General features: G+C 41.9%; 2 protein-coding genes and 1 long non-coding RNA gene across 8 annotated transcripts; 1 reads left to right on the top strand and 2 right to left on the bottom strand.

Moving 5' to 3' along the window:
- Positions 1-20,064: 20,064 nt before the first annotated feature.
- On the top strand, positions 20,065-31,628 carry LOC127569938 (uncharacterized). Its single transcript, XR_007956265.1, has 3 exons — positions 20,065-20,113; positions 22,585-22,721; positions 31,541-31,628. It is a non-coding gene; the product is annotated as an uncharacterized LOC127569938 (long non-coding RNA).
- A 7,534-nt stretch (positions 31,629-39,162) lies between these two features.
- Positions 39,163-120,407, bottom strand: LOC127569933 (interferon-induced GTP-binding protein Mx3-like). Of its 6 annotated transcripts, none has more exons than XM_052015014.1 (15): positions 76,132-76,349; positions 72,490-72,588; positions 70,591-70,809; positions 67,184-67,376; positions 60,419-60,556; positions 57,754-57,908; positions 57,126-57,264; positions 56,422-56,620; positions 54,272-54,350; positions 52,947-53,069; positions 50,732-50,876; positions 49,655-49,813; positions 46,601-46,677; positions 44,075-44,275; positions 39,163-40,135 (listed from the first exon to the last, which is right to left on the bottom strand). In XM_052015014.1, the coding sequence occupies exons 2-15, from the start codon at positions 72,568-72,570 to the stop codon at positions 39,908-39,910; spliced, it is 2,136 nt and encodes a 711-aa protein (XP_051870974.1). In that variant the 5' UTR covers positions 72,571-72,588; positions 76,132-76,349; the 3' UTR covers positions 39,163-39,907. The 6 variants fall into 6 exon arrangements, with proteins under 6 accessions (XP_051870974.1, XP_051870972.1, XP_051870971.1 ...); XM_052015012.1 differs by lacking the exon at positions 76,132-76,349 and adding an exon at positions 120,401-120,407 and having other exon boundaries at positions 39,197-40,135; XM_052015011.1 differs by having other exon boundaries at positions 39,197-40,135; positions 72,490-72,655; positions 76,132-76,238.
- LOC127569108 (interferon-induced GTP-binding protein Mx3-like) lies at positions 81,882-106,517 on the bottom strand. The gene is made up of 12 exons (XM_052013457.1): positions 106,328-106,517; positions 103,429-103,566; positions 100,005-100,159; positions 99,372-99,510; positions 98,668-98,866; positions 96,273-96,351; positions 95,313-95,435; positions 93,268-93,412; positions 91,877-92,035; positions 89,532-89,608; positions 86,842-87,060; positions 81,882-82,109 (listed from the first exon to the last, which is right to left on the bottom strand). Exons 1-12 carry the CDS (start codon positions 106,515-106,517, stop codon positions 81,882-81,884), a joined length of 1,851 nt encoding a protein of 616 aa, XP_051869417.1.
- Positions 120,408-125,815: the final 5,408 nt, after the last annotated feature.

Raw genomic sequence — 125,815 nt, forward strand, 5'->3', positions numbered from 1 at the left:
GGAGATAATCAGTGGTACAAAGCAATCTCTCTCTATAAGAAGGAATTCAGAGGGTGTTGGAATATGCAACCTGCTGTTAAGTGCAAGTATTATAGTTGCACATAAGCTGGTTATGTACATGAGAGAGAATGGAATGTAAGTTTATACTGATGATGTTAGTGGAGACATTAACAATTAACAATAGAATGGACCTGTGGTGCAGATTGTGAAAGATGTGTTCTTCCTGTTCCTGTGCTGCAAAATTCCATGTAATTCCAGGTGAAAAGGAAGTTCTCTTCCTTGTGCCCATGTATCTGACTGTTCCTCTATTTCTGATGTTGCAGGTAAGAAGAAGAATATCTTCATTGGTTTAGCAGTTGCTGCTGCACTCTTCTTTTTTGGAATTTTGGCAGCCATTATCTGGTACTTTGGTGAGTATTTTATACTGTTGTGTTTTTTTCTACCGCCACATGAAAATCAACACATTCTGTCCTTAGGGTACAAAAACATTTTCTCTCAGCTATTTCCTGCGTGAATTTTTAAGGGCAAGTGGAGAACCTGTATAGCTTGTCCTTAAGGTGATATTTCACCGCTAATGCCAGATCAGATGATGCAGCTGAAAGTTTGCAGTTAGATCTCAATTATTCAGGCAAGTGAGGTAGATGATTTATATTTAACACAGGAATGTATAGAAATCCATCACCAATTGTCAAAGCTAATTATGCTGTGCTGTCCCAATAGCTCATTCCATAGTTGCATTGAAGGGGCAGAATTTAATATGTTGGATGGGATGTACAGCAGGTTTAGCTCTCCAGAATAAAGATAATGTTCTAGGCAGTAAAGATTGGTACAGAAAACTAAAGTAAAACATATAAAGAACGAGCACAAGGAGATTTAGAAAGAAAGATCCTTTTGCAACCTTAGGATGTCCCGTGCTATTTTACAGGCAATCTCTGTAATCCGATTCTGGCCTTGACTATCTCCCATTCTCTTTGCCCTGGCATTAGGACTTGTGCCTTTGTCCCTAACACCACCTCTGGAATTTCCTTCTAAACAATTTACTTTTCTTTAAGACTCACCCCTTTAGCACACTTTATAATATTTGCCTCCTAGGCATGATGCCAGTTTTTGTTCCTTCAGACACCCTGGACCTTCCAGAATGAATTTGTGTTGCCAGAACATGCATTCCTACTGCATGATAACATGTTTTGATTTAGATTGTATTAAAACATTCCAGAAGTTTATATTTGGGGTAATATACACGTTATACATAATATACATGCGGGCTCACTCTTGAGTTTTAAGAATAAATTGGATAGACACATGGACGGGAGAGGTCTGGAGAGTTATGGACTGGGTGCAGGTAAATGGGACTAACCGAATAATGTTTCGGCACAGACTAGAAGGGCCGAATGGCCTGTTTTCTGTGCTGTAGTGTTCTATGGTTGTTTTCTGGGACATGGTGGGGGTAAGATTCCACCTAGAGGCGTTGAATCTTATAGATGTTTTTGTTTGCAGTTTCAACTTCCAACTGTATACCCTGTGGAACTTCTAGTGGGTGCATAGACCCAACACAATGGTGTGATGGAGTACCGCAGTGTAATAAGGGCGAGGATGAAGAATGCTGTAAGAAAGATTTTACAATGCCATTGTTCTGAGCTTGCATTGAGATTCTCATATCCATCTTTTCCTTCCCAGTAACAGTAAGATTGGCAGCTCTGGTTTGATTTGTTTCTGAAGATTTAATGACATGACGTTTGATCAAATGGTGCATGATCAGGTACTGTTACTCAAGCAATGGCTAATCTCATTGTGGATGAAGTGGAGGAGTGAGAACAAGCTTTGGTACTTCAATGCTTCCATTGTGGGACTGAGCCCCAACAGGAACAAACCAATTCCTTGTTGGATGGCGTGGCCAGAAACTCACTTCCACTTCCCATTCTGACTACCAAATAAAAGTGTAGGTCGTTTTCGAAGATACTACACTAAGGAGGACCTCACTGGTTCCTGGGAAACCATAGCAGGTTTTGAGCTAGGTGATCTGAGTATTTTATCTATCCACCAGCAGGTGAGATTAACCACAATCCCAAATCTTGCGACTATATTCATATTTTCACCAGTTATGGACATGTCTCTATCAGGTTGCTAAACTGCTGGAAAACCAGCATCGGTGGATGCTAGCTTCATCTCAATGAGGTGGAATGCAAGTTGGGTCAATATCATTCTCAATCCAATCGCAACAAGCCCTCATTGAACATCCACAAGGCAAACCTTTCAGTGAAGGCATTCTGGGTGTTAACTAAGTATGTTTTGTAATACTGAGCCATTCAGAACAGGAGGTCCCAGATATGATTCATGTTATTGCATCATATACTTGCCAGGTAAACAAAGACATAGCTGATCCAAAGAATGCTCGGCTGACTACCTTCTCTCCTTCAAGAAAAACAATACCAGAATTTCTAGTCTCCTGTAACTTAAACCTCTTATCCTTGGAACCACTCAAGTAAATCTTTTCTGAATCCTTTTTAAGGCTTTCACATCCAAAAGCACAATGATGAGTTTTATACACAATGCTTCAAACTGATACCTTTTAATCTGGAGACACAAGTGACTGCACATACTGGAACCTGGAGCATAAAGAGTCTGGTGGATGACCTCAGCGGGTCGAGCAGCATCAGTGGGGGAAAGAATTGTTGGCGATTTGGGTCAAAACCCTGCATCAATTCAGGACTGACAATGGGTTTCAAGCTGAAATGTCGACAATTCCTTTTCCTGCCACAGGTGGTGCTTGACTTGCTGAGTTCCTCCAGCGAGTCACACACCACCTTCTGATCTGGATGGCTCAATATTACACATTACAATTCACAGGAACAATACGTCCAACCATTCATTCCAGCAGGATATTAGAACGGTTCTGTGAGTTTCAAGTGAAGTCTGTAAGTGCTGACACAGGAGACTGCAGATGCTGGAGGAACTCAGTGGGTCAGGCAGCATCTATGCAGGGAAATGGACAGTCGACATTTCAGGTCGAGACCCTTCATCTGAACTGAAAGATAGATGGGAGCTAGCCAGTATAAAGAAATGAAGGGAAGGGATGGAGCAAGAGCTAGCAGGTGAAAGGTGGATCCAGGTGAGGAGGGGTGACAGACAGATGAGGGGAGGGAAGAGTGGGAATAGTACCAGAAGCCGGGAGGTGATAGGTGGAGGTGACAAAGGCTGAAGATGATGGAATCTGACAGCTGAGGAAAGTGGAGTAATGGAATCAAGGGAGGGAGATGCTAATTGCTCCTGATTTTGCAGCAGCACTAACCATCCATCATATTTGCACATCGGCTTTTGCTTTAGAACATACTGTGACTGGAAAACCAGAAACCTGGGATCTGGAGCCTGTGTAAGCAGCACAAACAACCATGTGTAGCTTTAGCCAATCAGATATTTTCACAAGCATTTAGAGTGCTTTGTGCTGGTGACTATAGATGAATTTCACCTGCTCTTCCTGAGTCCAAATCAGGACACGTAAATGCGAATAGTTAATTCAGTCCCAAATACTGTACTAGTAGAGAAAAATTTTAAAAAGGATTAAGAGAGATAGAGATATGTATAATGAGAAAAAGACATAATGATAACATACTTTTATTCTTTGGAAATTTCCAACAACAAGTAAAATCCAACACATCATTCTCCGCCACGTCTGCCATTTTCAACGGGACCCCACTGCCAAGCATATCTTCCCCTCCCCACCCTTTTCCATCTTTTGCAGGGACCACTCTCTCCGTGACTCCCTTGATCACTCCTCCCCCCCCACCCATCTCGCTCCCACCCTGGGAACTTTCCACTGCCCCCGCCATAGGTGCAACGCCTGCCCCTACACCACCTCAATCACCTCCATCCAGGGACCCAAACAGTCCTTTCAGGTGAGACAGAGATTCACCTGCACCTCCCTTAATATCATCTACTGCATTCGGTGCTCCAAGTGTGGCCTCCTCTACATTGGGGAGACCAAACGCAGACTAGGTGACCATTTTGGAGAACACCTGCGCTCTGTCCGTAACCGCGACCTGCATCTCCTTGTTGCCAGTCACTTCAACTCCCCCTCCCACTCCATCACTGATATGTCATTCCGCAGCCTCCTCCGCTGCCAGGAGAATTCCAAGCACAAACTGGAGGAACAGCACCTCATTTTCCATCTTGGAACCTTGCAGCCTAATGGCATGAACATTGAATTCTCCCACTTTAAGTAATCCTCACACCTTCCCCCCCCCCCCCCCCCCACCCCCAACATGCTTCTTCTTTTCTTTGCTTTCCTAGTCTATCTCTCTTTTTCCTACCCTTTTTTTTCTCCTCTCCCTCCTTACCTTTAACCCACCCCCTGGTGGATCTGCTCTCCCCTCCCCCGCACCTGTCTATCACTATCTCTTACCTGCGCCTACCTATCACCACATTGTGCCCACCCCGCCTCCCATCTTTTGTCCACCTATCATTACACTGCTTTTCCCTCCTACATATAGGGCTTCCCCTTTTCCTATCTTCAGTGCTGAAGAAGGGTTCTGACCCGAAACGTTGACCGCCTGCTTTTCTCCACGGATGCTGCCTGGCCTGCTGAGTTCCTCCAGCATTATCGTGTCTTTCATCTAAATTCCAGCATCTGCAGTCCTTTGTTTTTCTAATAAGTAAAATCTGAAAGATATATCTATATCTATGTCTATATATATATATATATATATATATATATATATATATATATATATATCTATGTCTATATATATATATATATATATATATATATATATATATAATATACTATATATATATATATATATATATATATATATATATGTATAAATAAATGTCGGGGCTGAGGATTTCAGGTAAGTATTTAAATAAAGGGGAAAAAAAGCAGAAAATGTAGGAAAGACCTCAGCAGGTGAGGCGGCATCTGTGATCCTCCATCAGTGATGCCTGAGGGAGATGCCAGCACTTTCCTTGATCTGACAAAAGGTCACAGACTCAAAATATTGACTGTTTCTCTTTTCACAGATGCTGTCAGACCTGCTGAGTATTTACAGCATTTTCTGGTTTTATTTCAGATTTCCATCATTTGCGGTTGTTTTGATTTAAATTAAGGGAACCCATCTTAGACAGGTTCACAGCTCCTTTTAAGTTTAAGACCTTGTTCTTCCGGGACCTCTCAATGACACATGCACAGGAGAACAAGGTGACCTAGTTCTAAAGGATTACAGTGCGGCTTGGCTAAATTTCTAGCTTATTGTATCTCTACAAGATCTTGCGTGTGTGTGTGTGTGTGTGTGTGTGTGTGTGTGTGTGTGTGTGTGTGTGTGTGTGTGTGTCTTTGCATGTGAGTGTGTGTGTGTATGTGTATGTAGAGAGAATATTATAACTTACATTAAAATATGGAATAAAACTACTGTGGAGGTGATGGAATAATTTTTTGTTCAACAGAGGCTAAGGAGCAAATTTTGAGAATTCTAAATTTACTTAAATTGAATTGTTGCTTATTAATTAAGGGAATGGAAAACACTTTTCTCTACAGTTCAGTCACATTTTCACATTAGAATGGAACATGTTGGTTGCAACTCAGCTGAAGGAAGTTTGTGATGCGCTGACAAGATTTGTTGCAATTTTGTTTTTCTTTTAAATTGCAGTTCAGTTGGCGAGATCGGATTTTGTGCTTTATGCAAAGAACAGAGACTACGGCTGGAGGCCAGTATGCCATGATAAATGGACCAACGATAATGCAAAGCAAGTCTGTAAAAGGATGGGATACCCCAGGTAAAGCTAAAAAAAAACACGGTGCATTTCTGGTGCAATCTCTTAAACATAATAATTTACCAGGCTATGACCTTTCATATTTTAACCCAATATATTGTTCTACTGAAGGCTCCAAATGGAATGCAGTTAAGCAGTCAAAGCCACTTCCTTGAATGTGTGGAGTTCACAAGACAAGAGTTGGAAGTCACATTGAGCGAGGTCACAGGATGATTATATAGAATCCCAAATGTCACACAGGTTCAAAGGAAGTTGTTTATCTGTCCTTCCACCCATTGTCTATCTACATATCTGTCTACTTTGTGTTATTGTAATATAGTGGTTAAGTTCCTAAACTGGTGTCTAATGGCCCAGTTTATCGATTTGGAGATGAACTCAAATCCCACCCAGGCAACCAGGGAACTTAACTTTCAGTAGTTAGATAAATTTGAAATTAAAGGCTAATATCATTAATGGTGCAATGACAAGACTGTAGTTCTGTAGTTAAGACCCATCTGCTTCACTGAGATCTATTGGGAAAGGAACTCCACCACTCTTACTTCGTCATTCCAAACCCACATAGGTTTGAAGACTCTTAGCTGCTGTGACATGGACAGAAATCTGCTCAGAAGCTATTTAAGAATTGAAAATAAATGTTGTTCTTGCCACTGGTGTCCACTTCCTGTGAACGAATATATATCAAATCAGAACATCTAACCACCTCTACATTTGTGGCCTGGGAATATTGTTGGAGCAGAATGGAGGAAATCTTAAGTCTGCCTCAAGTTGATCATATGTAAATGAAATGCATTAACCATAATGTTGCACTCAGAATGTTAAACCATTTAATTGCAGAGTTGAGAAGTGTATTGGAGTGATGCCAACTGTGTGTTTATGGATTGGGCATTGAGTTGCCACATGTTCAGTGGACGGTCCTGGGTAACTAACATTGCACACTGCAGTGTTTTTAATTTTATGCTACGGTTTTTGCAGGATTATCCACGAGTCTCTTGAAATCTCTGTTTGTGGTTTTCTGCGACATCCACTTGGCTTTCCAAGCTTCATTAGGGTTGAAACCACACTGTCAAGTGTTAAGTACATGGGTTAAAAGGACTTTCAATACTTCAAAGGTCATTGTTGAGGTCTTGGTGGATGGGGAGGTACTTGCTTTATTTAATTCACTTGATGTTCTGTAGGATTGTGGCATGATTCATATAATTCAAAGCTGGTATATTCTCGTTATGAGGGAAGATTTGATAATGCCTGTCTCACACCTCTGGACAAAACATGACCAAAAACCAGTTGCCTGATTAGCTTTCTCGTTACAAGTAGTCTTCATTCTCTCTCTTTCATTGTCTATCCTTCCTCTCTTTCACTTTCTCTTTAGGTCATTCATGTTACAAATGCCTGTGACATTTGAACACTTCAGTTAATGCTATAAGTAGAAGATTGCCTAACATGTTCCTTCCTACAAAGTTAATATTCAGTGCATTACTGTCCACCTTAGCATTCTTTCCCACTGTTCCTCTTCTGAAAATTTACATCCAAGTTTGGTTCCTCTATTCATCATTCCATATTTTCTTTTCTCTTTTTCTTATATTTGGTTGATGTTGAAGTGACACTGGAGGAGGAAAAAGGTGACTTTGAAGCCATGGTTCCTGAAGCAATCCGCCACTGGGGTTTTCCCTGCCCTGTTTTACTATCCACCTGAATTCATAGAGATTACTTAGTAGAAAAAGCCAGGACTTCCATTATTGTTGGGTTTGGCAACTGAATAGATGATGGAAGGTGATTTTAATTGCCATTTTTGGGTAAATATTTTCTATGATCCAATGCCATTAAACTGGAAAGAGTGCAGGGGTGATTTACGAGAATGTTGCTGGGACAGAGTTATGGAGAAAGATTGGGCACGCTTGGACTTTATTCATTGGAGCATAGGAGAATGAGCTGTGATCCTACAGAGGTGAATAAAATCATGAGGGGTATCGACAGGGTGAATGCATACAGTCTCTTCCCCAGAGTTGGGGAATCAAGAACTAGTGGATATAGGTCTAGGGTGAGAGGGGAGAGATTTAATAGGAACCTGAGGAGTAACTTATTCACACCAAGGGTGGTCAATACATGGAATGAGCTGGCAGAGGAAGTAGTTGAGGCAGGTACAGTAACAACATTTAAAAGGTACGTGGACAGGAACATGGATAGGAATGGTTTGGAGGGATATGGGCCACATGAGGGCAAATGGGACTAGTTTAGACGGGAATCTTGGTCTGCATAGTTCAGTTGGGCTGAAGGGCCTGCTGTATGACTCTATAACTCTTTATGAAAGATTTTGGATAAGATTGTCCATCCACTCTTTTAATGTAGTTGTTACTCCTCTAAACATCTGTCAATGAAGCAGACTACAGAAAGCAATCTGCATATGAAAAGGCATCAGGCATTTGTCCTTAATTATTATTATCCTGGACAATCTCAAGATCCTAATTCTTGGGCAAAATCTTCTACCATGCATTAAGCTTAAAATAAACTCAGTTGGATTTCACTCTAGGTGCTTGTGCAGTGAATAACTTCCCTGCACACCCATGTTAATTTTTGTATCTCCATCTGTTCAACAGAAGGAGTTATTCTAACTATGGATCAGCCTCGATGAACACCATTAGCACCTCAGAATTCTTGATTCTGAATGAGAGCATAAAAAGTCGAAACACTTACCATAAACTAAGCATCAGGTCAGTCATTGCAGAGTATTCTTTCTCCCCTCTCTCTGTGTCAGCACAGTGCCATTGGTTGCTTTCCGCTCAAGATTTTAATGCCTTACTCAGAAATATGTTTCTCATTTGCAGCAAAAGTTGTCAATCTGGACTGGTGGTCACATTACACTGCATAGGTAGGCATTGATTTATTATTATGAATTAAAAGTTCACCCTCTTTAACCTTTTGTCTCCGAATCAGTTTCACAAGGGAAGCCAAATTTTCCTGCATGAGGAGCCTCAGAGTTCAGGCGGTCCTGCCTGTGTCCCAGTTTCAACGTCCCACCTGGCCAACCTCTGCATAAAACAAATCATCCTTCCACTCTTTCCCTCAGCTTCAGTGAGATTCCGACACCTTTCCCTCCTCTCCCCTTTCAGCATTCTGATTGGACTGTTCCCTTCATGGCATCCTGGTCTGCTGTGTGCACCGCCCTCTCCCCTTCTCGCATCACTTTCTCGTGCAACTGCAGGAGATGATGCAACACCTCTTCCCTTCCCATCAGCAGGGATCCAAATAGCCCTCCCAAATGAAGCAACGTCATGAAGCACTTCATCCAATCTGGTGCATAGCATTTGGTGCTCACCATGTGATCTCCTCTACGCTGGAGAATCCAAATGCACATTATGTAACCTTTTTGCAGAGCACCTCTGTTCCGTCCCCTGAGCTTCCAAGTTCCTATTATTTTAATTCTCCACCCTACTCCCAATATGACCCATCTGTCTGTTCTAATGAGGCTCAAAGTAAGCTTGAGGAATGATACCTCATCTTTTTATCTGAGCATCTTGCAAGTTTAATATCAAATTCAACAACTTTAGTTAATTCATTTTCTCTGTTTGTATCAGAACTGGCAAGTTCTCCTGCAGGTCATCCACCTGTAATATTGGTTCAATTTTTCTGACTCTACTGTCACTGCCTGATCTTCTGGGAACTTGTTGCAACTGTGACCTGCATTTCACAACTTTAACATGTCCTTTGGTTTAGTTTCTGCCTCTCTAACCTCCTTCATTAATCCGTCGACCAGATGACTTGAACACCAATTCCCCGTTGTCCTATCCATCTCTCGCCCAACGTCTCTGCAGTTTGATGCCAACTTGCTTGCTCTCCTTCCCAGATCCGATAAAGTGTCTTCAACCTGAAGCATTAGGTTAGGTCTGTTTCTCTTTCCACAGAGGCTGCCTGACCTGCTGAGTGTTTCCAGCATCTGCAGTTTTATTTTATTTTGCAAAAGATAAACTGCTGGCAGAACGTAACAGATCAAACAGCATCTGTGGAGGCAAAAGGATGGTTGATGTTTCAGGTCAGACCCTGCATCAAGACTGAGAGCATGGAGGGAAGGCAGCCAGTATATAGAAGCAAGAGAGAGGGGTGAGAGATAGGTGGAACTGGATTGGGGAGGGGTATGATAGGCAAATGGAGCTAGGCGGGAGAGGGAGAGTGTTGAGACAGAGGCTGGTAGGTGATAGGTGAAAACATAAACAAAGAAGAAGAAAAAATAGGCAGGTGGAAAGAAGGTAGGTGATAGGTGGAACCAGATAAGGGATGGATGACGGGCAGATGGAACCGGGGGGGGGGAGGATAATATCCAGGTAAATGAAGCAGGGAAGTGGGAGAGTGAAAAAGGTGAACAGAGGGAGAGTATTTGTTCTTTCGTGAGGTCTTTGATAAGGAGCCATGCGATATTATTTAACACAATCACAGCACATGGGAATGGGGATAAAATAGAATGGAATGATTGGTTAACTGGCACAAAACAGAGAGCAGTAACAATTTTCAGATTGGGAGGCTGTGGTTAGTGGGTGCCAGAGAGATTAGTGCTGGAATTCCAGCTGTTCGCAATCAATGATTTAGATGAGGGAACCAGATATAATAAACCCAAACTGGCTGGGATATACTGTAAGTATAAACTGAAAGGGGTTGGTGGCCTGATTGCATGACATTCTTGGAGGGTTTGTGAGGGAGTTGATGTTTTCCTTGCCTGGACTGTCTATGGCTAAAGGCCACTGTCTCAAAATCCAGGACAGAGATGAGAAGAAATTCCTTCCTTGAGGGCGGAGTGATTCTGTGGAATTCTCTACCCAAGAAGGCTGTGGAGACTCAGTTGCTGAGTTAATCAGTTCAGAGCTTGATAGGTTTTTAGAGATTAAGGGAATCAATGGATATGGGATCACTATAGGAAAGTGATGCTGACTTAACATCATCTGGGTATGAGGGGCCAAATGGCCTACTCCTACTTCTATTTCTTAGTCAATGGTCTACATGCATACTTTGAAAGATGTGTGGCATTCTTAAAGCTCAGTAAATGAAAATGTAGGTTCTGCATGTTGACATTTTCTGCTGCAATAGATTTATAAATTGACAAAAATGTGATTTCTTTTTTTCCTTCCAAGTAAGCCTTTGGTGTTTTTTATTGATTGAAACTGAGAAAGTTCAAACCATACCAATAATCAATGGAGACCAGGTGAACCTATTGGGACATTTAAGGTTGTGGGAAAGATTGTCTGGGTAGATACTTGAGGCTGTTTCCTCTGGCCAGAGAGTCTAGAACTAGAGGACCAAAGGTTAAGATTAGGGCTTTAGCTATTTAGGATTGAGATGAGGAGAAATTTCTTTATAAAGAAGTTTAACTTCCAGCAGTTAGTGGATGCACAATCATTGATTATGTTCAAGGATGAGGTTGATGGAGTTTTTGACGAGTGAAATCAGAGAATATGGGGATCAGGCAGAAGTGGATGAGGTACAGCATCAGCCATGATGTTATTAAATGACAACAGCAGGTTGGGAGGCTGTTATGACCTATTTCTTTTGCATTTATTTTAAATAGAGATTATTTGAGTCATTATTTAAGAACTCAGCTTTGAGATCACTTTATGCCACAGAGTTCCATATTGCAAAAACCTTTTCCTTGCATCTGTGGACTAAATGCTGCATTCCTTCTCCTCCATCTCCCAACACAGAATGTGGAATAGCCAAGTCCTTTACAAACACTTCAGGACGAATAATTGGAGGGGTACCGACTTCTCGAGGGGAATTCCCATGGCAGGTCAGCCTCCAAGTGAGGAACAAGCACATATGTGGTGGTTCCATTCTCACATCCTATTGGGTACTTACAGCAGCTCACTGTGGAGAAAGGCAAGTTAAGTTGCTGTCTTCCTTAAGTAGCTATCCTTTGCAAGCTATGTAAAATATGCTAACATTTATTAATATTATTATTAATACAGGTGTTTAAAAGTTATTGGATATTCTTTTTGAGCATAGGCAATGTAATCATGCCCAATTGTAACTTTCAGAGGGAACAAAATGATAATAAACACTTATTTGGTTATTGCTCATTAACAGATCATTATTTGAGGGATCCTGACCTGTGCAAATCATGGGCTATACAGTGGTGCTGCTAGTAGAGCCACTGCCTCACAGCACCAGAGACCCAGGTTCAATCCTGACGCCGGGTGTGGAGTTTGCATGTTCTCCCTGTGAGTTTCCCCCAGGTGTTCTGTTTTTCTCCCACATTCCAAAGACATGGGTTGGTAGGTTAGCTGGCCACTAAATTGTCCCCATTGCGTAGGTGAGTGGCAGAATCTGAGGGGGAGTTGATGAGAATGTGGGGAGAATAAAAAAGGAACGATGTAGGATTATTGTAAATGGGTGGTTGAGTGTTGATGCAGAGGGGCTTGTTTCTGTACTGTATCTTTAACTCTGACTATGAACTGTTACATTACCCATATTACAATTAAGATTTGTCTGCAAAGTGCTTCTTATCGTGAAAGGCACTACATAAGTACAAGTTATCTTTTCATTACATTTGCTTGTTAACACTTTTGTTTGAAATGCTGTAGTTATTATGTGGTAATAATTTGAATGGGAAATATCAACTGTGACTGGACAGTAGTGGTCACCTCCCTGTAACCTTGTGACTCTATATGGACTAGCATTACTTTGACAAATCAAAATGAAGGAAGAAAAAAATTGGGTTTGAGTTCTATTCTGGAGACTTGAGCACATGATGTGGGGTGACAATACAATGCAGTGAAGGGAGTGCCGCACTCCCTGAAGAGGCGTTGTTTGGATAAAAGGTTAAACCAGGGCCCTTTGTGTTCTCTCAGGTGAACATAAAAGCTGCCATGATACTTTGCAAAGAAGATCAGCAGAGATCTCAATTGTTCTTGAAGCTTGGCTAACTTTCATCCCTCAATCAACACCTCAAACAGGCTGGAGCACAAAACTGCAGATGCTGGAAATCCAAAACACAAGCAGAATGCTGCAAGCACACTACAGATCAACCTGCATCTGTGGGGAGAAAACCAGCCGAGTCTTTGTCAAGAACAATTCATTAGAACTGAAAAAGGTGGGAACCAAACCTATTTTAACTTGCAGAGAGGGGAGGGGGTGGAGAGGACAGAGAAAGATCTGTGGTGGGGTCCAGACCAGTGTTTTCAAGTCAACAATTACTTTGAAAACCAATTAAAGATGGGGAGCGAAAAAAAAACAAATTGGAAGAGGAATGTACAGCTTGTTGCTAACTTGGATCACTGACTATTTTTCCATATCTTGGAGAACAATACTGAGACACTGTTCTCCTCTGACTCGTGACCATGACTTCAGTTGTCTGAGCCTCAGACTCTGGAATTCCCTCTTAAACTTCTGTCTTGTCGTCTCTCCTCCTCTGAGGTACCCTTACACCCCTACTTTTCATTGTTAATCTCCTGCGAATAACTTGTGTCTTTGACGTAGCAAAATGTCTCTGGAGACACGAGACTGCAGATACTGGAATCTGGAGCAATATAAAGCTGAAGGAACTCAGTGGTCCGAGCAGCATCTATGGAGGGAGACAGACAGTTAATGATTCAGTTCAAGACCCTTCATGTAGACTGATACAGATGAAGGGTCTTGGCCAGAAACATCTATTGTCCATTTCCCTCCACAGCTGCTGTCTGACATGCTGAGTTCCTCCAGCTTTTTGTGTGTCGCTTAAGCCACTGGTGCCTGAACACTTTGGTGGCATTAGAACAGCATTGTGAGTGACCCCAATGCTATTAGTGAAAATTGCCTGAAGGGTGAGATTTTAGTAGTTAGGTTTCCAGAAGAGAGTTGTCAGGATTCCCCGTGTAATGCCAAGCTGAAACCGACGGTTTTGTCAATGTCACATTCAACATGGCACAGTCTGTGGATCGACTGCGATTTTTCATCTGCCAGCATTTCACTTTATAGTTGCTTAAAGCACACCATTAAAAGCAGCAGCTTTCCAACGACAGAGTTTGCATAATGGGAGAGAGCTTCCAAGGGGTCCCAGCAACCTGCAAAGGCTGAAGAATACAGCTCCAAGAGGCATGTTCTTTGTGCACGGTGGACTCCAGGGAAACACAAGGGACTGCAGATACTGGAATCTGGGGAGAGTCTGGGGCTGTAGCCAAGTGCTCCTGCAATGAGAATGTTGGGCAGGTCTCAAGCTATGATTTTGTCCATGAAAGTTGGCACTCTGGGGAAACAATGATGGCAAAATGCTCTGCCTGCTCCTGTTTTCTGAAGGAAAGGTTGAAGTATTCTCTCCTTGCAAGTGGAATTTGGGTGATTGTACTAATGCAGCTGCGAGTAGCAAACTGGGATATGGCAGAGATCGGCATGGAATGATCCTGAGTGAGGAAGATGAGGGTAACAATAATGCTGATCTTAACATGTAAAGCAGTTAAGACTTGCACGAAGTATTAATTGATGTCACAGGAAGACAAAGAATGTTATTTGGTTTTTGGCCCTTTGAATTGCATGGTAAATGGGAATAGTAGAACTTGGAGTTTCTGCAAGTAAATAATAACTATTGTTTTGCGGATCAATAGACAATAGGAGCAGAAGTAGACCATTCGGCCCTTCGAGTCTGCACTGCCATTTTGAGATCATGGCTGATCCTCAACAATCAATATCCTGTTCCTGCCTTGTCCCCATATCCCTTGATTTCCCTATCTATAAGAAACCTATCTAGCTCCTTCTTGAAATGCCCAGAGAATTGGCCTCCACTGCCCTCTGAGAATTCCACAAATTCACAACCCTCTGGGAGAAGAAGTTTTTCCTCACCTCTGTCCTAAATGGCCTAGCCCTTATTCTTAAATCATGCCCCCTGGTCCTGGACTTCCCCAACATCTGGAACATATTTCCTGTCTCTATCTTGTCCAATCCCTTAATAATCCTGTATGTTTCAATCAGATCCCCTCTCAATCTTCTCAATTCCAGCGTGTACAATCCCAGTCTCCCCAACCTCTCAGCATAAGACAGTCCCGACATCCCCGGAATTAACCTTGTAAACCTACGCTGCATGCCCTCTATAGCCAGGTTATCCTTCCTTAACCCTGGAGACCAAAACTGTACACAATACTCCAGGAGTATTTATTCAGTGAAGTTTTTAAAGCATCACACTGGCGATGAATGTTACCTGTACTAGTTCTACACCAGAGAAAAGTACATGGCTAAACAAGTTCCTGTTGAAAAGTCAAGTGTTGTATTTCCTGATGGATACAAAGACATTTGGAAATGAGTGCGAAGTTACTATACCTACAGTCAAGGTAATTTTTCAAATGCACTTTTTTGGATGAAAACCATGATGCTGGAGGAACTCAACAGGCCAGGCAGCATCTGTGCAGAAGAGCAGGCAGTCAACATTTTGGGTCGGGACCCTTTAGGACAAAAGATAGGAAAAGAGGAAGCCCAATATATAGGAGGGAAAGGCAGAGCAGTGATAAGTGGACAAAAGAAGGGAGGTGGGGTGGGCACAGGGTGGTGATAGGTAGATGTGGGTAAGGGTTAGTGATAGGCAGGAGGAGGGGAGAGCAGATTCACTGGGGAGTTGGTCAAAGGTAAAAAAAAACTGGGAAAGAGAAGCCTCTTGGTGGGGGGGGGCTGGTGGGGTGTTACTTAAGGTGGGAGAATTCAATATTCATGCTGTTAGGCTGCAAGGTTCCAAGATGGAAAATGAGGTGCTGTTCCTCCAGTCTGCGCTTGGAATTCTCCTGGCAGTGGAGGAGGCCAAGGACTGTCATATCTGTGATAGTGTGGGAGGGGGAGTTGACGTGACTGGCAATGGCAAGATGCAGATCGTGGTTATGGACAGAGCGCAGGGGTACTGTGAAATGGTCACCTAGTCTGCGTTTGGTCTCACCAATGTAGAGGAGGCCACACTTGGAGCACCGAATGCAGTAGATGATATTAAGGGAGGTGCAGGTCTCATTTTTGTTTTTGGAGTTGGGCAAAGGAATTTCTGGGCATATATTAATCAAACATATTTATTATCACTAACATATGATGTGAAATGTGTTGTTTTGCAGCAGCAGTACAGTGCAAGACAATCTATAAATAACAAAAATAAATAGTGTATGTAAAAAAAAATGAGATGACATTCATGGATTGTTCAGAAATCTGATGGCAGAGGGGAAGAAGCTGTTCCTGAATTGTTGTGTGGGTCTTCAGGCTCCTGAACCACCTCCCCAATGGTAGTAACAAAAGGGTATGTCTTGGATGGTGAGGGTCCTTAATGATTGATGCCACCTTGAGGCACTGCCTCTTGAAGATGTCCTTGATGGTGGGGAGGGTTATAGCCGTGATGGAGCTGGCTGAGTCTATAACTCTCTGCAGCTTCTTGTGATCCTGTGCAATGGAGCCTCCATAACAGGCTGTGATGCAACCAGTCAGGATGTTCTCCACTCTACATCTACAGAAATTTGTAAGTCTTCGGTGACATTCTGAATCTCTTCAAACTCCTAACAAAGTAGAGATACTGGTGTGCTGCCTTCATGATTGCATCAATGTGTTGGGCACAGAATAGATCCTCTGAGATGTTGATGCCTAGGAACTTGAAGCTGCTCACCCTTTCCAATGCTGACCCCTCAGTGAGGACTGGTGTGTGCTCTCCTGACTTCCTGGAGTCCACAATCAATTCCTTGGTTTTGCTGGTGAGTGTGAGGTTGTTGTTGTGACACCACTCAACCAGCCGATCTACCTCACTCCTGTAAGCCTCCTCATCGTCATCTGAGGTTCTACCAACAACAGTTAATGTAGGTGACTATGATGCTGTATACTAGAAATGTAAGTTTTTGCTGTTGAATACTTCAGTTTAGAAATTGGAGAATGTAACAACTCTTGTGCTCAAATCCCACATGAAACTGCTGTGCACATTTTAATACAGAAGCACTCATTTCCAGTGGAAGTCCTGCTCATCAGCAAATTGGACAGGCATTTTTGGGCACAATTTGCCCTACTGTGATGGATGCTTTCCTGGTGTCATTTGCATATCTGATGACATCAGTATGTCTAATGCTTTTGACTGCCTTGTCAACAAATTGGAGCAATAATGTAAAATCTATGACTTTGTTTCTAGCACCCACTGAAACAACAGCCAAACCCCATGACATTGGCAAGGAGATGTTTAAAAGGCTCCCTATAGGAAAACAAGGTATAACTATCTGCATCAGCCAGTGTCATTAGTACTTTGTGTATTTCACTCATTACTGCTGGGTCTTGTGGTACTATTGTTGCTATACATGGAGTCTATGGAGCTATGATTACTACAGAATTATTAACTATTGCTTTGGAGTGGCTTTGGGGCTACTCAGGGACAGGTCTTGATTTGCATCGTCTGTCGCTGCTCAGGTAATTCGGCCACACACAATGAAGATGAGAGTTCCTCTGCATCTCATTTGCCCTCAGATGATACCGCTGTAGTAGGCCATATCTCAAATAATGAGTATGATTACAGGAAGGAGATAGAGGGCTTAGTGGTGTGGTGTCATGACAACAACCTTTCCCTCAGTATCAGCAAAACAAAAGAGCTGGTCATTCCCTTGAGGAAAGGGGGCAGTGTACATTCACCTGTCTACATCAACGGTGCTGAGGTCAAGAGGGTTGAGAGTTTCAAGTTCCTAGGAGTGAACATTACCAATAGCCTGTCCCGGTCCAATCACATAAACACCACAGCCAAGAAAGCTCACCAGTGCCTCTACTTCCTCAGGAGGCTAAAGAAATTTGGTATGTCCCCTGTGACTCTCACCAACTTTTATCAATGCACCATAGAAAGCATCCTATCTAGATGCATCACAGCTAGGTATGGCAACTGTTCTGCCCAGGACTGCAAGAAACTGTAGAGAGTTGTGGACACAGTCCAGCACATCATGGAAACCAGCCTCCCCTCCATGGACTCTGTCTATACCTCTTGCTGCCTTGGTGAAGCAGCCAGCATAATCAAAGACCCCACCCACCCGGGTCATTCTCTCTCCTCTCCCATCAGGCAGAAGATACAGGAGCCTGAGGGCACATACCACCAGGCTTAAGGACAGCTTCTATCCCACTGTGATAAGACTATTGAATGGTTCCCTTTATATGATGAGATGGACTCTTGACCTCACAATCTACCTTGTTGTGACCTTGCACCTTATTGTCTCCGTGCACTGCACTTCCTCTGTAGCTGTGACACTTTACTCTGTACTGTTATTGTTTTTACCTGTACTACCTCCATGTACCTGCACTGAGGCGAGGTGTAATGAATTGACCTGTACGATCAGTATGCAAGACAAGTTTTTCCACTGTACCTTGGTACAAGTGACAATAATATACCAATACCATCTCCATGGCAGCCTTTCGTACTTCTGTCCTGTCTGCCGTGGAGCTCGTTCTTTCAAGCTCAGCCCCTCATTGCAGGACTTCCAGCTGCAATCTTGGCAAGCAACTCCGCTGGAAGCTGAAGATTGTGCTTTAAAGCAGCAATCAAGGTGAAAACAAATCTAATCATTTTTTTAAAGGTAAACTTCGTGATATTTTGGGAGGTGCCTGATGAAATGTAACATCAGTTTGGTACATTGAAATCCGATAAATAAGCGTTTGAGTGGAACTTGAGGAGGATATGTCCCTGTAAGTGTTTCTTTTTTTTTGCAGGTACAGTTCTCCATTCCACTGGCATGTATATGGTGGCCAAATATTTCTAGTAGAAATGTACCCACAACTCGCTCACAAAGTAGAAAAAGTTATCAAACATGAAATGTTTGACTCGGAGACTAAAGTCTTTGATGTTGCCCTCCTAAAGCTTTTAACTCCTTTCAGATTTTCAGGTAACTTCCAATATATTTTGTGAAGATACTTTAGTGTATCACCTCGTTACACTTTTTGGGTTGCTGTTTCAGGTTGGATATTTTCTTAAAGATGTTATCACATTTGTCCTGCTGAGACAAAAGTATACTTTTCCTCCATTTCCAAAATTTTATAACTAATAAGTAAATACATTTAAAGATAGTGAAATAAAAGCACAATTTCTTTAAAATGTTCCTTCTAATTTGCTTTCCTGAAATATTCTCAGTTATGCCTAGGAAATGAATTCCAGGAGACTTCAGGACCAGTTTGTAGAGTTAATAACTCCATGGTTCTTGCACATGAGAAAGCATCATCTGATGCAGAAGCCGTGCTGTTAGTAATTTGCCTTTTAGTCGCATGCAACCCTGGGCAGGGGCATGATAGAAGGAGCAAGAGTTGAAGACGTAAATATCTAAAGATACAGTATCTGGGGCCACAGAAAGGTTGATATCTGGAACATGCTGCCAGAGGTGGTGGTGGAGTGAGATACAATCATACTTTTAAAAAACATTCAGAAAGACACTTGAAAGGACAAGGCATTGAAGGCTACAGAAATAATGTGGGCAAATGGGGTTAGTGTCGAAGGGCAAAACAGCAAGGATCTGGTGGGCTGAAGGGCCTGTTTCTGAGCTGTACAACTCTGACTCTAGATGAAAAAGGCAAGAAAAGATTACTGGTTCATCAAAGATCTTGAGACCTTATTGCTCCAGTTTGCATCCAGTGGGATATTATAAACTGGCAGTGTTTCTGACACCCCTTGCTTTCCATATTTTAAATTCTCATCCCTCAAGTTCTGAGGCCTCTGTCATGTCACTCATCCCCACAAATGTAAATCTGTGCAGTCCTACAATTCTCTGAAAATGATTCATTCCTTCAATTCTGGCCTCTTGTGCATCTCCAGCCTCCATTGTATTGGAAGCCATGCCATTAAGCTGTCAAGGCAACAGATTCTGGGTCTCCCACCCTTAACCTACATTTCTGTTCTTTTTCTGGATGTCTGAAAGTGCCTTGTAGGCAAATAAAGATGTAGTGTAGACACTGTTGCAGTCAGCTAAAGTGGCAGTTAATTTGTGCACAGCAAGATCCCACAAACACCAAGGTGACCTTGCCCAATTATTCTGGTGAGGGATGAATATTGGCCAGATACCTGGGGAAGTGCTCTTGCACTACACTGAAATGGTGTCATAGGAATTTTGACACCCTCTTGGGAAGGCAGATGCTTTTTTTTTGTGACAATGCACCACTCCCTCTGGTATGAGCGAATCAGCCCATATGGTTACAGATCTTTTATCAGTGAGTTGGCCACAAACATACAAGTGGGGAATGTGTTGGAGATGGCTACAAAACTGTTATACAAATTTTATTAATTGTATTTGAAACTTTTCTACTGATAAACAACTGTTCCATTATTTTGTTCTGCTGTTAGAAACAATAAGCCCAATCTGTTTGCCAAACTACGAACAAGTGTTTCCTTCGGGTTCTGAAAGCTGGGTTACTGGCTGGGGCAATACAGAAGAAGGAGGTAAGGGATTGTGTTCATCAGTTTTCTGTAACCATGACTTAGTCCCTTTGGCTGACTTGATCATCTCTGTAAATGAAGACAGTGTACATTGCCCATTCAAGTAATTTTCAGATTTATTTGGAGAACACTATATAAGCACCATTTTCTGTATAATGACCACTGGTCACCTAAGGAACTTTCCTGAAAATGTAGGCTTGCGATCTGTGTGAGTGAGCTTGACAACACCAACTCCTGGACTTCTGCTGGGAGGTGAGATGGCTTCAGCTTCATGATCAATGCCTTTCTGTAGCTGGTTGCTGACTGGATATTATGATTAAATAATTCTTCATTTAAAGCCTTCCTTTACCTGCATCACCCCCACCTCCCGCATCTCACACCTCCGCTACCACATTCACACCCACCCTGTGGCTATGTCATTTCTTGGGAGATGCAAACCAAAAGGCAAAAAAAGCACAGACAAAATAGGGGTGTGGAAAATTAGTTTGGAAAAATTCCTCACTATCTCCTCCCAGGTGATCAAAACCAATTGAGATGACACAACCAATGTGCTATTGATAACTTATTTATCTTCTTGATTCTATCTCTGCCCTAATCGAGAATTACTACAGCACAGGAGGAGTCCATTTGGCCCTGACCATGCCAGCTTCTTGTAGAGCTATTCAGGTGATGAAGCCCACAGCACCCTCCATTCTGTACAGAATTTTGCACATTTTTGAGAGTTAAGATTTAAGGTCTTTGCATGCCAAGAGGCCAAGCCAGTTTTCCCACAAAACATCACTTCATAGTGCACAAATGATTAACCTTTGCCAAAACCAAAAGGCAAGGAAAACTTTTGCAGAGACTTGCAGTGCCCCATGACACCTGAATGTTTTACAATCAATGAAAGTAACTTGTATGAAAGGACAACAGTACTTTATTGATCAGTATTTAATGTTATTTTGTGGATGCCTAGACGGAATTGGATATTGGTATTGGATTATTATTGTCACTTGTACCAAGGTACAGCAAAAACTTGTCTTGCATACTGTTTGTACCGTTCAATTCATTACACAGTGCATTGAGGTAGTACAGGGTAAGAAGAACAACAGAATACAGAGTAAAGTATCACAGCTACAGGGAAGTGCAGTGCAGGTTGACAATAAGGTGCAAGTCCAAACAAGGTAGATTGTGAGGTCAAGCGTCCATCTCATTGTATAAGGGAACTGTTCAATAGTCTTATCACTGTGGGATAGAAGCTGTCCTTGAGCCTGGTGGTATGTGCCCTCAGGCTCTTGTATCTTCTGCCTGATGGGAGAGGAGAGAATGACCCTGTTGAGTGGGGTCTTTGATTATGCTGGCTGCTTCACCAAGGCAGCGAGAGGTAAAGATAGAGTCCATGGAGGGGAGGCTAGCTTCCGTGATGTGCGGGGCTGTGTCCATAACTCTCTACAGTTTCTTTCAGTCCTGGACAGTATATATCATTGTTCACAGAAGCAAAGCCTTAATTTAGTTATGCCACAGCCAGGTCTTTGAAAGACCTATCTGATTCATCCAACTCTCCTGCACTTTTACCCCATATCCCTAAAAGATTTCTAATATGCTTAACTCCAGGCATTACATTTCAGGTCAGAGCAACTCACTGTAATAGACTAATCTCATTTCTTCTTTGCTCTTTACCAGTTATCTTAAACCTGGCTTCCTGCCCTCACCCATGGGAACAGTCCTTCCCATTTACAGTGCCCAAACCCATCATTTTCTCCTCTGTCTTCTCTGCTCTTCAGAGCTTGTTCTTTGCCTCCTTTGTGTTTGCACATAAAGGAACATGCCTTACCCTACAACTTCAGTAAATCTTCCCTGCACTTTCTCAGTCCCATGTCCTTAGACAACAATCTTTCCTTCCATGTCAGCAAAACAAATGAGCTGCTCATTGACTTCACGAAGCAGGGCAGAGTACACATCCCTGTCTACATCAATGGTGCTGAGGTGGAAATGTTTGAGAGCTTTAAGTTCCTAGCTGTAAATATCACCAACAATTTGTTCTGGTTCCGTCACATGGACACAGGTCAAAAAAATGCACCAATGCCTCTACTTCCTCAGAAGGCTAAGGAAATTCACCATGTCACCGATTAACTCTTACCAATTTTTAGATGCGCCATAGAAAGCATCCTATCTGCATGCATCACAGTTTGGTATGGCAACTGCTGTACCCAAGTCCACAAAGTGCAGAGTTGTGAATGCAGCCCAGTCCATCACGCAAATCAGCTTCTCCCTCCATTGACTCCATCTACGCTTCCCACTGCCTCAAAGAAGCTAATGTAATCAAGGACCCCTCCCAAACTGACCAACTTGCAAAATAAAAATTTGCAGAGCAATGGGGGAAGAGGAGCAAGGAGAGGCAGTAATGGGATAGAGCTAGCCAAGATTGGACTGCTGTGGTGTTCGATCTTTATAAATGCAACTGATTTGACTTTCACAATTGTTTATTTCATCAGGTATGGCATCTGAAGTCCTACGGAAGGTCTCGGTACCTTTAATTAACACCGAAGACTGTAGAAGGCTTTATTATGCAGAACTCTTTCCTCGTATGATTTGTGCTGGCTACCAACAAGGCGGATTTGACGCATGTCAGGTATTGTATAAAAAAATTGGCAAACTTGGAGCAGGCAGCTCTGTGTCTGCCATCCACTTGGTCTGATCTCATTCCTGACTCTCCACACAAGCAGAGGGAATGCTACTAATCATCCCGGTGCTTCGTGTTCATAGAGGAAAGAAAATTGATCAGTGAACTAAACAATCAGTTTATACACATCTCATTACATTTCTTGCCGATTTCAATTAGTAAAAAAGTAGGCTCAGGGTTTCTCAGTGGTGTAGCTAGAAGAGCTGCTGTCTCCCAGCTCCAATCCTGACCCCTGGTGCTGTGGAATTTGAATGTTCTCTCTGTGGCCATCTATGTTTCCTGTAGGTGATCTGGTTTCTTTCCATATTCCAATGACGTGCTCCTATTTTATTAGTGAATAGTAGGATTTGGGGTGATGTTGATGGGAATTGAGGGGAGACAATACAGTGGGATTAGGTAAATGTATGTTTGATGGTCAGCACAGGCTCAGTGGACTGAAGGGCCTGTTTCTATGCTGTAGTATGACTAATATTTGATTGTGGTATCATAGCTAGGATACAGTTAGGATACTTTCAACAGTACATCTTTAGAAATTTGTTAGTGTTCAGTGACAAGCTGAACCTCCTAAGAAAGGAGTGTTTGGGGTCATTGTATTTGTGTCAGCCAAAAATGGGACTATTTAGGTTAAACCCACCTAACATATCTTGAAAATTAAAAAAAAATCTACGGGCGTAAAATTAAAACAGATAAAGCTAAACACGCAGCAAGTTGGGCAGTGTCTGTGGAAATGAGAACAAAGTTTCAGATTGAAAATTGTTCACCAGCCTTTTTTAAAAGGATGTGGCTGCAGCAATAGGGGACCCTTTAGTTGAAGTTTTTCAAAACTCTCCAATCTTCTGGGAGTGTACCAGAAGATTGTTCAAAAAGGAAGACAAAGCAGGGAACTGCAGGCCTGTTAGTTTAACATCTATTGTTGGCAAGATGCTAGAATCATTAATCAAAGAATAAATAACCAATTAATTGGGAAGCTAAAAATAATCAAACCTAATCAATATGGTTTTATGAAAGGCAAATCATATTTGATAAGTTTGCCTGAATTCTTTGAGGATGTGATAGGGAAAGTTGATGGTAGGGAATCTGGGGATGTGTATTTAGATTTCCAAAAGGCATTTGACAAAGTGCCACGTAAGGGTATGGTGCATTAAGTAAAAACCCAAAATATTGGAGGAAGTGTGTCAGCATGGATTGAAGACTGGCTGTTGTATAGAAAACAGTTGGAATAAATGGGTCGTTTCCAGGCTGGAGGGATGTAACTAGTGGAGTACCCCAGGGATCAGTTCTTGGCCCTCAATTGTTTACTATTTGCATTAATGACCTAAAAGAACAAATGGCAAGGTTTCCATGTTTGCCAATTATATGAAAATAGGTGCAAGGGCACATTGTGGTGAATATTGTGATTCTACAGTGGGATACAGATTGGGTAAAAACCTGGCAAATTTTAATGTGGGAAGGTCAAAGTTGAGTTTATTGTCATATGCACAAGTACAATGAAAAACTTGCTTGAAACAACATATAGCATCATAAAGCAGCATTCACAAGAAAAACAAATTATACACTTTACAAAGAAGAACACAATTAGAACAAAAACCCAAAATCCATTTAGTGCAAAGTGATCAAAGTGGTCATAGTGTTGCTAAACTGTAGTGATTAGGGTTTTGCTGGTTGGTTCAAGAACCAAATGGTTGAAGGGAAGTAGCTATTCCTGAACCTGGTGATGTGGGACTTCAGGTTTCTGTACCTCCTGGCTGATGGTAGCTGTGAGAAGATGACGTGGCCTGGATGGTGAGGATCTTTGGATGTTGCCACCTTGAGGCAATGTCTCCTGTAGATACTACCAATGGTAGAGAGGGATGTGCCTGTGATGTATTGGGCAGAGTCCACAGCTCTCTGCAGCTTGTGTTCCTGCACATTCAAATTGCCATTCCAGACAATGATGCAACCAGTCAAGATACTTTCAACAGTACATCTTTAGAAATTTGTTAGTGTTCAGTGACAAGCTAAACCTCCTAAGAAAGTAGACACTGGCATGCTTTCCTTATGATTACATCTATGTGCTGGCCTCAGAACAGGTTATCCGACAAATTAATGGTCAGGAATGTAAAGCTGCTGACTCTCTCCACCGCTGATTTTTTTTTCTTCTTCTCTCCCCCCCCCCCCCCCCCAAATGTGGACTTGTGCATGTTCACCCTCCTTCCCCTTCCTGATATCAAAAATCAGCACTTTAGTTTTGCTGATATTGAGTGAGAGGTTGTTGTCACAGCACCACTCAACCAGGTGTCCTATCTTGCTCCAGTAAGCTGACTCATCATGTGTGATTCATCCAACAACAGTAGTGTTGTCGGCGAATTTGAAGATGGCATTGAAGCTGTGCTTAGCCAGACAGTCGTGTGTGTAGGGAGTAGAGCAGGGGGCTAAGCATGCAGCCTTGAGGTGCATCTGTGATGTCACAGTACCTGTCAGGCACTCCAGTAAGAGGAATTGAAAGGCAGATTATTATCTAAATGGGGAGAGACTGCAAATAAGTTCAAAGGGATCAAGATGATCTAGTGCATGAATCAAAGTGAGCAGGCTGGTCCAACTAGTAGTTAAATAGACAAATGGCACCTTGGCTTTATTGTGAAGGGTTTGGAGTTTAAGAATAGGGAGGTTTTGTTACTGGTGTATGGGGTGTTGATGAGGCCACACCTGGCATTTTGTGCATAGTTTGGTTCCCCTTGGAAAAATAAAGCAGCATTGGAGGCAGTACCAAGGAGATTCACCAGGCTGATTCCTGGGATAAGAGGATTGTCCTATCAAGGGAAGATGGACAGTTTGGATCTATATTCCTTGGGGTTTTGAAGAATGAAGGTGACCTTATTTGGATAATAATGTCCTAGGGGGACTTAACAGGGTAGATCCTGAGGTGTTTTCACAAGTGGGAGAGTCACAAACAAGGGGATATAACTGCAAAATAAGGGGACGGTCATTTAAAACTGAAGTGCCTAGAAATTATTTTCTGAGGGTAGTGAATCTCTGAAAGGGTGGAGATCTGATCATTAGATATACATTATTTAAGGTGGAGATAAACATTTGAAGAATTTGACAGCTTATGGAAAATGGGAATCTGACACGAGGAGTTAAAGTGAGCATAGATCAGCTATAATCGTATTGAATGGCAGGGCAGGCTTGAGGGGCCAAGTGCCCTACTCCTACTTGTATTTTCTTGTGGGTGACAGCTTTTCTGTAGCTTTTAAATGTGATGTTACTGCTTCCAGCTTCAGATGGGGGATTCCATCTCCCAATCACATAGCAGTGAATAATCTTTTGCTCAAGTCTAATTCTGCCTACTAACTTAAGTCAGTACTATTCTAGTAGTGGCTTCAGAATACAATCCTTTGCTCGCCTTCTTCGTCTCTCACGTAGCTTTGTACATTCGTTATATCACCCCTCTGACCCCTTTTGGCCAAAGAAGCCAAGTTCAACCAATCTCCCATAACTGAGAAATTCTTGTAAATCTCCTCCACATTTTCCCTGGGGCTGTCAAATGATTGCTGTAATGTGGAGACCAATACTCAGTACTCCAGTGAGGCAGGCACGGCAGTGTAGCAGTTAGCATAATGCTATTACAGTGTCAGCGACCCGGGTTCAATTCCGGCCACTGTCTGTAAGGAGTTTGCACGTTGTCCCCGTGTCTGCGTGGGTTTCCTCCGGGTGCTCCGGTTTCCTCCCACATTCCAAAGACGCAGGGGTTAGGAAGTTGTGGGCATGCTATGTTGGCACCAGAAGTGTGGTGACACTTGTGGGCTGTCCCCAGGACACTACGCAAAAGATGTATTTCACTGTGTTTTGATGTACGTGTGACTAATAAATGAATAGGTAAATAGATAAATAAAATAAATAAGCTACCCAAGTGGAATATGAGACGTTGTTCTTCCAGTTTGTGTTGGGCCTCTCCATAGCAGAGGAGAAGGTCAAGGACAGACAGGTTGGTGTGGGAGTGGGAAGGAGGGATAAAATGACAATGCAACCAGAAGCTCAATGCAGACTTTAAAATATGTTTTATAAGAGCATGATAGTGATGTCATAATGATTAAATTATCAGACTAATAATCAAGAAGCCTTGACTAACAATCCAGGGACTTGGGTTCAAATACAACCATCACCTCCTGTTCTGGAATTCCCACATCTGATAAAGGAAATTACCCTACATGGTTTCTTAACTTTCCTATTTTGATGCAATGTTGCATCTCACCTCCAACAAACATCCCACAACAATGGAGCCAATCTTCAAAACTAATAGGAAGCTATTTGACCTGTACTCTAGAACCAAGGTCACCTGAGTTTCAGCAACTGAGCTGCAATGTACAGACAACACTGGTTTGTGAAAACTTAGGGGCTAAACTCCCAACCAATTGTAGACTCATGAGAGAATGAGCGTCACACTCAACATCCATCTACACAATGAAGGACCTCTATCAACCTTTCCCTGCTGCACTACACTCTCTTCTGACAATAAAGGTTCACAGTGAGTCCCTAGGAAATGTGAACCACACTCCATTTCTGGGGAACCACCTCTTGGCAAAGGCAGACATTGAAATTTACCTTCGCCTTCAATGCACCTACACTGCCTTTGGTCAATTGAGGATGAAAGTAGTTGGTCTTCGACCTCAAACTTGACACTAAACTTATGGCCTACCAGGCAGTTATTGATTGCAGCCTCCTATGTTTCTGAGACCTGGTCTACCTACAGCCGGCATCTCAAAATGCTAGAAAAATATGACCAACGTTGTCTCTTTAAAATCCTCCAAATTCACTGGATGCATAAATGAACCAAGGCCTGGGTTCTCTTCCATCCAACGTCCCCACTACAGAGGTTCTAGTTACACTCAATTGGCTTTGTTGGGCAAGCCAAGTGGGCTTCCAAAACAGATGCCCTATTTTAAGCTTTGTCATGGGAAGAATTTGCCAAGCAGATAGAGGAAAAGATTCAAGGATGTGCTCAAAACCTCCTTAAAGGAAAGCAATGGTCCAGCTACCTTCCTGGAGCTGTGGACATGTACTCTAGGATCTGTCTGATAATTTATATTTAAGATATCATTTCATTATTTATCATTAATGATTTGGACAAGAATGTAGGTGGCAGATGACACCAAAGATGATTAAAATGGGGTTTAAGATCAACCGGGAAAGAGGACAAAGGAATAGCAGATGGAATTTAACTTGGACAAGTAAACACTGATGCACTTTGGGAAGTTAAACCAGAGCAGGGCATACAGAGTAAATGGCAGTGTCCTGGGGAGCGTGGTAGAACAGAGACGGTACAAGTACGTAGTTCCCTGAAAGTGGCGACACAGGTAGACGGTGATAAAGTGTATGGCACACTTGCCTTCATCGGTCAGGGCATTGAGTACAAGAGTTAGAACATCATGTTACAACTGTACAGGATTTTGGTGAGACCACGGTATTGTGTGCAGTTCTGGTCTCCATTACTATAGGAAGTATGTGATTATGCTGAAGAAGGTGTAGAAAAGATTCAGAAGGATGTTGCCAGGACTGGAGGGATTAAATTACAAGGAGACACTGGGTTGGGCTGGGAAAGTTTTCCTTGAGTGAAGGAGGCTGACGACACAGTCTTTTTCCCCATGGTAGGAGGGTGCAGGTTTATACCAGAGGACATGGTAGAGAGAGGTACAATTACAACATTTAAAAGACAGTTGGATAGTTCCATGGATAGGAAAGGTTTAGTGAGGTATGTGCCCAATGCAGGCAAATGGGACTATCCCAGGATAGCACCTTGGTCTGCATGGACATGTTGGGCTGAAGGGCCTGTTTCCATGCTGTATAACTCTATGACTCTATATGATCCCTTCCTCTCCCCAGCTACACCATCACCTCATTTTCCTTCGGAATGATTTCCATGTGCCACTTTATGCCAATCTAACCGATCCACTGATATTTTCTTGCAGTCGAGAACTTTCCTATTCACTGTAGATCATGTGGTCAGTTTTGGACATAATTGGACTTCTTAGCCATGGTCCTACACACAATTCCAAGACATTAATTATAAAGCATGAAAAGTATGCAAGAACACAACAAACCCCTCATGCTTCTAAACTCTACAAAAAACAGATCTAGCTTTATTAGCCATTTTTGATCAGAAAGCTCTCTAATCTCAGGAATCGGTTTTGCGAATCTCTTCTGGATTGGCTCCAGTGCTGAATGAAGGGTCTCGGCTCGAAACATTGACTGTTTATTTCCCTCCATAGATGCTGCCTGACCTGCTGAGTTCCTCTAGCACTTTTTGTGTACTGCTCTAGATTCCAGCATCTGCAGAATTCTTTGTGTCTAGTATATTTGAAATAAGGGGACTAGAACTGTTTCAGGTCACCAGGTTCAGCCTCACCAACAGGTCACCAGGTTCAGCCTCACCAACAGCCTATACAATTGTAACAATACTTCTCTTTTCTAAACTCCTTGCAGTAAAGGTCAATGTGTCTTTTGCCTTCCGAAACACTTGCTGCACCCGGATGCTAACTTTTGGTGTTTCATGCACAAGGACTCCTAGGTCCTGCTGTATTCCACTCATTTGTAATCTCTCTCCATTTAGATAAGAGGAGCCTAGCAGAATAATATTTACACAGCTCCCCAGTAACCAAAATCCCCAATGATCGTTATTCTTTACCTTTGCCCACTGAGTCAAATTTGGATCTAACTTGCCACTTTCCATTGGATCCCATTGGCTTTTACTTTCCTGATCAAATTGTTGAGTGGAACTTTGTCAAATACCTTTGTAGTTCCCTGCAGACCAAAGGTAGTTCTTGACAGAAGCATATTCTCTCCAATGTTTAATTAGTAGCAGTAACATTGCAAGAGAACAGTAAACAACCTATAGGAGGGAGAATAGTGCCCTCCACAGGAGTAGGAAATAAAGCAGAGAGCAAAATGCCACAAAGTATAAATTCTGTTTTCATAGTTTTGGGAATGGTGTTAATTAATCTTAGAAATGAGCAGTAGGGTGGACAGCCATTTGACCCATTATTGTTATTGACTCCTTAAGGATGGGAAATATGGCCACCTTATTTATCCTGTCTTCGCTGTTCATAACTTTATGCACTTCCAATAGATCTTCCCTCAGCTGCCTCTACAAAGAAAACAGTTCCTGTCAAGCTTAAAAAAAACCTCTTAACTAAACCTTGTCCTTCCTCACAACATCCTGGTAAATTTCCTCTAGTAAATGGAGTGCCTCCATTTCATCTGCTCAGTGGTACAATTTATAAATTCCTTTTTTTTAAAGCTTTGTAGTTTTTGTTTTAGGTTGACTAACTAGGCCTGCATTGAACAAAACTCACCCCATTTCTTGACTGATGAGTGTTCCATTGGGCTATGTGAGTGTATAACAGGTGGGAACATTGGGCAGACACACCAGCATGGACTCCTGATGTTGGGAGTCCAGGAGGAAGGGGGGAGATTAAATTTATACCCTATAATCATTGTACTTTTTGCCAAAGGGCTGATATCTGTAAGATTTGAGTTGCACACCTTACTCTGAATAGTTGATCCATCCTCTCCCTGAAACATACCCCTCTCAAAACCCCAAGAAATTCAAGGCAATGAATTCAATAGATGCCTAGCTCTGGGGGGTCATTTGACTGAAACCATTGTGTTTCAAATAACAACGCAAAACTCTTCCATTTGGATGACATTTTTAAGGATGAATTTGATTGAGAATTCTGTGTCAGTTGAGGTTGGGGTTAAGTACTGGTACTGAAGTTTTCACATGCTAAGAGCACTTGCTATTCCCACATCAGGTAGGGCCTGATAAGTGGTGCAGATCCCTCCGTTCCATCCCAAAGGAACCTAACAACAAAGAGCAGCCTTGCCTGTGCAACTGTGAAACTTTACATTCTCGTATCAGTCACCTCATGGCATCTATGACTGAAATCATCAACTGTAGACTGAGAATGTCTACAAAAGCCACCGATGAAAATTTTGTCCTTTTAGTTAATACTAAATTATACAAAAGCAAAATACTGCAATTGCTGAAAATCTGAAGTAAAAATAGGAAATGCTGTAAATACTCAGTTGGTCAGGCAACATCAATGGAGAGAGAAACAGAGTTAATATTTCATCAGAACTGGGGAAAATTAGGAATTAAGTTATGAGAGGCAGAGAAGGGGGGGAAGAGGAGGAGAGAACAAAAGGGAAGAGTTGTGGTACTATCGAGACTAGGAGAGATTAAGTGACAAAAGGGATGAGAGTATGGGGTGATTAAGAGTGGTGGGAGGCTGACGGGAGGTGCAACTTTATCCAAGATTGCTATAGGAATGTGAAGTGCAGGAAATGCTGTGCCTGATAACGAGGGTCATAGACAGGGTGGACAAGCAATATCTTTTTCCTATTATTGAGTGATCCAATACCAGAGGGCAGCCATTTAAGGTGAGAGGGGGTAGTTTCAGAAGAGACGTGAGGGGTAAGTTTTTTACTCAGAGAATGCTGAATGCCTGGAATGTGTTGCTTGATTGTGTGGTGAAGGCAAACTCATTGGGGGCTTTAAAGAGGGGCTTGGATGGACACATGAATGAGAGGAAAATGGAGGGATATGGGCATTCTGTAGATAGGAGGGATTAGCTATATCGGCACAACATTGTGGGCCGAAGGGCCTGTTCTGTGCTGTACTGTTCTATGTTCTATGATATAGTTGAAGCCAATATTGAGAATGCAATGTTAAATTGTTATCATCTGAATTCATCTATTCTGAAGTCTGCAAACATTTTTTTTGTTTGATACAGGGTGACAGCGGTGGCCCTTTAGCTATCAACCAGAACTCATTCTGGTGGCTAGTAGGTGCTACAAGCTGGGGTTATGGATGTGGCAGAGAGAACAAACCAGGAGTGTACACAGAAATCTCAAAGGTTCGGAGCTGGATTTACCTGCAATTGAAGGCAAGTGCATAATTGCCAATTTGTGGCATGTTTGTTTTAAAATAGGCTTTCAAATTTTTCCTATCTTCTCAAAAGTTTGGCTCGAGCAGAGATGTAGCTTCATGGGTATCATCTCCCTTCCCGTGGAATAGCTGAGACATCACGTTGGAGAGCAGGCATTGAGTGCTGGCAGGCTATTTGACCAAGGTGAAGTGTGACAGTGGGGAGAGAGGAAAAGACTTCACCTGTCTAACCCTGTCCTAATGCAATGACCCACACAGCTGAAAATTCAAAAAAAACCAAACACTTTTGCTTCCGTGAATTGGCCTCAGACTGGTGATTGGTCTCTTTGGAATTGGTTTATTATTGTCACATGTACCAAGGTACAATGGAAAACTTTGTCTTGCATACTGTTCATACAGATCAATTCATTACGTGGTGCATCAAGGTAGTCCACAGTCAAACAATAACAGAATGACAAAGCTTTACTGGGATAAGTTGAAAGTTCACCTGCCCGGAAATTGGACTGGATCCATTTAGGTGCACCAAGATATCACTGTCTGCAATGCTAGTGCCAGTTCAGGTCCTCCATAAAAAGATTGCTAAATTGGATTAAACATTCTTTGGAAGTGCACTATTCCTACATCAAAAGATGCAGTAATTGAGCATTAAGAATATTGCAGCTGCTGTACTCTGGCTGTTGATCACTGAGAAGGGTGTTGGACTTTAAAGGACCTCTCCCCCTGGTGGCCACAGGCCAGCTACTATAGAGGGGAAGGGGGAGTAGGGAACATAGCAACCTTCTGCACTGAGACAACCCCCCACGTGATTGTCTACCTTGATGGAGTTCTGTGCCATGAATCTCCTCAACCATAGTCAGACGTGGGAAGGTCCGAGGTGCATAAGATAATAAACAAAAAAGCAAATCATTGATGGACCAAACAGTTAACTATGTTGATACCTTGAGCAGTGCAAAATAAGGCATCCAGATAATCTGTACAATGGATTGGTGTCAGAATTGAAATCTAGAGACCCTTTGATTTACAGAGACATGAGACTACAGATGATGGAATCTGGAGCAAGAATCGAGGTGCTGGAGGAACTCAGCCTTTTGTTGCCTCCACCTACCACCCCAACCTCTATTGTTATCTCCACCCTTCCTTCCCCCACCTGACTTCATTTGCCAATCAACCTCTCCTCACCTGGGTCCACCTAGCCCCACATTTCCCCCTCACCTCTTTCTACTGACTATCTCCCCTTTACTCGTACCACCAGGCTCAAAGATAGCTTCTATCCCACTGTTATAAGACTCTTGAACTATATTGAACCTAGTACGACAAAATGGATTCTTGACCTCACAACCTACCTTATTATGACCTTGCACCTTATTGTCTACCTGCACTGCACTTTCTCTGTAGCTGTGACACTCTGCATTCTGTATTGTTTTTACCCTGTGCTACCTCAATGCATTGTGTAATGAATTGATCTGTACGAACGGTATGCAAGACAAGTTTTTCGCTGTACCTTGGTACAGGTGACAATAATAAACCAATACCAATTCCTACTCTTTCAGTCCAGATGAAGGGTCTCGATCTGAAACGTTGACTGTTCATTTCCCTCTACAGATGCTGCCTGGGTTCCTCTAGCAGCTCGTTTTATGACCCTTTCCTTTATGTCTCATTTGCCATCTCAGCAGGTATGGCTCCTGACTTATTTTATGTGACTGCCTTGTGACAGGCATTCCTCCCACACTGAGGGGTCAATGTCAAGCCATCAGGAATAGACTTGTAAAGGCATTGCATTCATGTTTGACAGTACATTAAGGTCTGACATGCTACCCGGGATCTTGACTGGAACTACCTAGTTTAGTTTAATTTGGCAATGTTGTGATTTCACCCAGAAATGCTTGCTAACATGATTTGCTCCGAATAAAACTGATTTTGTGCATGCTTTTCACATAAAGCAGGTGTCAATTGATCCAGCTAACTATCTCTAGAAAATTGCCAGGTATTGATCTTTGCTTCTGCCAGTAAAAATTTCAGGAGGCTTCATAATGGTACAATCTGTTTATTGTTCTTGGGCTTAAATAATTGCATGGTTCTGCTCACCGCAAGAGTCCTTTGAGGTGCTGCAATGGAATAAAATGTCTAAGTGTAAATTCTAGGCCACAGTCTAACAAGTGTACATCCTGAGAATGGAATCCTGCATTGTGGCAGGGTCTGTTCTTGCTGCCATGTATGGGCCATTTCAGAACAAGGGAAAGCTAAATATGGGTTAGGCTAGGAATCTCTCCCCAGCAAATTGAATGAGGCCTTGTTCCTCTCTCTCTGTAACCTCTTTCAGCTCTACATCCTTTCAGGAAACCTGCACACATTCTGGCCCCTTGTGCAACACCAATTTTATCACTCCTCCTTCCTAAAAGTTGCATGTGCTCAAATGACAAGGTCCCAGACTTTGCAAATGCCTCTCTAGACTTCTCTACTGCCTCTCCTTTAACATGTTCCTTTAAACCCACTTCTTTGACAGAGACTTTAACCGGCTCTCCTTTTATCATCTTTTGGGGCTCTGTGTTACTGTTTCATTGATTATATTTCCAATTAAGCACCTTAACTACCACAAGAGGCACATTTTAAATTCAAGATGTTATAAATTTAGTTAACATGTCTAAAATGGTAAAAAGCAAAATAATGTGGATTTTGGAAATTTGAAATAAAATCAGCAAATACTGAAAAATTCTCAGCAGATCTGGTAACTTCTGAAGAGAGAGAATTAGAGAATGTTTCAAGTCAATAATTTTTCATCAGAACTAGCTAATTCTGTTAAGAATTCCCAGATGTTGCTTCACCGGCCAAGTGTTTCAAGCATTTTCTGTTTTATTTTGGTCTAAAATGACATCTTTTCAAAATAAGAGTGCTCCTTTCAATATTCTGAAACTATAGTGCATGAGTTGATTGAAGTCATGATTTAATGTTTTTATATTGCTGGCATTTGTTCAACTTTTCACATGATTGTCTAATTTCAGAGATACCGATGAAGATGGGTAGATCTGGAAGCACGTCTTTCAGTGGTTTGAAAGATCCATTGCACCCAATCCACCCTTGTGCCAAGCTCAAGGATTTTCCTAAGAGCAAGCCAGAATCTCCTTATTTACCTGATGTGATCAAATTGTGACTGGTGCATCTTGCAGTGCCTCATAATCAGTCAGTGACTAGGTTGGACTGATTACTGTATTGAGTTAAACTCAATGCCACCGGATTGAATGAAATAAAGGAAGAATCAAAGAGAATGCAGCTGATGAAAAATTCCTTATAAAGCTTAGAAAATGGAATCTGTTGTCTAAATCATTGCTGGCTGATTATTGGTTTCTTTATATATCTGTAGGAAGTGTTGGCTGACTGCAAATTAATACGTGAAGCAACAGGTGAGTAATTTCCTGTGAAGCAATGTTAATTGCTCCTGACTTTTTTGTAACTTTTACATCTGTTTATCACATTTTGTTTCATTGTCTAGAGCAAAACAACTGCTCTGAGGAAACATTCAAATTTACAAAGAGGTGACAATTCTTCAGAAAATCCCTGAAACTTTTTATATTTGATGGCCTTTGGGGAGTCTTGCTTTGGTTTGTTTTCGTTATGGTAGTGGTAAATACTGCTGCTGCCTCTGTACTTTCTAATGTCAGGGTAAAGCAATTCTTACTGACAGGTCAGCTGGTAGAACTTTTACTTCTGAATCAATTGTCAGTTTCAAATCCTGCTGGAAGCTGAGTGCATGATGTGGTAGCTAGGGAGGGCTGCTGTCAATTTGTTAAACTGACATCCCATTTGATCTCTCAGATTAATGGAAAAGATCCCATAATGCTATTTTGAAGTGAAAAAGGGGAAATCTCCAGTTATTCTGAGCAAAATTAATCCGAAAAACAACTTCACTGAAATAGATCACTTGGTCACTTATCTCATTGCTGCTTATGAGGTCTTGCTGTGTCACACTTGCTAAAACACAGGAGGGAACACACAGTTCATAAATTCCTAATTGGTATAAATGTGTTTAGGGTGAGGGATGTCCAGAGGTTGTGAAAGGCACGATGTGAATGCAAAACTGATGCTTTTTTTCCCTTCTGTAATGGAGTTGGGCTGTGAGGCAAAAGCCATGGTCTACAGGGCTATGGGCCAAGATCTGGGAAAAGGAAGTAACCTTTGTATCCATGATGGAGACAAATGAACCAAGGGCTTTCTTCTATTCTGTAAATTTCTGAGATTCTATGAGGAGCCTGAATGAAGGAAGATGACCGAGATCAGTTTCCCCTTCATTCTTCTGGGCTTCCTATTTTCAGGTCTTGGCCTCAGCTAAGGGCTAAAAGAAGTTCTGACCTGAAATGTTAACTCTGGCTCTCTTCCCATAGATGCAGCCTGACCTGCTGAATATTTCCAGCATTTTCTCTCTTCAGATTTCCAGCATTTGCATTGTTTATTTCTCAAGAAATTTGTCCTCCTTTAACTTTCAGCCCAGAGGAGGGATCTTCACTTCTCCTCAACCAGGAGTCACACACTGCATGCCATTTTACCATGCCACATTTCACAATGCCTCACAAAGTTGTCACCAACATACTTCCTCCTTTACTGTGAGGGAATTGTTGTACATAAATGGAACTTGGAGCCTAACATCACAACTTACCTTCAAGATGCCCTTCTCCAGTGATGAAACTGCTCTTTAAAATGGCCAATCAGTTCAACGACAATTAGGGATTCTGATTTGGAGGCGTTCAGTGATAATCTCATGAAGCTACTACCTACAGGGTTATCACTGATTGCCTCGAAGTCAGAGTCCCACCTAAAGGTACTGATAAATGCTGGCTCTCAGAGAAGCCAACCTCCAGCGTTTTGAGAATTACTTACGAACTATGATTGTACTTTTCAGCCATCGTAGGGTTGGAATGCAGGCAGGGATTCTGCTGTTCTCTTGTGCAGGTGAACTATTATTGATGCAGAGACAGTTGGAGCAACTGGATGATGACCTTTTATTAATGGTTAAGGGTCTTCACGAACATACCAGCCAGCAGTGCCTTTCTTGCTTGAATTGTGACTGGCACAGGTAACACAACTCAGTGACAACCTTCTGTGCCAAAACGCCTGAGATAGTGCTCCTCGGGGGCCAGGTGAGAAAATTGCCCCCCAAATTGTTTGGCCTGGAGATGGCCTCCTGGTCGGTGCCTACCTCTCTTCTTCCACTTCCTTCCACAATCTTCTGCCTCGGCCTCTCCTTTCATCCTCCCACCTCACAGGCAGGCCAACCATGACCACAAGACAGCCTCAGCACCAGTGCAACCTCCTAAGTCAGTTAAATTGCATTGGACAGAAGACATAATACCCTGAAACTAACCAACTATCTCAAAGCGCAAACCCACAACATTCCAATGTAGAATGGATGCTATTTAAATGCAACTTCTGAAAGCTCCAGGTTAGTACCACATGTTGATGAGTGTGTTTGTCATATGCAGGGATAGACCAATATTATGAAAGAATCCTTTGCTAAGAATAGGTTCAAAAATACTTTTATTATTTTACATCCAGAGTGAATCACAACTTGCCTTCAACATGCCCTTCCCCAGAGATGAAAACTGCTCTCTGAAATGGCCAATCAGTTCAATAGCAATTAGGGATTCTGATTTGGAGGCATTCAGTGATAATCTCATGAAGCTACCATGTGTTGGAAGTGTATAAAATTATGAGGGGCATAGATAGGGTGGACAAGCAATATCTTTTTCCTATTATTGAGATATCCAATACCAGAGGGCATGCATTTAGGGTGAGAGGGGGTAGGTTCAGAACAGATGTGAGGGGTACGTTTTTTTACTGAGAGAGTGGAGCATGCCTGCAATGTGTTGCCTGATAGGGTGGACGAGGCAAATTCATTGGGGGCTTATAAGAGGGGCTTGGATGGGCACGGATGGGCACATGAGTGAGAGGAAAATAGAGGGATATGGGCATTCTGTAGGTAGGTGGGAATAGCTATGTCGGCACAACAATGTGGGCCAAAGGGCCTATCCTGTGCTGTACTGTTCTATGAATCCTGTATCTCAAGGCGGCAGCTAATGCAATATAATTTGTACCATGTTAACACTCCAACTTTAGAACGGAATTACCCACATTTTTACACTGTGGGATCTCATCTTCCCTTTAAAATTGTTTAATAATTAAGAATCCCAATTTGCTCAAATCTAAAACTGAAGAAACTTCAAGATTAGACGGCTTTCGTCCAGTCACAGGGTCATACAGGAGAGAAACAGCCCACAGACTCTGTGCCAACATCCAGTACCCATGTACACTAATCTCATTTTTTATTATTCTTCATTCATTCCCGTCAACTCCCCCGATGTCCACCACTCACCTACACAGGGGCAATTTACAATTAAGCCACCAACCCCCATACCTTTGGGATAAGGGAGGAAAGATATGGGGAATGCACAAGTACCACACAGACAGATCAGGATTGAACCCAGGTTGCTGGAGCTGAGAGACAGCAGCTCTGCTGGCTACAAGGCAGGCACGGTAGTGTAGCAGTTAGCGTAACGCTATTACAGCGCCAGCAACCCGGGTTCAATACCGGCCACTGTCTGTAAGGTGTTTGTACGTTCTCCCCGTGTCTGCGTGGGTTTCCTCCGGGTGCTCCGGTTTCTTCCCACATTCCAGAAGGCGTATGGGTTAGGAAGTTGTGGGCATGCTATGTTGGCACCTGAAGCGTGGCGACACTTACAGGCTGCCCCCAGAACACTACCCAAAAGATGCATTTCACTGTGTGTTTTGACATACATGTGACTAATAAAGATACCTTGTAATTTTTCTTGTCATTTTCCAGTGAATAGACATTGTAGCCTGGTTTCCAAAACACTCTTCCCGAAATTCAGTGACAATCCTGAAATTCAGTGAGCAACCTGAATGCATTCGGTGACCCTGATGGGGTCTGACCAAGTCTCTACACAACTGTAGCATCACTCCCTCAGTCTTGAACTTAATGGAATTGAGATACAGTCCAAAACTACACTTGATGCTTGATGTGGACCCACAGAAAACCAAGAAAATATAAACAAAATTAAGGATGGATAGCTGTTTTGAATCTTGAGTTTGAAGCCTTTAAATTTTAAGAGGAAGCAAAGACCATACCAGTTACAGGAATTTGAGGTCTTGGAAAAGAACAAGAAGATGGTGAGATAAATTATTTTCCTCTCTTTCAAAAGTGCACTGCAGATGTTCTTTAGGACTGTCTCCTATTAGGTAAACGCTGTACCAGACATGTCACACTTGAGAAGTCAAAGACTGAAAAACATATCTTTGGTCACCAACTGTGCACAAGTGAACCAGCCCCTGGTTGTACTTATCTTCCATATTTAACTGAATGTGAGTACAGTTGGTGGCTGCTCTCTCGCATACATTTTATGCTGGTGATTAAAGACATTTCTCCCCCTTGAGCAGCTTTTAAAACAAAAGAACGTAACAGCAATGTACATTGGTTTATTTTGATCTTGAAGAATCAAGGATTTATTACTTGCATAAATTGCATAAATTACCAATGATCAAAATAGAATTGTTATGTTTAGTAGGACGGTTATAACTTAGCAAGAGTACAATGCATTGTGCACTGCATTGAATCACATTATAAGGAAAAAGCTTATCATCTCATCAGTACTGACCACACCATAGAAAACCTAATGGCACAACAAAGAGTACAAGTCAAACACTAATTTCCACTCCCTTCATTATGTATCCTTGTGAACATAACTTGAATAAAATAGATAATTATCAGTTAAGTCTTTGTTGTCACACTTCAAATTACAATATCAGACGTGAAATATTACATAGACTGTAAATGCTTGGGAATGCTATGTGATATTACAACAGATGCATTAAAAACAATTAGAGGTTCCTTGACAGTTTAAACTAGTTTACATAGTGAGCAGCTCAGTATACAGATGATGGAAATTCAATCTGTGTCTTCTAGAGTTAGCTAATTTCAGTCAGAATGGGGAAGAGGAAATTATCCAGGAGGAAGATCAGGCATTGGGCGAGGAAGGCCCTCGTTCCTCTAATTTAGTTGAATAGGTTGACAATATTTGCCGTTTGAAAGGAACAAAAACCACTTGTACCATAGAGTGACTGTTGACTCCAGGACCAAACAGAAGAAAGAAATTAGCAAACAAAATATAAACACATTTTTACAGTATTGAATACATTCAACAATCATTTAACCAAATTCAAGCAATATCTTCTGGGCTTTTCTCAATCGGTCTATTCTGCATTTAAGGGTTTCTCTCTTTCTCTGTGTGTCATGATCCTCTGATAGGTATTCATTGATGCGATCCCTGTCTTGGAGGATCTGTAACATCTCTATCCGCAGCTTATCAACAATTTCATTTAAAATGTAGCAACGTATGACCATGGGAATCTGGTCAGCTAGTCGATTAGAGGCAATCTAGGGAGTTAAGAACAAAAATAAAGGAAAAATGAAACATCAAGTAAAACATGCCTGTGTATTCATGAATTAAACATGTACTAATCCCATTTATCAGCATTTGCTCCATAGCTTCCATGCATTGGCATTTCAATTGCTTGTTTAGATACTACTAAAATGTTGTGGAAGTGCCTTCCTCCTCCACCCCCTTTCGTTCCAGATTCCAACCATTCTGGATGAAAATATTCTTCCTAAAATTGCCACTAAATATCTTACCGCTTACACTGATATAACATCCTCTGGTTTTAGACATCTGCTATGGGAAAAGGTTCCTACTCTCTACACTATTTCTGTCCTTACAATTCCAGCATCTGAAGCTTGTTTTTGATTTACATTAAATATCATTGGAACAGTGCAGGAGATGGGAGGATGGCGAGGTGAGAGTGGCATAAAGAGGTAAAGTGACGAGTGACTGGAAGCTTAGGATCACACTTCTCGACTGAACAGAGGTATTTAATAAAGTTAAAAAAAAATCTGCAGATGCTGGAAATCTGAACAAAAAACAGAAAATGCTGGAAATACTTAGCGGATCAGGCAGTATCTGTGGAAAGAGAAATAGTTAATGTTTCAGGTCAAAGATTCTTCATCAGAACTAAGAAAGACATAGGCCAGTGAGTCTGACATCAATTGTGGGTTAATTATTGGAAGGTATTCTGAGGGACAGGAGATACAAGTATTTGGATAGGCAGGGCCTGATTATGGATAGTCAACATGGATTTGTGCGTGGTAGGTCATGTCTAACCAAACACAGAGTTTTCCTAGGAGGTTACCATGAAGGTGGATAAAGGGAAGGTGGTGGACATTGTCCACATGGACTTTAGCAAGACCTTTGACAAGGTCCAGCATGGGACGCTGCTTCAGAAGGTTAAGTCGCTTGGCATTCAGGATGAAGTAGTCAATTGGATTCAATGTTGGCTTGGTGGGAGAAGCCAGAGAGTGGTAGTAGAAGGCTTCCTCTTTGATTGGAGATCTGTGACTACTGGTGTGCCGCAAGGGAGTGGTGCTGGGCCCACTGTTGTTTATCATCTATATTAATGATTTAGATGATAATGTGGTAAACTGGATCAGCAAATTTGCGGATATCACTAAGATTGGGGCCGTAGTGGACAGCGAGGAAGGCACTCATAGCTTGCAAAGTGATCTGGACCAGCTGGGAAAATGGGCTGAAAAATGGCAGATGAAATTTAATGCAGACAAGGGTGAGGTGATGCACTTTGGGAGGGCAAACCAGGGTAAGACTTACACAGTGAATGGTAGGGCACTGAGGTGTGCGGGAGAACAAAGGACCTGGGAATACAGATCCATAATTCCTTGAAAGTGGCAACACAGGTAAATAGGGTTGAAAAGAGAGTTTTTGGCACATTAGCCTTCGTAAATCAGGGCATTGAGTGCAAGAAATGGGATGTTATGTTGAAGTTGTACAAGACGTTGGTGAGGCCGAATTTGGAGCATTGTGTGCCGTTCTGGTCACCTACCAACAGGGAAGCTATCAATAAGCTTGAAAGAGTGCAGAGAAAATTTACACAGATGTTGCTGGGACTTGAGGACTTGAGTTATAGGGAAAGGTTGAATAGGTTAGGACTTTATTCCCTGGAGCGCAGGAGAATGAGGGGAGATCTGATGGAGGTATACAAAATTTATCAGGGGTGAATGCATGCAGGCTTTTTCCCCCTCAGGTTGCGTGAGACTAGAACTAGAGGTCATAGGTTTAGGGTAAAAGGTGAAATTTAAGGGGAATCTGAGGGGGAACTACTTCACTGAGGGTGGTGCGAGTGTGGAATGAGCTGCCAGCAGAAGTGGTGGATGTGGGTTCAATTGTAACATTTAAGAGAAGTTTGGATAGGTGCATGGATGGGAGAGGTATGGAGGGCTATGGTCTGGGTGCAGGTAGATGGGACTAAGCAGAAAACCAGGCCGGCGTGGACTAGATGAGCCGAAGGGCCTGGTGAGTGGAACAAAGGGAATATCTGTACTGGGATGAAATGTAGCCATTAAGTGTCCAGTTAAGCTCCTCCGTCTATGTTGCTAATGATGTGAAGTCTGGATGATGTTATACAGTCTATACCACTGGGACTTGCCAAGTAGGCCAGAAAATACAAATGAAAAAAAAAGGATGAGAGGAACAGCAAGCAAAACTGGCCAGTCCTGATACAAATGGAAAGAAAGACCAAGTTATCTGAAGTTTGAGAATTCAGTATTTGAGTCCTGCAAGCTGCAATGTGCCCAGACAAAAAATGAGATGTTGTTCCTCGAGCTTGCGTTGGACTCAATTTAACAATGAAGGAGGCCACAGACTAAGAGGTCAGAATGGGACAGGGATGGTAAATTAAAATGGCAGGCAACTGAAAGCTCAGGGTCACTCGTCAACCGAGTGCAGGTGCTCCACAAAGCTGCGTTTAGTTTCTCCAATGTAGAGGACGTCACATTGTGAACACTGAATGCAGTAGATTAGATCTGCTTCACCTGGAAAGACTGTATTGATCCCTGGATGCTGGGAAGGGAAGGGGTGTATGGATAAGTATTGCTGGCAGGAGAGGCAAGGGAAATGTGTGTTTAGTCTTCCCTGGTGTAACCTGTGAATATTGCATACTGAAGTTCATAATAGGGCAAACAAATCTACATTCCATCTGAAAAAGATGTTTGCAGCCTTGAAGGTGGAAAGTGATGAGATGTTCCCTCTCCTGTGGTTGCATGAACAGCAGGGTTGCTGTTGGTGGATGGGGAGCAGTGAATCCAGTTGTCATAGACAGGACACATTCCTTGAGAATATCAAAAAGGGCAGTGCAAGATGTACTTGTTGGTGGCTGAATATTTGTGCCATTTACTTCTGTTTTCCAGCATCCACACTAATTTTGTTTTGTTACTGCAACTGCTAGGCTTGTTAGGCCATTTCAGAGGACTTTAAGAGCCAATAACATTGCAGCAGATATGGAGACATATACAGGTTGGACCAGGTACGGAGGGCAGATTTGCCTCGGGAAGACTAAACACATATTCCCTTCACCTCTCCTTTCAGCAATACTGATCCATTTACCTCTTTCTGAAAGACATCAGTGAAACAGGTAAGTTTTCCCCCACAATTCACCAGTTTCATGATCTTTATTAATAATTACTAGCTGTGTTATTTCTTCAATTCCAGATTAGTAATCTGAATTTGAATCTGTGTCGCTATGTTATTAGTCAAGGGCTCTGGTTTAGTACGCTTGTAATTTACTCATTGTGCCACCACTATACCCCATACTGGTCTTTGAGGGAGTGCAGCTCACTTATACAGAATGATACCTGGAGGGGAGGTTACATAAATAGGGGTTGTTTACTTTCTGGAGTTTAGAAGGTTAAGGGCTCTTTTCATCAGTTTTCAAAATGGTGTGAGGTAATGAGTGAAATTGTAAGGGTGGATAGAGAATAAGATCCTAATCCCAGATTCTCCATCCGGTAGAAAAGATACTTGCAGATTGGTGAGTCTAGCATTAGGACCTTAGTCCTAAATTCAGAGCCAGAGTTTTCAGGAGTGAATTTAAGCAACTTTTCTAAACAAGGGGTTAGTATAATTTGGAACTTTCTTCTGCGAATAGTATTGATAGTTCTTTATAAATAAAAGGTGTTAGGGTATATGGGTCAGAGGTGAGTAGAAAGAGACAAGCCCCAGTTGAAACAGGTTTGGGAGCTAAACAGCATACTTCACTTCCTATGTTCCTGTGAATCTGCTGATAACCCCTCAGCAGGTTAATCCAAGATACTGTAACTCAGTGCATAGAAGATACGTGTTTACTCATGTTACTGGGAGCAAGCTCTTTCACCAATCACGTTACTGGGAGCAAGGAGGAAACAGTTCACAAGTAGCCAGCACATACTGGACAGTTACCTAATGCGCTTCAGTATTATTCACAGAATGTTTACCTTGTAATATGCTTGTAAATGATATGACATTTCTTGGATGCTGGCATTTCCAAATAAGCCGAATTTATTGCTTTTCAATATACCAAGACTGTGACTGTAGAGAGAGTCCTGAGAGTACACCACACTCTCAATCTTAAACTGGGCTTGCAGCAGCTTCTCTGCTTCACGTTCTTGCTCACAGCTGAGAGTTGCAATTTTGACCTGTACACAAAGACAAAAATAGCAAATATAGAGTCAGATCCAGGCTCATTTTCCAGTGGGAAAGTTTAGAATCCAAAATGCTTCATGAAAGTACAAAATATACTACAGTTACCTGCCCAGACTACTGCACCAGCACTTCCCCAATCCCACGATTTCTACCCTCAAGAAAAACAAGGATCACAGGAGGACACCACTGCTTGCAGTTTCCTGTTGTACACCATCCTAACTTGAAAATATATCATCATTCATTGATGCTGGGTAAAATCCTGGAACTCTTGTCACAAAAACACCATGGGAGAACTTTCATCAGAGATACTGCACAGTACAAGGTGGCTCTATACCACCCCCTCACGGACAACTAGGGATGAGGAATAAATGCTAGCTTTGCCAGCAAGATGCAGATCCTGAAAAATGAATAATGGAAAAACTCAAGTCCAAGAAAGAATATTTAAGAACAGGAAATTAAGAAGATGGAGGTGTTATATGTTTTGGAACATACAAGGTTGGATAAACTCCCAAGACTGGACAAGATCTATACCAGAATACTTTGGGAAACAAGGGACATGATTGCTGGAGCCCTGAAGGAGATTTTTGCATCTTCATTAGCCACGGGTATTATTCCAGAGGACGAGAGGATAGTTAAGGTTGTGCCTTCATTTAAGAAGAGCAGCAGAAATAAGCCAGGTCACGACAGGCTGATGAGCCCAATGTCAGTGGTTGGGATGTTACTGGAGAGAATTCTAAGGAACAGGAATTATGTTTATTTAGAAAAGCAGCAACTGATTTGGGATTAAAAAAACAGAATGCTGGAAGAAATCAGCAGGTCAAACAGCATTCCTGGAGGCAAAAGGGATATGTTGACGTTTCAGGTCGAGACCCTCCATCAGGACTGAGAGGAAACAGAAAAGATTGCCAGTATACAGCAGTACAAGAGGGGGGTAGGTGATAGGTGGAACCAGATGTAGGATGATAAGCAGATGGAACAAGGTGAGGGGTGTGAGGAGAGGGGATGGGAAAAGTGAATAAAGGGAGAAGAAATCAAGGTAGACAGGTAAATGTGTGGCAAGAGAACACCAGGGGTATGGATTACCTGAAACTGGAAAATTCAAGATTCAGATCAGATATCATTACTACATTTAAGAGGCATTTGGACAGACACTTAAACTGGCAAGGCATGGAATGGTACAATCCTAATGCATGCAAATAGAATTGGTCTAGATGGGCAAAAAAGGTTCAGAATCAGATTTATTATCACTGACTAAAATGATGTGATTTTTGTGGCAGTGCAGACGTAAAATTACTATAATTACAAAAATAAATAGTGCAAACAAAAAATGAGGTAGTTTTCATGGGCTCATGGACCGTTCAGAAATCTGATGGTGGAGGGGAAGAAGCTGTTCCTGAAACGTTGAATGTGGGCCTTCAGGCTCCTGTACCTCCTCCCCGATAGTAGTAACGCGAAGAGGGCATGTCCCAGTTGATGAGGGTCCTTAGTGATGGATGCAGCCTTCTTGAGGCATCGCCTCTTGAAGATGTCCTCGATGGTAGGAAGAATATGGTGGGCCAAAGGGTCCTTTATAACACTATGGGATCAATTTTGTCTTTTGATAGACCTCAGCCCATTTTTCAAAACACAAACACTCAATACTGAAGATGGGTGCGTACTTGATGGACAATTAAGGAACTACACTATGAGTGAGGGTGGGATGCAAGGGTGACACTTGGCGATCTCTAGGGATCGATATGGCACCTCATCTTTTCAATGATTTGGATGAAGGATTAGAAGGCAGAAATCCTATTGTGTAGCTTGAGGTGTTCATGCACATGCTGACAGTGCCGAAATGGAAAATTGACCCCAGCATCTCTATGCAATCATAGCATTCATTGGGAAAATCTGCTGTTTCCCTCAGCATGTGTATATATAAGAGAGAGAGAGAGCGACATGATCACGCATATGGATAGCACCCGAGGAGGCCAGGTCATAAAGAAGATTTGAAATTTATATATTGAGGGATATGAAACAAAGGAAGTTATATGAAGTTGGGGTAGATGCCAGGCACAGAATTATGGAAATCTATGACATGGGGGAGGCCATTCAGCCTACTTTGTCATTGCTTGGATTGGAGCATTGGAGAAGGGGGCAAGGAGCAAGGGGAGGAATGGCCTGTGTTTGCTCCAATGTTCCTATGGAAAAAAACAAGGGGAATGTAATTGGGCAAGAAATAGTTTGCAATTGGTAGCAACTTCCACCAGCCTCCTACCCCTTCCTCAAACACTCCCCTGTCCCACTGGTTACCAAAAGGCAAAAGTATGTTTATACTGTACCTTGGCAGCTTTGAAAAGGTTGCAGAAGGCACTGAAATGTTGCTCAGCAATATCCATAAAAGCTTCCCTTGTGATTTCTGCAACAGAAAAGGGACAAAAGTCACATTTCCAAACCATAACCAAGTTAACCTGAATGAACTAAAAGAAAATGTCACTGTTTCGTTTTATTTGCTTTGGCAAATGATCCAAATAAAGGCTTAAAATTGAAAATTGATTGCATTTCCCTTATGACACTTTCTCTCTCTCACTTTTTTTTCCCTCTCTCCTATTCCCTTGTTCTCAGCCACATGCTAATTGAAACTAACAAAACATTAATAAAAAATATGATATTAATGTGTGAGAACATTGAATATTTTATTATTACTGCTGGGCTTGTCCATGGAGGTTCAAAGGCTGGCTACAGGAGGGTGTCGCTGTAGAAATCCGAGCAGAGCAAGAATAAGAAGTTGAGGTAATATTGGTCCACAAGACAGGTTCAACCACTTCAGTATAAAAATCTCAGTTTAAATGAAGACTGAAGCCAGTGGATCAGCTGGAATACACATTACAATTCTGCACACCACACCAGGGTTTTTAAGAGCATATGGAGATGATTTATCCGAAGATTCCAGGGAAAGGGTTCAGCTCTGTCAAGAGAATGAGGTTGGGATTGTTCCCCAAGTTGAAAGAACTGAGGAGTTCATAGGTTTAAAATAATGGTAAAAGAATTAGTGAGATGTGAGCTGCTGTTTCTTCACACAGAGGGTTACTAAGATCCTGAGTAGATTACCCAAATGTGGTTGAATCTGGTTCCATAGGGACTTTCAGAAGCCAATTTCACATGTACTTGGATGATCATTAATGGGGCCATGTGGAGAGGAAGAGGATCTGTGTTGGAAAGCTCCTTCAAAGAGTTGAATAAATCATAGGCTCCTTCTTAGCTGTATGATTTCAAGGGTGAAATTTGTCTTTGGTCACTATCATTAATCACCTGTGAGAGGATTAGCCACTGGTTTCCATTGATGTCAACATTTAGTAAGAACAGGTGAAATTCAGGCCAGATGCAGCTACCACTGGTGGATTTAGGCTGGGCAACACAGGATGCATAAACATTGCCTCTACAGAGAGAGCTTCCATTCCTCGGTCTCAGAAATCTTTTATATCTTTCTCAGCTTGCAGGAAGGCAACCAATTCAACTAAACCAAGGCATCCTTCATCTCAGGAAGAGGTTTCTCAAGTTCATTACAAGCATATAGATTTTCTTTTGGACTGGCTAGATTGATAGTCTCTCTCTGCCATCAAAAAGTTATGTATTGAATGTTTATAATGGATATCTTACTTTGAGGAGAATAAACAAGTTTAGGCTCATAGCTTTACTGCTTGACTTCCTTTTGATAATTAGCATGAAAGAGTTGATTAATTTGCTGAGTAGCAAGTGTGAGTTCGGATGGAAAGTTGACAGTATAAATGCTAATGTAATCTGAACCGTCTAATGCAAGGATAGTTTAACAAGACAAATAGATGTATCAGAAAACTGCTGGAAAATTAGCAGGTCAGACAGCATCTGTGAAGGCAGAGGGATGGTTGACACTGTTACGAGTCAGCTTGCTATTTGGTGAATGTCCCTTTACAGCACCTGGACAGTATAGTAGTAGTGTGTGTGCGGTGTCATCAAGATAGCAAGACTAATACAACATGCTGGCTGTTTTGCTCGGTGAGTCGAAGTGAGTCGAGGAGAGAGTGAGAGAGGAACACACTGCTGGTCTCTGTAACTATGGAAGAAGAACAATAGCTGTGGCTGTCACTACAATCCATGTATGGATATTTGGAGAAAACAAGTGGAGTCCACTTTGTCGTTGACCTGTAGTGGGAAACAGGTATTTCTGTGGATGGCCATTATCGAATGCCTTTGGGGTGGCAGATACTTTGGGAAAAAGCAGTGGAGATCATTGGAGATTGAGGTGTCATATGGGTTCCATTGTGGAACATGTGGATTTCATAAATTTCTCTCTACATTTTCTCTTCAGTAAATGGTGGTTTTGCAAAAGTCTTTGCTCACGTCTTACCTGATAACTTGCTGAACTGAACTTTGAGAACTATTCCTAGACTTGGGGTTTGGGAATTTGCCACACACACACTTTGAGTTTAGTTTTGGGGATTTTGTTTGATATCTAACTTTTTTATTTTTCTTATTATTACAAGTAGTTATTAATAAAATAGTTTTTAACACTTGTACATGACTCAGTGTGTTTCTATTGTTGCTGGTACGTAACAATACTTTTAGGTTAAGACCTTGCGACAGGACTGTGGAGGGGAGATACAAGAGTCCACAGATGCTGTAATCTGGAGCAAATAAAAACAAACTGCTGGATGAACTCAGTGGGTCAGGGAGTATCTGTGGAGGCAGAGGGATGGTTGACCTTTCAGATATTTATGTATCATTGACTTTTTAACGTGGACTGGGTGATTGAAACCTAGAATGTTTCTTGACAAGAGCTTAAAAGTGAAGATGAATCGCAGCTTGGCATGGCAACTGCTCTGCTAAGATTACAAGAAACTGCAGAGAGTTGTGAATGAAGCCTAGTCCATCACAAAAATCAGCCTCCCCTCCATTAACTCTGTCTACACTTCCCACTGCCTCGGGAAAGCAGCCAACATAATCAAGGACCCTCCCACCCCAGTCAGTCTCTCCTTTCCTATCGTGCAGAAGATGCAAAAGCTTGGGAATGCATACCACCAGACAGAAGGACAGCTTCTGTAAGACTCTTCAATGGGCCTCTGATATGATAAAGGTAACCTTTTGATCTCTCAATCTACCTCACCATGGCCGGTGCACTTTGTCTCCCTGCACTGTACTTTCTCTGTAACTGTAACACTATAATCTGCATTCTTTTTTTTTCTCTTTTGTACTACCTCAATGTACGGAATGATCTGTCTGTCAAGCTTTTCACTGTATCTCGGTACATGTGACAAAATAATAAACCAGTTACCAGTACTCTTGATGAATATTCTTGTTAGGATGACCAGTATTCTTATATTTCAGAGTTGTACACCTTATGCATGGCAGTCACATACCTGTAATGGTCTTCATTTTTTCAATAGCTGGTTCTTCGAGTTGGGCAATCTCATTCTTTATAAGAGATTCAAAGGTTTTGTAGTTGACAAACCCAGGCAGCTCTCTTCCACGGTAACGGTCTTCATACTGGAGAACTTCCTCACGGATGTACTCTTGGACTGACAGTGAAAGGAAATGAAAGAAGATGTAAGATTTTCAGTACTCCATAAGGAGGTAATGCCATGGACAGGCAGAGTATAGATGATTGGGTAACTCACCTGTCAATCAAGCTTGGTGCTAACACTGATGTTAGTGACCAAAACTGATTTTATACGTATAATTTCTAGGCACCCATCCCCCACTCACTGATTTTTTTCTTGAGAATTTATCCTGTTTAATTGGGAGGTGTTCTGTAATTTTTATTTTATTTGAACTTTCAATGGACACTTTACTCGGAGTAAATTCACTGTGTGTGTGCATGTGTGCGTGTGTGCACGCAATAGACTGTTTGTTATAAATCATATGTGCTGCCCTATCTCTAACCTATTGACTGAGGCAGTATTGTCAAGAGACATTGAGCTTTTTCAAATTTTATTGATTTATCATCATTTTCAGTGAGTAAGTGGCTGAGAACAAGAAAGAGCAATAAAATAAAACTCCAATAATCCAAAACACTCACGACTTTGGTGGTGCTGAATTGCCAGATTTTCTGGACTACTGGATGTTTTTTTAAAGAAGAATCAATACCTTACTCTTTTACTTCACCTTTTTTAAGGTTGTTTACTGGAAGATTGATTTTCATACTGTGTAACAAACAAGTTGAAAGGACCAAGGGAAAATGATTCCTCAGTGAGTTAAAAGGGGGTAAGGGAAACTTGTTTATGGGACCTTTACAGGAACAAGCATAGGTAATGATTGATACAACATGTCTCTACTCTGGATCCATTTGCAAATGATCCTTGCAACGCTAATATCAGGAAGCAGGAAAGTCACACTCAATATTAGCCATTTAGGGATAAATCCAATCAGAAAGCTAGATCATACTGCCGAACTTGCAACAATTAGTTGAACAAAACACAAGTGATTTTTCTACTCACAGTTTGATACACTATCTTTCAGGAACGAATTCCATTTCTCAAACTCCCTCCGTACTCTGGTGATGAACCTCTCACCTTTTGTCTTGTCATAAGGCTCCACCCCCAAAGTCACATTTTTTGTATGGCTACAGAAATTGTTGATTTTCTGTGATTGAATCACATGTTTTGTAAAGTTTCTGACATCAGCATAGAGGAAGATATTAAACAAAATAAATGACCACTGTCATGCTTTGTTGTCCCCAGAGCTGTGTTTCTAAATCATACTTTAAGACTTAAATCTCTGGTTTACATTGGCTTTCAGGCTGCAGGCCAACTACTGCTGAGAGATACAATATGTGACTAGTACATAAAACATAACAAAGGTCCACTTTGCACCTTATGCACAGCAGAATACTGCACCCTAGGGACAATGTTCAGAACAGGGATACACCACCAACATGGCATTATTTTGATGTATTTTTGACGTACAATCAAATGTTTAGATAACAGGTGATCAAATCTTGTATAATTGGTAATACAGGAACATGCCTTGGACTCCCCATCAACAGAGTCGGTAAGGCTAGGCTAAGTGATTAAGGCTGGTGGCACTCATATGCACACAAGAGTTGTGTGCAAGTAACATCAAAGCATGTTGCACATGCCCTGCACTCTCCATACACAAGCATGTTACAAACACAGAGGACCCAGACTATCTTTCTGGAAGCAAATGACTACTACATTTAGTAATCAGACGACAAAATCAATCAGGTTGCATAAAAGCATCGTGCCAGATGATTACATTTCTAGGCCATCTGCCTTAATTCTAGTTTCTCTTCCTTCCCTAACTTTTGTCCTTTTCAATTTACTGTGCAAATTGGAGCCGGAGCGTGGCGACTCGTTGCAAGCTGCTCTCTGCAGATCTACTCATTACTTCTATTATAATCGTTCTACTCTTTTAATCTAAATTCTACATCTCTAAGAATTACTAATAATGTTCTTTAAATCTTCTTGCAGGTCTGGCAATCTTCTGACCTCCAGGAGTGATTGATCATAAGATGGACTCTTGACCTCACAGTCTACGTTGTTATGACCTTGCACCTTATTGTCTCCCTGCACTACACTTTCTCTGTAATTGTGACACTTTGCTCTGCATTCTGTATTGTTTTACTTTGTAATGCCTCAATGCACTGTGTATGAATTGATTTATATGAACGGTATGCAAGACAAGTTTTTCACTGTACTTTGGTACAAGTGACAATAATAACCCAATTCCAATTGCATTTTTACATAATATTACTGCATACCTTATCATCCCATAATGCTGGGTGACATCCTAAGTTCCAATATTATTCTAACTCCCTTGTTTACATGGATTGGATATATTTATACCAAAAGTGAACTTGCATTGTCTTAAAACTTTTACCATCTTTGAACCTATCCACTTTAAAAACATATCACCATGGCTATTAGAAAGATATTGGAATAATTTCTTTCTCATATAATTTGTTATATTTACTCATCATTCTGTTTTGGACCTAGGGAAATGGAAAGGACATTCTCTTAGTAATTTCAACTTTATGAAGGTTAGGCTTTCTTTGTTATTTTCCTCTCTCATGACCAACAATGGTTGCAGGGTTGGCGGTGTTCGGTCAGGTGGGAGATGGGTTTGATAGCCAGAAGGATCAGGTTATGGTCCTCTAACCAACCCGAGTGGCAGTGGGGGTGGGGGCAGGCGAGAAGGTCAAAATAGTCTTTCCCTGCCTGTCTGTCTTTTTCATATGATTGTTTGCACTTTCACTATATTGCCCATTTCATTCCACCAGGAGCTGATTATTTGTCAATTTTTCCAAAAGGGGTGACTTTAATGCAGGTGATTATAATGAATGATGTTGGCCTCATTAGTGTTAAAGTGGAAAATAGTAACTAGTAAAAGGAGGAGAAGAAAACAATTTATAATTTACTTCAATCCAGCCTTTGGCTGTGCCAGTGATTCTCCACCTCTACTGAACTGATCCTGGGGCAAGGATGAAAGCCTGGTTTCACTCTCAGGACTCCAATCAATGGCCTTGATGTGAAATGAAATGGAGATCTGAAATTCAACTCTTTTTGGCAGTGAATTTGACCTTTCACACAGGGCAAAGAAACAGGAGCCTGCGCATGGTTCCTGCCTTGCTTACCCACTAATGTTGTTAAACCAAACAGACTATATATATCCATTAAATAGAGGAGGCCTTACCTCGATTATAAATGTCATTTTCTCACTGTAAGAAGTGGGGACTGCACAGCTGTACTCCTTTAGGGATTGCAATGATTTGTTCAGTTTCTTTTCAACATCAATTCGCAACTGAGGCAACGATTTCTTGAAAAGACAGATTACACAAAGATCATTCTTTGTGAAGGGAGAAGGCAAGCCTGCCTATTTTGATGCTAAACCCTCAAGTTTACTTCCCAGTTTATTCCACAATCCCTTTTCTCTGAAGGAAAGCTTGTATCATGGCCTCAGGGCAACCCAGAATATTTTAAGAAGCAACGCAGTAATTTTGAACTTGAATATTAAGCAGGCAATTTCATACACCAGCAATTTGTTGGTCTAAGTATTGGCAGGACTCCAGAGAGTAGTCCTTATGTCATCTGTGAAATAGTGTTCTGACATCTTATGTCCACTTGAGAGAGCAGACATATTTTAAGATCTCATCTGAATGATGGCATCTCTAGACTGTAGCAATCTCTCAGTGCAGATCCTGCAGCATCTGCCTTGATGCCTCTAACATGGGACTCAATTCCATAACTCTCCATTACTGTGGCTACAGCATAACTAAGGAGTGAGAGCAAACCTTGCTCTGTCCGTTAATGCTGTCTAATTGGTCCACATTCCCCAGTAACATTCCACAACTTTTTTTTCCTAACTTGTTCCCTCAGAATAGCTCAAGTAAAACTAGGTGTACAAAATATTAAGAGGAATAGATAGAGTGGACAGCCAGCTCCTCTTTCCCAGGGCACCAATGCTCAATACAAGAGGGCATGGCTTTAAAGTAATGGGTGGGAAGTTCAAGGGAGATATCAGAGGACGGTATTTTACCCAGAGAGTGGTTGGGGCATGGAATGCACTGCCTGGGGCGCTGGTGGAGACAGGTACATTGGTCAAATTCAAGAGATTACTAGATAAGCATATGGAGGAATTTAAAATAGAGGGATATGTGGGAGGAAGGGGTTAGATAATCTTAGGTGAGGTTTAAAGGTCAGCACAACATTGTGGGCTGAAGGGCCTGTATTGTGCTCTACTGTTCTATGTTCTATGACACTCCCCAGCAGAATGATTACCTTGATCAGCTGAATGCCATGAATTCAGGTTTACAGCTCAGAACTCGAAAGATAATCTCAATCTGCAGAATATCCAAAAGAATTCCCAAAACATGCATGGGTTAAATAAAACTGATTTTTGTCATGTCAAATTTCCCCATAGAACTCAGGGTAATAATGCTGAATTACTTTAAAGTGCAACTGAACAGAACAACCCTAATGTCATAGAAAACTGAGGTTGTTTTACAGAATAAGGCTTACATGAATGTGGTTAACAAGTTCCTTTGTCAGTCGAACAGCCAAATTTGGGATGCCGGCCTTTCCTTCCTCTAGAAGCTGCCTAGTTATTAAAATTTTGAAGAAGAATACCATGGTCAGTACTGGTATATTATGAGATAATGAGAAAATAATTAAACTTTTTTTTTTACATCACCTACAGCTTAAAAGTAAAAATCAATTGATCCAGTGAGACCTTGGGTGTGAAATTTGACTCAATGAGACACGTTTTGGGGTTGTAGGGTGACAATTTGGTGCAAGCTTCTTATGTCATGACTCTCTACATATGTGTAACCTTAACTGGAAGTGCTAAGAATGTAAAATATAGAGATTGTGCAATCAACCCTCATGATCCTTACCTCAAAATCCTTACCTGATCTCGTCTATATTCCATAGTAATGAGACTAATTTCTGTCTTCTACCAAGCCGCTCAATACAAGGGCAATAAATGCTACTGTTGCTGCCATTCACATCCTATCAATGAATTGAAGACATTTCCAGGAAGGTACCTTGGTATTTGGTCCACGAATGATTCTACCACTGATTTTAGCTCATAAACTCTGAATTGTAGTACATTTATTATGGGTGTGGGACATAATACAGTCAACATTATCGCTCTATCAGCTGGTACAAGTAATGCAACATGCCAGTCGACAGAGATAATTTCCATAGGTAAGATATTGGAGCACAGTGGACTGTTGAGTGTCTCCATCATCTGCTATTTTGATTTCAGATTTCCAGCATCTGCAATTTGTTTTTTACTTTGCTTCTTGTTCTGTCCATTGCCCACCAGCAGTAAATAATTGGGAAACTCCAGTGTGTTCCTTTTGATTCTCTATGTGTGAAAACTGATAGGCTTGGGCAATCTACCCATTCATTAGCCAATCTCACTCTCAAAGTAACCCTTCCTCAGCTCCCCCACCACATTCTGTAAAATGCCAATTACATTCACCTTTTTTCCTTTGTCAACCAGGTCACGTTTTGTCAGATAGATAGAGAAGTGAAGGTGGCACATGGCATGTTTGCCTTCAATGGCGGGGGCATTGAGTATAGGAGGTGGGACACCATGTAACAGCTGTACAGGCATTGGTCAGAAGACACTTGGAGTATTGTGTGCAGTTCTGGTTGGCATGCTACAGGAAGGATGTGATTAAATTAGACAGGGTGCAAAAAAGATTCACAAGGAGTTTTATAATGAGAGACCAGATAGGCTGGGATTGTTTTCAAAGAAGTGTAGGAGGCTGAGGGGTATCTTTATAGAGATTTATAAAATCATGAGGGGCATGGATATGGTAGATAGTCTTTTTCCAAGGGTAGGGGTATCTAAAACTAGAGAACATAGGTTTAAGGCGAGAGTGGAAAGATTTAAAGGAGTTCTGAGGGGCAAATTTTTCCACACAGAGTGGTGGGTACACAGAACGAGCTGCCAGAGGAGGTGGTAGAGGTGGGTACAATTATAACATTTAAAAGATATTTGAACAGGTACGTGGACAGGAAAGGTTGAGGGACATGGGCTCAATGCAGGCCTAGCTCAGGTAAGCACCTTGGTCAACATGGACGAGTTGGGTTGAAAGGCCTGTTTCTGTGCTGTATAATTCTATGACCTTGAAGTGAAAATTAATATAACACTTAAACTTGGAAAAATATTTGTGGTGGGATTGATTCCTTAATACCACTGGTTTCTTCAGAGAGTCTATGCACCATTGTCATAGTTCTTTTGAATTATAGACACATTCATCGCTCAAAGTTAGCTCACACTCTCCCCAACTGCTGTGTATCAGTGATAGCATTTTTACATCGTTCTTAACATTGGTTTCAAACAATGCTATTGGCTGAATCTTTGTCAGATTTTGGAGAAATACTAATATTCTTAGTCAATTCAGGTTATTTCTGAGCGCCTCAGTTATCCTTATTAATCCAAAATGGTTCAAGTCCAGGGAATACCATTGACTATTCCAAAGTGCAACTAAACTTGCCTCCTGATATTAATGAGATAAAAGGGATCATTAAAAAATTCACTGACATCAACAATAAAATCAAAATATGAAAGAGGACCGTGAGCAAATAGCGAGACAGCAGAGTTAATAAGAAAAAAAATGAGAGAAAAAAATTGAAAATAAGTCTCCATCATTTACCTAAATTGTTCATGGTCTTCAAAAAATGCCTTTTCCTTCATGATTGCATCTTCCATTGTTATCTTGTCATTGATATCTCTCTGGCCTCGGCACTTAACGACCATGTAACCCTTACTCAGCTCCACCACCATGTTCTTCACAATTTCAACCACATTCACCTCTGTTCCTTTATCAACCAGGTCAGGTTTAGTTAAAATGCCTTAAGATTTAAAAGAAAGAGCAAATAAAGATGGTGGAATTAACCTGCTGCCCAGTGATTGATAGAGTCTTAATATCGACTTTGAGGAGAGAGGGGGTGGAGAGTAAAGATTGGAAGCAGCTATCACAAAGCATGGTTGAAGCTAAAATATAAATTGAAGGACGTTAGATACGTGAATACATGGGAGAAAGAAGATGGTTTTATTTTATTTAATAATTTAATCTTTAAGAAACCTGTTATAGCAAGTGATAGTTCACGGTGCATTCGGGACAGTGACACAGAATACACTGCCCAAGACCTACTCAAAGCACAGAGCTTGCTCCACCCGTTGGGCATGAGGTGATGGGAGAGTGGAATGGTGAGGGGTGCTTTTTACTTCTGGATCAGGTGTATGGGTGAAGAATCTGAGAAGTGGGTTGAGACCAGGAGGATCTGGACTATCAATGCTAAGACTTTCCTCAATGGTTGGAAGTTAGAAAATCCTTCTAAATTGGTATGTAATTACCCAGAGTTCTGTCCCCGGAAGGATCCACTTCCCGAGCCATTTTCAGTGCTTCCGTGGTTGCTATGTCGACATTACATGGCACAACTACAAGATTAATTGTCTCTTGTTTCTGAATGAATGATTTAATGAGTCTCTTAATCTGGAATAAAGCAGACCACCCAGCTGCAGAATCATAAAAAGGTTGACATCAACACATTCTAAGCTAACCAACATCAGGTAAAAGTGCAATGCACAACAAAACAATTAGCAAAAAGTAAAATGGAATTCTCTGGTTAAACAGAATGACAAGCTCAGTGCAGGGGCATCTTTAATGCCACTTGATGTACTTATGTTGCTATATCAGTATATTGGTAAATTGATTTGGTCCAGAACATCATTGTGCTATGTTAACAAGCCCAGTGAATGTGCAAAATGTAAAGGAAGTCCAATATTCCATAACTTCAGGATACTCTCAAGTACTTTAGAGGCAATTAAATAAAATCTTGGAAAGATTTCACTTGTAACATAGGTAATGCAGCAGATAATTTTGATACAAGCTGCCACAAACAACTATGGGGTAATTTTGTTAACAATGTTTTCCCGACAAGTTGTGAATTGAAAACATCAGATAGAAATAAGGTCCCATTACCTGGTCTCCAATATCTTGTGGCTGGCCACCAACTGCTACTCGGGCGATTCCTGGCAAGTCTATCAAAGTCAGATCAGGGACATTGGTGGATTCAATTTCAAGACTGATTAATTCATGGCTGATTCCCACTCCTTGCCCTGCAATACTGTTCTGGGCTGTAAACATTTACAATTACATTAATTAATATAAATATAATTAGCAGCTTTAGAAACAACAAATCAGGCAATTTAATTTGTATAATGAATAGTGAATAAAGTTGTAAAGGAAACAAGTGAAAACAAATGAAGGCAGATCTTGTGTTGCCCCGAAATTGACAGCAAGCTCCAGGGGAAGGCTCGTTTGTTCCAGGGTGATCCCTGGTGTAGTCATCTACTGGGACACCGGCTCCCAGTTCTTCAGTATGTCTGAGCCCACTATAGGGACTGTCTCGGTGCAAACAGCCTGCTGTACTTAGAGAATGGCTTTGACAGGCAGCAAGGCCCAGTGCTAGGCTTGATGACTGTCAAAGATGACTGTATTACTGACTTTTTGTGAATGTTGATATTCACAGCCACAAATATTCTGATGCCATTAAAAAATAATTAACATTTAAAAACCCACACATGAAAAATATTAATTAGAAACACTGAAACTAACTTCAGTAAGAAACTACTTGGCCCTCTTCCAGAGCTAATCCCTCTTATTCATTTGAATGGGGCTGCCGTACTTGAGCCAGATTTACATCAGTTGAGGGACAGCAGGCAGGTTACCCAGATGGAGAGCTGGGAAGCCTGCTGGAGCTTACACTGCCACCCTAGAACACCACACTGGGGCAGTAGCCATTGGCTTGGGCCCATTCCAGTGCTGGAAACCCTGAATTCTGCAGGGAGTAGTAAACACACCCCAGTCCATCACAGGCTTGTTACTTCCTACCTACCATGTACTCCATCCTTACAGTGCATTGCTTCAGGAAGGCTAATAGCATCATCAAGGATGCCTGCCTCCCTGTCCATTCCCTTCTACCTTCTGGCTGAAGATACAAGAGCTTGAAAGCCCAGACAACCAGACTCAAGAACAGCTTCTTCTCCACTGCTATCAGACTTCTGAATCAATCATCTCTTTCACATCCTTTTCTCAGTGATCTCAGACTCTTAATTCTACCCCCCTCAGTTATTGCGTTATTGTCATTTTAGCATTTCCTTTTGCACTACTTCAGATTGCACGACAATCGTTGCACCATTGTATTGTTTGTACTTGTCATTGTATTTCTTGTTGTATTTATTATTACCATGCATACTGCTTACTCTGTGGGCTTCATGTGAGCAAGGAATTTCATGGCATCCGGGTGTATATGACAACAAACTAACCTGATTAGCTACCCGACTAACTCAGGTATAAGCACCAATGCCAGGGTGGAATTTCTCACCCCTTGTTTATCATGCTCATCTGAATACCTTTCATAGCTTTGATATTCTACCTGTTACCCAAGCTCTATGTCCCAATCATCCAAATGATTGCATCTCACCAAGATATCTCAAAGGAATGAACAAATCTGTCAGAAAATATGGAATAGCTATGTGCGGAACACTACGGAATGTTACATTCATACAAAGCCCAAGTATCTGTAGGCATCTTAGTCAGGCAATCATAATTTTGCATGACTTTGCTTGGGCTGACTTTGATCTCAAAGCATGGTGGGTTATGTTAAGCCTTTAGGAAAATGTGCCACTGGACTTTTAAATTTGAAGCATTTCAGTTATCAAGATAGCTCAAAAAAATGGTGCCTTGAAATTCATCCCTGGCTAGCAATAGTAAATATGTAAATTGGTAGAGGTGGCATGTTTCAGGGCACTTCCACAGATTGTATTTGTTTAGATTCTTGTTTGAACTGAATATATTAGGGGGATTGAGATTAAAATAACAAGTGGGCACCTCAACTAAGCTCTTTGTACCTGCTGTTTAATATTAAGTACTTGACTACCAACTGCTATTCTGGAATTTACAATTCCCTGAGAGTCGCATTGACAGCATTAGGAATTCAATATCGGTATATGCTGCATTGTGTTATCTCTGCCAGAGTGATCCTCCTTCCATCTCCTAAAAAGGTTGGAGAATTTCCCACATTATTTCCCCTAGGCTACTCTGGGCTTTTTCACCTCCTTTAGGTGATGACATGCTGCATGGAAGGGAAGAAAATGTGCATATGTTGTGAGGTGGAAGGTATTGTAATTGTATGGGACTGACATTTTCCTATTCTTCATTGTTCATGGAATAAAGGTGGACCAGAAAGCCCTTGTCATGTAGCTTTCATTTTTTTCCCCCAAATTACTTCACTGTATCTTTTCTTAGACAGTGGTTAGCTTTACACTAAGGTGGACATTAGTCATGGAGAGACAATCAAATTGGGAATTGGTCACCAGAAGATGCATTTGACGGAATGGCTTGTATATCAAAGGGACTCATATCAAAGCCGCAAACCAAATTTCTCTTGACTTTTTATTGATGGTTCCTGAGTCAAAATGGTGATTTTGCCAATTGTTGAAGACATAAATTTGCTATATTTAGGAAGATTTGTATAAATGTAACTTTAAAGCAGCTGGCCATCACTATACTGCTGACAATCTTTTTAAACTTTACAGTGTATGATATGTTAAGTCCTTATACACAGCAGTGTTTTGGAACATACCTTTGAGAATTTCTTCTTCCACCTGAGTGGTACTGCTGAGTTTGTTTGAATAATCCTTGTAGCTGATTTTACCCTTCCAAACATTTGCTGCTTTAACATTTTTTAGCTTCAGTTCCAGTGGGCATCTTGTTACAATTCCTGTCAAAAGAATAACATTGCCAGATATCAATCAGGATCAAAAAGTGATTATGGAAGGGAATGTTTTTGAGAGATGCAGGGAGAACAAATCAGTGCAACAAATAATAATCAACAGAATATAATCTATTCCTAAAAGACCATTTTAACGGAAAAAATAGTCAGGATGAGAGAAATAATGGTACTATCTTTCAATTGGACTTCTTACAAAATGTGTTTGCTTTTGTTTTAAACAGTATGCATTGGCAACCAGTGACTTAGAGATGGGCTGGGCATATGACTCACAGCAAACAATCTGTTGTACATGAAACATGGTCTATCTATTTTGAAAGCAAAAACACAAGAAAACCTTAGAACATGTTCTCCCAATAAAACCACGGTAATTATTCTCGCAAAATGGACTGGGTGGAGAGTGTTTACATTAGAAATGTGCGCAAGATCAGGGTGCAGAACCATGGTGATTAAATACTGGACTAAATTCCAGAAACTGATATATTGATCCAGCGACAAGTGTTCAAATCCCTCCATGGCTGCTGATGAATTTTAAATTGAAGTCATGAAAAAAGTCTGGAATCAAAATGGGTATTAATAATGGTGACAATCAAACTACTGAATTTTTACCTTCGGGAAGGGAAATCAGCTATCATTTCTCAGTCTGATGTGCATGTGACTGAGATACACCAAAATGTTTGGCTCTTAACTGAAAATGCCTGATAAACCAGTTAAGTGCCATGCTTGCCATTGAGGTCTACATTCCCAAGACAAATAGATAATGTCACTAAGCTTGACTGACAGAGATATTGCCCAATCAGATCTACTCTGGCTGTTCTCATTAAACACAGCCTTTCTAAAGTTACCTGCTACTCATCTGACAATATTAACACAGCTCGTTTACTTATATAAACTTTCATTATTTATAGCAATTACTTTAAAAGTACCTCTTTCCATTGAATGGCACATTCTTCTATTGACACTGTGCTAAAAGGGAGCAGCAAACAGAAGGAATGAAGTATTTTCCCTTTTAGTGCAATGGCAGCAGCTTAGGTAATTGAGTTCATTCAATAAGGAAATCTAATTCTCCACATGATTACTCTTAAATGTTTATTAGGAAGACCACTGCCTGGAACACAGGTAGAAGAAATTTGTCTTGGATAGCAAAGCAAAGATGACATTGCATGTGTTGCTTCACACTCAATAAAAGTTATTAGGTAGAGCACACAACAAGAGTGCTGATGGAGTATTGCTGACTTAGAGCAATCACAAAATATATTTCTCCCTAGAGTCATTTAAGGAATCAAATTAGACCCAATTAGACCCCATTTCTGATAACAAACCTAACGATCTGGCTGCTTACCTTCACTTCTTTCTCTTTCCAGAGAAATGTCCACTTGCTTCTTAAATTTATTTCAAGTGGCTGCTGAGATGGCCTTCCCTGACAACTGGTCGATATATCTTATCCTTAACTAGGATAGGGATTAAATAGAATTACTCTACTAGGACTCAGAACAAACTCAATAGAAGAATATGCCATTAAATGGACAGAGGTACTTTTGAGGTAACTGCTATAAATAATGAAAACTAAGATAATAAGTGAGCTATGTGTTTACATTGTTAGGCAAATTGCATGCAAGTTTATAAAACTTCTGTGATTCTATGATGTTATTGAGGAGTATTTGGAACAATTCAGAAAGGTAAACAATTTCCTTAGGCAAGTTTAATAATTTTGAAAATCTAGTGGTACCACAAGACTGTTGGGTGGTTGAATAGATTTATCATTGTTAATCCTTCCTTTAAAAGATGATCCTTGGGTCCTTGACTGGATCCTTAACTTGCTGACTTCCAATTGGATCCTTGACTTCCTGACCAACAGACCTCAATCAGCAAGGATGGGCAGCAACACCTTTGCCACAATTATCCTCAATTCTGGTGCCCCACAAGGCTGCGTCCTCAGCCCCCTACTCTACTGGTATTGGTATTGGTTTATTATTGTCGCTTGTACCGTGGTACAGTGAAAAGCTTGTCTTACAAACCGATCGTACAGGTATTCTTGGGAATAATGCACAAGGTGCAGGATCAGTTTATTCCCCAGAGAAGGAAAGACTCAAAGAGGGGAAAGGGGCCACCGTGGCTGACAAAGGAAGTCAGAGATAGCATTGTGTTAAAAAGGAAGAAGTATGGCAGAGCCAAGCTGAGTGGGAAGATAGAAGATTGGGAAATGTTTAAGGTGCAGCAGAATTTAACTAAAAAGGTAATTCGGGAAGAAAAAAGGAGGTACGAAGGCAAGCTAGCCAGGAATATTAAGGAAGATAGCAAAAGCTTTTTTAGGTATGTGAAGGGAAAGAAGTTAGTTAGGAACAATGTTGGGCCCTTGAAGACCGGATCGGGTGAAATTATTACGGGAAACAGGGAGATGGCAGTCGAATTTAATAAGTACTTTGGATCTGTCTTCACGGGGGAAGACGTAAGAAATCTCCCAGAGGTAAGGATGGACAAAAGGCAGAGGGTGACAGAGGAACTGAAGTGGATTGACATTAGGAAAGAAATGGTGATGGGTAGACTAATGGGGCTGAAGACTGACAAATCCCCAGGTCCAGATGGTCTGCATCCCAGGGTACTAAAGGAGGTGGCTCTAGAAATTGTGGATGCATTGGTGATCATTTTCCGATGTTCCTTAGATTCAGGGTCAGTTCCTGAGGATTGGAGAATGGCTAATGTTATCCCACATTTTAAGAAAGGAGGGAGGGAGAAAACGGGGAACTATTGTCCAGTTAGCCTAACATCTGTGGTGGGGAAGATGCTAGAGTCCATTATTAAGGATGAAATAGCGGCATATTTGGATAGCAATGATAGGATTGGGTCGAGTCAACATGGATTTACCAAGAGCAAATCATGCTTGACTAATCTACTGGAGTTTTTTGAGGATGTAACCAGGAAAATAGACGAGGGAGATTCAGTGGATGTTGTATACCTCGACTTTCAGAAGGCATTTGATAAGGTGCTGCACAGGAGATTGGTGGGTAAAATTAGGGCTCATGGAATTGGGGGGCAGGTATTAACGTGAATAGAAAACTGGTTGGCGGATAGGAAACAAAGAGTAGGGGTGAATGGATGTTTCTCAGAATGGCAGGCCGTGACTAGTGGGGTGCCACAGGGCTCGGTGCTGGGACCGCAGCTGTTTACGATCTATGTTGATGATTTAGATGAAGGCATTGTGAATAACATTAGCAAGTTCGCTGATGATACAAAGTTGGGTGGCAGTGCGACATGTGTAGAAGAAGTTAGGAGAATTCAAGGTGATTTGGATAGGTTGGGTAAGTGGGCAGATACTTGGCAGATGAAGTTTAATGTGGATAAGTGTGAGGTTATCCACTTTGGGAGCAGGAACAGGAAGGTGGATTATTATCTGAATGGTGTGGAGTTAGGTAAGGGGGAAATACAAAGGGATCTAGGAGTCCTTGTTCATCAGTCACTGAAAGTGAATGAGCAAGTGCAGCAGGCAGTGATGAAGGCTAATGGAATGTTGGCCTGTATTACAAGAGGAATTGAGTACAAAAGCAAAGAGATTCTTTTGCATTTGTACAGGGCCCTGGTGAGACCACTCCTGGAGTATTGTGTACAGTTTTGGTCTCCAGGGTTAAGGAAGGATATCCTGGCTATAGAGGGCGTGCAGCATAGGTTTACGAGGTTAATTCCGGGGATGTCGGGACTGTCTTATGCTGAGAGGTTGGAGAGACTGAGATTGTACACGCTGGAATTGAGAAGATTGAGAGGGGATCTGATTGAAACATACAGGATTATTAAGGGATTGGACAAGATAGAGACAGGAAATATGTTCCAGGTGTTGGGGAAGTCCAGGACCAGGGGGCATGTTTTAAGAATAAGGGCTAGGCCATTTAGGACAGAGGTGAGGAAAAACTTCTTCTCCCAGAGGGTTGTGAATTTGTGGAATGCACTGCCTCAGAGGGCAGTGGAGGCCAATTCTCTGGGCACTTTCAAGAAGGAGCTAGATAGGTTTCTTATAGATAGGGGAATCAAGGGATATGGGGTCAAGGCAGGAACAGGATATTGATTGTTGATGATCAGCCATGATCTCAAAATGGCGGTGCAGACTCGAAGGGCCGAATGGTCTACTTCTGCTCCTATTGTCTATAATTCATTACACAGTGCAGTTACATTGAGTTAGTACAAAGTGCATTGATGTAGTACAGGTAAAAACAGTAACAGTACAGAGTAAAGTGTCCCAGTTACAGAGGAAGTGCAGTGCAATAAGGTGCAAGGTCTCAACAAGGTAGATCGTGATGTCATAGTCCATCTCATTGTATAAAGGAACCATTCAATAATCTTATCACAGTGGGGTAGAAGCTGTCCTTAAGTCTGGTGGTACATGCCCTCAGGCTCCTGTATCTTCTACTCGATGGAAGAGGAAAGAAGAGAGAATGTCCCGGGTGGGTGGGGTCTTTGATTATGCTGGCTGCTACACCAAGACAATGAGAGGTAAAGACAGAGTCCAAGGAGGGGAGGCTGGTGTCCGTGATGTGTTGGGCTGTCCACAACTCTGCAGTTTCTTGCGGTGCTGGGCAGAGCAATTGCCATACCAAGCTGTGATACATCCAGATAGGATGTTTTCTATGAAGCATCTGTAAAAGTTGGTGAGAGTCAAAGGGGACAAACCAAATTTCTTTAGCCTCCTGAGGAAGTAAAGGCGCTGGTGAGCTTTCTTGGCCGTGGCATCTACGTGATTTGACCAGGACAGGTTGTTGGTGATGTTCACTCCCAGGAACTTGAAGTTCTCAACCCTTTCGACCTCAACACCATTGATGTAGACAGGTGCATGTACACTGCCCCCTTTCCTGAAATCAATGACCAGCTCTTTTGTTTTGTTGACATTGAGGGAAAGGTTGTTGTCATGACACCATTCCACTAAGCTCTCTATCTCCTTCCTGTACTCCGACTCATTGCTGTTTGAGATATGGCCTACAACAGTGGTATCATCTGCAAACTTGTAGATGGAGTTAGAGCAGAATCTGGCCACCCAGTCATGAGTGTACTCCCTATACACTAGAGGGCTGAGGACGCAGCCTTATGGGGTACCAGTGTTGAGAATAATCATGCCGGAGGTATTGCTGCCTATCCTCACTGATTGCGGTCTGTTTGTTAGAAAGTCAAGGATCCAGTTACAGAGGGAGGTGTTGAGTCCTAGGTCTCGGAGTTTGGTGACAAGCTTGCTTGGGATTATTTTATTGAAAGCAGAGCTGTAGTCTATAAACAATAGTCTCACGTAGGTGTCTTTACTGTCCAGATGCTCCTACTCCCTATACACTCATGACTGCATGGCCAGATTCTGCTCTAACTCCATCTACAAGTTTGCAGAGATGCCACCATAGTGGGCTGTACCTCAAATAATGATGAGTTGCAGTACAGGAAGGAGATAGAGAGCTTAGTGACCTGGTGTAATGACAGCAACATTTCCCTCAATATCAGCAAAACGAAAGAGCTGGTCATTGACTTCAGGAAGGGGAGTGGTGCACATGCTTCCATCTACATCAAAGGGGCTGAGGACAAGAGGGTTGAGAGCAAGTTCCTAGGAGTGAACATCACTAATAGCCTGTTCTGCTCCAACCACATAGACACCATGGCCGAGAAAGCTCATCAGTGCCTTGACTTCCTCAAGAGGCTAAAGAAATTTGGCATGTCTACGTTGACCCTCACCAATTTTTATTGATGCACTATAGAAAGCATCCTGTCTGGATGCATCATGGCTTAGTATGGCAACTGCTCTGCCTGTGACTGCAAGAAACTGCACAAAGTTGTGGACACAGCCCAGTACATCATGGAAACCAGCCTCCCCTCAATCGACTCTGTCTATACTTCTCACTGCCTCGGTAAAGCAGCCAGCATAATCAAAGACTTCAACCACCCTGGACATCCTCTCTCCTCCCCTCTCCCATTGGGAAGAAGGTATAAAAGCCTGAAAGCACGTACCATCAGGCTCAAGGATAGCTTCTATCCTACTGTTATAAGACTATTGAGTGGTTCCCTAGTAAGATAAGATGGTCTCTTGACCTCACAATCTACCTTGTTATGACCTTGCACCTCGTTGTCTACCTACACTGCACTTTCTCTACAGCTGTTACACTTTATTCTGCACTCTGTTATTGTTTTACCTTGTACTACCTCGACGCACTGTGTAATAAATTGATCTGTATGAATGGTATGCAAGACAAGATTTTCCATTGTCCCTCGGTGCATGTGACAATAATAAACCAATTCCAATCTCTGCCATAGTTTATTAATGTCTTGTAAACTGATCCTATAATCACATGCTTATCTACAAAGATCTGGCCAGAGTTTCTTTTGTTTCTATGCTCTTTCTTTTTCCCTTTGAGGGAAAGGTGTTTTTCTTCAAATCCAGCTGCTGCTTGATGGAAGATTGGACACCAGTAAGATGAGTGATGGCCAGCTGTTCCCATCTTGTGAAATCCAAGCCGGTTTTGATGAGGTATTCCTTTTGTGTGCCTTTGTAGCACCATCTTTAGCCACTATGGGATTTCTGACTACGAGTAGGACATTTATATACAACATACAAGTCTATAGACAAACAGTTAATGGTTGACTCCAAAAGTTTCTTACCACTCCCTCTGGGAAGTGACACTCCTGAGAGTGCCTCCAAGACTGAGCTCTTCCCAGAGCTCTGGTCACCAATCACTGCAATGGCTGGAAGCCCCAGATCCTTATCCACACCAAATCCTCTCAGCGAGTCAATGAGATCAATGCATGGTCGTACCTCTTGCTCATATTGATTGGACAATGAGGTTCTCATTGCCTAAACAGAGAGGGAGATAGAGAATCTTCTATAATTGTTTCCAGAATAAAAATTTAAATGGCATTTTCCATTGTTTTAACAGAAGAGGAGAACAGTATGTATTTTGAGGAATGAATTGGGTCCTTGGAAAGAATGGTAATGGAGACCATCTTCAGTAAGAGATCATTCTTCAGTAAAAGTTAGCAGAGTTATGCACAAGGATAAAAACAGACAAGGAATAAAATCTCTAAAGTGAGACAAGACCAATTTTACCAGGCCAAAATATGATTTAGCAACACTGGAAACAGCTTTTTGAATGTTTGAGCGGTTGGGAGATTTTCAAGGAGAAGACAGTGTGGACTCAGACAAAATATATCCCCAAAAAGAAAAAAAAGGGGAACTTCTAAAGCTAAACCAATATGGACACTGGGAAGTGTACAAGGTACTGTAGGTATACAAGATAATATATATTGTGAACTCAACAGTCTAAAATGCCTGAAAGAGCACGGAAGGTCAAAAGTCAAAGTTGAGTTTATTGTCATATGTACAACAGGAGCAGACTCGATGGGCCGAATGCCCTACTTCTGCTCCTTTGTCTTCTGAAGTACTTGTATGCACAGGCACAATGAAAGGCACATAGAGGAACAACAGAGGCACATAGTGCAAGTGAAATTAAGGGGGAAATCAGGAAGACAGTAAATGTATGACAAAATATAGGTATGTAAAATTAAGGAAAAATGTGGATTTTCATTTACACACATGTAGCTCTTCAATGGCTAAAATGCTTTTGGGGATAACCCGATGTTGTGCTAAGTGCTACATGTGCCTTTCTTTCATTTTACCTCGCACACTTACTTGAGCAAAGTAACAGAAATTTCCCAGTGTCCATTGGGTATAATCTAATGCACGTTTGAGAAGGATAAGCAAAAATTGGATGTACCGGTATTACAGTTGAGTAAAGGTAACTACAGAGGCATGAGAGAGGAGCTGGCCAATGTTGATTGGAAGGGGACCCTAGCAGGGATGATGGTAGAGCAGCAATGGCAGCAATTTCTGGGAGTAATTCGGAAGACTCAGGATCAGTTCATCCCAAAGAAGGAGAAGCATTCAAAAGGAAGGATGATACAACTGTAGCTGACAAGGGAAGTCAAAGACAGCATAAAAGCAAAAGAGAGGGCATACAATGGGAAGCTAGAGGATTGGGAAGCTTTTAAAAACCAACAGAAGGCAACTAAAAAAAGCAATAAGATGAAATATGAAATATGAAGGTAAGCTAGCCAATCATATAAAAGAGGATACCAAAAGTTTTTCAGACATATCAAGTGTAAAAGAGGGGCAAGAGTGGACATTGGACTGCTGAAAAATGACGCTGGAGAGGTAGTAATGGGGAACAAGGAAATGGCAGACTAACTGAATAAATATCTTGTATCAGTCTTTACTGTGGAAGACACCAGCAACATGCCAGAAATTCGAGAAAGTCATCGGGAAGAAGTGTGTGTAGTCGCTATTACTAAGGAGAACATGCTTGGGAAACTAAAAGGTCTGAAGGTAGATAGGTCACTTGGACTGGACGGACTACACCCCAGGGTACTGAATGAGGTAGCTGAAGAGATTGTGGAGGCGTTAGTCGTGATCTTTCAAGAATCACTAGAGTCAGGAATGGTTCTGGAGGACTGGAAAATCACAAATGTCACTCCACACTTTAAGAAGGAAGGGAGGCAAAAGACAGGAAATTTTAGGCCAGTTAGCCTGACATCAGTGGTTGGTAACATGTTAAGAGTCCATTACTAAGGATGAGGTTTCGGGGTACTTGGAAGCACATGATAAAATTGGCCAAAGTCAGCATGGTTTCATTAAGGGGAAATCTTTCCTGACAAATCTGTTGGAATTCTTTGAGGAAGTAACAGGCAGGATAGACAAAGGAGAGTCAGTGGATGTTGTTTACTTGGATTTTCAGAAGGCCTTTGAAAAGTTGCCGCACATAAGGCTACTAAACAAGATAGGAGCCCATGGTATTACAGGAAAGGTACTAACATGGATAGAAGATTGGCTGACTGGCAGAATGCAAAGAGTGGGAATAAATGGGACCTTTTCTGTTTGGCTGCCGGTGACTATTGGTATTCCTCAGGGATTTGTGTTGGGTCCACTACTTTTCATGTTATATGTTAATGATCTGGATGACAGAATTGATGGCTTTGTGGCCAAGTTTGTGGATGATGCAAAGAGAGGTGGAGGGGCAGGTAATGTTGAGGAAACAGAGAGTCTGCAGAAGGACTTGGACAGGTTGGGAGAATGGGCAAGGAAATGGCAGATAGAATACAGCGTAGGGAAGTGTACGGTCATGCACCTTGCTAGAAGGAATAAAAGCAGAGACGATTTTCTAAACAGAGATCAAATCCAGAAATTGGAGGTGCAAAGGGACCTGAGTCCTAGTGCAGGATTCCCTAAAGGTTAACTTGCAGCTTGAGTCAGTAGTGAGGAAGGCAAATGCAATGTTAGCATTCATTTCGAGAGGACTAGAATATAAAAGCAAGGATGTTATGCTGAGGCTTTATAAGGCATTGGTCAGACAACATTTGGAGTATTGTGAGCAGTTTTGGGCCCCATGTCTAAGGAAGGATGTGCTGGCATTGGAGAGGGTCCAGATTAGGTCTACAAGAATGATCCCAGGAATGAAAGGGTTAATGCATGAGGAATGTTTGATGGCTCTGGACCTGTACTCACTGGAGTTTAGAAGGATAGTGGTGGGGGGTGGGCGGGGGAAGAATCTCATTGAAACCTACTGAATATTGAAATGCCTGGATAGAGTGGATGTAGAGAGGATGTTTCCAGTAATGGGAGAATCTAGGACCAAAGGGCACAGCCTCAGAATAGAAGGACATCCCTTTAGAACAGAGATGAGAAGGAATTTCTTTAGCCGCAGGGTGGTGAATCTGTGGAATTCATTGCCAGAGACGGCTGTGGAGGCCAAGTCATTGGGTATATTTAAAGCAGAAAGTTGATAGATTCTTGATCAGTAAGGGCGTCAAAGATTATGGGGAGAAGGCAGGAGAATGGGGTTGAGGGGGAAAAATAAAAATGATTGAATGGCAGAACAGACTCGAAGGGCCGAATGGCCTAATTCTGCTCATGTCTTATGGTCTAATTCAGGAGAAAGAGTAAAAAGCAGGATTGCAATTTCATGGAAGCTTGGGGGCAAATCTGATTGTAATCTTCATAAAATAAGGTCACTTACCTTAACTGAAATACTTTTCTGTTCTTTCTGTTCTTGTCGTGCCTCTGCCACGCCAAACGCAGACAGCCAGACATCATTCTGAAAGCCAGGCTTTGTGGAGTTAGTGATGTCTCCATTGGGGACCGGAATTTCGTTCACACCATCTTGTACTTCATTTGGTACATGTTGCCCAAAGGAAACTGTATCTGTCTGTACCATGTAGTCAACTTCCATTTTTTCCTAAAATAGAAAAACAACTTTTTAGCTCCGCACCAATAATCACCCATGTTGATTGATCATCAAGCAAAACCATATTCAGTCCATATTTTTCCCCAATTTGAGAGAGAGAACAGTAGAGCACAGGGACAGGCCCTTCAGCCTATACTGTTGTGCCAAACTAATTAAACTAGTAATGAAATGCCTAACTAAACTAATCCCTTCTGCCTACACAATATCCAAATCCCTCCATTTTCTGCACGCCCATGTGGTTATCTAAGAGCCTCTTAAACACCTCTATTGTATTTGCCTCCACTACCATCCCTGGCAGCGGGCTCCAGGCACCCACCACCCTGTAAAATCCGTGCCCTGCACATCTCCTTTCTAGTTACCCCCTCTCACCTTAAGTGCATGTATTAACCATGTTGACGCTGGGAAAAAGATACCAGCTGTCTACTCTATCAATGCCTCTCATAATCTTATGAACTTCTATCAGGTCTCCCCTCAACTTCCGCCACCGCAGAGAAAACAACCCAAGTTTGTCTAACCTCTCCTTATCACACATGCCCTCTAATCCAGGCAGCATCTTGGTAAACCTTTTCTGCACCTTCTCCAAGGCCTCCACATCCTTCTGATAATGGATATTGGTATTGGTATCAGAATTGAATGCAATACTCCAGATGCAGCCTAACCAGAGTTTTGTAAAGCTGCAAAATAACTGAATTGAATGGGCCTTGCCAGTAACAGTGTACTGTCCCTTTACAATTGATCTCCCAAAGTGCAACACTTCACATTTGGCTGCATTAAACTCCATCTGCCATTTTTTTTACCCATATCTGCAACTGATCTATATCCTGCTGTATCCTTTGGCAATATTTTACACTATCCACAACACCAACAATCTTTGTATCATCTGCAAACTTACTGACCCACCCATCCACATTTTCATCCAGGTCATATACATACATACATATATCACAAACAGCAGAGATCCCAGTACAGATCCCTGCACAACACCACTCGTCACAGACCTCAAGCCAGAATAAGTCCCGTTGATCACTACCCTCTGTCACTTCTGAATCCAAATGGCCACGCTACTGTGAATCCCATGCATCTCAATCTTCCGGATGAGCCTACCATGAGGGACCTTGTCAAACGCCTTGCTATAATCCATGGAGACAGCATCTTCATCGATCACCTTCATCACCTCCTCAAAAAAACTCAATCAAGTTAATGAGACATGACTTGCCTTGCACATAACCATGCTGACTGTCCCTAATGAGGCTATGGTTTTCCAAATGCTCATAAATCCAATTCCTAAGAATCCTCTCCAATAGCTTCCCTACCACTGACGTGAGACTCACTGGTCTATAGGTTCCAGGATGATCCCTATTTCCTTTCGTGAATAATAGTACAACATTAGGAAAGGAAAAGGAAAACCTGCTGGTCTCCTGGTTCCAATGGAGATCTACTGATTACTCCCGGAAAAGTCCAAAATACTCAAACATTAGGAGAGCAAAGCATCAAGTCTGACTCTTCATCCCCTTTCTCCCCCAAACAGCCCATTAATACCTAGGGCTGGACCCTTCTCAGCTATGCTATTGTAAAATGCTGGGGAATAGGTCAGAATTGGTTATCTGCCAACCATGCCATGTTCAGCCTTTGACACTTTTATGCTCTTTGTGTACATTGGTCATGAAGTACCTTGAACCCTGCTGTGTCTCTTCTTGATGAATGGGATTTTCGAGATTTGTGATGCTTTGAATTCTTGCTTATGGAATTCATGGAAATTTTGCAGTTAATCTGTGGAAATTATTGAAGATTTATCTTCCATTTTCATTTCTCAATTACAAAATACCAACAAATGATCCTGTGTGTGAGATGTACATGATTAAACTCAATCAAAGAAAAACAAAATGTCAGTTTTAAAGAAGGTCGTCACTTTATACAACAATGTTGATGCATTTGATAAAGAACACAGTCTTGTGTTGCACATTGTGTTATAATACCATGCTATTGGGTGGCATAGTAGAACAGCAGTCGTTTTTACTTCACAGGTCCATGGGCCTGGGTTTGATCCTGATCCCCAGTGCTGTCTGTGTGGAGTTTGCATATTCTCTCCATGACTGTGCAAGTTTCTGCTGGGTGCTCTGGTTTCCTCCCTCTTCCCAGAGCTACATTACTTGGCTACTGTAAATCGCTCCTTAGAATATGCAAGTGGCAAATTGACAGCTAGAAAAGCCAAATAGTGCAGCTTATCCACATATAAAAATCTTTTTAGCATTTTTGTGATTGTTCACCTCATTTGAAAACATGTAGGACACACCGAGCCTTCCTCGAGGCAGTTTTAAATCGATTGATTAGAGTATATCTGTTATCATCAGCTATGGTGATTATGGGCAAATTGCCAGAAGTAAAAAGGCATTTGATAATGTGCAATGCACCTCTAAAATAAATCACTGACACATTATTTCACAATAGAATCTGCAAGCAAATTACTACTGAAGCAAGAAATCTGAAAACAGAAAATGCTTTAAATATTCTGCAGTTCAGGCAGCATCTGTCCAAAGGGAAATAGAATTAATGTTTCAGCATGATGTCCAATCTATGCATCACTGACTCTAAAGTATGTGTATGAGGCAGGAAGCTTTACATCCACCTTAAAGGGAAGCTAGATGCATGCTTTAATGTGTCAACAGTGAAAGATTAGAAAGCACCTCCCTCAATATTGCTTTAAATCTCAAGAGTAGCACTTGAACCAGTGGTGTTGTGACATTACATTCTTGTTATGTTACGTTCTATATATTTCCTCTTTAGGGCAGTAAGATAAGATTTCTTTATTAGTCACATGTACATCGAAACACACAGTGAAATGCATCTTTTTGCGTAGTATTCTGGGGGCAGCCTGCAAGTGTCACCACGCTTCCGGCGCCAACATATCATGCCCACAACTTCCTAACCAGTACGTCTTTGGAATGTAGGAGGAAGCCGGAGCACCCAGAGGAAACGCACGCAGACACAGGAAGAACGTACAAACTCCTTACGGACAGCGGTAGGAATTGAACCTTGGGTTGCTGGCACTGTAGTAGCCTTTCGCTAACCGCTACACTACCGTGCTGCCCACCACACTACCACGTCCAGTATCTCGGGTGTAGGAATAAATAAGGCAGTGAGAAAATTAGTCACATGTTCAAAGCCAAACTCACAGATTAAACTGGCAATGAGAAAGAACGTTGAGAGATTGCAGTCTACAAAACCTACAAAGTATTTCCAGTACGTCTACCATTGACAGAATTTAGACACTCATACATGTGCACACCTAATATTTAAAATCTCCAGTCTTACTTAAGGGTTCACTGACAGCTTCCATTACATGCACATAGTTTGCATTCTGTGAATTGTATCAAGGAACACTGGTGGTCATGAAGACTATGAAGATTGGCGGAATACATCAGGATTATGAAGACACAAGAGACTGCAGATACTGGAATCTGGGGCAAAAATAATCTGCTGGAGGAACTCAGTGGTTCGAGCAGCATCTGTGGAGGGAAAGGAATTCTTGACATTTCAGGTCAAAACCTTGATGCAGGGTTTCAACCTGAAGGAAGCTGACAATTCCTTTCCCCCTTCAGATGCTGCCCAACCCACTGAGTTCCTCCAGCAGGTTATTTGTTGCATCCAGATTATTGCAGGATTGTCTCTCACATTGCATTCCACAATCTCTGGAGTCACTGCATAGCAACCTTAAACCCACAAGCCAACACCCACAACACTCAAGTTTTGAGCTACCCTACTGGACAAACTGATAAGAGCAGAATTATTAAAGTGCTCAAGGTGCCAGAAAATAAAAACTCATAACCACACACAGAAGTGACCATACGTTTTAAAACAACATGATATTTCTGGATGAACAACTTTCCTTAAGAAACAAAAAGCCAACACATTTACAATCGATGGTACAAACAGGACATAACACACAAGTGGAAATGATGGGCAACAGACATAACAGTGATGAGACCATGAACAGCAACACAGACACAACGACAGAGCGACTGAACTAAGCAACACAGAGCCGGGCGACTGAACCCGCAACAGGTGCGGAAACTAAACAAACATCGTACCAGAGACCGGCATACGGAGTCTCGCCATCAACGTAAACCCACTTGACACCAAATCAAAGACCGACAATTGAACCTTGGACTCAAGAGGGCGATTCCACCTTCTGTGTCTAAAGGACCATTTTCAGACCGGAGCTGAATTTGTTGCCAGGGCTTTGTGCGTGTTTGTGTGTGTGTTACTCGCGCACTCGGTTTAAGGGCGTTTGCAACACAAGCTGAGTGGAATCCCGCGTCCGAGATCTGCAAAAAGCTGAAACAGGCGTGAAGAAGTGTTGCTGCTGATAGAGGATCAGACCCTGCCCGGTGCTGAGTCTGAGCCGTCCGCTCCTTCCACGAAGGTGGACGGTGTGAACTATCACTAAGTCCCACCAAGCCAGAGGTCCCAACACAAACCAGCTACCAACACCTCCAGCCCCCGCACTATTAATGTCCTCAGGTCCCACGGAGCAAAGCCCTACTGACCTCCGAACTCCAGCCCAACCCCGCCACCTGGTCTCGCTGAACTGCCAATGTTACTTATCTCCCAAACACTGTCCTGTGCTCCAAGTTCACTGACACCCCGCCCCCTACCCTTGCCCCCACCAGCATGGACCAGGTAGGCTGACTCTTTCAACACCAATCCAAACGTGGTGGGTGAAGGCAGACTCCAGGGCTTCTGTGCCTGCTGCGGGGCACTGCTACCTTGTCAGAGATAACCCCTGTTGTTTAAGATCTGTTATTTGTGCTGTACCGTTCTACCATCCACCCCACTCCCTCCCCCACCTTTGCTGGTCGAAACATGAACAACAGCCATCAATAGCCACACACTGCCGTCTCCACACCATCTCTGTGGGCTCCCAACTGCTGCACAACACCGGCCATCACCTCCCCGAAGTCCCTGGAGATGGGTGGGGACTCCACCAGCCCAGAGAGAAATGGTTAACGAACATCTCCCAGAACCAAATTACATCGTGTTTCCCTCCCTCACCCTCCCTTAGATAAAACCGTACCCCCGGCGTCAACATTGACTGGAAAGACATCCCTTGTGGCAAACATACTGGAATAACGGAAATGGATGCTGCAAGGAAGTTAAACACTATTTAAGTGCATTATATGACGCAATATACTATTGCACGCAATAGTAGATATTTATAATTTTTGGGGGGAGGGCAGTTTGGAAATGGCGGAAGTGATTGCGAGTCTGTCTTACAAAATAAAACCTAAATGAATTCGCCTAATTAGCACGTACCTGTATTTGGCGGACGGGAATGGGTGCGTTTCATTATAAGCCGCTCAGAGCTGAGACGTTCTTAAATACACGGGCGGGCTGGGTCCACAAATGAACCATGAATGAACCAATGATTTCCACATAGAGCCACAGCAGCCAACGACGTTTCACAGTAAAATGAAACCAATGTTGCTGGTACTGTTATCGATTAAATGAAACCGAAAGTCAACCGGCTGCCGGGAGACTGGATGTGCCGGAATCGGCAACAGACCAGATGCAGGGTCTCCACCCGAATTGTCGGCCACCGCTTTGCCTCCACAGATTCTGCCTGACCTGCTGAGTTCCTGCACCAGTTTGTTTTTTGCTATAGGAGGAAACTGCCTTTTTTTAAAAAAAAAGCTGTATTTTCATATTGACAATATAGGCAGAGAAGTGGTAAATGGAGTTTAATCTGGGCAAGTCGGAGGTGTTGCACTTTCGGAGGTCAAATGAAAGGACAAAGTATATAGTCGGTGGTAGGCCCCTTAATAGCATTGAGGTACAGAGGGATCTTGGGGTCCAGGTCCATAGTTCACTGAAAGTGGATATGGTGGTAAAGAAGGCATAAGGCATGCTTGCCTTCATTGGTGGAGGTGTTGAGTGTAAGAGTCAGGAAGTCTTGCTGCTTCAGTCAGACCACACTTGGAGAATTGCATGCAGTTCTGGTCACCCCATTACATGAAGGATGTGGAGACTGTGCAGAGGGTGTGGAAGGGGTTTATCAATAGTCTTACTATGATAAGACTATTGAACGGTTCCCTTATACAATGAGATGGACTCTGACCTCACGATCTACCTTGTTGTGACCTTGCACTTTATTGCACTGCACTTTCTCTGTAGCTGTGACACTTTACTCTGTACTGTTACTGTTTTTACCTGTACTACATCAGTGCACTTTGTACTAATTCAATGTAACTCCACTGTGTAATGAATTGACCTGTACGATCGGTTTGTAAGACGAGCTTTTCACTGTACCTCGGTACAAGTGACAATAATAAACCAATACCAACATGCTGCCTGGATTAGAGGGAATGAGCTATAAGTAAAGTTTGGACAAACTTAAATTGTTCTTCTTGGAGTGTCGGAGGCTGAGGGGAGACCTGATAGAGATTTTTAAGATTACAAGAGGCATAGATAGGGTAGACAGTCAGAAACTTTTCCCCAGGGTAAGAACATAGAACATTACAGCACAGTACAGACCCGTCGGCCCACGATGTTGTGCCGACATTTTGTCCTGCTCTAAGATCTAGCTTGCCCTTCCCTCCCACATACTCATCCATTTTTCTATCTACAACCACCCTCTGTCTTCCATGGGTGAGCCAATTCTGAATCCACACAGCCAAGCTTCCCTGGATCCCATGCCTTCTGACTTTCTGAATGAGGCTTCCATGAGGAACTTATAAAATGACTTACTAAGATCCATGGACACCACATCCACTACTCTCCCTTCATCAATGTGCTTTGTCACATCCTCAAAGAATTCAATCAGGCCTATGAGGCACAATCTGCCCCTCACAAAGCCATGCTGTCAAATGTCAAACACCAATGGACATGCTTTTAAGGTTAGAGGGGGGAAAGTTTTCTACGCAGAGTGGTAGGTGCCTGGAATGGGTTACCAGGGGTAGCAGTGGAAGCAGACAGTTTAGTTGAGGAGTTTAAGAGGGTTTTATATGGAAACATGAATATGAAGGGAATGGAGAGATATGGATGATACACAGGAGGAGAACATTTAGTATAAATTGGCATCAGGATTGGCAGAACATCGTGCGCCGAATGGTCTGTCCTGTACTGTACTACTCCATGTTCTATGTACATAATTTCCGGCAAAATATTAACAAAATTTAAATAAAGACATGACCATTAAGGGACACCCAGGCACGAATGCTCAGAAGAGGGGCATGTAGACAGCTCAGGTGGACCTATCAATGGCCACCTTGGGTAGGCCCGGGAGCAGAGTGATGGGAGGGTCCCTCGACTGACTTGCGCTCCGCACTGGGTGCCCAAAGATCAGAAGAGTGGGGCTGAAGTGCAAAAGTATGATGGGATGGCCAGAGACCACGGCCACAAGCCCCAGTGGAGGCAGCTTGCTCCTCTGCCTTCCAGTCTGTTCCTTTGTCCAGCTATCCTAGCAGTCAGAGCACCCCCCTCCGCTAGCAGGGGAGCACCCTGATGGAGACAAACAATGTCCTGGACTCTGAAAAGGTCCCAGTAAAGACAGGCAACTTCTGCAGAGCAGCACAGCTGATGCTCACCACTGGAGGCTGCCTGTTATTTTTAGTTCAAAAACATATTTTATTCATAATAAAAAATATACACAAAAGAATAAACACAGTGCCAACCATTGTCCATTCATGGTCATTACATCTAGTATTGTTAACATTTTATTTAAAACCATAGCACTGTTAGCACTCATTTGGCCCTTTCAATGTTGAGGGGCTTCCCCACCCAAAATCAGTCCATGTCCTGCAGTGGAAGGAGCCCAGACTGTGGTCCTTCCCCACAGAGCTTTTGCATTCGTTGCTTCCACCTTCAGCGCGTCCCTCAGCAAGTACTCCTGCAGCCTGGAATGTGCCAGTCGGCAGCATTCCCTCACGGACATCCCGTTGTGCTGGAAGACCAACAAGTTTCGGGCAGACCAAAGGGCGTCTTTCACCGAGTTGATGACCTTCCATCAGCACTTGATGTCTGTCTCGGTGTGTGTCTCTGGGAACAGCCCACAGATCAGAGAGTCCTCTGTCATGCAGATGCTGGGGATGAACCGGGACATGGACCCTTCCATCCTTCTCCACACCCTCTTCGCAAATCCACTCTACAAAGATGTGGGTGACCGTCTCTTCCCCACTGAAGCCATCCCGAGGGCAGCATGCGTTGGGGATGATATGTCTCCTGTATAGGAAGGATCTCTCTGTGAGGGCCCCTCTCACCGCCAGCCAAGCGAGGTCCTGGTGCTTGTTGATGAGTTCTGGTGATGACCAGATGACCCTCCAGGCACTTATCCCTGCAACTTGCACCGTGCTACACCTGACCCTACACCTCCTCCCTCACCACCATTCAGGGCTCTAGACAGTCATTCCAGGTGAGGCAGCGCTTCACCTGTGAATCTGAGGCTGTCATTTATGGCATCCGGTGCTCTTGGTGCGGCCTCCTCTACATCGGTGAGACCCGACACAGATTGGGTGACTGCTTTGTCGAGCACCTTCGTTCCGTATGCCGCAAAAGCCAGGATCTCCCGGTGGTCACCCACTTCAATTCCACATCCCACTCCCATACCGACATGTCCATCCATGGCTTCTTCTACTGCCATGTTGAGGCCAAACATGGGTGGAAGGAACAACATCTCATATCCCGCCTTGGCAGTCTCCAACCTGACGGCCTCAACATCGATTTCTCTAACTTCCGCTAACCCCTTCCCTCTTCTCCCCCCCACTTCTCTCTTTTTTCTCCTTTGTGTTCCCTCATTCCTGTGGCCCTCTACCCCCTTCTCTTTCCCTTTCCCTCTCATGACCTGCCCATCCCTTCCCCTGTCCTCATGACCTGCTCATCCATTCCCCACCTCCTTCCCTTTATTCCATGGTCCACTGCCCTGTCCTATCAGATTACAAATTTGTACCATGTTAACACTCCAACCTTAGAACGGAATTATCCACTTTTTTACACTGCAGGATCTCATCTTCGCTTTATAACTGTTTAATACTTAAGAATCCCAATTTGCTCAAATCTAAAACTGAAGAAAATGAACTTCAAGATTAGATGGCTTTCATCCAGTCACAGGGTCATACAGGAGAGAAACAGCCCACAGACTCAGTGTCAACATCCAGTACCCATGTACACTAATCTCATTTTTTATTATTCTTCATTCATTCCCGTCAACTCCCCTGACGTCCACCACTCACCTACACAGGGGCAATTTACAATTAAGCCACCAACCCCCATACCTTTGGGATAAGGGAGGAAAGATATGAGGACTGCACAAACACCACACAGACAGATCAGGATTGAACCCAGGTTGCTGGAGCTGAGAGACAGCAGCTCTGCTGGCTACAAGGCAGGCATGGTAGTGTAGCAGTTAGCGTAACGCTATTACAGTACCAGTGACCCGGGTTCAATTCCGGCCACTGTCTGTAAGCCATTTGTATGTTCTCCCCGTGTCTGCGTGGGTTTCCTCCGGGTGCTCCGGTTTCCTCCCACATTCCCAAAGATGTATGGTTTACGAAGTTGTGGGCATGCTATGTTGGCGCCGGAAGCGTGGTGACACTTACAGCTGGCCTCAGAACACTCTATGCAAAAGATGCATTTCACTGTGTGTTTCGATGTACGTGTGACTAATAAAGATATCCTGTAATTTTTTTTGTCATTTTCCAGTGAATAGGCATTGTAGCCTGGTTTCCAAAACACTCTTCCTGAAATTCAGTGAGCAACCTGAATGCATTCAGTGACCCTGATGGGGTCTGACCAAGTCTCTACACAACTGTAGCATCACTACCTCACTCTTGAACTTAATGGAATTGAGATACAATCCAAAACTACACTTGATCCTTGATGTGGGCTCACAGAAAACCAAGAAAATATAAACAAAATTAAGGATGGTTAGCTGTTTTGAATCTTGAGTTTGAGGGCTTTAAATTTCAAGAGGAAGCAAAGACCATACCAGTTACAGGAATATGAGGAAAAGAACAAGACGACTCGAAGATGGTGAGATAAATTATTTTCCTTTCTTTCAAAAGTGCACTGCAGATGTTCTTTAGCACTGTCTCCTATTAGGTAAACGCTGTACCAGACATGTCACACTTTAGAAGTCAAAGGGTGAAAAATACATCTTTGGTCACCAACTGTGCACAAGTGTACCAGCCCCTGGTTGTACTTATCTTCCATATTTAACTGAATGTGAGTACAGTTGGTGGCTGCTCTCTCGCATACATTTTATGCTGGTGATTAAAGACATTTCTCCCCCTTGAGCAGCTTTTAAAACAAAAGAACATAACAGCAATGTACATTGGTTTATTTTGATCTTGAAGAATCAAGGATTTATTAACAATTTATTACTGAACTTGCATAAATTACCAATGATGAAATAGAATTGTTATGTTTAGTACGACGGTTATAACTTAGCAAGAGTACAATGCATTGTGCACTGCATTGAATCACGTTCTAAAGAAAAAGATTATCATCTCATCAGTACTGACCACACCATAGAAAACCTAACAGCACAACAAAGAGTGCAAGTCAAACACTAATTTCCACTCCCATAACTATGTATCCTTGTGAACATAACTTGAATAAAATAGATAATTATCAGTTAAGTCTTTGTTGTCACACTTCAAATTACAATATCAGATGTGAAATATTACATGGACTGTAAATGCTTGGGAATGCTATGTGATATTACAACAGATGCATTAAAGACAATTAGAGGTCCCTTGACAGTTTAAACTAGTTTAGATAGTGAGCAGCTCAGTATACAGATGATGGAAATTCAATCTGTCTTCTAGAGTTAGCTAATTTCAGTCAGAATGGGGAAGAGGAAATTATCCAGGAGGAAGATCAGGCATTGGGCGAAGAAGGCCCTCGTTCCTCTAATTTAGTTGAATAGGTTGACAATATTTGCAATTCAACAGGAACAAAAATCACTTGTGCCATAGAGTGACTATTGACTCCAGGACCAAACAGAAGAAAGAAATTAGCAAACAAAATATAAACACATTTTTACAGTATTGAATACATTCAACAATCATTTAACCAAATTCAAGCAATATCTTCTGGGCTTTTCTCAGTCGGTCTATTCTGCATTTAAGGGTTTCTCTCTTTCTCTGTGTGTCATGATCTTCTATTAGGTATTCATTGATGCGATCCCTGTCTTGGAGGAGCTGTAACATCTCTATCCGCAGCTTATCAACAATTTCATTTAAAATGTAGCAACATATGACCATGGGAATCTGGTCAGCTAGTCGTTTAGAGGCAATCTAGGGAGTTAAGAACAAAAATAAAGGAAAAATGAAACATGAAGTAAAACATGCCTGTGTATTCATGAATTAAACATGTACTAATCCCATTTATCAGCATTTGCTCCATAGCTTCCATGCATTGGCATTTCAATTGCTTGTTTAGATACTACTAAAACGTTGTGGAAGTGCCGTCCTCCTCCACCCCCTTTCGTTCCAGATTCCAACCATTCTGAATGAAAATATTCTTCCTAAAATTGCCACTAAGTATCTTACCGCTTACACTGAAATAACGTCCTCTGGTTTTAGACATCTGCTATGGGAAAAGTTTCCTACTGTTACAGACTAGGTTACTATTGGTGTCCCTGTAAGATAGAGTAGCATGTGTGTGTGTGTGTGTGTGTGTGTGTGTGTGTGTGCGTGCGCGCGTGGGCGGCATGATGACGTCAACAGAAGATCAGGACGTAATGACGTTTTTGGAGCAGACAGTTGGAGTCAGAGGAGAGTGAGAGCGAGAGAGGGAGCGAGAGCGAGAGCGAGAGACCCACCAGCCTGCTAGTCTCTATCGATGGATGAGAAACAATAACTGTGCCTGTCACTACATTCCATGTATGGATTTTTGGAATAATCCGGTGGAGTCCTCTTTGTCGTTAACCTGTAGTGGGAAACAGGTATTTGTGTGGACGGCCATGATTCAGATGCCTTTCGGGGTGGCAGATGCTTCGGAACAAAGCAGTGGAGTAGTCACTGCTGAGTAGACACTGAGGTGTCGTATGGGTTCCATCGTGGAACATTTGGATTTCATAATTACTCTCTATTTTCTCTCTACGTTTTGTCTTCAGTCAACGGTGGTTGTTGAAGAAGCCTTTGCTCACGTTTCACCTTACAGCTATTCCTGGACTTGGAGTTTGGGAATTTGCCACACACACACACTTCGAGTTTAGTTTTTGGGGTTAATATTTAAGATCTAACATTTTTACTTCTAACATTTTTACTTTTATTTTTCTTACTATCATAAGTAGTTATTAATAAAATAGTTTTTAACACTTATACATGACTCGGTGTGTTTCTTTTGTTGCTGGTTTGTAACACTACTCTCTACACTATTTCTGTCCTTACAATTCCAGCATCTGAAGCTTTTTTGTGTTTGATTTACATTAAACATCATTGGAACAGTGTAGGAGATGGGAGGATGGTGAGGTGAGAGTGACAAGTGACTGGAAGCTTAGGATCACACTTCTCGACTGAGCAGAGGTATTTAATAAAACAAATCAAAAAAATCTGCAGATACTGGAAATCTGAAATAAAAACAGAAAATACTGGAAATACTTAGCAGGTCAGGCAGTAACTATTTCTCCTTCCACAGATAATGTTTCAGGTCAAAGACTCTTCATCAGAACTAAGAAAGACATAGGCCAGTGAGCCTGACATCAATTGTGGTTAAATTATTGTAAGGTATTCTGAAGGACAGGATATACAAGTATTTGGATAGGCAGGGCCTGATTATGGATAGTCAACATGGCTTTGTGCGTGGTAGGTCATGTCTAACCAATCTTCGAGAGTTTTTCTAGGAGGTTACCAGGAAGATCGATAAAGGGAAGGTGGTGGACATTGTCTACATGGACTTTAGCAAGGCCTTTGACAAGGTCCAGCGTGGGAGACTGCTTCAGAAGGTTAAGTCGCTTGGCATTCAGGATGAAGTAGTCAACTGGATTCAATATTGGCTTGGAGGGAGAAGCCAGAGAGTGGTAGTAGATGGTTGTCTCTCTGATTGGAGGCCTGTGACTACTGGTGTGCCACAAGGGAGAGGTGCTGGGCCCATTGTTGTTTATCATCTATATTAACGATTTAGATGATAATGTGGTAAACTGGACCAGCAAATTTGTGGATGACACTAAGATTGGGGCCGTAGCGGATAGCGAGGAAGGCACTCAAAGCTTGCAAAGTGATCTGGACCAGCTGGGAAAATGGGCTGAAAAATGGCAGATGGAATTTAATGCAGACAAGTGTGAGGTGATGCACTTTGGGAAGACAAACCAGGGTAAGACTCACACAGTGAATGGTAGGGCACTGAGGTGTGTGGTAGAACAAAGGGACTTGGGAATACAGATCCATAATTCATTGAAAGTGGCAACACAGGTAGGTAGGGTTGTCAAGAGGGCTTTTGGCACATTGGCCTTCATAAATCAGGGCAGTGAGTGCAAGAATTGGGATGTTATGTTGATATTGTACAAGATGTTAGTGAGGCCGAATTTGGAATACTGTGTGCAGTTCTGGTCACCTACCTAAAGGAAAGATATCAATAAGCTTGAAAGAGTGCAGAGAAAATTTACAAGGTGGTTGCTGGGACTTGAGGACCCGAGTTACAGGGATAGGTTGAATAGGTTAGGACTTTATTCCCTGGAGTGCAGGAGAATGAGGGGAGATCTGATGGAGGTATACAAAATTTATGAGGGGTTATAGATTGGGTGAATGCATGCAGGCTTTTTCCCCACAGGTTGCATGAGACTAGAACTAGAGGTCGTAGGTTTAGGGTGAAAGGTGAAATATTTAAGGGAATCTGAGGGGGAACTACTTCACTGAGGGTGGTGCGAGTGTGGAATGAGCTGCCAGCGGAAGTGGTAGATGTGGGTTCAGTTGTAACATTTAAGAGAAGTTTGGATAGGTGCATGGAAGAGAAAGGTATGGAGGGCTACGGTCCGGCTGCAGGTAGATGGGACTAAGCAGAAAACCGGGCAGGCATGGACTAGATGGGCCGAAGGGCCTGGTAAGTGGAACAAAGGGAATATCTGTACTGGGATGAAATGTAGCCATTAAATGTCCAGTTAAGATCCTCTGTCTGTGTAATGTGTTGCTAATGATGTGAAGTCTGGATGATGTTATACAGTCTATACCACTGGGACTTGCCAAGTAGGTCAGAATATACAAATGATAAAAAAAGGGTGAGAGGAACAGCAAGCAAAACTGGCCAGTCCTGACACAAATAGAAAGAAAGACCAAGTTGTCTGAAGTTTGAGAATTCATTATTTGAGTCCTGCAAGCTGCAATGTGCCCAGACAAAAAATGAGATGTTGTTCCTCGAGCTTGCGTTGGACTCAATTTAACAATGAAGGAGGCCACAGACTAAGAGGTCAGAATGGGACAGGGATGGTGAATTAAAATGGCAGGCAACTGAAAGCTCAGGGTCACTCGTCAACCGAGTGCAGGTGCTCCACAAAGCTGCGTTTAGTTTCTCCAATGTAGAGGACGTCACATTGTGAACACTGAATGCAGTAGATTAGATTGGAAGAAATAAATGCAAGTGATTCACTGCTTCAGCTGGAAAGACTGTATTGATCCCTGGATGCTGGGAAGGGAAGGGGTGAATGGATACGTATTGCTGGCAGAAGAGGCAAGGGAAATGTGTGTTTAGTCTTCCCTGGTGTAACCTGTGAATATTGCATACTGAAGTGCAAAATAGGGCAAACAAATCTTCATTCCATCTGAAAAAGATATTTGCAGCCTTGAAGGTGGAAAGTGATGAGATGATCCCTCTCCTGTGGTTGAATGAACAGCAGGGTTGCTGTTGGTGGATGGGGAGCAGTGAATCCAGTTGTCATAGACAGGACACATTCCTTGAGAATATCAAAAAGGGCAGTGCAAGATGTACTTGTTGGTGGCTGAATATTTGTGCCATTTACTTCTGTTTTCCAGCATCCACACTAATTTTTTTTCATTACTGCAACTGCTAGGCTTGTTAGGCCATTTCAGAGGACTTCTAAGAGCCAATAACATTGCAGCAGATATGGAGACATATACAGGTTGGACCAGGTATGGAGGGCAGATTTGCCTCGGGAAGACTAAACACATATTCCCTTCACCTCTCCTTTCAGCAATACTGATCCATTCACCTCCTCTGAAAGACGTCAGTGAAACAGATGTTTTCCCCCACAATTCACCAGTTTCATGATCTTTATTAATAATTACTAGCTGTGTTATTTCTTCAATTCCAGATTAGTAATCTGAATTTGAATCTGTGTCGCTGTGTTATTAGTCACGGGCTCTGGTTTAGTACGCTTATAATTTACTCATTGTGCCACCACTATACCCCATACTGGTCTTTGAGGGAGTGCAGCTCACTTATACAGAATGATACCTGGAGGGGAGGTTACATAAATAGGGGTTGTTTACTTTCTGGAGTTTAGAAGGTTAAGGGCTCTTTTCATCAGATTTCAAAATGGTGTGAGGTAATGAGTGAAATTGTAAGGGTGGATAGAGAATAAGATCCTAATCCCAGATTCTCCATCCGGTAGAAAAGATACTTGCAGGTTGGTGAGTCTAGCATTAGGACCTTAGTCCTAAATTCAGAGCCAGAGTTTTCAGGAGTGAATTTAAGCAACTTTTCTAAACAAGGGGTTAGTATAATTTGGAACTTTCTTCTGCGAATAGCATTGATAGTTCTTTATAAATTAAAGGTGTTAGGGTATATGGGTTAGAGGTGAGTAGAAAGAGACAAGCCCCAGTTGAAACAGGTTTGGGAGCTCAACAGCATACTTCACTTCCTATGTTCCTGTGAATCTGCTGATAACCCCTCAGCAGGTTAATCCAAGATACTGTAACTCAGTGCATAGAAGATACGTGTTTACTCATGTTACTGGGAGCAAGCTCTTTCACCAATCACGTTACTGGGAGCAAGGAGGAAACAGTTCACAAGTAGCCAGCACATACTGGACAGTTCCCTAATGCGCTTCAGTATTATTCACAGAATGTTTACCTTGTAATATGCTTGTAAATGATATGACATTTCTTGGATGCTGGCATTTCCAAATAAGTTTGATTTATTGCCTAAGTTTGATTTATTGCCTTTCAATTTACTAAGAGTGTGATTGTAGAGAGAGTCCTGAGAGTACACCACACTCTCAATCTTAAACTGGGCTTGCAGCAGCTTCTCTGCTTCACGTTCTTGCTCACAGCTGAGAGTTGCAATTTTGACCTGTACGCAAAGACAAAAATAGCAAATATAGAGTCAGATCCAGGCTCATTTTCCAGTGGGAAAGTTTAGAATCCAAAATGCTTCATGAAACTACAAAACTACCATCTACAAAATGTACCACAGTTACCTGCCTAGACTACTGCAACACCACTTCCCCAATCCCACAAAGCCAGGTCACGACAGGCTGATGAGCCCAATGTCAGTGGTAGGGATATTACTGGAGAGATTTCTAAGGAAGAGGAATTATGTTTATTTAGAAAAGCAGCAACTGATTTGGGATTAAAAAAAGAGAATGCTGAAAGAAATCAACAGGTCAAACAGCATTCCTGGAGGCAAAAGGGATATGCTGATGTTTCAGGTCGAGACCCTCCATCAGGACTGAGAGGAAACAGAAAAGATTGCCAGTATATAGCAGTACAAGAGGCGGGTAGGTGATAGGTGGAACCAGATGTAAGATGATAAGCAGATGGAACAAGGTGAGAGGTGTGAGGAGAGGGGATGGGAAAAGTGAATAAAGGGAGAAGAAATCAAGGTAGACAGGTAAATGTGTGGGAAGAGAACACCAGGGGTATGGATTACCTGAAACTGGAAAATTCAAGATTCAGATCAGATATCATTACTACATTTATGAGGCATTTGGACAGACACTTAAACTGGCAAAGCATGGAAGGGTACGATCCTAATGCATACAAATGGGATTGGCCTAGAGAAGACAAAATGTTCAGAATCAGATTTATCATCACTGACTAAAATGACATGAAATTTGTGATTTTGCGGCAGTTGTACAGTGCAAAGACATAAAATTACTATAATTACAAAAATAAATACTGCAAAAATAACGAGGTAGTTTTCATGGGTTCATGGACCATTCAGAAATCTGATGGCAGAGGGGAAGAAGCTGTTTCTGAATCATTGAGTGTGGGTCTTCAGGCTCCTGTACCTCCACCCCGATGGTGATAACGTGAGGAGGGCATGTCCCAGGTGATGAGGGTCCTTAGTGATGGATGCAGCCTTCTCGAGGCACCACATCTTGAAGATGTCCTCGATGGTTGCATTGTGGAGGTCGTGGTGTCATGTGATTGTGGAGGTCGTGGCTGTTACGTGACAACACTGCCCCCACCTGGTCAGGTGAAAGCACTGCCCCTACTTGGTCAGATGACACACCACTGTCAATCAAGGTTTGGCTCTACCCCCACCCATCCGGGCACACTTGACCATTGGTCCCATTAAGCATCATTGTACCTGGCACACTTGACCATTGGACCTTTTGAACTACCTGGGCTGGACCACCCCCAGCCCTCCAGCACAGTAAAGAGTGCCGAATGTGCTTGGTTCTCTCTCTTTGTCTCCGAGGGATGCCCCATTGCTTTTCCTTGATCATTTGTACCCAGTTCGTTGTGTTTGCTTGTGTGTGTGTGTGTGTGTGTGTGTGTGTGTGTGTGTGTGTGTGTGTGCGTGCGTGTGTGCGCGTGTTTTACCCTTGTTGTGATTTTCCTACGCTCGCTATCACGTGTGTGTGTGTGTGTGTGTGTGTGTGTGTGTGTGTGTGTGTGTGTGTGTGTGTGTGTGTGTGTGTGTGTGTGTGTGTGTGTATTGTTCCCATTACCCTTTCACTGCGTTTGACTTTGTAAATAAAATCCTTCCCTGCCAGACTGTGTTCAGAGTTCTTTACTTTCAAAACTTCGAACTTATCTCACAACAATGGTGGGAAGGATATGGTGGGCCAAAGGGCCCTTCACAACACTATGGGATCAATTTTGTCTTTTGATACACCTCAGCCCATTTTTCAAAACACAAACACTCAATACTAAAGATAGGAGCGTACTTGATGGACAATTAAGGAACTACACTATGAGTGGTGGGATGCAAGGGTGACACTTGGTGATCTCTAGGGATCGATATGGCGCTTCATCTTCTCAATGATTTGGATGAAGGATAAGAAGGCAGAAGTCCTATTGTGTAGCTTGAGGTGTTCATGCACATGTTGAAGGTGCCGAAATGGAAAAGTGACCCCAGCATCTCTATCCAATCATTACATGTACTGGGAAAATCTGCTGTGTGTATATAAGAGGGAGAGACATGATCACGCACATGGATAGCACCCAAGGAGGCCAGGTCATAAAGAAGGTTTGAAATTTGTTGGGTGGAGTTACTGAGGGATATGGAACGAAGGAAGTTATATGGAGTTGGGGTAGAGGCCAGCCACATGATCATGGAAATCTATGACATGGGGGAGGCCATTCAGCCTACTTTGTCTTTGCTTGGATTGGAGCATTGGAGAAGGGGGCAAGGAGCAAGGGGAGGAATGGCCTGTGTTTGCTCCAATGTTCCTATGGAAAAAAACAAGGGGAATGTAATTGGGTGAGAAATAGTTTGCAATTGGTAGCAACTTCCACCAGCCTCCTACCCCTTCCTCAAACACTCCCCTGTCCCACTGGTTACCAAAAGGCAAAAGTACGTTTATACTGTACCTTGGTAGCTTTGAAAAGGTTGCAGAAGGCACTGAAATGTTGCTCAGCAATATCCATAAAAGCTTCCCTTGTGATTTCTGCAACAGAAAAGGGACAAAAGTCACATTTCCAAACCATAACCAAGTTAACCTGAATGAACTAAAAGAAAATGTCACCGTTTCGTTTTATTTGCTATGGCAAATGATCCAAATAAAGGCTTAAAATTGAAAATTGATTGCATTTCCCTTATGACACTCTTTCTCTCTTTCACTTTTTTTCCTCTCTCCTGTTCCCTTGTTCTCAGCCACATGCTAATTGAAACTAACAGATTAATAAAAAAATGATATTAATGTGTGAGAACATTGTATATATTATTCTTACTGCTGGGCTTGTCCATGGAGGTTTAAAGGCCGGCTAAAGGAGGGTGTCGTTGTAGAAATCCCAACAGAGCAAGAATAAAAAGTTGAGTTTATATTGGTCCACAAGACAGGTTCAACCACTTCAATATAAAAATCTCTGAGACTAAATGAAGTCTGAAGCCAGTGGATCAACTGGAATACACGTTACAATTCTGCACACCACACCAGGGTTTTTAAGAGCATATGGAGATCATTTATCCAAAAATTCCAGGGAACAGGTTCAGCTCTGTCAAGAGAATGAGGTTGGGATTGTTCCCATAGTTGAAAGAACTGAGGAGTTCATAGGTTTAAAATAATGGTAAAAGAATCAGTGAGATGTGAACTGCTGTTTCTTCACACAGAGGGTTACTAAGATCCTGAGTACATTACCCAAATGTGGTTGAATCTGGTTCTATAGGGACTTTCAGAAGCCAATTTCACATGTACTTGGATGATCATTAATGGGGCCATGTGGAGAGGAAGAGGATCTGTGTTGGAAAGCTCCTTCAAAGAGTTGAATAAATCACAGGCTCCTTCTTAGCTGTATGATTTCAAGGGAGAAATTTGTCTTTGGTCACTATCATTAACCACCTGTGAAAGGATTAGCCACTGGTTTCAATTGATGTCAACATTTAGTAAGAACAGGTGAAATTCAGCCCAGATGCAGCTACCACTGGTGGATTTAGGCTGGGCAACACGGGATGCATAAACATTGCCTCTACAGAGAGAGCTTTCATTCCTCGGTCTCAGAAATCTTTTATATCTTTCTCAAATTGCAGGAAGGCAACCAATTCAACTAAACCAAGGCATCCTTCATCTCAGGAAGAGGTTTCTCAAGTTCACTACAAACATATTGATTTTCTTTTGGACTGGCTACATTGATATTCTCTCTCTGCCATCAAATAGTTGTGTATTGAATGTTTAGGAAGGATATCTTATTTTGAGGTGCATAAACAAGTTTTGGCTCATAACTTTACTGCTCGATTTCCTTTTGATAATTAGCATGAAAGAGTTAATTAATTTGCTGAGTAGCTAGTGTGGGTTCTGATAGAAAGTTGACAGCAAAAATCCTAATGTAATCTGAACTGTCTAATGCAAGGATAGTTTAACAAGATAAATAACAAGACTGCTGGAGAATTAGCAGGTCAGACAGCATCTGTGCAGGCAGAGGGATGGTCGACGCTTTTAGGTTAAGACCTTGCGACAGGACTGTGGAGGGGAGATACAAGAGTCCACAGATGCTGTAATCTGGAGCAAATAAAAACAAACTGCTGGATGAACTCAGTGGGTCAGGGAGTATCTGTGGAGGCAGAGGGATGGTTGACGTTTCAGATACTTATGTATCATTGATTTTTTCAACATGGACTGGGTGATTGAAACCTAGAGTGTTTCTTGACAAGAGCTTAAAAGTGAAGATGAATCGCAGCTTGGCATGGCAAGATTACAAGAAACTGCAGACAGTTGTGAATGAAGTGTAGGCCATCACAAAAACCAGCCTCCCCTCCATTAACTCTGTCTACACGTCCCACTGCCTCGGGAAAGCAGCCAACATAATCAAGGACCCTCCCACCCCAGTCAGTCTCTCCTTTCCTATCGTGCAGAAGATGCAAAAGCTTGGGAATGCATACCACCAGACAGAAGGACAGCTTCTGTAAGACTCTTGAATGGGCTTCTTATATGATAAAGATAAACTTTTGATCTCTCAATCTACCTCACCATGGCCTGTGCACTTTGTCTCCCTGCACTGTACTTTCTCTGTAACTGTAACACTATAATCTGCATTCTATTTTTTTTCTCTTTTGTATTACCTCAATGTACAGAATGATCTGTCTGTCAAGTTTTTCACTGTATCTCGGTACATGTGACAATAATAAACCAATTATCAGTACTCTTGATGAATATTCTTGTTGGGATGACCAGTATTCTTATATTTCAGAGTTGTACACCTTATGCATGGCAGTCACATACCTGTAATGGTCTTCATTTTTTCAATAGCTGGTTCTTCCAGTTGGGCAATCTCATTCTTTATAAGAGATTCAAAGGTTTTGTAGTTGACAAACCCAGGCAGCTCTCTTCCACGGTAAAGGTCTTCATACTGGAGAACTTCCTCATGGACGTACTCTTGGACTGACAGTGAAAGGAAATGAAAGAAGATGTAAAACTCTTGAGTTCTTTTCAGTACTCCATATGGAGGTAATACCATGGACAGGCAGAGTGTAGCTGATTGGGTAACTCACCTGTCAATCAAGCTTGGTGATAACACTGGTGTTAGTGACCAAAACTGATATTATACGTATAATTTCTATGCACCCATCCCCCACTCACTGATTCTTTCTTGAGAATTTATCCTGTTTTATTGGGAGATGTTTTGTAATTTTTATTTTACTTGAACTTTAAATGGACACTTTACTCGGAGTAAATTCACTGTGTGTGTGCATGTGTGCGTGTGTACACGCAATAGACTGTTTGTTATAAATCATATGTGCTGCCCTATCTCTAACCTATTGACTGAAGCAGTATTGTCAAGAGACATTGAGCTTTTACAAATTTTATTGATTTATCATCATTTTCAGTGAGTAAGTGGCTGAGAACAAGAAAGAGCAATAAAATAAAACTCCAATAATCCAAAACACTCACAACTTTGGTGGTGCTGAATTGCCAGATTTTCTGGACTACTGGATTTATTTTTAAAAAATCGATACCTTACTCTTTTAATTCATCTTTTTTAAGATTGTTTACTGGAAGATTTATTTTCATACTGTGAAACAAACAAGTTGAAAGGACCATGGGAAAATGATTCCCCAGTGAGTTAAAAGGGGGTGAGGGAAACCGGTTTCTGGAAGCTTGCAGACTGCAGCTTGGCATCTACATTTCCAACATCACATTACTGACTAAAGATCAAAAAGTATTTAATTTGGTGTAAAATGCTTTGCATTATTCTAAGCAGAAAATTTGCAATATAAGTCAATGTCATTGACACATAAGGATATCTTGGTTTTAACACTACTCTGTGTGTACATCCCTTCCTCACTCTGAGAAGGCACTGATTTACTCACTGATAACTCAGGCACAGAACAAGCTGTACTGGCTAACATAGTACTAGATAGCGCAACAGGGCAGGCAATCCTTACAGGAACAAGCATAGGTAATGTGGCTCCCTACTTCTCCCAATGATTGATACAACATGTCTCTACTCCGGATCCATTTGCAAATGATCCTTGCAATGCAAGTATCAGGAAGCAGGAAAGTCAGTTTCAACATTAGCCATTGAGGGATACATCCAATCAGAAAGCTAGATCATACTGCCTAACTTACAACAATTAGTTGAATAAGGTAACTCAAGTGATTTTTCTACTCACAGTTTGATACACTATCTTTCAGGAATGAATTCCATTCCTCGAACTCCTTCCGTACTCTGGTGATGAACCTCTCACCTTTTGTCTTGTCATGTGGCTCCTCCCCCGAAGTCACATTTTTTGCATGGCTACAGAAATTGTTGATTTTCTGTGATTGAACAATACGTCTAGTAACGTTTCTGACATCAACTTGGAGGAAGGCATTAAACAAAAAAATTGACCACTGTCATGCTTTGTTGTCCCCGGAGCTGCGTTTCTAAATGATACTTTAAGACTTAAATCTCTGGCTTACATTGGCTTTCAGGCTGACTAGCACATAGAATATAACAAAGATCCACTTTGCACCTTATGCACAGCAGAATACTGCACCCTAGGGACAATGCTCAGAACAGGAGTACACCATCAACATGGCATTATTTTGATGTAATTTTGATGTACAATCAAATGTTTAGATAACAGTGATCAAATCTTGTATAATTGGTAATATAGGAACATGTCTTGGACTCCCCATCAACAGACTAGGTAATGCTAGGCTAGTGATTAAGGCTGGTGGCGCTCATATGCACACAAGAGTTGTGTGCAAGTAACATCTAAGCATGTTGCACATGCCCTGCACTCTCTATACACAAGCATGTTACAAACACAGAGGACCCAGACTATCTTTCAGGAAGCAAATGACTGCTACATTAAGTAATCAGACTACGAAATCAATCAGGTTGCATAAAAGCATCATGCCAGATGATTACATTTCTAGGCCATCTGCCCTAATTCTAGTTTCTCTTCCTTCCCTAACTTTTGTCCTTTTCAATTTACTGTGCAAGATGGCGCCAGAGCGTGGTGATTCGTTGCAAGCTGTTCTCTGCAGATCTACTCATCACTTCTATTATAATCATTCTACTCTTTTAATCTAAATTCTACATCTCTAAGAATTACTAATAATGTTCTTTAAATCTTCTTGCAGGTCTGGCGATCTTTTGACTTCCAGGAGTGACTGATCATAAGATGGACTCTTGACCTCAAAATCTACCTTGTTATGACTTTGCACCTTATTGTATACCTGCACTGCATGTTCTCTGTAACTGTGACACTTTGCACTGCATTCTGTATTGTTTTACTTTGTACTGCCTCAATGCACTGTGTATGAATTGATCTGTATGAACAGTATGCAAGACAAGTTTTTCACTGTACCTTGGTAGAAGTGACAATAATAAACTAATTCCAATTGCCTTTTTACGTAGTATTACTACATCCCTTATCACCATGGCTATTAGAAAGATATTGGAATAATTTCTTTCCTCATACAACTTGTCATATTTACACATCAGATTTCAACATTCTGTTTCAGGCCTAGGGAAATGGAGAGGACATTCTCTTAGAAATTTCAACTTTATGGAGGTTAGGCTTTCTTTGTTATTTTTCTCTCTCATGACCAACAATGGTTGCAGGGTTGGTGGTGTTCGGTCGGGTGGGAGATGGGTTTGATAGCCAGAAGGATCAGGTTATGGTCCTCTAACCAACCCGAGTGGCAGTGGGGGTGGGGGCAGGCGAGAAGGTCAAAATGGTCTTTCCCTGCCTGTCTGTCTCTTTCATATGATTGTTTGCACTTTCACTATATTGCCCATTTCATTCCACCAGGAGCTGATTATTTGTCATTTTTTCCAAAAGGGGTGACTTTAATGCAGGTGATTATAATGAATGCTGTTGGCCTCATTAGTGTTAAAGTGAAAATAGTAACTAATAAAAGGGGGAGAAGAAAACAATTTATAATTTACTTCAATCCAGCCTTTGGCTGTGCCAGTGATTCCCTACCTCTACTGAACAGATCCTGGGGAAAGGATGAAAGCCTGGTTTCACTCTCAGGACTCCAATCAATGGCCTTGATGTGAAATGAAATGGAGACCTGAAATTCAACTCTTTTTGGCAGTGAACTTGACCTTCCACACAGGGCAAAGAAACAGGAGCCTGTGCATGGTTCCTGCCTTGCTCACCCACTGAATGTTGTTAAACCAAACAGACTATATGTATCTATTAAATAGAGGAGGCCTTACCTCGATTATAAATGTCATTTTCTCACTGTAAGAAGTGGGGACTGCACAGCTGTACTCCTTTAGGGATTGCAATGATTGGTTCAGTTTATTTTCAACTTCAATTCGCAACTGAGGCAACGATTTCTTGAAAAGACAGATTACACAAAGATCATTCTTTGTGAAGGGAGAAGGCAAGCCTGCCCAGTTTGATGCTAAACCCTCAAGTTTACTTCCCAGTTTATTCCACAATCCCTTTTCTCTGAAGGAAAGCTTGTATCATGGCCTCAGGGCAACCCAGAATACTTTAAGCAGCAACGCAGTAATTTTGAACTTGAATATTAAGCAGGCAATTTCATACACCGGCAATCTGTTTGTCTAAGTATTGGCCAGGACTTGAGAGCAGTCCTTATGTCATCTGTGAAATAGCATTCTGATATCTTATGTCCACTTGAGAGAGCAGACATATTTTAAGATCTCATCTGAATGATGGCATCTCTAGACTGCAGCAATCTCTCAGTGCAGATCCTGCAGCATCTGCCTGGATGCCTCTAACATGGGACTTGATTCCATAACTCTCCATTATTGTGGCTACAGCAGAACTAAGGAGTGAGAGCAAACCTTGCTCTGTCCGTTAATGCTGTCTAATTGGTCCACCTTCCCCAGTAACATTCCACAACTTTTTTTTCAAAGTTGTTCCCTCAGAATAGCTCAAGTAATAACACTCCATAGTAGAACGACTTCCTTGATCAGCTGAATGCCACGAATTCAGGCTTACAGCTCAGAATTCCAAAGATAATCTCAATTTGCAGAATATCCAAAAGAATTCCCAAAACATGCACAGGTTAAACAAAACCGATTTTACACATGTCAAAGTTCCCCATAGAACTCAGGGTAATAATGCTGAATTACTTTAAAATGCAACTGAACATAAAGACCCTAAAGTCATGGAAAATGGAGGTTGTTTTACAGAATAAGGCTTACTTTAATGTGGTTAACAAGTTCCTTTGTCAGCCGCACAGCCAAATTTGGGATGCCGGCCTTTCCTTCTTCTAGAAGCTGCCTAGTTATTAAAATTTTGAAGAAGAATATCATGGTCAGGACTGGTATATTATGAGATAATGAGAAAATAATCAAACATTTTTTTTACATCACTTACAGCTTAACAGTAAAAATAAATTGATCCAATGAGACCTTGGGTGTGAAATTTGACTCAATGAGACACATTTTGGGGTTGCAGGGTGATGATTTGGTGCAAGCTTCTTATGTCATGACTCTCTACATATGTGTAACCTTAACTGGAAGTGCTAAGAATGTAAAATATAGAGATTGTGCAATCAACCCTCATGATCTAAGCTCAATGTCCATGATCTAGGAAATACCACATGGCATGGAGAAATCAGTACCTTCTTGCATCTGCCCCGCCCTGGACTGTCGTAACATTTTATTTGATTTACCAATTGTCTTTATGGAAGAAAATCCTTGCCTGATCTCGTCTATATTCCATAGTAATGGGACTGATTTCTGTCTTCTACCAAGCCGCTCAATACAAGGGCAATAAATGCTACTGTTGCTGCCATTCACATCCTATCAATGAATTGAAGACATTTCCAGGAAGGTACCTCGGTATTTGGTCCACGAATGATTCTACCACTGATTTTAGCTCATAAACTCTGAATTGTAGTACATTTATTATGGGTGTGGGACATAATACCGTCAACATTATCGCTCTATCAGCTGGTACAAGTAATGCAAAGTGCCAGTTGACAGAGATAGTTTCCATAGGTAAGATACTGGAGTTCAGTGGACTCCAATAGAAAAACAGGAGGTATAAGAGCATTCATTGCCTTCATGGCTGAACATGATGCCATTTAAATAAAACCAGAAACAGCTGGAGATGCTGTTTTTCTCTCTCTGCAGATGCTGTCTGGACTGTTGAGTGTCTGCATCATCTGCTGTTTTGATTTCAGATTTCCAACATCTACAGTTTTTAAACTTTGCTTCTCGTTCTGTCCATTGCCCACCAGCAGTAAATAATTGGGAAACTCCAGTGTGTTCCTTTTGATTCTCTATGTGTGAAAACTGATAGGCTTGGGCAATCTACCCATTCATTTGGCCAATCTGACACTCAAAGTAACCCTTCCTCAGCTTCACCACCACATTCTGTAAAATGCCAATTACATTCACCTTTTTTCCTTTGTCAACCAGGTCATGTTTTGTCAGATAGATAGAGAAGTGAAGGTGGCACATGGCATGTTTGCCTTCAATGGCGGGGGCATTGAGAATAGGAGTTGGGACACCATGTAACAGCTGTACAGGCATTGGTAAGAACACACTTGGAGTATTGTGTGCAGTTCTGGTTGCCATGCTACAGGAAGGATGTGATTAAATTAGACAGGGTGCAAAAAAGATTCACAAGGAGGTTTATAATGAGAGACCAGATAGGCTGGGATTGTTTTCACAGAAGTGTAGGAGGCTGAGGGGTATCTTTATAGAGGTTTATAAAATCATGAGGGGCATGGATATGGTAGATAGTCTTTTTCCAAGGGTAGGGGAATCTAAAACTAGAGAACATAGGTTTAAGGCGAGAGTGGAAAGATTTAAAGTAGATCTGAGGGGCAAATTTTTCCACACAGAGTGGTGGGTATACAGAACGAGCTGCCAGAGGAGGTGGTGGAGGTGGGTACAATTATAACATTTAAAAGATATTTGAACAGGTACATGGACAGGAAAGGTTGAGGGACATGGGCTCAATGCAGGCCTAGCTCAGGGAAGCACCTTGGTCAGCATGGATGAGTTGGGTTGAAAGGCCTATTTCTGTGCTGTATAATTCTATAACCTTGAAGTGAAAATTAATATAACACTTAAACTTGGAAAATATTTGTGGTGGAATTGATTCCTTAATACCACTGGTTTCTTCAGAGTGTCTATCCACCATTGTCATAGTTCTTTTGAATGATAAACACATTCATCGCTCAAAGTTAGCTCACACTCTCCCCAACTGCTGTGTATCGTGATAGCATTTTTACATTGTTCTTAACATTGGTTTCAAACAATGCCATTGGCTGAATCTTTGTCAGATTTTGGAGAAATATTAATATTCTTAGTCAATTCAGGTTATTTCTGAGAGCCTCAAATATCCTTATTAATCCAAAATGTTTCAAGTTCAGGGAATACCATTGACTCAAAACCATCGACTATTCCAATGTGCAACTAAACTTGCCTCCTGATATTAATGAGATCAAAAAGATCTTTAAAAATTCACTGATGTCAACAATAGAATCAAAATATGAAAAAGGACTGTGTGCAAATAGCGAGACAGCAGAGTTAATAAGAAAAAATGAGAGAAATTATTTGAAAATAAGTCTCCATCATTTACCTAAATTGTTCATGGTCTTCAAAAAATGCCTTTTCCTTCATGATTGCATCTTCCATTGTTATCTTGTCATTGATATCTCTCTGGCCTCGGCACTTAACGACCATGTAACCCTTACTCAGCTCCACCACCATGTTCTTCACAATTTCAACCACATTCACCTCTGTTCCTTTATCAACCAGGTCAGGTTTAGTTAAAATGCCTTCAGATTTAAAAGAGAGAGAAAATAAAGATGGTGGAATTAACCTGCTGCCCAGTGATTGATAGAGTCTTAATATCGACTTTGAGGAGAGAGGGGGTGGAGAGTAAAGATTGGAAGCAGCTATCACAAAGCATGGTTGAAGCTAAAATATAAATTGAAGGACGTTAGATACGTGAATACATGGGAGAAAGAAGGTGGTTTTATTTTATTTAATAATTTAATCTTTAAGAAACCTGTTATAGCAAGTGATAGTTCACGGTGCATTCGGGACAGTGACACAGAATACACTGCCCAAGACCTACTCAAAGCACAGAGCTTGCTCCACCCGTTGGGCATGAGGTGATGGGAGAGTGGAATGGTGAGGGGTGCTTTTCACTTCTGGATCAGGTGTATGGGTGAAGAATCTGAGAAGTGGGTTGAGACCAGGAGGATCTGGACTATCAATGTTAAGACTTTCCTCAATGGTTGGAAGTTAGAAAATCCTTCTAAATTGGTATGTAATTACCCAGAGTTCTGTCCCCGGAAGGATCCACTTCCCGAGCCATTTTCAGTGCTTCCGTGGTTGCTATGTCGACATTACATGGCACAACTACAAGATTAATTGTCTCTTGATTCCGAATGAATGATTTAATGAGTCTCTTAATCTGGAATAAAGCAGACCACCCAGCTGCAGAATCATAAGAAGGTTGACATCAACATATTCTAAGCTAACCAACATCAGGTAAAAGTGCAATGGACAACAAAACAATTAGCAAAAAGTAAAATAGAATTCTCTGGTTAAACAGAATGACAAGCTCAGTGCAGGGGCATCTTTAATGCCACTTGATGTATTTATGTTGATATGCAGTATCAATTTATTGGTAAATTGATTTGGTCCAGAAAATCATTGTGCTATGTTAACAAGCCCAGTGAATGTGCAAAATGTAAAGGAAGTCTAATATTCCATAACTTCAGGATACTCTCAAGTACTTTAGAGGCAATTAAAAAAAATCTTGGGAAGATTTCACTTGTAACATAGGTAATGCAGCAGATCATTTTGATACAAGCTGCCACAAACAACTATGGGGTAATTTTGTTAACAACGTTTTCCCTACAAGTTGTGAATTCAAAACATCAGATAGAAATAAGGTCCCATTACCTGGTCTCCAATATCATGTGGCTGGCCACCAACTGCTACTCGGGCGATTCCTGGCAAGTCTATCAAAGTCAGATCAGGGACATTGGTGGATTCAATTTCAAGACTGATTAATTCATGGCTGATTCCCACTCCTTGCCCTGCAATTCTGTTCTGGGCTGTAAACAGTTACAATTATGTGAATTAATACAAATATAATTAGGAGGTTTAGAGACAATAATCAGGCACTTTGACCTGTATAATGAATAGTGAATAAACTTGTAAAGGAAACAAGTGAAAACAAATGAAGGCAGGTCCTCTGTTGCCTCAAAATTGACAGCAAGCTCCAGGGGAAGGCTCGTTTGTTCCAGGGTAATCCCTGGTGTAGTCATCTACTGGGACACCGGCTCCCAGCTCTTCAGTATGTCTGAGCCCACTATAGGGACTGTCTCAGTGCAAACAGCCTGCTGTTCTTACAGAATGGCTTTGAAAGGCAGCAAGGCCCAGCACTAAGGCTTGATGACTGTCAAAGATGACTGTATTACCGACTTTTTGTGAATGTTGATATTCACAGTCACATTCTGATGCCATTAAAAAATAATTAACATTTAAAAACCCACACATGAAAAAAATTAATTAGAAACACTGAAACTAACTTCAGTAAGAAACTACTTGTTCTGATCCCTCCTATTCATCTGAATGGGACTGCCATACTTGAGCCAGATTTACATCAGTTACCCAGATGGAGAGCTTGGAAGCCTGCTGGAGCTTACACTGCCACCCTAGAACACCACACTGGGGCAGTAGCCATTGGCTTGGACCTATTCCAGAGCTGGAAACCTTGAATTCTGCAGGGAGTAGTAAACACAGCCCAGTCCATCACAGGCTTGGGATCTCAGACTCTTAATTCTACCCCTCTCAGTTATTGCGTTATTGTCATTTTAGCATTTCCTTTTGCACTACTTCAGATTGCACGACAATCGTTGCACCATTCTATTGTTTGCACTTGTCATTGTATTTATTGTTGTATTTATTATTACCATGCATACTGCTTATTCTGTGGGCTTCATGTGAGCAAGGAATTTCATGGCATCTGGGTGTATATGACAACAAACTAATCTTTTTTTTCAATCTTTTTATTAATTTTCAAATTAATACATATTAATATATATAACATCAATGATTATACATGTGAAACAAAGAGATTGGGAGGACAATCATGACATATATAATCATAAAGAATAAAAAATATATTCTAGACCCCACGGTCTCTTAGTAAGCAAATATAATACAAATAAATCAAAAGGGAAAGAAAAAGTTTTATTGTATAATAAAAAAAACCCAAATCACAAAAAAAGTAATAAATCGAAACAAACTAAAAAAATTTCAAAAGAAAAAAAAACTGGACTGATATTTCTCGATGAATAAAGAGCATTATTATGCCGTCAACTCCGCTCCTCTAAGTTCAAAGGTTATTGAAAAGGGATCTGTATCATATGAAAATATTGAATAAATGGACTCCAAACTTCCTCAAATTTAAGTGAAGAATCATGAGTGCCACTCCTAGTTTTTTCTAAGTTTAAACATGATGTAGTTTGAGAAAACTATTCAAAAGTATTGGGAGGTATTGGATCCTTCCATTTAAACAAAATGGACCGCTTGGCCATTAATGTGACAAAGGCAATCATACGGCAAGCAGAAGCAGATAAGTGGCCAGAATCCATCCTTAGTAGCCCAAAAATTGCAGTGATAGGGTGAGGTCGTAAATCAATATTCAATATATTTGAAATAATGTTAAAAATGTCTTTCCAATATTTTTCCAAAAGAAGACAGGACCAAAACATGTGTCAGGGAAGCCACCTCCAAATTACATCTATCACATATAGGATATATATGGTGATAAAAACAGGCTAACTTGTCCTTCAACATATGGGTCCTGTGAACCACCTTAAATTGTATCAAAGAGTGTCTGGCACACATTGAAGATGTATTAACTAATTGAAGAATTTCCTTCCATGTCTCTGTGGGTAAAAGTATCTGGAGTTCTCTTTCCCATTCATTCTTAAGACAACAAACTAATCTGATCAGCTACCCGACTAACTCAGGTATAAGCACTAATGCCAGGGTGGAAGTTCTCACCCCTTGTTTATCATGCTCATCAGAATACCTTTCATAGCTTTCATATTCTACCTGTTACCCAAGCTCTATGTCCCAATCATCTAAATGATTGCATCTCACCAAGATGTCACAAAGCAACGAACAAATCTGTCAGAGAAAATGGAATAGCTATGTGCGGAACACTACGGAATGTTACATTCATACAAAGCCCAAGTATCTGTAGGCATCTTAGTCAGGAAATCATAATTTTGCATGACTTTGCTTGGGCTGATTTTGGTCTTGAAACATGCAACGTTATGCTAAGCCTTTAGGAAAATGAGCCACTGGACTTTTAAATTTGAAGCATTTCAGTTATGAAGATAGTTCAAAAAAATGGTGCCTTGAAATTCATCCCTGGCTAGCAATAGTAAATATGTAAATTGGTAGAGGTGGCATGTTTCAGGGCACTTCCACAGATTGTATTTGGTTAGATTCTTGTTTGAACTGAATATATTAGGGGGAGCGAGAGATCAAAATCACAAGTAGGCACCTCAACTAAGCTCTTTGTACCTGCTGTTTAATATTAAGTACTTGACTACCAACTGCTATTCTGGAATTTACAATTCCCTGAGAGTCGCATTGAGAGCATTAGGGATTCAATATCGGTATATGCTGCATTGTGTTATCTCTGCCAGAGTGATCCTCTGGACTAGCTTCCGTCTCCTAAAAAGGTTGGAGAATTTCCCACATTATTTCCCCTAGGCTACTCTGGGCTTTTTCACCTCCTTTAGGTGATGACATGCTGCATGGAAGGGAAGAAAGTGTGCATATGTTGTGAGGTGGAAAGTATTGTAGTTGTATGGGACTGACATTTTCTTATTCTTCATCGTTCATCAAATAAGTTTGGACCAGAAAGCCCTCGTCATGTAGCTTTCATTTTTCTTCCCCCAAATTACTTCACTGTATTTTTTCTTAGACAGTGATTAGCTTTACACTAAGGTGGACATTAGTCATAGGGAGACAATCAAATTAGGAATTGGTCACCAGAAGATGCATTTGATGGAATGACTTGTATCTCAAAGGCACTCATATCAAAGCCGCAAACCAAATTTCTCTTGACTTTATATTGATGGTTCCTGAGTCAAAATGGTGATTTTGCCAATAGTTGAAGACATGAATTTGCTATATTTAGGAGGATTTATATAAATGTAACTTTGAAGCAGCTGGCCATCACTACACTGCTGGCAATCTTTTTAAACTTATCTTTACGGTATTATAATATGCTAAGTCCCTATTTATCATTCATCATTAATCCACAGTAGGTCTTACACAGCAGTGCTTTGGAACATACCTTTGAGAATTTCTTCTTCCACCTGAGTTGTACTGCTGAGTTTGTTTGAATAATCCTTGTAGCTGATTTTCCCCTTCCAAACATTCGCTGCTTTGACATTTTTTAGCTTCAGTTCCAGTGGGCATCTTGTTACAATTCCTGTCAAAAGAATAACATTGCCAGATATCAATTAGGACCAGAAAGTGATTATGGAAGGGAATGTTTTTGAGAGATACAGGAAGAACAAATCAGTGCAATAAATAATAATCAACAGAATATAATCTCCTCCTAAAAGACCATCTTAACTGAAAAAATAGTCAGGATGAGAGAAAATAATGGTACTATCTTTCAATAGGACTTCTTACAAAATGTGTTTGTGTTTTTAAACAGTATGCATTGACAACCAATGAGTTAGAGATGGGCTGGGCATATGACTCACAGCAAACAATCTATTGTACATGAAACATGGTCTATCTATTTTGAAAGCTAACAACACAAGAAAACCTTAGAACATGTTCTCCCAATAAAACCATGGTAATTATTCTCGCAAAATGGACTGGGTGGAGAATGTTTACATTAGAAATGTGCACAAGATCAGGGTGCAGAACCATGGTGATTAAATACTGGACTAAATTCCAGAAACTGATATATTGATCCAGAGACAAGTGTTCAAATCCCTCCATGGCTGCTGATGAATTTTAAATTGAAGTCACGAAAAAAGTCTGGAATCAAAATGGGTATTAATAATGGTGACCATCAAACTACTGAATTTTTACCTTCGGGAAGGGAAATCAGCTATCATTTCTCAGTCTGATGTGTATGTGACTGAGATACACCAAAATGTTTGGCTCTTAACTGAAAATGCCCAATAAACCAGTTAAGTGCCATGCTTGCCATTGAGGTCTACATTCCCAAGACAAATAGAATATGTCACTAAGCTTGATTGACAGAGATATTGCCCAATCAGATCTACTCTGGCTGTTCTCATTAAACACAGCCTTTCTAAAGTTACCTGCTACTCATCTGACAATATTAACACAGCTCGTTTACTTATATAAACTTTCATTATTTATAGCAATTACTTTAAAAGTACCTCTTTCCATTGAATGGCACATCCTTCTATTGACACAGTTCTAAAAGGGAGCAGCACACAGAACGAATGAAGTATTTTCCCCTTTAGTGCAATGGCAGCAGCTTAGGTAATTGTGTTAGTTCAATAAGGAAATCTAATTCTCCACATGATTACTCTTAAATGTTTATTAGGAAAACCACTGCCTGGAACACAGGAAGAAGAAATTTGTCTTGGATAACAAAGCAAAGATGACACTGCATGTGTTGCTTCATACTCCATAAAAGTCATTAGCTAGAGCACACAACAATAGTGCTGAGAGAGTATTGCTGACTTGGAGCAACCACAAAACATATTTCTCCCTAGAGTCATTTAAAGAATCAAATTAGACCCAATTAGACCCCATTTTTGATAACAAACCTAACCATCTGGCTGCTTACCTTCACTTCTTTCTCTTTTGCAGAAAGATGTCCCCTTGCTTCTTAAATTTATTTCAACTGGCTGCTGAGATGCCTTCCCTGACAACTGATCGATATATGTTATCTTTAACTAGGAAAGGGATTAACTAGGATTGCTCTACTAGGACTCAGCACAGACTCAATAGAAGAATATGCCATTAAATGGGCAGAGGTACTTTTGAGATGGAGTACAGGAAGGAGATAGGGAGCTTAGTGACCCAGTGTAATGACAACAACATTTCCCTCAATGTCAGCAAAACAAAAGAGCTGGTCATTGACTTCAGGAAGGGGAGCAGTGCACATGCTCCCATCTACATCATTGGTGCTGAGGTCAAGAGGGTTGAGAGCTTCTAGGTCCTAGGAGTGAACCTCACCAATGGCTTGTTCTGCTCCAACCACGAAGAAAGCGCGTTAGTGCCTCTACTTCTTCAAGAGGCTAAAGAAATTTGGCGTGTCCAAGTTGACCCTCAACCATTTTTATCAATGCACCATAGAAAGTATCCTGTCTGGATGCATCTTGGCTTAGTATGGCAACTGCTCTGCCTGTGACTGCAAGAAACTGAAGAGAGTTGTGGACACAGCCCAGCACACCATGGAAACCAGCCTCCCCTCAATCGACTCTGTCTATACTTCTCACTGCCTCGGTAAAGCAGCCAGCACAATCAAAGACTTCACCCACCCTGGACATTCTCTCTTCTCCCCTCTCCCATTGGGCAGAAGATACAAAAGCCTGAAAGCACGTACCACCAGGCTCAAGGACAACTTCTATCCTGCTGTTATAAGACTATTGAGTGGTTCCCTAGTATGGTAAGGTGGACTCTTGACCTCACAATCTACCTCATTATGACCTTGCACCTTAATATCTACCTGCACTGCACTTTCTCTGTAGCTGTTACAATTAATTCTGCATTCAGTTACTTGTTCTACCTTGTACTACCTCGATGCACTGTGTAATGAATTGATCTGTATGAATGGTATGCAAGATAAGATTTTCCACTGTCCCTCGGTGCATGTGACAGTAATAAACCAATTCCGATCTCTGCCATAGTTTATTAATGTCTTGTAAACTGATCCTAGAATCACATGCTTATCGACAAAGATCTGGCCAGAGTTTCTTTTGTTTCTATGCTCTTTCTTTTTCCCTTTGAGGGAAAGGTGTTTTTCTTCAAGTCCAATTGCCGCTTGATGGAAGATTGGACACCAGTAAGATGAGTGATGGCCAGCTGTTCCCATCTTGTGACATCCAAGCCGGTTTTGATGAGGTATTCCTTCTGTGTGCCTTTGTAGCACCATCTTTAACCACTATGGGATTTCTGACTATGAGTAGAGCATTTACATACAACACACAAATTTATAGACAAACAGTTAATGGTTGACTCCAAAAGTTTCTTACCACTCCCTCTGGGAAGTGACACTCCTGAGAGTGCCTCCAAGACTGAGCTCTTCCCAGAGCTCTGGTCACCAATCACTGCAATGGCTGGAAGCCCCAGATCTTTATCCACACCAAATCCTCTCAGCGAGTCAATGAGATCAATGCATGGTCGTACCTCTTGCTCATATTGATTGGACAATGAGGTTCTCATTGCCTAAACAGAGAGGGAGATAGAGAATCTTCTATAATTGTTTCCAGAATAAAAATTTAAATGGCATTTTCCATTGATTTAACAGAAGAGGAGAACAGTATGTATTTTGAGGAATTAATTTTGTCCTTGGAAAGAATGGTAATGGAGACCATCTTCAGTAAGAGATCATTCTTCGGTAAAAGTTAGCAGAGTTATGCACAAGGATGAAAACAGACAAGGAATAAAATCTCTAAAGTGAGACAAGACCAATTTTACCAGGCCAAAATATGATTTAGTAACACTGGAAACAGCCTTTTGAATGTTTGAGCAGTTGGGCGATTTTCTAGGAGAAGACAGTGTGGACTCAGACCAAATATATTCCCAAAAAGGAAATAAATGGGAACTTCCAAGGCTAAACCAACATGGACACTGGGAAGTGTACAAGGTACTGTAGGTATACAAGATAATATATATTGTGAACTCAACAGTCTAAAATGCCTGAAGGGGTACGGAAGGTCAAAAGTCAAAGTCAAAGTTGAGTTTATTTTCATATGCACAAGTACGTGTGCACAGGCACAATGAAAGGCACAACAGAGGCACAAGAGAGGCACATAGTGCAAGTGAAATTAAGGGGGAAATTAGGAAGACAGTAAATGTATGACAAAATATAGGTATGTAAAGTTAAGGAAAAATGTGGATTTTCATTTACACACATGGAGCTCTTCAATGGCTAAGGTGCTTTTGGGGATAACCCGATGTTGTGCTAAGTGCTACACGTGCCTTTCTTTCATTTTACCTCGCACACTTACTTGAGCAAAGTAACAGAAATTTCCCAGTGTCCGTTTGGTCTAACCTAATGCAATTTTCAGAGAAGTTAAAATTGGATGTATCGGTATTACAGTTGAGTAAAGGTAACTACAGAGATGTGAGAGAGGAGTTGGCCAATGTTGATTGGAAGGGGACCCCAGCAGGGATGATGGTAGAGCAGCAATGGCAGCAATTTCTGGGAGTAATTCGGAAGACTCAGGATCAGTTCATCCCAAAGAAGGAGAAGCATTCAAAAGGGAGGATGAGGCAACTGTGGCTGACAAGGGAAGTCAAAGACAGCATAAAAGCAAAAGAGAGGGCATACAATGGGAAGCTAGAGGATTGGGAAGCTTGTAAATACCAACAGAAGGCAACTAAAAAAGCAATAATGGGAGAAAAGATGAAATATGAAGGTAAGCTAGCCAATCATATAAAAGAGGATACCAAAAGTTTTTCAGACATATCAAGTGTAAAAGAGGGGCAAGAGTGGACATTGGACAGCTGGAAAATGACGCTGGAGAGGTAGTGATGGGGAACAAGGAAATGGCGGACAAGCTAAATAAATATTTTGCATCAGTCTTCACTGTGGAAGACATCAGCAACATGCCAGAAATTCGAGAAAGTCATTGGGAAGAAGTGTGTGTAGTCGCTATTACTAAGGAGAAGATGCTTGGGAAACTGAAAGGTCTGAAGGTAGATAGGTCACTTGGACTGGACGGACTACACCCCAGGGTACTGAATGAGGTAGCTGAAGAGATTGTGGAGGCATTAGTCGTGATCTTTCAGGAATCACTAGAGTCAAGAATGATTCTGGGGGACTGGAAAAATCACAAATGTCAGTCAACACTTTAAGAAGGAAGGGAGGCAAAAGACAAGAAATTGTAGGCCAGTTAGCCTGACATCAGTGGTTGGTAACATGTTAAGAGTCCATTACTAAGGATGAGGTTTCGGGGTACTTGGAAGCACATGATAAAATTGGCCAAAGTCAGCATGGTTTCATTAAGGGGAAATCTTTCCTGACAAATCTGTTGGAATTCTTTGAGGAAGTAACGGGCAGGATAGACAAAGGAGAGTCAGTGGATGTTGCTTGCTTGGATTTTCAGAAGGCCTTTGAAAAGGTTCTGCACATGAGGCTACTAAACAAGATAGGAGCCCATGGTATTACAGGAAAGGTACTAGCATGGATAGAAGATTGGCTGACTGGCAGAACGCAAAGAGTGCGAACAAAGGGGGCCTTTTCTGTTTGGCTGCTGGTGACTATTGGTATTCCTCAGGGGTCGGTGTTGGGTCCGCTGCTTTTCATGTTATATGTTAATGATCTGGATGACAGAATTGATGGCTTTGTGGCCAAGTTTGTGGATGATGCAAAGAGAGGTGGAGGGGCAGGTAATGTTGAGGAAGCAGAGAGTCTGCAGAAGGACTTGGACAGGTTGGGAGAATGGGCAAGGAAATGGCAGATGGAATACAGCGTAGGGAAGTGTACGGTCATGCACCTTGCTAGAAGGAATAAAAGTAGAGACGATTTTCTAAACAGGGAGCAAATTCAGAAATTGAAGGTGCAAAGGGACTTGGGAGTCCTAGTGCAGGATTCCCTAAAGATTAACTTGAAGCTTGAGTCGGTAATAAGGAAGGAATATGCAATGTTAGCAATCATTTCAAGAGAACTAGAATATAAAAGCAAGGATGTTATGCTGAGGCTTTATAAGGTGTTGGTCAGACAACATTTGGAGTATTGTGAGCAGTTTTGAGCCCCATATCTAAGGAAGGATGTGCTGGCATTGGAGAGGGTCCAGAGTAGGTTTACAAGAATGATCCAAGGAATGAAAGGGTTAATGCATGTGGAGTGTTTGATGGCTCTGGACCTTTACTCGCTGGAGTTTAGAAGGATGGTGGTGGTGGGGGGGGGGGGGGAAGAATCTCATTGAAACCTACCTAATATTGAAAGGCCTGGATAGAGTGGATGTGGGGAGGATGTTTCCAGTAGTGGGAGAGTCGAGAACCAGAGGGCACCACCTCAGAATAGAAGGACATCCCTTTAGAACAGAGATAAGGAGGAATTTCTTTAGCCATAGGGTGGTGAATCTGTGGAATTCATTGCCAGAGACGGCTGGGCAGGTCAAGTCATTGGGTATATTTAAAGCAGAGAGTTGATTGGTTCTCGATTAGTAAGGGCGTCAAAGATTACTGGGAGAAGGCAGGAGAATGGGGTTGAGGGGGAAAAATAAATCAGCCATGATCGAATGGCAGAACAGACTCGAAGGACCAAATGGGCTAATCCTGCTCATGTCTTATGGTCTAATTCAGGAGAAAGAGTAAAAAGCAGGGTTGCAATTTCATGGAAGCTTGGGGGCAAATCTCATTGTAATCTTCATAAAATAAGGTCACTTACCTTAACTGAAATACTTCTCTGTTCTTGTCGTGCCTCTGCCACGCCAAACGCAGACAGCCAGACATCATTCTGAAAGCCAGGCTTTGTGGAGTTAGTGATGTCTCCACTGGGGACCAGAATTTCATTCACACCATCTTGTACCTCATTTGGTACATGTTGCCCAAAGGAAACTGTATCTGTCTGTACCATGTAGTCAACTTCCATTTTTTCCTAAAATAGAAAAACGACTTCTTAGCTCTGCACCAATACTCACCCATGTTGATTGATCATCAAGCAAAACTTATTGTTCAGTCCATATTTTTCCCCAGTTTGAGAGAGAGAACAGTACAGTACAGGAACAGGCCCTTCAGCCCATACTGTTGTGCAAACTAATTAAACTAGTAATGAAATGCCTAACTAAACTAATCCCTTCTGCCTGCACAATATCCAAATCCCTCCATTTTCTGCACGCCCATGTGGTTATCTAAGAGCCTCTTAAACACCTCTATTGTATTTGCCTCCACTACCATCCCTGGCAGCAGGCTCCAGGCACCCACCACCCTGTAAAATCCGTGCCCTGCACATCTCCTTTCAACTTACCCCCTCTCACCTTAAGTGCATGTATTAAACATGTTGACACTGGGAAAAAGATACCAGCTGTCTACTCTATCAATGCCTCTCATAATCCTATTAACTTCTATCAGGTCTCCCCTCAGCTTTCACCACTGCAGAGAAAACAACCCAAGTTTGTCTAACCTCTCCTTATCACACATGCCCTCTAATCCAGGCAGCATCTTGGTAAACCTTTTCTGCACCTTCTCCAAAGCCTCCACTGCCTTCCGATAATGGGTATTGGTATTGGTATCAGAATTGAATGCAATACTCCAAATGCAGTCAAACCAGAGTTTTATAAAGCTGCAACATAACTGGATTGAATGGGCCTTGCCAGTAACAGTGTACTGTCCCTTTACAATTGATCTCCCAAAGTGCAACACCTTACATTTGGCTGCATTAAACTCCATCTGCCAATTCTTCACCCATATCTGCAACTGATCAAAATCCTGCTGTATCCTTTGGCAATCTTTTACACTATCCACAACACCAACAATCTTTGTATCATCTGCAAACTTACTGACCCACCCATCCACATTTTCATCCAGGTCATATACATACATACATATATATCACAAACAGCAGAGATCCCAGTACAGATCCCTGCACACCACTCGTCACAGACCTCAAGCCAGAATAAGTCCCGTTGATCACTACCCTCCCTCACTTCTGAATCCAAATGGCCAAGTTACTGTGAATCCCATGCATCTCAATCTTCTGGATGAGCCTACCGTGAGGGACCTTGTCAAATGACTTGCTTTAATCCATGGAGACAGCATCTTCATCGATCACCTTCATCACCTCCTCAAAAAAACTCAGTCAAGTTAATGAGACATGACTTGCCTTGCACATAGCCATGCTGACTGTCCCTAATGAGGCTATGGTTTTCCAAATGCTCATAAATCCAATCCCTAACAATCCTCTCCAATAGCTTCCCTACCACTGACGTGAGACTCACTGGTTTATATGTTCCAGGATGATCCCTGTTTCCTTTTGTGAATAATAGTACAACATTAGCTACTCACCAGTCCTCTTGGACCTCGCCTGCGGCTAGAGATGACATGAAGATCTTGGTCAAGGCCCCAGAAATCTCATCTCTTGCCTCTCTCAATAACCAAGGGTATAACCCATCAACCCATCAGGCCCTGGGGACTTATCTAACTTAATGTTCTTTAAGAGACCCTACACTACTTCTTTATCTCAAAATGCCCTAGAAAATTCGCATGCTCCACACTGATCTCCCTATCCTCCACGTCCTTCTCCTTGGTAAATACCAATGTAAAGTACTCATTAAAGACCTCACCCTTATCCTCCACCTCCAGGCACATGTTCCCTCCTTTACCCTTGAGTGGTCCTACCCTCTCCCTAGTTAGTCTCTTGCTCTTGATGCGTGTATATTCTGCCTTGGGATTCTCTTTACTCCTACTTGCCAAGGACTTTTCATGGCCCATCCTGGCTCTCCTCATACGCCGTGACTACTTTTCTAGCTTCTCCATAATGCTCAAGGGCTCCATTTGATTTTAGCTTCCTAAACCTTACATAGGCTTCCTTTTTCTTCTTGACTAAATTCACCACCTCTCTCGACATCCAAGGTTCTCTTACCCTGCCATCCTTGTCCTTCCTTCTTACTGGAACATACCTGTCCTGTGCTCTGTATAGATGGTCTTTAAACACCCTCCACATGTCAGATGTGGACTTGCCCAAAACTGGCTGTTTCCAATTAACTCTCCCTAGTTCCTGCCTAATAATCTTGTTGCCCTGCTCCACTTTAATACTCTTCAGCAAGGTCCATACCGATCCTTATCTATAACCATCTTAAAACTCAAGATGTTGTGGTTATTGTTCCCTAAGTGTTCTCCCACTGAAGGGTCGGTCACCTGCATAGGCTCATTTCCCAACACCAGGTCCAGTCTTGCTCCTCCTCTCGTTGGACTATCTACATACTGATTTAAGAAACCCTTCTGGATGCACCTAACAAATTCTGCCCTGTCTAAAGGACATCTATGAAGACATCTCTGGCATCTCTTTCCCATCACTAACTACTGTTACGAGCCAGGTTGCTATTTGGTGAAAGTTCCTTTAAGGCACCTGAACGGTAGTGTGTGTGGCTTTATTTGACTGCTATGAGTGGGAACGGAAAAAGTGACTATAACTGGAATAATGTAAAAGTCTGTTGGCAAATTCACTAATGTGCTGGCAACTGCACAGACAGAGATGGTAGCAATGACTGCCAGTCTCTGTATTAACGAGTGAAGCACAATCATTGAGACTGTCACTTTATAATCCATGTATGGATTTTTGGAGCAATTTGCGGAGTCCACTTCGTCATTAACATGTGCCAGGAATCGGGTATATCTGTGGGTGGCCATGTATTGAGTGCCCTCGAAGTGGCAGATATATCTGTGAGCTGATTCTCGAACCCAGCAGCAGAGTTCTTTGGCGATTGAGGTGTCAAATTGGTTCCATCGTGGAACTTGTGGAATTTGTAAACTGCTCTCTATATTCTCTCTACATTCTAACATGGTTTTCAGAAGTCTTTACTCATTGTTTTGCTTCATGACTTGCTGAACTGAACTTTGAGAACTGTTCCTAGACTTGGGGTTTGGGAACTGGCCACACACACACACACACTTCGGCTTATTTTGGGGTCAATGTCTGATATCTAACGTTTTTATTTCTCTTATTATTACAAGTAGTTATTAATAAATAGATTCTAACATTTAAACATGGCTCATTGTGTTTCTATTGTTGCTGGTATGTAACACCACCTTCAGACAGTTGATTGGGAGTCAACTTGAACCTCTGCAATACTCACACTTCCTCTGGAGTGGGGAAAGTACTCCCACAACAATGTTGGTAAGGGAGTTGGCAGGATTTGGTGAAGAAATGTGATACATTTCCAAGTCAGGATGGTGACTGACTTGGAGGGGAACCTTCAGGTGCTGTCTGAGTAGTCAAGATGAATGATAGCAGATCAACATCTAGTTCATGTTTATTCCAGGAATAAGCTACATCGAAAAGACTTATGCTAGGAGTCAGGTATAAAATTCACTCTTCTTTCTTTTTCAATCTTTTTATTAATTTTCAAATTAATACAGATTAATACATACAACATCTGTAATTATACACATAATACAAAGGGATCGGGAGGACAATCATGACATATGTAGTCATAAAGAATAAAAAAATAATATTCTCGGCCCCATGGTTTCTTAGTAAACGAATATATTACAAAAAAAATCAAAAAGAGAAAGTAAAAGATTTCTTGTATAAAAAACCCAAATGAAAAAAAATTCTAAGTAACAAAACGAAACAAACTAAAAAAAAATTTCAAAAGAAAAAAAACTGGACTGATATTTCTCGATGAACAAAGAGCATTATTATGTCGTCAACTCCGCTCCTCTAAGTTCAAAGATTATTGAAAAGGGATCTATATCATATGAAAATATTGAATAAATGGACTCCAAACTTCCTCAAATTTAAGCGAAGAATCATGAGTGCCACTCCTAATTTTTTCTAACTTTAAACATGGTATAGTTTGAGAAAACCGTTGAAAAGTAGTGGGAGGTATTGGATCCTTCCATTTAAACAAAATGGATCACTTGGCCATTGATGTAAAAGGCAATCATACAACAAGCAGCAGCAGATAAGTGGCCAGATTCCATCCTTGGTAGCCCAAAAATTGCAGTGATTGGGTGAGGTTGTAAATCAATATTCAATATATTTGAAATAATGTTAAAAATGTCTTTCCAATATTTTTTCCAAAAGAGGACAGGACCAAAATATGTGTCAGGGAAGCCACTTCCAAATTACATCTATCACATATAGGATTTATATGGTGATAAAAACAGGCTAACTTGTCCTTCGACATATGGGTCCTGTGAACCACCTTAAATTGTATCAAAGTGCCTGGCAAACATTGAAGATGTATTAACTAATTGAAGAATTTCCTTCCATGTCTCTGTGGGTAAAAGTATCTGGAGTTCTCTTTCCTATTCATTCTTAATTTTATCAAGTGTATCTGGATGTATTTTCATAATTAGATCACAAATTATTGCTATCAAGCCCTCCTGATAGGGATTAAAGCCTAAAATTTTTTCTGTAATTTCAATTTTATATGGAGTCAGAAAAGAAGGCATAGTAACTTTTAAAAAATTTCCAATCTGTAAGTATCGAAAAAAGTGTGATTTAGGCAAATTGTATTTATTAGACAACTGTTCAAAAGATAAAAAAGTTATCAATGAATAAATCACAGAAACATGTTATTCCCTTCATTTTCCACAAAAAAGCTGAGTCAATTCTGGATGGCTGGAAGAAAAAAAATTAGATTGAATAGGGCTGGATAAGTTAAATTTATTCAATCCAAAGAATTTACGGAATTGAAACCTTGTTTGTATTGTATGTTTAACTATTGGGTTAGTCATATATTTACTCAATTTAGTAAGTACAAAAGGGAGTGAGGCTCCTAAAATAGAAACTAATGAAAATCCTTGCACTGATGCATACTCAAGGTATGGGACATTGAATTACATCTAAATCTTGTGCCCAAAAAATTAAATCTGATATTAATTGCCCAGTAATGTAATCTAAGGTTAGACAAAGCCATGCCATCATCCTTTTTTAATTTTTGTAAATATTTCTTACTTAACCTTGGGTTTTTATTCTGCCATATATATCTGAAAGAATTTTAGAATCAATTGTGTCAAAGAAAGATTTTGGGATGAAAGTTGGAATCGCCTGAAATAGATATAGAAATTTTGGTAAAATCTTCATCTTAACCTCATTAATTCAGCCTATCAATGATAGAGATAATGGGGACCATTTCGTAAATAATAGTTTAACATGATCAATTAGAGGTAACAAGTTAACTTTAAAGAGGTCCTTATGCTTCTTGGTAACTTTAACACCCCAATACATAAAATGGTCTGTTACTAATCTAAGTGGTAATTGCCTATAAATTGGGGTTTGCATATTTAATGGAAAGAGTTCACTCTTAAGATTGAATCTATAACCAGAAAAAACACTAAACTGAGCAAGCAGTGATAATACTGCAGGGATGGATTCCTCCAGGTTAGAAATATAAAGTAACAAGTCATCTGCATATAGAGATACCTTATGAATCCCCTGTCCACGAGTGATACCAAATATGTTAAAAGAATCTCGAAGGGCAATTGCCAAGGGTTCCAAAGCAATATCAAATAATCAAGGACTTAGAGGGCAACCCTGTCTACTTCTCAAAAAAGCCTGAACAGAGCGGATCTCTGATTATTAGTAAGTATTGAAGCCATAGGTGTATGATAAATCAATTTGATCGCAGATATAAAATTGGGACTAAAATTAAATTTTTCAAGTGTATTAAATAAATATTTCATTCAACTCTATCAAAGGCCTTTTCAGCATCTAATGAGAAACACATTCTGGAATTTTGGATGAGGGGGTATATATAATATTCATTAACCTCCTAATGTTAAAATGCAAATAACGATTCTGGATAAATCCTGTCTGGTCATCAGAGATAATTCGAGGAAGAAGCTTTTCCAATCTAGAAGCCAATATTTTGGAAAATATTTTGGAATCCACATTTAATAAAGAAATGGGTCTATAAGCTGCACATTCAGTGGGATCTTTATCCTTTTCAAGAATTAAAGAGATAGTAGTTTCATAAAAGGATTGTGGTAGTTTACCCACTGATAGGGAACCTTTAAAAAATTTTTCCTAACCAGGGAGAAAGAAGATCAGAAAAGGATTTAAAAAATTGGACTGTATACCCATTGGGACCAGGTGTTTTACCCGAATTCATTGAAAAAATTGCTTTCTTTATTTCTTCCTCCAAAATGGGTGCATCTAATATTGAACGTTCATTACATGATAATTTTGGAGTCTTCAGGTCCCTTAAAACTGCATGCATTAATGTAGAATCCTCAGGGAATTCTGATTGGTATAAAGAAGTATAAAATTCTTTAAAAGATTTATTAATTTGTTCATGGTCCACTGTATAGTTACCATCTGGTTTACGAAAATTCACACTTCTCCAATTGAAATACATAGTTGAAAGCACTTGGGTAAAGCATCATGTGACATATTAGTACTCAGATCATCTCACATTTGTTTCCCAAGTTTCGCTGTGTGAACTAATCCCTCACCATCAATTTCAGGAAGTGAGAGGAGGGTAGAAGGAGACAAATATAACTTTTGCTCTGTTACCTCTCAAGGAAAGGAAAAGGAAAACCTGCTGGTCTCCTGGTTCCAATGGAGATCTACTGATTACTTCTGGAAAGCTCCAAAATCCTCAAACATTAGGAGAGCTAAGCATCAAGTCTGACTCTTCATCCCCTTTCTCCCCCAAACAGCCCATGAATACCTGGGGCTGGACCCTTCTCGGCTATGCCATTGTAAAATGCTGGGGAATAGGTCAGAATTGGTTATCTGCCAACCATGCCATGTTCAGCCTTTGACACTTTGATGCTCTTTGTGTACATTGGGCATGAAGTACCTTGAACCCTGCTGTGTCTCTTCTTGATGAATGGGATTTTCGAGATTTGTGATGCTTTGAATTCTTGCTTATGGAATTCATGGAAATTTTGCAGATAATCTGTGGAAGTTATTAAAGATTTATCTTCCATTTTCATTTCTCAATTACAAAATACCAACAAATGATCCCATGTGTGAGATGTACATGATTAAACTCAAAGAAAAACAAAATGTTAGTTTTAAAGAAGGTTGTCACTTTATACAACAATGTTGACGCTGTCATTTCATTCAACAACGTTGATGCATTTGATAAAGAACACAGTCTGGTGTTGCATGTTGTGTTATAATACCATGCTATTGGGTGGCATAGTAGAACAGCATTGTTGTTGCTACTTCACAGGTCCATGGGCCTGGGTTTGATCCTGATCCCCAGTGCTGTCTGTGTGGAGTTTGCATATTCTCTCCATGACTGTGCAAGTTTCTCCTGGGTGCTCTGGTTTCCTCCCTCTTCCCAGAGCTACATTACTTGGCTACTGTAAATCGCTCCTTAGAATATGCAAGTGGCAAATTAACAGCTAGAAAAGCCAAATAGTGCAGCTTATCCACATATAAAAATCTTTTCAACATTAGATGTAGAACACACTGAGCCTTCCTCAAGGCAGTTTTAAATCAATTGATTAGAGTATATCTGCTACCATCAGCTAAAGTGATTATGGGCAAATTGCCAGAAGTAAAAAGGCATTTGATAATGTGCAATGCACCTCTGAGTAAAATAAATCACTGACACATTATTTCACAATAGAAGCTGCAAGCAAATTACTACTGATGCAAGAAATCTGAAAACAGAAAATGCCTTAAATATTCGGCAGTTCAGGCAGCATCTGTACAAAGGGAAATAGAATTAATGTTTCAGGATGATGTCCAATCTATGCATCACTGACTCTAAAGTATGTGTATGAGGCAGGAAGCTTTACATCCACCTTAAAGGGAAGCTAGATGCATGCTTTAATGTGTCAACAGTGAAAGATTAGAAAGCACCTCCTTCAATATCACCTTAAATCTCAAGAGTAACACTTGAACCAGTGGTGTTGTGACATTATATTCTTGTTATGTTCTATATATTTCCTCTTTAGGGTAGTAAGGTAAGATTTCTTTATTAGTCACATGTACATCGAAACACACAGTGAAATGCATCTTTTTGCGTAGTATTCTGGGGGCAGCCTGCAAGTGTCACCGTGCTTCCAGCACCAACATAGCATGCCCACAACTTCCTAAACCGTACCTCTTTGGAATGTAGGAGGAAACTAGAGCACACGAAGGAAACACACACAGACACAGGGAGAACGTATAAACTCCTTACGGACAGCGGTAGGAATTGAACCTTGGATTGCTGGCACTGTAGTAGCCTTTCGCTAACCGCTACACTACCGTGCTGCCCACCACACTACCACGTCCAGTATCTCGGGTGTAGGAATAAATAAGGCAGTGAGAAAATTAGTCACATGTTCAACGCCAAACTCACAGATTAAACTGGCAATGAGAAAGAACGTTGAGAGATTGCAGTTTACAAAACCCACAAAGTATTTCCAGTACGTCTACCATTGACAGAATTTAGACAGTCATACATGTGCACACCTAATATTTAAAATCTCCAGTCTTCCTTAAGGGTTCACTGACAGCTTCCATTACATGCACATGGTTTGCATTCTGTGAATTGTATCAAGGAACGCTGGTGGTCATGAAGACTATGAAGATTGGCGGAATACATCAGGATTATGAAGACACAAGAGACTGCAGATACTGGAATCTGGGGCAAAAATAATCTGCTGGAGGAACTCAGTGGTTCGAGCAGCATCTGTGGAGGGAAAGGAATTCTTGACATTTCAGGTCAAAACCTTGATGCAGGGTTTCAACCTGAAGGAAGCTGACAATTCCTTTCCCCCTTCAGATGCTGCCCAACCCACTGAGTTCCTCCAGCAGGTTATTTGTTGCATCCAGATTATTGCAGGATTGTCTCTCACATTGCATTCCACAATCTCTGGAGTCACTGCATAGCAACCTTAAACCCACAAGCCAACACCCACAACACTCAAGTTTTGAGCTACCCTACTGGACAAACTGATAAGAGCAGAATTATTAAAGTGCTCAAGGTGCCAGAAAATAAAAACTCAACCACACACAGAAGTGACCATACGTTTTAAAACAACATGATATTTCTGGATGAACAACTTTCCTTGAGAAACAAAAAGCCAACACATTTACAATCGATGGTACAAACAGGACATAACACACAAGTGGAAATGATGGGCAACAGACATAACAGTGATGAGACCATGAACAGCAACACAGACACAACGACTAAGCGACTGAACTAAGCAACACAGAGCCAGGCGACTGAACCCGCAACAGGTGCGGAAACATCATGCCAGAGATCGGCATACGGAGTCTCGCCATTAATGTAAATCAACCTGACACCACATCAAAGACCGACAAGTGAACTTTGGACTCAAGAGGGCGATTCCACCTTCTGTGTCTGAAGGACCATTTTCAGACCACAGCTGAAATTGTTGCCAGCGCTTTGTGCGTGTTTGTGTGTGTGTTACTCAGGCACTCGGTTTAAGGGCGTTTGCAACACAAGCTGAGTGGAATCCCGCGTCCGAGATCTGCAAGAAAGCTGAAACAGGCGTGAAGAAGTGTTGCTGCTGATAGAGGCTCAGACCCTGCCCGGTGCTGAGTCTGAGCCATCCGCTCCTTCCAAGAAGGTGGACGGTGTGAACTATCACTAAGTCCCACCAAGCCAGAGGTCCCAACACAAACCAGCTACCAACACCTCCAGCCCCCGCACTATTAATGTCCTCAGGTCCCACGGAGCAAAGCCCTACTGACCTCCGAACTCCAGCCCAACCCCGCCACCTGGTCTCGCTGAACTGCCAATGTTACTTATCTCCCAAACACTGTCCTGTGCTCCAAGTTCACTGACACCCCGCCCCCTACCCTTGCCCCCACCAGCATGGACCAGGTAGGCTGACTCTTTCAACACCAATCCAAACGTGGTGGGTGAAGGCAGACTCCAGGGCTTCTGTGCCTGCTGCAGGGCACTGCTACCTTGTCAGAGATAACCCCTGTTGTTTAAGATCTGTTATCTGTAATGTACCGTTCTACCATCCACCCCACTCCCTCCCCCACGTTTGCTGGTCGAAACTTGAACAATAGCCACACACTGTCGTCTCCACACCATCTCTGTGAGCTCCCAACTGCTGCACAACACCCTCCATCACCTCCCCGAAGTCCCTGGAGATGGGTGGGGACTGCACCAGCCCGGAGGGAAATGGTTAACGAACATCTCCCAGAACCAAATTACATCAACGTGTTTCCCTCCCTCACCCTCCCTTAGATAAAATCGTGCCCTCGGCGTCAACATTCCTTGTGGAAGACATCCCTTGTGGCAAACATACTGGAATAACGGAAACGGATGCTGCAAGGAAGTTAAACACTATTTAAATGCATTACATAACGCAATATAATATTGCACGCAATAGTAGATATTTATAATTTTTGGGGGGAGGGCAGTTTGGAAATGGCAGAAGTGATTGCGAGTCTGTCTTACGAAATAAAACCTAAATGAATTCGCCCAATAAGCACGTACCTGTATTTGGCGGACGGGGAATGGGTGCGGTTCATGAAAAGCCGCTCAGAGCTGAAACGTTCTTAAATACTCGGGCGGGCTGGGTCCGCGATTGAACCAAGAATGAACCAATGATTTCCATATAGAGCCACAGGAGCCAACGACGTTTCACAGGAAAACGAAACCATTGTTGCTAAGTACTGTTATCGATCAAATGAAATCGAATGTCAGCCGGCTGCCAGCTTTGAGGAGGAAACTGGCGGCACAGGAGACTGGATGTGCCGGAATTGGCAACAGACCAGATGCAGAGGCTCCATCTGAACTGTCGGCCACCGCTTTGCCTCCACAGATTCTGCCTGACCTGCTGAGTTCCTGCACCAGTTTGTTCTTTTGATATCGGAGGAAACTACCTCTTTAAAAAAAAAGAGCTGTATTTTCATATTGACAATATTGGCCGAGAGGTGGTAGATGGAGTTTAATCTGGACAAGTCTGAGGTGTTGCACTTTCGGAGGTCAAATGAAAGGACAAAGTATACAGTCGGTGGTAGGCCCCTTAATAGCATTGAGGTACAGAGGGATCTTGGGGTCCAGGTCCATAGTTCACTGAAAGTGGATATGGTGGTAAAGAAGGCATAAGGCATGCTTGCCTTCATTGGTGGAGGTGTTGAGTGCAAGAGTCAGGAAGTCTTGCTGCTTCAGTCAGACCACACTTGGAATATTGCATGCAGTTCTGGTCACCCCATCACATGAAGGATGTGGAGACTGTGCAGAGGGTGTGGAAGGGGTTTATCAATAGTCTTACTGTGATAAGACTATTGAACGGTTCCCTTATACAATGAGATGGACTCTGACCTCACGATCTACCTTGTTGTGACCTTGCACCTTATTGCACTGCACTTTCTCTGTAGCTGTGACACATTACTCTGTACTGTTACTGTTTTTACCTGTACTTCATCAGTGCACCTTGTACTAACTCAATGTAACTGCACTGTGTAATGAATTGACCTGTACGATCGGTTTGCAAGACAAGCTTTTCACTGTACCTCGGTACAAGTGACAATAATAAACCAATACTAATACCAACATGCTGCCGGAATTAGAGGGTATGAGCTACAAGTAAAGTTTGGACAAACTTAAGTTGTTCTTCCTGGAGTGTCGGAGGCTGAGGGGAGACCTGATAGAGGTTTTTAAAATTATGAGTCATATATAGGGTAGACAGTCAGAAACTTTTCCCCAGGGTAAGAACACAGAACATTACAACACAGAACATTACAGCACAGTACAGACCCTTTGGCCCATGATGTTGTGCCGACATTTTGTCCTGCTCTAAGATCCATCTAGCCCTTGCCTCCCACATACCCCTCCATTTTTCTATCTATGACCACCCTCTGTCTTCCATGGGTGAGCCAATTTTGAATCCATACAGCCAAGTTTCCTGGATCTCATGCCTCCTAATTTCTGAATGAACCTTCCATGAGGAACTTATAAAACAACTTACTAAAATCCATGTACACCACATCCCCTACTCTACCTTCAGCAATGTACTTTGTCCCATCCTCAAAGAATTCATTCAGGCTCATGAGGCACAGCCTGCCCCTCACAAAGCCATGCTGTAAAATGTCAAACACTAAAAGACATGCTTTTAAGGTTAGAGAGGGGGAAAGTTTAAAGGTGACGTGAGGGGCAAGTTTTCTACGCAGAGTGGTAGGTGCCTGGAATGGGTTACCAGGGGTAGCAGTGGAAGCAGGCAGTTTAGTTGAGGAGTTTAAGAGGGTTTTATACGGACACATGAATATGAAGGGAATGGAGAGATATGGATGATACACAGGAGGAGAACTTTTAGTATAAATTGGCATCAGGATTGGAAGAACATCATGGGCCGAATGGCCTGTCCTGTGCTGTACTGTTCCATGTTCTATGTACATAATTTCCAGCAAAATATTAACAAAATTCAAATGAAGACATGACCATTAAGGGACACCCAGGCACAAATGCTCAGAAGAGGGGCACGTAGTCAGCTCAGGTGGACCTATCAATGGCCACCTTGGGTAGGCCCAGGAGCAGAGTGATGGGACGGTCCCTCGACTGACTTGCCCTCCCCTTCTCTCCGCACTGGGTGCCCAAAGATCAGGAGAGTGGGGCTGAAGTGCAACCAGAACTTGAGGAGCTGCCCTTACAAATACCCAGATAGGGACTGCAACCTTTCACATAAATGGCAGACAGTTTGGGAGTCCGTGTGCCAACTTAAAAACATGTTGCATGCCACTGGTCTGTGCAACATTCTCCACCCCAAGTTTCCAATATAAAGGGAGAGGACTTCAGTGCGGTTAGACCTCCACTGCGGACCCTCCTCACTGTCAGATGGCAGAACCGTGTCCAGGCAGCAGTCGAGGGCAAGGAGGTAGAGAATGTGCAGGAGCAGCCTGTACAGGAAACGCCACCTCGCCTTGCAGAATGGCACGGAGGGCATTTCCGAGAGACAGCTCATGTTGTGCGGGTCCAGCTCCCAAGGAAGGTTTTGGGGCCTGCATCCAATGAGCAATTCCGGCCGAGCTGGGATCAGCCCGGTCTGGATCGCCCCACATGGTGATGACCAGCTGACTCTCCTGGCACTTATCCCTGCAACAGCACCAAGTGCTACACCTGCCCCAACACCTCCTCCCTCACCACCATTCAGGGCCCTAGACTGTCCTTCAAGGTGAGGCAGCGCTTCACCTGTGAATCTGAGGGTGTCATTTACTGCATCCAGTGCTCCCAGTGCGGCCTCCTCTACATTGGTGAGACCCGACGCAGACTGGGTGACCACTTTGTCGAGCACCCTCACTCTGTCCGCCACAAAAGCCAGGATCTCCCGGTGGCCCCCCCACTTCAATTCCATATCCCACTCCCATACCAACATGTCTATCCATGGCCTCCTCTACTGCCACCTTGAGGCCAGACGTAGGTGGGAGGAACAACACCTCATATTCCGCCTTGGCAGTCTCCAACCTGACCACCTCGACATCGATTTCTCTAACTTCCGCTAACCCCTCCCCTCTTCTCCCTCTTTTTTTCCCCTTTGTGTTCCCTCATTCCTGTGGCCCTCTACCCCCTTCTCTTTCCCTTTCTCCTGCCCTCATGACCTGCTCATCCATTCCCCACCTCCTTCCCTTTATTCCATGGTCCACTGCCCTCTCCTGCCAGATTCCTTCTTCTTTGGCCCTTTGCCTCTTCAACCTATCACCTCTCAACTTCTTACTTCTACCCCCTCCCCCACCCTCCTACCTTCCCCCCTCACCTGGACTTGCCTATCACCTGAACTCACCTATCACCTGCCTGCGTGTGCTCTTCCCCCTCCCCCCACCTTCTTATTCCGGTGTCTGCCCTCTTCCTTTCCATCTGTTGTGTGAAATGGTTCTTTCGACTGTCTTAAGGATCAAGGACTCTGGACTCGAGCTTTGTAGACCGAAACTAGTTTAATCACAAAGGCAAACGCGGGACAGAATGGATGGGAGCAGACACACGCTCACTCACGCACAGGATACCACAAACACAAGAGGGAAATCGCAGCTGGGGTAAAATACACTCACACACACACTGATACAAACAAGCACACAATAACAATGTACAACTTCAGGATATAACACTTCAATGCACGTCCCACACTAGCATTGGCCCTTAACGCTCCCTGAGTCTGAGTGAAATGTGGTGATGCACTCTTACCAATGAGCTCTGCAGCATTGTCTCACTACTCCTGGGCTCGTCAAAAGAGGAAGGACTAGTGGACACAGCCCTTTTTATGGTGCTAGGAGGCTGGGTGGAGCCTCACTGTTATGATTTAAATGAGCCAATGGTGTGGAAGTCAAAGACAAAGGTTCCTGTCACAGCCAATGGTCAGGTAGGTTCAGAGACAAAGGATACTGGTCAGGCAGGTTCAGATGCAAAAGGTACTCTCACACCTGAGGGGTGGGTGGAGCCGCAACTTGATTGACAGTAGTATCACTTCCGCTCAGAGGAGCAATGCTGTCCTCCGGTCAGCGGGGGTCAGTGTCGTTACTGCCATGTGACAGCCATGTGGCTTTCTCACAACACCATTCCTGATGAAAGAAATTTAGGGAGCCCTGGCTGAGATATATGCATCATCATTGGCAACCACTGAGGTGCTGGAAGACTGGAGGGTGGCTAATGTTGTGGCCTTATTTAATAAGGGCTACAAACAAAATCTTGAGGGACAAAATATACACACATTTGGAAAGACGGTGGTTGGTTTGGACAGTCAGCATGGCTTTATGTGTGGGAGATCATGTCTCATAAATTTGATTGAGCTTTTTCAAGAATTGACCAAGAAGATCGATGAGGGCAGGGTGTTACTGTATATGTAATCTATGTGAACTACAGCAAGCCTTTGATAAGGTTCCAACATGGTATGCAGCTGTGGAAGATTAGCTTGCCTGGGATCCAGGGAGAGCTTGCTAATTGGATACAGAGTTGGCTTTATGATAGGAAGCACAGGGTGATGGTAGAAGGTTGTTTCTCGGACTGGAGGCCTGTGACTAGAGGTGTGCTTCAGGGGTTGGTGCTGGGCCCATTTTTGTTTGTCATCTTTATCAACAGTTTGGATGAGAACGTACAGTGCATGATTAGTAAATTTGCAGATGATACTAAAATAGGTGGCATCATAGACAGTGGAGATGGTTATCAAGAATTACAGCGGGATCTTGATCAGCTTGGTAAGTGGGCCGAGGAATGGTAAATGGAGATTAATTCAGATAAGTGCAAGGAGTTGCACTTTGGGAAGTCAAACTAGGGTAGGACTTTCACAGAGAATGTCAGGGCCCTGGGAAGTATTGTAGAACAGAGTCAAAGTCAAAATCAAAGTCAAAGTCGAGTTTACTGTCATATGCACAAGTACATGTGTGCACAGGTGCAATGAAAAACTTACTTGCAGCAGCATCACAGGCTCATAGCATCATATAAGCAGCATTTACAAGCAAATCATAACTTAAACATAAATTACACTCAATTTTTTACAAGAAAGTACACAATTAGAACAAAAAAAAAATCATTTTAGTCCTAAGTGATCAAAATGGTCATACTGTTGCTAACCTGCGGTGATTAAGGTTGTGCCAGTTGGTTCAACAGAAGTAGCTGTTCTTGAACCTGCTGGAGTGGGACTTTGTTCTATACCTCCTGCTCAATGGTAGCTGTGAGAAGATGGTATGGCCTGGATGGTAGGGATCTTTGATGATGGATGTTGCCTTGTTGAGGCAGCACCTCTTGTAGATACTACTGATGGTGGGGAGGGATACGCCCATGATGTATTGGGCTGACTCCACTACTCGCTGCAGCTTCTTATGTTGCTGGCACTGTAATAGCGTTATGCTAACCGCTACACAACACTGCCTGCCCTCTTGGTTGGCATGGATGAGTTGGACCGAAGGGCCTGTTTGCATTCTG

Source organism: Pristis pectinata, chromosome 4 (genome assembly GCF_009764475.1).
Source record: "Pristis pectinata isolate sPriPec2 chromosome 4, sPriPec2.1.pri, whole genome shotgun sequence".
Taxonomy (NCBI): Eukaryota; Metazoa; Chordata; class Chondrichthyes; order Rhinopristiformes; family Pristidae; genus Pristis; species Pristis pectinata.

What these genes read in the sequence shown, in the direction of transcription:
- LOC127569933 (XM_052015014.1), bottom strand. Translation starts at nt 72,570, where the DNA reads ATGAATTCCATAAGCAAGAATTCAAAGCATCACAAATCTCGAAAATCC. An exon ending in CACAAGATATTGGAGACCAG is followed by an intron (nt 57,265 to 57,753) that starts GTAATGGGACCT and finishes GCTTTATTCCAG; the next exon opens with ATTAAGAGACTCATTAAATC. An exon ending in TTCCGGGGACAGAACTCTGG is followed by an intron (nt 56,621 to 57,125) that starts GTAATTACATAC and finishes TTAAATCTTAAG; the next exon opens with GCATTTTAACTAAACCTGAC.
- LOC127569108 (XM_052013457.1), bottom strand. Translation starts at nt 106,517, where the DNA reads ATGAGAACCTCATTGTCCAATCAATATGAGCAAGAGGTACGACCATGC. An exon ending in TTCCGGGGACAGAACTCTGG is followed by an intron (nt 98,867 to 99,371) that starts GTAATTACATAC and finishes TTAAATCTGAAG; the next exon opens with GCATTTTAACTAAACCTGAC. An exon ending in AAAAATGAAGACCATTACAG is followed by an intron (nt 89,609 to 91,876) that starts GTATGTGACTGC and finishes TTTCTGTTGCAG; the next exon opens with AAATCACAAGGGAAGCTTTT.